The sequence below is a fragment of the Bombus vancouverensis genome, unplaced genomic scaffold, assembly GCF_051014615.1.
Source record: "Bombus vancouverensis nearcticus unplaced genomic scaffold, iyBomVanc1_principal scaffold0033, whole genome shotgun sequence".
Classification (NCBI taxonomy): domain Eukaryota; kingdom Metazoa; phylum Arthropoda; class Insecta; order Hymenoptera; family Apidae; genus Bombus; species Bombus vancouverensis.
The window spans coordinates 143,213-287,391 of record NW_027468924.1 but is presented as its reverse complement, the minus strand read 5'-3'; the positions used below and the strand labels follow the sequence as shown (position 1 = coordinate 287,391).

General features: G+C 39.4%; 8 protein-coding genes and 2 pseudogenes across 15 annotated transcripts; 6 read left to right on the top strand and 4 right to left on the bottom strand.

Annotated features, from left to right (window-relative positions):
* Window positions 1-4,058: 4,058 nt before the first annotated feature.
* Window positions 4,059-4,580, top strand: LOC143304372 (uncharacterized). The gene has a single exon (XM_076626826.1). The coding sequence runs from the start codon at window positions 4,059-4,061 to the stop codon at window positions 4,578-4,580; it is 522 nt and encodes a 173-aa protein (XP_076482941.1).
* Window positions 4,581-22,934: 18,354 nt separating this feature from the next.
* Window positions 22,935-25,582, bottom strand: LOC117162607 (uncharacterized; annotated as a pseudogene).
* A 23,206-nt stretch (window positions 25,583-48,788) lies between these two features.
* LOC143304400 (RRP12-like protein) lies at window positions 48,789-49,675 on the top strand. The gene is made up of 3 exons (XM_076626858.1): window positions 48,789-49,274; window positions 49,344-49,503; window positions 49,575-49,675. Exons 1-3 carry the CDS (start codon window positions 49,187-49,189, stop codon window positions 49,606-49,608), a joined length of 282 nt encoding a protein of 93 aa, XP_076482973.1. The 5' UTR covers window positions 48,789-49,186; the 3' UTR covers window positions 49,609-49,675.
* LOC143304371 (RRP12-like protein) lies at window positions 49,619-62,890 on the top strand (annotated as a pseudogene).
* A 12,946-nt stretch (window positions 62,891-75,836) lies between these two features.
* Window positions 75,837-85,679, bottom strand: LOC143304390 (omega-amidase NIT2-A-like). Of its 4 annotated transcripts, none has more exons than XR_013061078.1 (5): window positions 85,583-85,670; window positions 80,746-80,930; window positions 80,176-80,344; window positions 79,668-79,901; window positions 75,837-76,697 (listed from the first exon to the last, which is right to left on the bottom strand). XR_013061078.1 is itself a non-coding variant. In XM_076626849.1 (4 exons), exons 2-4 carry the CDS (start codon window positions 80,827-80,829, stop codon window positions 76,486-76,488), a joined length of 465 nt encoding a protein of 154 aa, XP_076482964.1. In that variant the 5' UTR covers window positions 80,830-80,930; window positions 85,583-85,679; the 3' UTR covers window positions 75,841-76,485. The 4 variants fall into 4 exon arrangements, 1 of the variants encoding a protein (XP_076482964.1); XR_013061079.1 differs by lacking the exon at window positions 75,837-76,697 and adding an exon at window positions 77,404-77,874; XR_013061080.1 differs by lacking the exon at window positions 75,837-76,697 and adding an exon at window positions 79,161-79,516.
* On the top strand, window positions 83,725-88,132 carry LOC143304391 (venom serine protease Bi-VSP-like). Its single transcript, XM_076626850.1, has 8 exons — window positions 83,725-83,979; window positions 84,182-84,503; window positions 84,832-86,329; window positions 86,542-86,637; window positions 86,714-86,992; window positions 87,068-87,336; window positions 87,397-87,493; window positions 87,656-88,132. The coding sequence occupies exons 1-2, from the start codon at window positions 83,748-83,750 to the stop codon at window positions 84,283-84,285; spliced, it is 336 nt and encodes a 111-aa protein (XP_076482965.1). The 5' UTR covers window positions 83,725-83,747; the 3' UTR covers window positions 84,286-84,503; window positions 84,832-86,329; window positions 86,542-86,637; window positions 86,714-86,992; window positions 87,068-87,336; window positions 87,397-87,493; window positions 87,656-88,132.
* A 15,864-nt stretch (window positions 88,133-103,996) lies between these two features.
* LOC143304386 (omega-amidase NIT2-A-like) lies at window positions 103,997-110,494 on the bottom strand. 2 transcript variants are annotated; one of them, XR_013061074.1, is made up of 5 exons: window positions 110,407-110,494; window positions 105,582-105,766; window positions 105,012-105,180; window positions 104,504-104,737; window positions 103,997-104,352 (listed from the first exon to the last, which is right to left on the bottom strand). XR_013061074.1 is itself a non-coding variant. In XM_076626845.1 (4 exons), the coding sequence occupies exons 2-4, from the start codon at window positions 105,663-105,665 to the stop codon at window positions 104,604-104,606; spliced, it is 387 nt and encodes a 128-aa protein (XP_076482960.1). In that variant the 5' UTR covers window positions 105,666-105,766; window positions 110,407-110,494; the 3' UTR covers window positions 103,997-104,603. The 2 variants fall into 2 exon arrangements, 1 of the variants encoding a protein (XP_076482960.1); XM_076626845.1 differs by having other exon boundaries at window positions 103,997-104,737.
* Window positions 108,567-112,956, top strand: LOC143304387 (venom serine protease Bi-VSP-like). Of its 2 annotated transcripts, XM_076626846.1 has the most exons (7): window positions 108,567-108,821; window positions 109,006-109,327; window positions 109,656-111,153; window positions 111,366-111,461; window positions 111,538-111,816; window positions 111,892-112,317; window positions 112,480-112,956. In XM_076626846.1, exons 1-2 carry the CDS (start codon window positions 108,590-108,592, stop codon window positions 109,107-109,109), a joined length of 336 nt encoding a protein of 111 aa, XP_076482961.1. In that variant the 5' UTR covers window positions 108,567-108,589; the 3' UTR covers window positions 109,110-109,327; window positions 109,656-111,153; window positions 111,366-111,461; window positions 111,538-111,816; window positions 111,892-112,317; window positions 112,480-112,956. The 2 variants fall into 2 exon arrangements, with proteins under 2 accessions (XP_076482961.1, XP_076482962.1); XM_076626847.1 differs by lacking the exons at window positions 108,567-108,821; window positions 109,006-109,327 and having other exon boundaries at window positions 110,826-111,173.
* A 15,912-nt stretch (window positions 112,957-128,868) lies between these two features.
* On the bottom strand, window positions 128,869-135,364 carry LOC143304388 (omega-amidase NIT2-A-like). Of its 2 annotated transcripts, XR_013061075.1 has the most exons (5): window positions 135,277-135,364; window positions 130,454-130,638; window positions 129,884-130,052; window positions 129,376-129,609; window positions 128,869-129,224 (listed from the first exon to the last, which is right to left on the bottom strand). XR_013061075.1 is itself a non-coding variant. In XM_076626848.1 (4 exons), exons 2-4 carry the CDS (start codon window positions 130,535-130,537, stop codon window positions 129,476-129,478), a joined length of 387 nt encoding a protein of 128 aa, XP_076482963.1. In that variant the 5' UTR covers window positions 130,538-130,638; window positions 135,277-135,364; the 3' UTR covers window positions 128,869-129,475. The 2 variants fall into 2 exon arrangements, 1 of the variants encoding a protein (XP_076482963.1); XM_076626848.1 differs by having other exon boundaries at window positions 128,869-129,609.
* Window positions 133,439-134,793, top strand: LOC143304402 (venom serine protease Bi-VSP-like). 2 transcript variants are annotated; one of them, XR_013061091.1, is made up of 3 exons: window positions 133,439-133,693; window positions 133,876-134,197; window positions 134,526-134,793. XR_013061091.1 is itself a non-coding variant. In XM_076626859.1 (2 exons), the coding sequence occupies exons 1-2, from the start codon at window positions 133,462-133,464 to the stop codon at window positions 133,977-133,979; spliced, it is 336 nt and encodes a 111-aa protein (XP_076482974.1). In that variant the 5' UTR covers window positions 133,439-133,461; the 3' UTR covers window positions 133,980-134,318. The 2 variants fall into 2 exon arrangements, 1 of the variants encoding a protein (XP_076482974.1); XM_076626859.1 differs by lacking the exon at window positions 134,526-134,793 and having other exon boundaries at window positions 133,876-134,318.
* Window positions 135,365-144,179: the final 8,815 nt, after the last annotated feature.

Here is a 144,179-nt window from a genome sequence, read left to right as displayed (position 1 = left end):
ACAATGTCGCTATAGAGACTAATATAATGTTACTCTAGAGGCTTTCACTGCTCGAATTGTCACAATTATTTTTTATACTTCCGATCCTTGATCATGCCAAAGCGTTATTTTTAAAAAATAAAATATATAATAGAAGTGTGTATAGAACTGTTGAAAGGGCCCGTGTAACAGACTTTCGTCGATGATCTATACAACTAAAATTCTTAATATTAAATTCAATTCGTAGAATATTCAAATCTATCTATAGTTTGATCGAATCTTCGATTATAAATCGACGTAAAATTTTTGGATACTACAAGCGTAGCCATCGTTCAGTATCTCGTAAACGTCTGATAAAGAAGTACATGTTACAAGGCTTATACGTCAAATCTATAGAACACCTGAATATAACTGACTTCCCAATATTTCAATATTCCAGGTCCCATAGCTATATCGGATGTCGATTAATACGAAACATGAGAAGTCAATCAATCGATATGTTCAATGGCACGTAATCTTGATAAAAGCTGTACAAACTTGCAGTCCTTTCCTTGTTTATAACGGGAAATTGAATACTTTGTAATTAAATTGTAGAAACAGAAGCAATAAAATGTTGCGTGGCCTGTCGCAATAACGTAACGAATCGATATAATGGTTGCCACAGATTAATTAATTAATATCAATCCCGCGATCCTCCATCGCAGCTGTCTTTATTTCCGCGTAGTTTGTATCGAATTCGTCGCGTTTCATCGTGAGAAATCTTCAGCCGTTCCAAAAGTTTCGTAAAGATTAATCCTTCATAATTGAAGAGCGGAAGTAGATAAAGTTGCCAGTATCGAAACTAAAGCTTTCTGGGAAACGACTGTTTATGAGAAATTGTTTGTTTATGGGAATGTTATTTATTAGAAAAATATAACGATACTTATTTATTACGCATATTATAATACTTTATATAATTTTACGATATCTCTATTCTATCGTTTCAAAGATCTGTTAATTAACGATAAAAAAAATATCTTCTTTATATCTTAAGAGAAGATATGTAAGTCCATTATGTAGTTTGCTTAAGAAGGTCAGTAGAGATTTTCTTATCTGATGGGATAATCGAGGCAGATTTATCTACGCACATGTTCAAGCACGATGGAGGGAGTTTGCTGGCACATGGTGCACACAGTCTAATTTAGGGAACTAATCGTATAACATACATCATACACAACCTATATCACGTAAAAACGTGTAAACTGAAACGTTAAAAACTGTACGAATTATTATGATTACACTTCCCTTCATATTTAGTGATATTAACCTTCATACAAACAACCTCTTCAAGGAGAAACAAAATTCTTTTTCGAAAATGGCACTTCCAATTCTTCTTATTCTCACTATTTAATTGCTAGCCGTATCAAGTAACAACGAAAAAAATAATAATATCTAAACGTTAAGCAGGTCCATATTTTTGGGGATACAATTAAAAAAGTAAATCGTCGGTGGAATATTGTTTCACCTATCAAGAATTTTGGAAGATATAATTAGAAAGGTACAACCTGGGTAGAAAATTGTACTCCTTATCGAGCATTTTTGAAAATATAATTGAGAAAGTGGAATCTGGATAGAAAATTGTTTTACCTACGAAGCATTATAAAAAGTAAGTTTAATAAAACTATACCTTGGATATTTCATATATTTTTTCATATTATACGCATTACATTATAGAAGCAAACGCGGACTGCTCAACGTCATAGGCTCAGAATCTAAAACTCTATTCGGAACTCTCCTCGAAAAAGATCTAGAACTCATTAACGAAAATATTGATACATTTGTAGCGGCACTCGACACAGCACAAATACCGCTACTCGACATAAACAACTAACGGACGACGGTAGCGCAGTGGTTAACGCATTAGGTTACGAACTTTCGGGGAAAGTAGTGGGGGGATATATGGGAGGCAGACGTAGAGAGGACGGAGCTGCGAGCGTAATCGAAATCTCCGGAAAACTGGAGAGCTTGGGCAAGGGAGGTAACCAGAGTGGAGGACTAGTGCCCGTGAACGCAAAGCGGATGTGGATACGGGAAGTCTGGCTTGGACAAGGAGTTAAAGCAAAACCAACCAAGTGTGAGGTTAGGACGGTGGAGTAGCCATATTAGGACGCGTGACAACAGCGCCGCTACACGGGCTACCCGAGAAACTACCCAGACGCAGCCATATTGGCGCGTGCGCCGAAGCGCTTCGCGCGGGCCACTTGAAAGTGACAGCGACTGGCAGAGTGGCAAGTGCTGACCGAGCGACATTTCCCGCCCAACGGGGAAACAGACGCAACCATGGCGAAAGGGAAGGAGGTAGAGGAAAACGCTAGGGGACGAAGGGAAACGGAACTGGCTGCGGAGCTGCCACACGTCAGCACCAGGAGCATGACGAAGGCGATGCCGCCAAAGGAGGGACTCTCCCGCTTCACGCTGGACAAGGAGGGAATATGGACTGAGGAAACAACAGAGGAGGAGGAAACCCCCGCCAGAGAAGCACCCCGAGCGAAGAGAAAGAAGGCCAACGAATCCCCCGAACTCCCCGCGGACCCGGCTGAAGAAATGAGAACAGCCACAACGGCGGACATAGGAGCCAAACTGATTCGCCGGGCCGCCGAGGTGGCCAAGGCTGCCGAGGCACCCCGCAACCACAAGGACACGCAGGTGAAAACCCTGAAGGAGGCGGCGAGAACCATCACCGCGGGCGTGACCGAAATAGTGAGGAGAACGGACCCTGTCACCGACGCACTCGCTATAGCGCAAAGACGCATAGCAACACTGGAGGCGGCGGTAGAGGCACTCCGAAAAGAGCCGGCCTCGCGCCCCACCGCGGATGAGAGCAGCTACAGGGCGCGTCTCGCTGCAGTCAAACACCATGCAGAGGAGATGAGATCCTTGCTGCACCGACTGGAGGAACGACTGCAGAGAATAGAAAAAGGAGAAGGAAAGGAGGTCGCTCCTGCCGCGAACACGAGAGGGATGGAGCCTGGAGCCCCAAACGCCCCAGCGCCCAAGGGAGGCCGAACAGCTGTCATCGAATGGCAGACGGTTGAAAGGAAAAGAAGCGGAAAGAAGAAGGAAGCAGGAAAGAAGCAGCCGGCGAAGCTGATCCCCGAGACAGGGGCGGTAAGACAGAGGGAAACTCCGGAGAGTGGATTGGAGAACGCACGAAGAGGGGGAGGCAGGGGGCCCCTCCCGCGCGCACCGCGAACGTCAGCGGTAACAATCACCCTGACGGACAAATCGAGCCAATCCTACGCGGAGGTGCTGGCTGCGGCCAAGGACAGTGTCTCCCTGACCGAGCTCGGAATCAACACGATGAGGATGCGGAAGACCATCGCCGGAGGCGTCATCTTAGAGGTCCCCGAGGACCAGGGAAGGGAGAAGGCCGCAGCGCTCGCAGCACAGCTGACGCGGGCTCTGGACCCGAACGAGGTCCGCGTGGCGACACCCTTCCGAGCCGCGGAGGCAAGGGTGTCCCTGATAGACATAGCGGCCACCAAGGCGGAAATCCAGAACACCCTGGCGAGGAAGAGCGGCTGCAAGCCGGAGGACATCCGGCTGGGAGAAATCCGCCCCGCCCGGAACGGACTTGGCACCGTGTGGATACGAGGCCCTGCCAGTGCAGTGAGGAAACTGGCCCAGGCTGGAAAGGTCGCCATAGGCTGGTCGACGGCGAAGGTCGAAGCCATCGAACGGAGACCGTTGCAGTGCTACAGGTGCCTTGGGATAGGACACACGGGGAAGACCTGCACCGCCAAGGAGGACAAGGGGCACCTGTGCTTCAGATGCGACGAACCAGGCTACCAGGCGAGAGCATGCACTACTGCGAGCCCGAAATGCCTGCTCTGCGAGGCGCTTGGAACACCGTCGGTGCACAGGATGGGGGGACCGGCCTGCGCCCCCTCGAAGAAAGGAACGAAAGGAGCCGCCCGCGGATCCACGGCTGCATGAGGCAGCGAGAAAGGCTCCCCGTCGCAAAGCGACCCTAAGCCCGCGAACAAGGAGGTAGGCACGGAGGAAGCCACAAACAAGGAAAGAACACCAAAGAACTGAGAATGCGCATCCTCCAGACTAACCTGCGAAGGTCAAGGCGAGCACAAGACCTGCTCCACCAAACCATCCGGGAGAGCACGGTCGCCCTAGCGGTGGTGGCGGAACCGTACAGAGTTCTGGATGCCCCGGAGTCGGTCGGAGACACGGACGGAATGGTTGCCGTCACCTGGACATCAACGCCCGGGGCGTTCGCCCACGGAGCCCTGCTGGAACGCGGCAACGGATACGCCGCGGTCGAGTGGGCAGGGATGATGGTGGTGGGGGTGTACGTGTCACCTAACAGCGGACGGGCAGCGTTCGAGGAATTCCTAGACGGAGTTGGCGACTGCGTCAGGCGACGACTCCCCCGACAAGTGCTCGTCCTGGGAGACTTCAACGCGCACTTCACGGAATGGGGGAACGCCAGGACCAACGCGCGCGGCCGCACGCTATCAAACTGGGCCGCGGGACTTGGACTTCTGTTAGTGAACAGGGGCTCGACCAGTACCTGCGTGACGTGCAGAGGGAGCCCATTGTTGACATAACATGGGCCTCCCCCGAGGCATTCAGGCGGATCTCAGGCTGCAGAGTGGCCCAAGGGGTCGAGACGCTGTCGGACCACCTCTACATATTCATGGAGGTGGACGCACCTGGACCTGGAATGCCGACGACAAACGACGGGCACGGCCCGCCGAGGGGGAGGCGCGCGCGCCCACCGCCCAGATGGAAAATAAAAGAAAGGAATGAAGATCTACTCCGAGCGGCTGCTATAGCAACAGCTTGGAGCTGGGAGGCCTCGACAACGACGACCGAAGCAGACGTGGAAGAGGAGGCCGAGAACCTCCGCCAAGCCACGACAACAATCTGCGACGCATCCATGCCACGGGCCACACCGGGCACGGTGCGAAGCAGAGCAGTTTACTGGTGGAACCCCGACATCGTGGAACTGAGGACGAGATGTGTCCGGGCCCGAAGACAGTACCTAAGGGCCCGCCGCTGGCGACGACGCGACGAAGAAGAAGTCTCCTTGCGCTACCGGGCGTACCGCGCGCTACAGCGCTCGCTACAAAAGGAAATTAAAAAAGCGAAGGACCGTGCTTGGTCCGAACTGGTCGAAACAGTCGAGTCGGACCCATGGGGAAGGCCATACAGGAAGGTGACACAGAAACTACGCGCGAAGGGCCCCCTGACAACGACGGAGATGGAACCTGCGCTGCTGACGCGGATCACCGGAACGCTCTTTCTCCCACAAGAAAACAGAGCGGTGGAACGGCCACGGGAAACGACACGACCGCTGGAATGGAGGGACGACTGGGAAGTCACGGAGGAGGAGATATGGGAGGCTACCAGAAGAATGACCCCCCGCAACGTGGCACCGGGCCCGGACGGAATCCCTAGCCGGATCTGGGGGGAAGTGATGGGGGTCATGGCCCCCAGACTCCGGCACCTCTTCACAAGATGCATGAGGGAGGGAGTCTACCCCCGGGCGTGGCGGACGACGAGACTGGTCCTGCTCCATAAAGAGGGCCGACCGACGACCTCGCCGTCAGCGTACCGGCCGATATGCCTACTGGACGAGGTCGGCAAACTACTCGAGAGGGTAGTCGCCGCCCGCTTGGAACGACACATAGCGGGCCAAGTGCCAGGTTTGCACGAAAGCCAGTACGGCTTCCGGAAGGGGCGCTCGATGATTGACGCGGTCAAACGCGTACGAGCGATTGCGGAGGACATGGTCTCCCGGAAAGGCGTGGCGCTGGCGGTTTCCCTGGACATCGTCAACGCGTTCAACACCATGCCATGGGACAGGATAGTGACGGCCCTGGAGCACTTCGAGGTTCCCAGCTACCTCGTCCGATTGATCCGAGCCTACCTCGACGACAGGTGGGTGTGTTACACCAGTAAGGAAGGAGAGGAAAAGCGATCCGTCGAGCGTGGCGTCCCGCAGGGCTCGGTGCTGGGCCCCATACTATGGAACGTTGCGTACGACGAGGTACTGCGATGTCCGCTACCCCCAGGCGCGGCCATGATATGTTATGCGGACGACACCCTAATCCTGGTCGAGGGTCGTGGCTGGCACGAGACGCTGCGCATTGGCGAAATCGCAACGGCCTGTGCGATCCGTGCCGTGAACGAACTGGGCCTGAGAGTCTCCCCTGCGAAGTCGGAGGCCACAGAGCCGCCCCGCCACCACCCCAACGGACTACGGCCAGAAGAAGTGACAGCGCTAGGGGCAACGACCTCCCCCTAACGCCTACTCAATAGCCGGCTCGAACAAGAGAACGCGAGAAGGGGGTGCAACTGAAGTTAATTCATAAGAGGTTCTTGGAGCACCCCTGTCACGCGCATAAGGTGGTCATCGTGGAGTTTTAGTCGGTAGGAGTCCGACACTACTCTGCTGTTACGCGATTATTGCAGCAGCGGAGTGTCCATGAGGATTTCTCCACGTACAAAAAAAAAAAAAGGTTACGAACATTCGGAACGCGGGATCGAATCCCGGCGACCGAAGTCCGATTTTTATTCCACGATTCTAAATAGGAAGAAAATATAGCAGTACCCCCAGCAGCGACATCTACAGCCACCAACCACAATCATCACGGACTCGACTCATCCTCTACACATTATTTGACTCCAACAATAAAATAAAAACGATCCTCAGTAATCAAACCGCACTTATCAAACGCTTGCTAGACTATGCTAAGACGAATCAACTCGAAAACGTTAGCAATGTCATACGCAAGATTGAAAACCATAACGAGAAAAACGAAATATTGATCTCTTTACTAATTCAGACTGAATCTACCATATCGGAGCTCCATATTAACATCGACGAAATTTTTAACACTATAGTATCAGGAAAACAAGGAATCATAAACCCGCAAATTATGGAACCCAAACAATTCTTAACAACACTCGACCAAATAACGAAGCAAAACTTTATGAGTAATCATATCGATCTTTCAGTTCAAAACTTTCTACTAATTCTAGATCTAAGTAAACTAAAATTATGGACAAATGATAACAAACTCATATATATGATAACTGTATCGTTTTCAGAAGACAACGAATGGAAAATAACAAAAATTTATCCGATACCTTTCAAGCAAAACTCTGTATTTATCGCACCTGTAGTAGAAACTGATACTAATCAGCTTAGAACGATACACCTTTGTCGATAGCCACTACTTAAACAAATATAAACGAACGGCAATCATCGACATTTGTAAGGGAACTCAGTCAAGTCACAATAGAATCAGTTCACCTAAATGTAGAATCGAATTAACTAATAATCAACAGACAGTCAAAACCTGCCCAACTGCTGTATTCAAGTTGGAAGAATTGACGTTCGTACCCTTACAGACAGAAAATCATTATATCATTATCATTAGGAAAAATGTGCAGATCGACGTATCGTGTAAAACACATAAAATCTTAGAAATCAGACAACCGAGTTTAATTAGCAGCAAAACTGGAGTTCGACTCGAGACGTCGTTGCTTGCGGACGTGTTTGCCGCGAGCTCCCGCTCGTGAGCATAAGGCTAGTTGTAATAGTAGTTGGTTAGGGGTAGATGTGTCATATCGTGGGTGGAATTAGTTTAAAGGAAACATGAGAAATACCAATTTTTAACGAGCTAGATAGTGATGGATAATTCCCATTTGAGATGAATTAGGGTGTCGTGGGTACGTACAGTGATTTTAGTTTATTGTTGACTTGAATAAGATGAGAGGGTTTAACGGATGCAAGAAGTCACAGGCTAAATTGGAAGGCGTAGCGGGGCTAAAATCGATATAACAATTAATGTTATTGAGTGAGTAAGCGTTTAGTGGATTTTAATTGAAGTTAAAGTGAGCTAAATTAATATTAAGTTAATCTATTGGCTAAATTAAAGGAAATAGAAATTAGAATTTGACTAGGATAGGAATTGAAATAAAGTGTAATTACGGTTCGGGAACTATAACAAATGAATAACTACGAGTCACATGTTAAGGTGAACGTAGGTTATAGACAGAAGTCTGGTTCGCGACGCAATTGAGAGCGGACATGTTGGTGGATCGCTCTCGCTAGCTAGGTGTTTGACAATATACGATGATACATGCGTGTGAAAATGCAAGCAGGATTGCTAAGGATTGTGGTGAATTACAAGGGGTGTGAGTGGAATAATATTGAGACGATATCAGAGTGTATGCATATGGAGGCGACAAGGATTATAATCATATGATCGTTTGAGTACAATTAAAGTGGGAGAAACATGAAGCGTGGCGGTCAATATTGGCATGATAAGTTGTAGGGGAATAGCTGTTAAATTAACTCGAGTACAGCAGCAGCAGCGTAGGATAAAAAAGTGTGTGATGCATTAACGGCTCATTGGTGATGGTGTCTATGATGGATAGCGGTGAATAAGTAAAAGGAGGAGTAATATAATATGTGAGTGTTAGCATACGCTGGTGATCTTCAAACCAAACAAGGGAAAAAGAACGAGTAGCATACATTATATGAATAAATATGTCGGGTTTACATTAGAATTAGGGTTAGGGGCGTGAAACGAATCCTCGCTTGGATTACGCGTTGTCGTTATGCAATAGAGAAGACATTGACTAGTGCAAATACGATTATCATAGAACCGGACAAGTAACCGTGGTGATTAGATACTCGAGAAACTAATGACAATGATCCTAGGTTCAATAACGAATCGGCGGTCGACGGGATGATAGATGAACGTACTCACAAAATCTAAGTCGGACGCGTAATATTCACTGGTCGTAAAGAGTTACTCCTTTCATCAATGAGATCGCGAGCGAGAATGCCTTTCCCGTCCCGATGATGCCACAGAGGAAAACTATAATGGGGTGTGTCTAAGGATACGAGATCATCGGATTCGTCGAGAAAAGCCTTCGTTCAGAAAGTAAGGGAAATTGGCGTTGCTGCTAATGGGTCAATCTCCATATCGGTGGTTAGAAAAAGATGCTAGCCGCCCTCGAGGGAAAGTTGCTAGTGGGAGACGCCGCTCGTTGAAAAATAGGTCTCCCCTATTTTCCTGTAGTTGGGACAAAGACCGTTTGTCTGTTTGAAGGACTTTAGTTGACTAAATCTTAAGATTTATAACAGGCCCTCGGGCTAGCTGAACATGTACTGCGGAGACGCATCGACATCTGGCAATCATCTTACTCGAAGAATAGGGTCTGCGTGTGGCGAGCTACGGGACAGAGCCCGTTGGAATGTTTACTGTCGAGTGTTCCAACTATTTCCTTTTTAAAGAGAACTATAGAATTATTCCATGCCTTTGTTAGACAAAGCGTTCATCCCGTGACCGCGGCTACGTTTGGCGACTGACTGTCGCCTCGAGCCCAAGCTCATTATCACAACTCGCGAACAATTACAATCGGATTGAATAACTACAATTGTTCAATTACAGCTATAGTAGACTCTGGGTTGCAATGTTGCGGGATTATCCAAAATTCCAAAGGCTCCGGTGTTCTTTCATCTCCGATATATATTACACTCCGAAGACCTCGATAACCTTCTTGTACGCACGCTTGTTGTCAACCGACCCCACCAGATTCTTCTAACAGCTTCGAATCGTCTTTCGTCTCAACTGAGACCTGGACGCTCTCCGACGCTTACACACACATTCACATGTACAGTGTAAATGTATCGTCTACCTAACAGTAGTAAAATTTATTGTATGAATCCAAAATAGTGGCGGTTCAGAGTGCTATAATAAAAAAGATGTCGAGCGCTAATTTAGAAAGGTTTTTATGCTGAGATTTTAGTCCTCCTGTAGGGATTATCGCCGGGTGTATATCAGAGGCGGCTATTCCGTTACTATCTGGTTATTGTTTCGATAGCTGTGGCATGCAGTATGTTTTGTTCACCCTATTACTGCTTCTTAACATGTGACGTTACTGAGCGTGTGACACTAGCACATCCGATACCAGGCGGGCCCGTCAGCCTCGCGGTAGACGCATCGGATTACGCCATAGGAGCAGTATTACATCAACGCGTGAACGACAAATGGCTGCCGCTAAGATTCGTTACAACATCCTTGACCTCCGCGCAGCAAAAAAATATAGAGCATATGACCGCGAACTTCTTGCTTTGTACACCGCAGTTAAACGTTGTAGATAAGCCGTAGGAGGGAGAAATTTCGCGATATAAACCGATTACAAACCCCTCATGTGCGCGTTCAATCAATATCTACACAAATGTTCGCCGCGACAATTTCGCCATCTTGACTACTTCGGACAGTTCACGACCGACATCCGATACATTAAAGGCTTGGACAATAATGTAACCGACGCTCTATCTGGCATCGAAGCGATAGGGAAATCTGTGGACCATAAAACTCTCGCCGCAGCGCAAGAAAACGACACCGAGCTACGCGACATCGTCAAGTCCGATACATCCGTATTACAATTAAAGAAGATACGTTTTCCTGATTACGGCGTATCAGGCGATTTTGTATGACCGTTTGTATCGAAATCCTTGCGGCACAGCGTATATAATTCGCTCAGGGACTTTCCCATCTTTGGATACGCGCTACGCAAAACATGGAGACGACGTGTTTCGTCCGATCGTCAATAAACAAAGATTGTAGAAACTGGGCACGACAATGCCTGGCAGCCTATGGTCCACGTACCGTCATTCCGGTCCTCAATAAACCTAAGGACCCACCATAAACCTTAACTTTTTAGTTTAATTGTTAGCACATGTTTTCAAGTTAATGTGCTTATCCGGAAGGATTTTCTAATCCTATAAGTGTTTTCGGTTTATGGCTGGTTCTTAGAAAACTCGTCAGGTTTATTAGACTCTGTTAAACATTACGGAGAGAGCGGGTAGTCACCTAATGGGAAAAACGAATGTTTGTCTAACGACAAAGCTGGTTTTTTCCATGAACAAGTTCACCCATGAGCCACGTTGGTAGGAGGCTTCCTCCTCATACCTTTATGCATTAAGGTGGGTTATAATCAAGCGGCATCGCGGACCGTTACCCTCACTTTTCATAACGAAAAGTGTGAACAACGAATCCGCTTCCTTTGTTCAAAAAATACCTACAAACCGAGCTTCCCTCCATAATTACATGAGAGCGGAAGTTCAGTTAACTCTCCATTCTAACATACTCAACACCTCAAGACTTCCTCTACGACAACATATCTACTAGGACTCGAGCTCTGTCTTCAGATCAGTCATCGTCTCTACACTGATTCTCTCATCTAAGAGCAATCCATTTATTCTTCACTTACCTCTTACGTATCGGCGTTACTATCTTGTGTAAAGTTGTTGGAAATACATATTTTATAACCCTGTTAATCGCAGCGTTATATCACCTCAACCACCCCTAATATCTCAACGGGAATCAGGGGATCGATTTGTTCGCGGCGTCGATTATTACAATCGTAACGGGAATTTACGACTTCCGTGGCGAATTTCCTAGCGGAAGCGTCTCCCCGCGATTGGTCGAAAATACAGTATGCTTATGCGAATTTCAAGAAAATTGCAATGGGTTACAATGGATTACAAAGGGAGAGGGAAGTGCAATGAATTATTACGATAAATTGTAAGGGGTGTGAAGTGGGATGAGATGATAGGAGAATTGGTGTGAGTGGAATAGTATTAAGTGAATATCAGGGTGTATGTTACAAGGGAGTCGACGTGGATTATGATCGAGTGAGTAAGTTACAATATGTTTGGGTATAATTAAATGGTAATATCCTAGCTGAACAAAAATAAATGGAATAATTGGAGGATCTAATGTTAAATGTGAGAGAAACAAGAAGTGTAATGCTCGATAATCATGGCGTGATGAGTCATAGGTGAACAATAACAAAGAACATAAAGCAATAAATTATTGAACTATTGAATTAAAATATGAAGAGGAGTTGGTAAAGTCGAATATCTATAGAAAATGCAATTACGAATTTCAATTTAAATGATAAAACTTTAAAAGGAAATAAAATTAGAATTGAATTAGAAGAAGCCAGAGTTAAATAAAATATAATAAAGAGTGGTAATATAATGGAGGAGTATTCTACGTAATATAATTGAAGAGCTATATAAATATAAAGTTTTAAGAAGAAATTTATTTTCAATCTTAAGTAATTTAAATACAATAGCTTAGGATAAATATATTTGGAACTATAATGACTCATCAGATAAAGTCAGTTCATAATGGAAAACAGTGGAAGAATTAGAAAGTGGTAGTATATATCGTTGATTTTCAAAACTAAAAAGGAAAGGAATTAGTAGGAAACAGTAAATAATTTAAAAAGTAATAAATTAATGTATATAACGTATTCGTAAATGTTTAATATGCGTGAGTACGTTGTTGTAGATAATTCGAAAGGACGTTGGTTGTTCGCATTTATTGACGAGTTATTATAGCTCCATAACTACAAATTAATTAATTAATTACAAACTACTAAATTAATGGTTAGGGCAAGAATTGACACAATTCGAATTTTTTACATTAAGCTACGTTATATGGGATAGAATATAGAATATCAAAAAATGTAACTAAATAAAGTTTAGCTAACTAAAAAGTGAAAGATTAAAAAAGCCTTTAATAACAATAACTCATCACGCTAAGCCTGTTTATCGTGTTTTGTTTTTGTTTTAGTCGTTATTTATTTTACTTTTAACTGAATAACGAGAATGGTTTTGTATTAATTGACAACGCAACAGTATTTAAAATTGGCTTCGAGATGATAATTAATATAATAGATTTAAATGTTGTAAGATTATGAAGTATGATAGAGAATGCAATTGCACACGATGGAACACAATAGTACACTAACACTACCCTTTGGGTGGCTTCGACACGGTTAATACCTGCTGGATTGGCACATGAATATCAGTAGATCGATGAATTGAAGAAAGTACATGTGGGTGGTAGCGAACACGGTGGGGTTTTCTTGTCACTGGGGTCAACTGTGAGTTGATGGGATAGGGGAAATGTAAATGCAAATGCTTATATGCAGTGGAGTGTAGGAAGTAGGGATCACATAATAGTTTGAACGACGTGATGAGACGCGCACGTGTCACACGGTTGCCATATTGGTAAGCGGGCCCCTTCTTTAGGGGCTTTATGATACATAAAGGAGTGGTGCCATCTACATGCATGAAGTAAAGTATTATTCAATATGAAATGGTATGTGTCAATCTGGCTAAGTGGGTCACTTGGTAGCAATGGTTAATTAGGAAAGCTTAGTAACAAGTACCGAGGGACATCTATGCAGTAGGGCTCGATGTGCGCTGTTACGGTGGAAACCCCATGTACCTCCGAATTAAAAAGGGTTTACCCTCCAACGGGCAAGAAAAATCATAATTATTGGCGGAATGAACAGTTGATGAAGTTAAGAAAGGAGGAGGTGATGACGACGAGAAGAAGAACTCAGAGAGCAGTGGCGTGAGGAACTGAAGACGCGGTACAGTGGGTTCAGGAGTTGCAGAAAAAGAAGAGGCAGACGAGGAAACTGATTCGAGCCCTTGTCGATGAGCTTTTCTTAACGAGACCGAGGGGAAATATAAGTAGAATCCACGGGAGTATTAGTGTCAGCGAGGGCTTGATCACGAAGGAAGCGCTACTGGATGCCGGAGCTGAGATGAACCGGAATAAAGCGGTTGGTGTAGATGGCATACCAGGAACGATGGTAAAAGAAATTGAAGATTGCAAAATTACGTGTTGAACAGTGTTATCAACTGAGCACGAAGAAATTCGTTTTTCTTGAAAATGAAGCTTTATACGGAAAGATTTTATTCCACATTTTTCTCTTATTTTTGCACGTAAAATAACTTCCATCTGCTTAATCGGTAACTAACCAAATTTATATGTTTCAAACAGATTTCCAAGATCAATTTTCTCGAAAACAAAGCCTGTTATTCTTTATATCTTTCTTGTTTTTCTTCGTACAAAACTGTTTTTCGTTTGTTCCTAGTACTTGACCGGACCTTATGTTTCACATATTCTAACATACTCTATTCATATAAAAATTCGTATTATAATAATCGTTATTTTCGATATTAAAATTATTATTAAATATTCGTTTAATTAATCTTAAAATTCTGATACAGTTATGAAAAGCTATCAAAAGAATGATGTCTAGATTTTACAAGTATGCCACAAAATATATGTAGAGTTTACATTAGAATTAATGTTAGGGGCGTGAAACGAATCTTCGTTTGGGTTACACGTTGTCGTTATGCATTAGAGAAGACATTGACTAGTGCAAATACGATTATCATAGAACCGGACAAGTAACCGTGGTGATTAGATACTCGAGAAACTAATGACAATGATCCTAGGTTCAATAACGAATCGGCGGTCGACGGGATGATAGATGAACGTACTCACAAAATCTAAGTCGGACGCGTAATATTCACTGGTCGTAAAGGGTTACTCCTTTCATCAGTGAGATTGCGAGCGAGAATGCCTTTCCCGTCCCGATGATGCCACAGAGGAAAACTATAATGGGGTGTGTCTAAGGATACGAGATCATCGGATTCGTCGAGAAAAGCCTTCGTTCAGAAAGTAAGAGAAATTGGCGTTGCTGCTAATTGGTCAATCTCCATATCGGTGGTTAAAAAAGATGCTAGCCGCCCTCGAGGGAAAGTTGCTAGTGGGAGACGCCGCTCGTTGAAAAATAGGTCTCCCCTATTTTCCCGTAGTTGGGACAAAGACCGTTTGTCTGTTTGAAGGACTTTAGTTGACTAAATCTTAAGATTTATAACAGGCTCTCGGGCTAGCTGAACATGTACTGCGGAGACGCATCGACATCTGGCAATCATCTTGCACGAAGAATAGGGTCCGCGTGTGGCGAGCCACGGGACAGAAACCGTTGGAATGTTTACTGTCGAGTGTTACAACTATTTCCTTTTTAAAGAGAGCTATAGAGTTACTCCATACCTTTGTTAGACAAAGCGTTCATTCCTTGTCCGCGGCTACGTTCGGCGACTGACTGTCGCCTCGAGCCCAAGCTCATTATCACAACTCTCGAACAATTACAATCGGATTGAATAACTACAATTGTTCAATTACAGCTATAGTAGACTCTAGGTTACAATGTTGCGGGATTATCCAAAATTCCAAAGGCTCCGGTGTTCTTTCATCTCCGACATATATAGATGAAAGGACACCGGGTCCTTCCTTTGGAATCCATCGGAAAACCCCCAATATTTTAGCCTCTATAACTTAACTCGATTACAATTGTTCGAGATTTGTGATAATGAGCTTGGACTCGAGGCGACAACCAGTCGCCGAACGTAGCCGCGGTCAGGGGATGGACGCTTTGCCTGACAAAGGTATGAGGTAATAGTATAGCTCTCCTTAAAAAGAAATAGTTGTTGCGGCACTCGACAGTAAACATTCCAACGGTTTCTGTCCCGTGGCTCGCCACACGCAGACCCTATTCTCCGGATAAGACGATTACCAGACGTCGATGCATCTCCACAGTACATGTTCAGCTAGCTTGAGGAGCCGTTATAAATCTTAAAATTTAGTTAACTAAAGTCCTTCACACAGACAAACAGTCTTTATCCTAACAGTCCCTAAATCTCCAACACCTACTACGGGAAGATACGGGAAGTCTGCTTTTCTCAAGGACGACTCTTCCCGCTAGCAACTTTCTCTCGAGGGCGGTTAGCATCCTTCTTCAACTACCAACATAGAAATTAACCAATTAACAGTGACTTCCATTTCCCTCACTTTCCTAAGGAAAACTTTCCTTAACGAATCCGATTATCTCGTACCCTTAGCCACACTTCCGTAGCGTCATCGTCACAGAAAGACAGTTCCTCTACGTTCCTTGAGTAGTCATCATTTTAACTTATATCGCGCACTTTGCTCAATCGCCACCTTAACTCGTCGTCTATCAGTTGTAACCGAGAATTGCGAATCGTTAAGTGTAATCGCAAGTTCTACGCAAAGTATAGAAAGAGAGAATTGTTAATAAATATACGGTTTAAATATCTCCGAGTGTTTCTTTGGCACCTATCACGTCCGACACACTTCAAATTCAGACGACATGATCCGTTAATTTCGCGATTTCCTGTGTCTTCTACGTGACACTATATTCCATTATTGTGTGGAAGAGAAATCGAATAATATTAATAACTTAAAAAGGAAGAAACAAAATCAAGAGAACATGGTAGTCGCCAAAAGAATAAAAATTGAAAAGTTACAAGAAGTACCAAAGATGAAAAGCAAAGGGAAACGAAACAGAGAAAAACGAACGTGTGTTTAACGAACAGGAGAAGAAAAGATTAAACTGAAAGATACCAAACCTTCCAAAAAAGATTTGAGATATGCGCTTATCAATGTTAATAATGGTGACGATAACGAGCAGAAGCCAAGGATATTTGCGTATGGATTTTACTGGGATAACAACCCTGATTTAACTCTCCTTCAACGTAAAGAGTAATCTAGCGATTGTGAAGAAAAGCTAAAACTGAGAAATAAGAAATTAAGTGCCGCTGAACGTTGAGAACAGAAAACACAGAAGGAACGTGAAGTTCGTCAAAGAGAAGAAGCGCTCGTCGATAACCAGTTATCAAATTCTGCAGATCAGTTCGACAGATTAGTTTTAGCAAGTCCAGACAGTTCAATAGTATGGTTACAGTATATGGCGTACCATTTACAAGCAACAGAAATAGAGAAAGTAAGTGCAGTGGCGACAAGAGCGGTGTAGACGACTAATTTCAGGGAACAGAAGGAAAAATTAAACGTTTGGAAGGCTTAGTTGAATTTAGAATCGAAATTTGGAATTCCTGACTCATTAAATGATGTTTTTCAAGAGGCAGTGAGGTCTAACGACTCACTGAAAATATACAGTCACATGTTGACTGTTCATGTCTGGCTGGCAGGCAGATGGAATTAGAGAAAAGAATTAATACCATGATTGGGAAGTTTAAACATATTCCCGAGACATGATTTAATAGTGGAGAAGAATGATTAAAAATGGGTTTGAAGGATAAATCGAGGCACATTATGCAGAGAGCATTGCAATCTTTGCCAGCATCTGAACGTAACAAGTACTTTCTCCAGGACATTCCTATAATTTCATTTATGAAGTAAGCACTCTATGAAATATCAACTCTTTTTAGTTATTATTATCGCACAACTTGTCTTCTACATAGTATTTCTTTTCGAAAGCAAATCTTACCATGCAAATAGGCGTAATACTTTATTCTGAGAAACTTAATGAGATATATCGTTTTGAGGTGGTATGGTGATAGGTGCGTAAGGAACTACTCTTGGTGTTTTTAACGAATAACAGTTTATTAGAACTGTTACGACCGATCGCGGAGAGACGCGGTCGCTAGGAAAACGCGTCAGCGAGAGGCGTAAATTCTCGCTACGATTCGGTGAATCGACGCCGCGAAGTAGTCGTTCCCCTGTTTCGGGTAGGATAACAGAGGTGGTTGATTGAATATTACACAGTAGTAAGTTAGGTCACCGTTTATTCCACAACTTATAACGAGGATAGTTACACTGGTGCGTATGTACGAGATGAGTGAGTGACTGATCTGCGGGTGTGTATACCCGCTCGAAGGATGTTGACCGTTCGAAGGATGTGAAATCAGTGTTTTTGGGAGACGATGCTGTCTCGGTGGAAGGCTAAGGATCGGTCCCTCCAGCGCACGGGACCATCGGATTTGTTGGAGCCGATGTTATTTAGGAGAGTGAGGGAATAGGCTTCGTTTTTAATTGGTTAAACGAAGGGTCTTAACTGTCCTCGAGAGAAAGTGATTAATGGGGGGAAAGTTGCCGCGTGCGTGACAAAAAAAAACAACTTTCCCTTGTCCTGCCGTGGTAGACAATAGTGTTTAGCAACTCCTCGGGACCAGATGTTTGTTTTGTTTAAAGGACCTTTTCTAGTAAATCTATGATTTATGGACGGTGCTTAAGGATAATGAGGGTACGCCGTGCGGACGAGCGGACCTCTGGTGTCCTTCTGGCCCGCGGTGTGTGACCTGGGCCAGGCAGAGAGTCGCGCGGCGTAACATCCTCCCCCCGTTGAGAGGGTACCGATCAAAATTTCATTAAAGGTGGAGTTAATTGGAGCAGCCGCCCGACTCCTTGTTGATTGCTGATTGTCCTTATTCTGCGTGATCGGGTTGGCTCGTTGGTAGGACGCGCTGCGTGGCACGTCGTTCCAAGATGCTCGTTGCCGTATGACTTGTGGTAGTCTGGATGAGGCCGTTGTCGCCAGGGTGACTTCGAAGATACGGTCGAAGGCCCGTTGCCTGGATGGCACGTTGTCCCCTTTGTAGTCTGGATCGCCGTCTTCCTCGCCGATGCCGAGCGATTTCCAGGTGAAATTCACGACCCAAGAAGTGTCGTGAATCTTGCTTCTGGAAGTGTCGTTAAACACCTCGGCCCAGGAAGTATCGTCGAAGGGAACGTCGGTGATGCTTGGTGAAGATTCATCAAGCGCGGTGCGGCGGTTTGAGGTTGATTGGGAGGCTGGACTCCCCCCGATGACCCGCTCGAATCGCATTCTCTTAGTGATGATTCTTGATAGAGGAGAAGCGTTGGGCGTCGTGATTTGGACTTGTTTTGCCATTGGAGAGTGTGGTAGCGTCGTTGCAGCCAAGGGTGACTTCAGGGAGAAGTCCGTGACACGCGACTTGTTCGGTGTGGCGCTCTGTGAACTCAGCAGCGAATCGTTGAGATCAGATAGAATGTTCTGTAAATTACCGATACCATTTGAGTGATTAGTCATGGTATTAATAATGAGGCAATGATTCTGAGTAGGGCCAATTGCAGGCGTAGCACATCTCTGAGGTGGCGAAGTAGGAGTCTTCGCGTTACGTCTCGAAGTGTGACTGTCCGATGCAATGTTTCTAATCTCGGGTGGTGCAGATGACGTGATGTAAGAGAGATGATTGGACGTCGATACGTTGTGTTGGACGTCCATCGTAGAAGTATTGCCCGAAGAAACACTGCCCCTGGATGGTTTGAGCACAGTGGATTTCGAAGCCTTTACAGTAGGTTTCGACTCGACGTTGACCTTGTAACTATCCTGGATGGGATTCAACCCGTTACTATCTAGGTTGTGGGCTGCGGTTAAAGAGTCATGAACGTTCGATGCTAATGTGGTTGTCGTCGGGCCGCGTTTAGGTGACACGTTGCGAGTGTGATGCGATGAGCTTCGCGTGTCTTGCGATGGGATCGGTGGTCTCTGGAACCTGGTCTAGGAGCCTTGTTGCTGCATTCCGGAGGTTTTGGATTCGCTACTCTCTTGGAGGCATCCGTTGAGGAAGAATTAAGTTCGATGAGAGCGCTCAATCGTACTACCAGATCCACATAGACATCGAGTAAGTCCACAGGTGCGAAGTCGTCGAGCTCAAGTAATTGGTCGTTGACAATGTTAAACCGTTTCCAAATGTCGTCCACTTGTTTTCGATAAGTTCTTAAGGTGGCCTTGTAGTGCTGACCAGACTGTTCGTATTCGTCGAGTGATTTCGATACGGCCTGGAATTGGTCGCTTAGATTGCTTCGCTCCCGATGCAAGGAGGTGATTTTCTCTGCGTTTCCGGTTGCCATTGTTTGTTAGATAAGTGGAATGGTTATAACTTACTTCTGTTGAAGATTGTCCAGTTGCGGCAGGAGGTTGCGTGGTTGCGTTTTAACCACCGAATTTTACCTCTTCAAGGGTGACGATCCTTGACGTTACTGACCTCGCTGGGGGGTAACGCTTCCGCTGCTGGTTATGTTGGATTCACGTGGCACTGTATGATAGTGGGTGTCACTGGTGTGCGCTTTTCACTTGACGCGTGATGCGGCTTTGAGGATCGAATGATTCGACCGGTTACGTGTCCACACTTTTCACTTGTCACTGAATCCGGCTCGAAAGATCGAATGTTTCGACCGGATGGGTGACAAAACTATCCACTGCCACTGATAATCCGGCTCGAAGGACCAAGTGTTACGACCGATCGCGGAGAGACGCGGTCGCGAGGAAAACGCGTCAGCGAGAGGCGTAAATTCTCGCTACGATTCGGTGAATCGACGCCGCGAAGTAGTCGTTCCCCTGTTTCGGGTAGGATAACAGAGGTGGTTGATTGAATCTGACACAGTAGTAAGTTAGGTCACCGTTTATTCCACAACTTATAACGAGGATAGTTACACTGGTGCGTATGTACGAGATGAGTGAGTGACTGATCTGCGGGTGTGTATACCCGCTCGAAGGATGTTGACCGTTCGAAGGATGTGAAATCAGTGTTTTTGGGAGACGATGCTGTCTCGGTGGAAGGCTAAGGATCGGTCCCTCCAGCGCACGGGACTATCGGATTTGTTGGAGCCGATGTTATTTAGGAGAGTGAGGGAATAGGCTTCGTTTTTAATTGGTTAAACGAAGGGTCTTAACTGTCCTCGAGAGAAAGTGATTAATGGGGGGAAAGTTGCCGCGTGCGTGACAAAAAAAAACAACTTTCCCTTGTCCTGCCGTGGTAGACAATAGTGTTTAGCAACTCCTCGGGACCAGATGTTTGTTTTGTTTAAAGGACCTTTTCTAGTAAATCTATGATTTATGGACGGTGCTTAAGGATAATGAGGGTACGCCGTGCGGACGAGCGGACCTCTGGTGTCCTTCTGGCCCGCGGTGTGTGACCTGGGCCAGGCAGAGAGTCGCGCGGCGTAACAAGAACTAATCAACAATCTGAGTTAACAATTAATAATCAACAATTACACTTAACAGACAACGGGTAACAACTAACAAATAACGATAGACACCGAGATGTCGTTCGTCGCGTTGCTATCGAAAGGGACCGAGGAGTTACACTTCTAATGACGCAAGACAGACTGACCCTGCTTTTTGTTTTTCTTCGCGCAGATCCTTCCCTTCGTAGCCCATCGATATCCCCACTAGCGTGCATTCATAAGATGTGCCGCCTGTGCTGGCGCGTGTATGCTCTTCCGAGAATTCGGCGGAAAGAGTGTGAGGATATCGATGATACATTGGGCACGTCGGTGTTGCGCTTTGGTGGCGTCGCGCTTTGTATCCGGAGCCGTTGAAAAGTTCCGTGGCCCGTGCCGCCACAGTTTTATTTTAGAATGAACAGTATAAGACAGATTTATCTTTAAAATTCTTCAACAGGCTCTGATTTTTTTGCTTTACAAGCTGCAGGCAACTGATCCTAAACCAGATGGAGGAACCGGCTACACCGGGGCAATAAGCAACGAGCCAACCCACGTGCGACTACATCACGAATCAAGAACATTATATCCAGAGATGAATTTACCATAGACCTATGGTACGATCCATATTTTTATGTCCATAGTCTATGACTACATTTAGGAAGAAGTAGACGGTGGCCGCGCGGTTTTTGATTTAGCTTCTCAATTTTGGCTACTAACTATTAAAAATTTGTAGTTCGTCCAAAAATTCAAAATGTGTCTTTCTTCAAATTGATCAATGGTACACTTCATACAGAGCATCACATAAATGAATCGGGTAGATATCTCGAGTCGAAACAATATAAATCTACATTATTTAATGTCTTCAGGATGCATCATGGATTATCTCAAAAAATATGCTTAAGATAGACGCAAAACGTAATAACCACGAACGGGAAGTACAAAAACGAAGACTTCTTGGACAAGGGTATCTACCTGGGTACCTACAAAACCAACTTGTATAATTTCAGGCACAATTCAAATGTCGCCGAGACCTCTGAAGAAGTCAATAGCGCCGACGTGGTTGTAACGATCGGTTAGCTAAAACTACTGCTGCACAATGGAGCAGTTGCGTCCCAAACGTACTAAAACATTTTTGATTAGACATATTCCTGGTTTTGTCATTACAGAATAATCAATAAAAAGGACGCACTTAAGATCAGAGAAATTGTAAATATGTCAAGTTATTATTACCTTTTTCATTTTTATATGTATCAATATTAATAGTATTTTGCATATGTGGTAGAAAACTTTACATAACTGGACTGTTTTAGGTATTGTGTAATTAAGGTTGTATTTTCGACCAATCACGGGGAGACGCAATCACGAGGAAAAACGTCAGCGGGAGTCGTAAATTTCCGTTACGATTATAATAATCGACGCCGCGAATAGATCGATCTCCTGATTTCTGTTGAGATAATAAGGGTGGTTGAGGCGGTATAGCGCTGCGATTAACAGGGTTATAAACTATATATTTTCAACAAGTTGATACCGTTGTACTTACAACTTACGCCGTTGCGTATGATATATGTCGTAGACGACGATTTAGCGTATGAAGATGCGATACACATGCACAATATTCTTTGGTAATCGAGCAAGACCCTTACAGTTGAGTTTCTTGTTGTAGTTGACGTAGCAATAGAGGAGACTGATGTTCCGCTCTCATGCAATTACGGAGGAAAGCTCGGTGTGGGTATGTTTTCTTGAACGAAGAAAGCGGATTCGTTGCTCACACTTTTCGTTAGTAAGGTGAAAGTAACGATATGTGATGCCTATTGGTTGTAGTCATGTTACTGAGTGGTGAGAGGAGAAGGAAACCTCCTACCAACCTTGCTAGGGGGTGTCATTGTTTACGGGAAAAAACCGGATTTTCCGTTAGATAAATATCCACTTTTTCCGTTAGGTCACTACCCGCAGTCTCCGTAATTTTTAAGAGCGCCTAATAAACCTAAGCACCTTTCCAATAACCCTCCATAAACCGAAAACCTTTCTAGGCTTAAAAAGTCCCTCAGGACAAAAGGATTAACTTAAAACATGTGTTAAAATAATGACGTTGGAAAGTTAAAGTTTTATGTGGGGCCTTAGGTTTATTGAGGATCTGTTTAATGGTGCTTGGGTCCTGACGGTCTGACAATGAAGGACGTCGCACAGATCATCTTGCGCGAAGTAACGAAGGTTTTGCTCACATGATGTAATGAAATATGTGTCAAAACGTTTTATTATTTTTAATCATTTTGTACACTGCTTCTCTGGATATTCTACAGCCATTTGTTGAACACGAGTCACGACTTCCTCAGTACCATGCTGCTCTTCAAAATTGATGAACTTTTTAAAGAGGATCTTCACCTTTCTAGGCGGTAATGCCTGAACAACTGCTCTCTCTAGAACTTTCCTGTAAATGCAAATTATTAGAAGGTAAATTCTCTATGAAATTAAAAAGACAAAATATAGTTGAAAAAATATTTTTACCTTCCTATATCAGTATCATTAGATTTAATTAGAGAATCAACATAACAAGACCATATATCCACCCGTTTCGGATAAGAACATAGAATTTGCTCAAACAGAGTTACTGCTCTCTCTTTATTTCTGTAGTGTACATACGTTCAGATGCTGGCAAAGATTGGAATGCTCTCTGCATAATATGCCTCGATTTGTCCCCCAAGCCCATTTTTAGTAACCCTTCTCCACAATTAAACCACATTTCGGGAATATGGTTAAATTTTCCAATCATGGTATTAATTGTTTTCTCTAGTTCCATCTGCCTGCTAGCCTCGACATGTACAGTCAACATGTGACTGTATACTTTCAGTGCCTCTTGAAAAACATCATTCAGTGCTTTAGGAATTCCGAATTTAGACTCTAAATTCAACCAAGCCTCCCAAACGTTTAATTTTTCCTTCTGTTCCCTGAAATTAATCGTTTTCACCGCTTCTCTTGCAACTGCTCTTGCTTTCTCGATTTCTGTTGTTTGTAAATGATATGCCATATACTGTAACCATACTATTGAACTGTCTAGACTAGCTAAAACTAATCTGTGGAACTGATGTACAGAATTTGGTAACTGGTTGTTGGCGAGCGCTTCTTCTCTTTGACGTATTTCATGTTTCTCCTGTCTTTTTTGTTCTCGACGTTAATTTCTTATTTCTCAGATTTGGTTTTTCTTCTACTTCATCTTTACTATCGCAAGATGACTCTTTATCCTGAAGGAGAGTTGAGTCAGCATATTCCAAATCTTTTTCGGAAGGTTTGGTCTTCCAGTTTAGTCTTTTCTTCTCCTGTTTGTTCAACACACATTCTCTTTGAATATTCCTTTTCTAAATCTTTCTCTGGTTTCTCTCTGTTTCGTTTCCCTTTGTTTTTCATGTTTCGTCTTCCCGTATCTTTTCAATTTTTATTTCTTTGGCGAGTGCCACATACTCCTGATTTTGTTTCTTTCTTTTTAAGTTATTATTATCATCCGATTTCTCTCTCACATAACACTTCTTTTCAAATGCAGATTTTATGACGCTGAGAGGCATAATATCGGATTTTTGGGAATTTAATGAAGAGTAACATTTAATTTTAAAATGAATAATATAAGGTGTTAGATCTAGCAGTAAACTATTTATGTGACGACGTACAGTTATCGCAGCTAAAGTTCCGTTGCCAATACCTTGAAGGAATATCAAGATAAATCAATTTGTCACCATTAAGATTCTACCACGTAGCAATTTACCGCCAGGAAATTGTATTTATTTATTTTGTTTGGCACTTATTTTATGCATTATTGACGATAACGTGGTTATAATCGTCCCAGAAATTTTGTCCCCTATTTTTTTATTCTCGGAGTAATGATTCTTAGACACTATACCTAGCAAGTTATTCTGCAATTGAACAACCAACCAATCAGGCGTAATTTTTTCAATCTTTCCAGTAACTCTTCGCCCTAATTTAACAGATGCAATGGGTCTGTTTTTGTAATATGAATTTCTTGAAAGTTCTACTAATTTATTAAAATACAGGATCAATGGATCCAATGCTGCCACTATTCTACTTTTAGGATTAGATGGATCATCGTATATTTTCTTTAGCGACAATGTTAGTCCTAATTGTTGTTCTTCCCTGTTAATAGAAAATATTTTTGTCAATGAAATTTAGTTTGTGTGCAGTAGATTAAAATTACGAACGTTACTATGGGACACATATCCAAATGGCGTACATTCTGCAACTGGTAAAATAAGTCTTATACCATCTGACCCCATATCTTTGATCGTACAAGGTATACAGTCTCCTATTTTCAGTTTTTCAAAATTCCTGTACCTTCCTTGAGTTGCAAAATTCCTAATTAAAATTAAATTAGGTACTGTAGCAAACACAAGAGCTGAAAGTGTATGATCAGGAACATATTTTGATGCTAGTAGAGCTGCAATTTCCACACAAGGTGACATGTGACCAGCTGGTAAAAATCCTGTACTAACAGTTTGTCCTTTATATCTACTGACTCTTAAATATAATCCCTGGGTGGATGATTCTATTATTGTGCCCTCTACTTCTTCATCGAGAAAGCGAGAGAGCGGGAATCAAAGACTAATGTAAAATAATGCCTAGCATAATGCTAATGCCACGTATCATATAGTTGCTGAAACTTTCATGCTTCCTACATAGATATAAAGATAAATTGTTTCATTATAAATATTAATAATAAATATTAATTGAATAAATATAGATAACAATGACCACTATAGGTTTCATATATGAAGTATTAGACCGAACGAAGTATGAAATATACTAGTACTCCTTATAACATTTATAATAAAACAATCGTCTACTCAGATTTAATTTTTTCAATTTATAAAAATATGAATTTACACAAACACCCGCACTTTACTTATCATTACTTCCACAACAACGTTCTGTTTCTAAAGTTCAGATTTTTGTAACTGCAGTTAAACGTGACACCCACATAAGCACGCATCATTTTTTTGTATTCTGCTACAATAGCACTTGTAATAGTTCTGCTCATAAAGAAATTTGACAGGCGTGTAATAGACAAAAAATCATTTATAAAGTCGTTTCCCCATTTACCCTTGTGCTACGTGCATTGTTTTTTACATGAAAATGCGACGCATTTACAGTTCGCCAGGCCTATTATACCGACTGCCAGTCATTCGGCTAATCCGTTTCCCATTCTTATTCACCATTCTTCACTCGTCCTACACTCTCTCCCGTAATCACTGTAGTGGCACATGAGTCAGAGGACAATTCAAATCATGTTGTTGTTTTGCCTTACAAGTAATGTAAGAACAAATAAACTCCATGCAAAACAGTGTCGCCGCTTCGTGCAACCGTAGATCAAACGTAGACGAATTCGAATTTTCCGGTTCTCCCCCGGCCAGTATAAATAAACGGACGCGATCGCGTGCGTTTTAGTGTGGAATAGTATCGAAGAGTATTGAAATGTATCGAACAGTATCGAACAGTACATATAGAGTATCGAATATTATCTACAGAGTATCTCCGATTATTTATCGAGTTACGCGACGAACATTAATGAGTATTTATTCCGCGTCTTGTATTTTGTACCAACGACTCACATATTCGGCTGTAAATAATTTATTTATTTATTTATTCAAGATATATTTGACGGACTGCGACAGCAATATTTCGCTCTCGTTATTTCGCACAACCTATCATCGACCAATTTTCCACATTGGTGAACCCGACGTGATTTGAGTTAGCGAAATTTAGGATTGTGAGTCTGAGTGCGCTAACAATGTTGAGCAAAAACACAACGGTTGCGACTAGTCAAACAATTCGCGTGCCTCCGCTGAAGCCGCTGAAGATCGTGTTCTGGTTCTCTTTATTCGACAGACAACTTGCGGCGGTGGGCGTCACGGGTGACGAAGAAAAATCCACCGCCCTTCTCGGGTGCCTCGAACCAGGATATTTAGAACGGATAAGGGACATTCCATTGGATCCCCCGACCACCGGACAATATGACCAACTAAAAGATGAGTTAATACGAAGTCTGTCCGAGTCCGACAGCGAACGGGGAAAAAGGTTGGTAAAAAACGAAATTATGGTCAACAATTGAGCACTGCAATCAACGTAATCGTGAGTATGTGATACACATGATTATTTGAATTTACGCACGTGAGCTACCATCCATCATGAATCTTATAATACTATACTTATAATTAAATTACAAATTTCAATCCATCATCTTAGCCTTAAAACTTACATACTAAATTAATAATTCAACACTATTAACGCCCATATTTATATAAATAATTTATTTCCATATTTATAATATGACACTTCGTAACCTAAGCAAGTCTCATACAAGTACTAAAAATACTTATAACCTAAAGCACTTAACTATCCAATTAAGTCATAACGTCAACTCTGCATCTAAACTACTATTCCTTTTCATTCTTCATCCTAAAAATCCGTCACAGTTACCACTCAGTCAATTATAATACCATCACTTCTGTGTACACACAATATATAACAGTATAAACCTCCTCTTAACAAATTAACTATAGTAAAGTTTCATTACATTTATACGTCAAACTTATGAAATTCACTGACTAAACCATCCATACTATAATATATTGTTATACAAGTATCAGTTACTAAAAGACTATGGGGAGCCTGAGGCGGCTATGGGTTCTCAGGGCGTAGGACCACGCCCTGGGAATCCCCGACGAATCTGATATTCTCCTATAGCCGGATGGTGACTGGTCGGCGCCTTTGGCACCCGCCAGTTTGCCGATCCGATGCGGAGAACTCTCGGAGAAGTTAGTGGGCCCGTATCTCCCAAGAACACTTACCTCACATTCTTGTGGGGCTCCCCGTCACTCTGCACCAGCTTTGACCGGGGCAGGGTGCGAAAGAGTGAGTGGCACCAGGATGGAAACCCTTGTTGACGACCTCGGCGATTTCTTAGAGTTACAATGGATAGAAAAACGAATCAAAGAATCGTTTACGGTGGGGAGGGATACCATAATACCGGCGCAGCCGCGAGTTGTAAAGCGGCCCCTCTGCGTCGTCATCGAGCAACCGTGGCCATCCGGGGATGGGCCGCCAGTGCCCTGGACACGCTCATGCGTCTGGCGAAGGGGACACGCGAACTGGGCGGACTCGGAGAGGTTCGGAGGAACCCGATGTTATGACCGTCGGCCCGGTATCTTCGTGGGGTGGGATGAGGCGGCGGCGCGGCGGCCGGGGGGGGGGAGTGAAATCCGACGACGAAATGTCGTCGTGCTCTTACTATTCGACCGTTGCGGGCACGCTCGGCAAGCGATCGTACCGCAGGATTACCGGGTCCGCGGAAAGCACCACCCCCGTCGATAACGGTCGCGGCGGCGGCGCGGGACACCGCACACGGCGGGGGACGCGTCCGCGGGGGATCCGGACTCCGCACCACTGCTGGCTCACGATAAAAGGAAGAAGAGGGGCGCGAAGCGCGGGAAGGATAGCGACAACGACACCGACACCGAGGCTGCCACCGTGGCCGCCGCCACCTTTACCATCCGCGACGGTGCCGACGGCGGCAACGACACGCGGAGTGACGAAATGAGGATCGGACCGGTCGACAAGCAAGCTACCGTGAAGGACGTGGAACCGACCCAGGATCAGAAAGAGGAGGAGGTCGCATACCTGCGAAGGAGGGTGCTTTCAGGAGAGAGAGACGGTGTCTCCAAGAGACGGTTGACCAAGGAATGCACGGAGAGCAGCCAAAAATGATAACATCGACGGTGAAGGACGAGAGGTGAGGATCACCTCTACGAGGGGAACGAAAGAAAATGCTCCCGGGGCCCCAACGGGAACGATTATGGGTCCCCCTCCCCACCTCCTCCACACACCTGGTCAGCGTCGCGCCGTTTCCGCTGTCCCGACGGGTCGGAGAGCAATAATAAACAAACGAAGAAAACGGATAGAGGTCCAGGACCTCGAGATCCACTAGAGGATCTCAAGATCCTGTTCCTCCGCAAGTTGGAAGAGTGTCGGCGATAAATAATGCCAGGGGGGGGGGCGATCCTCCCGGCTACAGACGCCGGTGTCATGTAAACTTCAGGGTTGGTTGATGAAATAAAATAGCTGAGTCGTAACACAACTATTAATTTTGTTTTAATTAAACTTTATTATGCATTCAGCAATCACAATGTAATACACACTGAATTAACATAAATCACAATTCACTGCAACCACGTTATGTAAGACTTAGTTACAATGATACGTTAAGTACGCGACTGTTATAAGGGGTGAGACCGATAAAGATATGTTGACTATTCTAAGGATACAGAATAAGGAAGTTTTTCTGGCAATAGTGTGTCTGAGGAAGGTTAGGGTTGGGTGTGTCTAAGGACACGGCGCTATCGGATTTGTTGATGACAATTTTGGTTAAGGAAGTGAGGGCAGTAGACACCGTCTCCGATTGGATAATAAGGCGGTTGGTGGACCAGGAAGGGTTTCAGCCGCCCTCGCGAGAAAGTTGCTAACGGAACATAAAAGATGTGAAGAAAACCAACTTTCTATGCTAACACGTGGTAGACAATAAACGTAAAGGAAATCTAAGACAAGAAATACTCGCTTGGTCCGAAGGACATTAACTATGAAAATTCCAAGACCCCTGGTGGGTACTTAAGACTATTGAGGGTACGCGCCAAGGATGTGCAGATATCTGAGTGCCATCCTGTCCGCAGAGTGTGGCCCGGTCTCTGATGTGAATCGACGTTACAGTAGCGTAGCCGTAAGAACCGTACAAGCACGATTGCGGCCGGCGAGAGACACCTTGCGGTCGACCGTGGAGTCGTCGGCCGACGAGGCAGGGTTTATTACCGTCATAGGCGGAGGAAGAGGGAGAGCGAGGCGAAAGAACAGGAAGCCCACGGCGCAACCTCTTCCAACGGTCCATGCGCCGACCGACGCAAGAACCAAGGGACGGGTATTGTTACGCCACGAGGCTTACCACAGGCTGTATTTTCTAACCGTCGCTCGCGGTCCTACAGTGTCGCAGGCAGATCGGCTTATCTGCCTGCCGGATCATATACAATGTATCGACGAGAGCATAGTTGTCGCCAAGCAGCGAGCTCTAGAAACGTCGATTTTTGTCCGTTACGTTTTTCACACAAGAAGAGACATACATGATCATAGGCGCGAGCGGTGGTGTGACCCGAGCATAGTGGGGGCGTCTTCCAAATGAGACAAAGAAATCATCGAAAGGCGATCAAACTTCTGACGAGTCAAACGTGACACAACGAGAAATCTGACGAGCAAAATCAAATAGTCTAACGAATTCATCTAGAGATATCGTAAAGTCGAGTCAACTTTATGTAATATATTCATCATATTATTGTAAAATATATTATTTTATGTTAACCTGTTAATAGTGTTACATTCATTGAACCACCTCTGTTATCTTAACACAAACAGGGGAACGACTATTTCGCGGCGTCGATTAACATAATCGTAGCGAGAATTTACGCTTCTCGCTGACGCGTTTTCCCAGCGAACGCGTCTCTTCACGAACGGTCGTAACAGGTATCGTCGTCTTTTCCATTGTCGACGTTGCGAACAGGGGCCTCGGCGCCCAGGACGGCGACCAACAGTGGCGGAACAAGGGCAGGGACTTTTCGGCGCCGCTCGGCCTCCGGTACGCCCCCGCACGGGAGGGGAATCCAAGCGAGGAGCGGGCAGGGGCGATGGATCCGGAGCGGTATCGCTCACCGTGAGGGACGGCTGGGGCTTCACGTACAGGGATGCGATATCGGTGCTGAAGAGGGAAGTCAAGTTCTCCGAAATCGACTTCACGGAGTTAAGACCGAGGAGGACAAACACGGGGGCGCTGCTGTTCGAAATCTCAGGCCAGGACGCTGGGTGCAAAGCTTCGCGACTGGCCGAGCGGATGGCGGCCACGCTGAAGGATTTGCCAGCCAGGGTAACCGTGCCGCGAAGGACGGCCGAGCTAGGAGTGATCGGACTGGAGGACTCGATCACCTCGGAGGAGGTGGCAGCCGCTGTTGCTGAGGCCGGGGGCTGCCACGCTGATGTCACAGACGAAATTCGAGCAACTGTATATAACAAACCGAAATTCCGAACGCCTTATCGCGTGTGACCGTCCTGTCAGCACCCGTTCTCAGCCGCCTGAGTGGCATTCGATCACTCCAGCCGTTCTCCGAATTTTACACTAAGTATAAACAAAACCTTCTCCCACTCCAACGAATGGAAGAATATAAATGCTCCCTTCAAAATCATCCAGTCAGTCTAATAAAAAAATTCTTAACTAATCCAAGTATCGAAAGTGTATCATCGCAAACCGAAAAAATTGTATAAATTGAGTAAAAAATAAAAAGAACTTAATCTCCTTTTCGGAAATTAACAAGTTCCTTATTTTTACCTTAATTTTACACGACACTGACGAGGTCAACGTGGCAGTCATACGCTCCGCTCCTCGGGACCTCGGATCGGTATGGCTACGCTGCCCGCAGATAACGGGCAGGAAAATCAGCAGAGGAGGAGACGCCCTACCAGGAGGTAGGATTAACATAGGTTGGTCAGCGGCGAGAGTTTCCCCTCTACCTGCGCGCCGACTCCAATGCTTCAGGTTCATGGAGTCGGGTCACGTGCGCCGGGACTGCACATCGATGGCGGACCGGCCGGAGCGTTGCTACGGGTGCGGGGCGGAAGGACATCGCGCCAGGGACTGTTCGGCGCGAGTACCCATGTGTCCGGTATGCGCGGACCTGGGACTGCCCGCGTCGCACCGTATTGGGTCACCGGCATGCAAACTGCCTGCCCGTAAGAAGAGGGCAGCACAGGAAACAAGGACCGTTCCACGCGACGGTGGGGACGTGGTGACGAGGAAGGAAACGATGCTGCCGTCAACTGACGCCACGAAGGCCAGAAGAGAGGACAGAGAAGTCGGACAAAACGACTGCGAGGGGAACGGCCCGGAGGAGCCTATGAAGACGGAGCCTTCCCCGACGTGAGCGGAAGAAGACGAGGTGGACAACTGCTCCTGCAGTGCAATCTTAACTGCTCCCGCCGGGTTCAGGACTTAATGTTCCAGAGGTTGACGGAGCGGCGGATTGGTCTGGCAGCAGTGGCCCAGCCGTACAGCATTCCCGGCGCGTCACGAGGAGCTAGGGGTCTGATAGGCTCGGTCGCCATATTCTGGACCGGGATCGCGGGAAACCCCTCCTGCTCGGTGATCGAGCGGAACGGGGCTTCATAGCCGAGAAATAGGGCGACCTGGCCGTGGTGGCCGTCTACGTGTCGCCCAACATCAGCCGGACCGAATAAGCCTCCTTCCTGGACGGACTCGCGGCTGCGCGAGGCGTTTGGGCGCCTGCCCGACACTGGTCCTCGGGTACATCAACGCCCACTCAACGGCGTGGGGATCCCGCAGGACCAACGGAAGGGGGCGCGACGTGCAGGACTGGGCGTTCGCACTCGACCTCCGGCTTATGACCCGGGGTCGTCTAACACGTGCTTGGCACGGCGGGGCGAGTCCATAGTGGACCTCACATGGGCAAACCCTGCCGCATCGCGCCGTGTTTGCGGTTGGGAGGTCTCCCCGGCGGAGACCCTCTCGGACCACCTTTATATCTTGATGGATGTGGCGGTTGGCGCAGCGATGGGCGACCGTTCGTTGGGTGCGCGCGGTTCCAGCAGCCCACCGGGAAGGAGAAGAAGATTCCCGCAATGGGCGGTGACTGCTATAGCCGTTACTTGGTAGAACGAATCCCCGACCGACGAGGACGCGAAAGCGGGCGCGACTCGGCTGAGCCGCGACATGCACGCGATCTGCGATTCGTGTATGCCGCGGTCTGGAGCCCCGCGCCGCGTCGGCGCTGTGTACTGGTGATCCGAGGGGATCGCTTGTCTACGCGAGGCGTCCATCCACGCTCGGCGCCGGTACACCAGATCCCGCCGTAGGCGGCGGTTAGTCGAAATCACTGGTCCCGGGAGCAACGAACGAGGGAGATGGCAACTTTACCGAAGAGGAGGAGCAGGAGCCTCAACCGCCGGAAGAAGAACCACGTGTCACCGCGAGAAGTTGGAGTCCGGAATCAAGCGTCACCGAGGAAGAACTTGCCGGGGCCGTCGTAGACGCGGAAAGCTCAGGGTCCCGATGGAGTCCCAGCCCTCCTGTGGAAGGACGTCTCCGGGGTCTTGGCCCCGAGAGTAACGCGTCAGTTGCTGTAGAACATCGCGTATGACGCGGTGCTTCGGACGCCGCTGCTTCCGAACTCGGCACTGGCGTGCTACGCCGACGACATGTTGGTGCTGGTCTAGGGCACGGCATGGGGTAGAACCGTCCGCCTCGCTAGCGGTGGCCTGCGTGATCGCCGAGATCAAGGGATTGGGACAGAGGGTGTCCCCTGAGAAGTTCGAGGCAATGTGGTTTTGCCGCAAGGCCGATCACGGGAGGCCTCTAGCTGGTTATTGTCTGAGGTTGGAGGGGGCTGAGATCGGGGTTGGAACAAGAATAAAGTATCTGGGTCTGACCCTCGACAGCCACTGGACCGTCGGCGCTCACTTCGAGCGCCTGGCACCGTCTGTTGAGGCGACGGCGAACGCCTCAGGATGTTTGCTGCCTTGGCTGGGCGGGCCCGACGTCGGAGTGCGCCGGCTGTACGCCCGCATGGTGCGATCGAGGCTCCTCTATGGAGCTCCGATCTGGGCGGAGGATCTGATGACAAACCGTCGCAGTCTCCTAGCGGTCAGGAGGCTGCACAGGACGGTGGCCATCAGGGTAGTGAGGGGCTTGCGTACCATTTCGGCGGCAGCAGCGGCGGTGCTCGCCGGGTTTCCCCTGTTCGAATTGCAGGCCCTGAGGTGTCGCGAGATTTATCCTCACACTCGGGGTCTGTCGGGCGGGATAGACCCGATGGGCGCCGACGTCAGCGTTCGGGCTCGGCGGGCTTTGCTTGACAGATGGCGCGCCAGCCTCGACACGAGATGGGGTGCGCCGGGGATAAGGGTCCTTGGGACCGTCCTTCCAAACTGGGACGCTTGGTTGGACGACAGCGGGTCTCCCCTGACCTACAGGGTGACGAAGGTGCTCACCGGACACTGTTGCTTCGGCGAGTATCTGCACCAAATCGGGAAAGAGGCGACCGCGCGTTGCCACCACTGCAATGCGACCGTGGATTCGGCGCAGCACACGCTGGAATACTGCCCGGCCTGGGCGCGGCCGCGCCGCGACATCATCGTGGAAAGCGGATGGGACCTCTCGCCGCCGACGATCCTCGAGACGTTGTTGGCAAGCGAGAGAAGGCGGATGGCCGTGACCTCCTTCTGTGAGCAAGTTATGCTTCGAAAAGTGGCCGCGAGGAGGATGAGGGTGCGGTACTCTCACCTTGAGATGATCGACTTGCGAGGGCGCTGCAGAGGCTGTGGGCGCGCTTCGGTGAGGCGCACTAGGTCCGCCGAACCCCCCGGTGGGGTGCAAACTTAGGCGCTGGTAGCTCATCGCCCCGGGGCCGCAAAGAATCCCGGTAAGGGAACCGGACTGTCGGGCACGGCGGCTCCGGTGACGACGCGCGGTGTTACGTGGCCGCACAGCGCTCCATTAGGGGACGTATTAAGCGCGGGGGGGCGGTGTATCGCTCACACCGGTTCCCGGGCCCCTCTCGATCGCAGCCGGGACGATCATCGTGAAGGTTTTAGTCGGTTGGAGTCCGGCATTACCACGCCGCTTTACCCCATCCCCCATCCGCCGCTTTGCCCGTGCGGATTTCCTCCATGTTAATAAAAAAAAGGCTACTACAAGACTATAAAATATTCATTTAAAATACCCCTATAATAATTCAGCCATAGGCTTACATGTATGATTTCATTTAGCTGACACGCCAATTTATACATCGACTGTTCTTGTAGCATCGAAAAGCTCAATTTATCAAGCAATTCACAACTAAACGTTTGTATATATTAAATATTATAACCACCGATTACATCAAATTCAAACTTTTTAATTTCCACTATTTATTAGTGCTTATAGACGACTAATTGTCCTCTCCACATCACACGAATATACCTCTATCTCCTTACTGTTCATTAAACGGTCAATTAATAGTCTATTAAAGTATTTGTCACGAATTGTCTCTCCTCAACTGTCATAACAACATTATATTTATCTTCCTTCGAAATTTTAGTTGGCTGTCCGTTTATGGCATGGATAAGCTCATTTCCCTCATTAGGAAATTCCGACTTACCAGTCCTCCCAGGGCTATAATTCGGAATTTGAGTAGCCGTCTGTTTATGACACGGACAGGCCCATTCCTCTCGTTAGGAAACTCCGAGTTACATGTCCTCCCAAGGCGGTAAATGTAATGACTCGAGGCCAGGAAAAAACCCAGAAAAGGACCAGCCGGAAGAGTACGGTGGAGAGAAGAAATACAACGGCGGCAGGAGAGAATCAGGAACGGGGAAGTTTAGTTCATCTTCAACCATCTGACATTACAGACTTAGGACGACAGTGGTCCTCCCTTAGTTCGGTTAAGTGCTACAACTAGTATAAATAAAGTGCCATCTAAATCTAACACTCGAGTTATTTCATCTCCTCCATCTTGAACGTTGAGTTATTCGAGGTACGCGATATCGACCGATCGGTTTGACCTGACCGGTTGCTCTTTAGTCGATAATACACCACAATCTTATTTGCGTTATTACAACCATCCACTCTTATTTCCATTGTTTTAACAAATTCGAATTATAGTTATTACACGTTATATTTGTCGGGTTTACATTAGAATCAGGGTTAGGGGGGTGAAACGAATCTTCGTTTGCATTACACGTATCGTTATGCAACAGAGAAGACTTCGACTAATGCAAATACGATTATCATAGAACTGGACAAGTAACCGTGGTAATTAGATACTCGAGAAACTAATGACAATGATCCTAGGTTCAATAACGAATCCGCGGTCGACGGGATGATAGATGAACGTGCTCACAAAATCTAAGTCGGACGTGCAATATTCACTGGCTGTAAGGGGTTACTCTTTTCGTCGATGAGATCGCGAGAGAGAATAACTTTCCCGTCCCGATGATGCCACAGAGGAAAACTACGTGGGGTGTGTCTGAGGACACGAGATCATCGGATTCGTCGAGGAAAGCCTTCGTTCAGAAAGTGAGGGAATTTGGCGTTGCTGCTAATTGGTCAATCTCCATATCGGTGGTTAGAAAAAGATGCTAGCCGCCCTCGAGGGAAGGTTGCTAGTGGGAGACGCCGTTCGTTGAAAATAGGTCTCTCCTATTTTCCCGTAGCTGGGACAAAGACTGTTTGTTTGAAGGACTTTAGTCAACTAATTCCTAAGATTTATGACGGGCCCTCAGGCTAGCTGAACATGTACTGCGGAGACGCATCGACATCTGGCAATCATCCTGCACGAAGAATAGGGTCTGCGTGTGGCAAGCCACGGGACAGAAACCGTTGGAATGTTTACTGTCGCGTGCCGCCACGAATATTTCTTTTAAGGAGAGCTATAGAATTACTCCATACCTTTGTTAGACAAAGTGTTCATCCCGTGACCGCGGCTACGTTCGGCGACTGGCTGTCGCCTCCAGTCCAAGCTCATTATCACAACTCGCGAATAATTACAATCGGATTGAATAACTACAATTGTTTGATTGTAGCTATAGTAGACTCTAGATTACAATGTTGCGGGATTATCCAAAATTCTAAAGGTGTTCCACAGAGGTGTCGTTGTACAGAACTCTGGTGGTGCTTGGTGACGATTCAGCAAACACAGCGCGGAGTTTTGAGGGTTTGATCCTTTCCCTGACTGAATCGTGATGTGGCAGGTAGTAGCTGTTGTCTGAGGGATGATCTGCCTTGGAAATGTGGACGATGTCTGTAGTGGGTTGGGAGACTGGCCTCCCCCCAATGACCCGCCTGAATCGCATTCTCTTGGTGATGATCTTTGGTAGAGAAGAAGCGTTGGGCGTCGTGCTTGGGACGCCGTGGCAGCCAAGAGTGGCTTCAGGGAGAAGTCTGTGGTACGCGACTTCTTCGATGTGGCGCTCTGTGAAACCAGTAGAGAATCGTTGAGATCACATGGAATGTTATGTAAATTACCGATGCCATTTGAGTGATTAGTCATGGTGGTAATAATGCGTAAATCATTCTGATTAGGCCCAATTGCAGGTGTGGCGCATCTCTGAGGTGGCGAAGTTGGAGTCGTTACGTTAGGTCTCGGAGAGTAACTGTCCGATGCCATGTTTCTAATCCTGGGTGGTACAGGTGACGTGATGTAAGATAGATCATTGAACGCCGATACGTTGTGTTGGACGCTCATCGTGGAAGTATTGCCCGAGGAAGAACTGCCCCTGGACGGTTTGATCATAATGGATTTCGAAACCTTTACAGTACGTTCCGACTCAATGTTGACTTTGCTGTCCTGGATGGAACTCAACCCGTTGTTTTCTAGGTTGTGAACTACGGTTAAAGAATTATGAACGTTCTGTAACAGATTAGGAGAGATTAGGTTTTGAAACGAGTTGTCGCCTGGTGAGACCTTCTCTTTCTTCAGGTCCAAAGGCTCGTTAAAGTTTGTCAAATTCAAGGTGATTTGTGGCGTTGGGTGAGACGATCGAGATAATGCGGACGCGAACTTGGTTGTCGTCAAGTCACGTGTGGGTAATGAACTGCGGGTGTCATGCAATGAGTTCCGTCCCTTGGCTCGCTCAATTATATCGATGGCGCGTCCTTTACAGTCCAGAAATTCATATTTAATGTCTAGTCGTTCCTGTACTGTCTGACCCTCGTCTATCCCGTCTAAGTCGCATTGATGTTTTTTACATATTGCGTATTCGACTTCCAAGTCTTCTAACATAAATTGAACTGTGTTTAGTGATCCCTTTGCCTCATAATTATCAAGGATCATTCGAAATCTCGCCACTTCGTGTTTGGATACCTCCCGCTCCAGCTTCAATTGTTTTATGCGTGCTTCCTGGTTAGGGGCCATGGTGGCTTGGCGCACGATAGCTCTGATAATTTACGTAGGTTCGGCGTCCGAGGTGCTTCGCGACTACAAGTGTGCGACTTATCTTAGTCGTGATAGGCTTGCCTCGGCTGTTCGTGAACGCCGGTTACGGTGCAACGGGATGTTACATCGTGTACCTTGTGGTGAAGGTGATTCCTTCCCGATGGTGACACTCCGTTGATTGTAGCTCGTGGATTCTGATATCCTCCGGACTGATGCTTCCTCCAACGGCACCGAATCCGGCTGATATTTTGCGTAGGTTCTGCGTCCGAGTTGCTTCGCGACTAACAAGTGTGCGACTTGTCTTAGTCGTAATAGACTTGCCTCGGCTGTCCGTGAACGCAGGTTACGGTGTGACGGGATGTTGCGGAAATATTTCAAAGATATATAACAAATACAGAAAGTTGATAGGAATCGCATTCAAAGATAATGGTTTATATGAAATAAGTAGTTACATTGAAAGGCAATAATCTCACGCTAAAATTGTGGGAAAAATGACAAATAAAGAAAAATATCACAGGATCTTGGGGCATATAAACTTTAATTATTTAGATACAATGTGTAGGAAAAAAAATAGTTGAGGGAATGCCAGAAAATTTTGAACAAGTAAAATTAAAATGTGGTACATGTATCCAAAATAAAATGCACAATTTACCCTTCCAAAACAACAGTAGTAGAGCACGAGAGATTTTAGAATTAGTACATACTGATTTAAATGGACCTCATAAAAATACCGGGTTTGATGGATCCAAATATTTCTTAACATTTATAGATGACTACAGTAAGTGCGCATTGATTTATACTTTGAGATCAAAAGATGAAGTTTACAATTGTTTTCTTGATTACATAAACAAAGTTGAAAATCTTACTGGAAAGAAGATAAAGAGATTAAGATGCGATAATAGAAAAGAATATATGAACAAAAACATGTACAATCTAACTAGGGCAAAGGGAATTGTCGTAGAACCATGCCCACCTTATGTTCACGAATTAAATGGAACAGCTGAGCGCTACAATAGAACAATTATGAATTCCGCTAGATGCTTATTATATGATTCAAAGCTGAATATTAAATATTGGCCGGAAATAATTAGAGCTGTGGCGCAATTAAAAAATAGAACCATTACGAACACGTATGAAAATAAAACACCATTTGAAATATTTTTTAAAAGGAAATCGAATATAAATAATTTAAGATTGTACGGAAGTAGAGTTTTCGTAAGAATGCCTGAAATTAAAAGAAATTCGAAATGGGACAAAAAAGCAGATACTGGGATACTTGTAGGTTATGAAAACAATGGATATAGGATCCTAGTTAATAATAAAATTATAATTGCAAGACACGTAGAATTTATAGGTGAAGATGATAATTTAGTAGGATTTCAAGGAGAAGATGGACCAAACAATGAAACAGAAAAGGATTTAAACGAAAAGGTCGAGCAGGCCACAATAAAAGAGGAGAGAAATTTAAGTAACGAATCAGAAAGTAAACTTGAGAACAGAAAATAATTTGGGACGGTCAGAACGGGAAAGAAAGAAACCTCAAAGATATGGCCAAGCGAGCTCATATTTCATTTATGTGAATGTAGTTAGCGTAGGCAGTCCTCAAACCTATGAAGAAGCTTTAAGTGGAGATGACAGCATTTCATGGAAATGGATGTAGAAACAGCATTCCTAAACGGAACTATAAAAACGGAAGTATCTGTAAAACAACCTATAGGTTACGACGATAAAAGCGGGAGAGTATGTAAATTATCAAAAGCGTTATATGGATTGCGTGAAAGTTCAAGAGCTTGGTATGAATGTTTCGACAAGTATATAAAAAGATTAGGATTTCAAAGAAGTAAGAGTGATTATTGTCTGTATATGAAGTATGAGAGCGATGATTTTATATATTTAATTCTATTCGTAGACGACTTATTAGTATGTGGAAAAAACAAAAGAAAAATCGATGAGATTAAAAACAAATTGTCAAACCAATTTGCGATGAAGGACTTAGGTGAAGTAAAGACTTACTTAGGAATAAACATTGAGTACGATAATAAGAAGTGTGAGATGAAATTGGATCAGAGTAGTTATATAGTCATTAGCAAGGCAATATAATATAGAAAATAGTAAACAATATTTTATACCAATGGAACAAATCTTAAGTTTAGAAACCGCACAATCAGCTTCAGACGATATAAGATATAGAAATCTCGTAGAAGCTTTATTATATATTAGTTCTGGAACAAGATTAGACGTTAGCTATAGTGTAAACTATTTAAGTCGATTTCAAAACAGTTACAACGAGACACACTATAGATATGCATTGAGAATTTTGAAGTGCTTATATTTAACTAGGAAATTAAAATTAACTTATAAAAAAAATTTGAATGCTGGAGTTATTGATTGTTTTGTTGATGCTGATTGGGCTGGAGATAAAGTAGATAGAAAATCCACTACGGGATTTATCATAAGATTTTTCGGAAACGCAATTTACTGGAAATCGAGAAAGCAAAGTAGCGTGACAAAATCATCAATAGCCGCCGAGTATGTAGCTTTATCGGAAGCTGTGAGCGAAATTAAATTTGTAAGAAAATTGTTGAAAGATTTTAAAATAACGATCGAGACACCAATAAAAATTTACGAAGATAATTCTGGAGTGATTGCGATATCAAAATTTGGAAACTTAACAAAAAATTCTAAGTACATTGAAGTTCACTTCCATTTTGGGAACGAAAGATACGACAATAAAAAGATTGACACTATAAAAAATAGATTCAGAAAATAATGTAGCTGATATTTTAACGAAGGCTCTAGGGAGGAACAAATTTGAAAATTTTAGATTATTTTTAAGAATAGTTTGATTGACTTATAAAAGGAAATGAATATGCAGCACAAAAAATTAAGGAGGTGTGTTGAGGTATGTATAATTTTCTGTGCTGGACTAGGTTAAATGCGTAGTAGAGATACTTCTATGTGAATATCAGTGTGTGGAAGTATGTGTGTCCGAAGCGTCTCGAAAACAAATGAATGTAAACTCTTCAGTCGGTTAAGAGTCGTCGAAGAGTCGGTTTACAGTCAGGTATAGAAGAAAATGCTGAGACGCGTGCAAGTGTGTATCGATGAATATATAAGGAATCATCCATGAAATAAATATTTGATTATTTTAATATTAATCCTCAGTATAAATTTAGTGTTCCTATAACATTATTTCGGCCTCAAAGATCCACAATTTTCAACAAGTACGATAAAGATGGAGTTGACAAAACTAAAGCTAAAATAGTTAGATTTAACGCCGGTGATTTTATATTACGCAAAATTTTGATTTTGTAATAGCAGAGAATTTTGAGGGAGACAGATATTCTAAAAACGTTAGACGGCAAACGCTCTTACAAGTACAGTCACGACAGGTTGATGAAAGTGCCAAATAGTCACATTCCTGCGGATTTGGACGTTGGTAGTAGCGGCGAGAACAGTGCCCAAAACGATATGGGTACCCCGACCCCTGAGGGTCATTAACCCAATGCCACGAAGCTGAAGCGGTCGTGTACTCACATGCACTGCCAGCGACAGTGCCACGGAGCTGAAGCGGTCGTGCATTCGCACGTACTGCCAGCTGCAATGTTACGAATCTAAATCGGCCATATATTCGCACGCACTACCAGTGACAATGTAATAAAACTCTGTGCGGTCGTGCAATCTACAAAATCAAGATTCAACTGGGTACAAAATCGCAAATAGTCCATCATGCCATTACGATCCGACTGATAAACCACAGGACGCAACTAACACTTTGAATACAAATTATAACGCTACAAATTCTCGTTCTCTTTCATTTTTCTGTTATCAAACCTCCGAACGAAATTTCATTGTTGGAATGGACCCTTGACTTATTTGGAACATTTAGTTGAACGGTAAATAATATGAGTTACGTCGAGTCTAATGTTGGAAAAACGCAATATTTTAGTTACACACGAGGACGTGTGATTGTCAGGATGGCTTTGTCGGAGATGAAAGGACATCGAAGCCTCCCCTTTGGAACTTCGGGATAATCCCCTAACACCGTAATCTAGATTCTACCATAGGCATAATTAAACAATTGTCGTCTTTCGATCCGATTTGTATTTGTTTGAGATTTGTGATAATGAGCTTGGGCTCGAGGGGACAGCCAGTCGCCGAACGTAGCCGCAGTCACGGGATGAACGCTTTGTCTAACAAAGGTATGGAGTAATTCTATAGCTTTCCTTAAAAGAAATATTTGTGGCGGCACGCGACAGTAAACATTCCAACGGTTTCTGTCCCGTGGCTCGCCACACGCAGACCCTATTCTTCGAGCAAGATGATTGCCAGATGTCGATGCGTCTCCACAGTACGTGATCAGCTAGCCTGAGGGCCCGTCATAAATCTTAGAATTTAGTTGACTAAAGTCCTTCAAACAAACAGTCTTTGTCCCAGCTACGGGAAGATAGGAGAGACCTATTTTTCAACGAACGGTGTCTCCCACTAGCAACTTTCCCGCGAGGGCGGCTAGCATCCTTTTCTAATCACCGATATGGAGATTGACCAATTAGCAGCAACGCCAAATTCCCTCACCTTCTGAACGAAGGATATCCTCGACGAATCCGATGATCTCGTGTCCTCAGACACACACCATCATAGTTTTCCTCTGCAGCATCATCGCGACGGAAAGTCATTCTCTCGTGAGGTCGTATTAGCGAGTTACTTAGAGTCTGTACGCTCGGTGGATATTCCACGGTTTCGCAAAGAGTCCGACTTATATTTTGTGAGCACGTACACCTATCATCCCGTTGACCGCGGATTCGTTATTGAACCTACGACCAACATCACTAGTATCGCGAGTGTCCAACCGCCGCAGTTGATTGTCGAGTCGGTAGCATCCATACTCGTATTAATAGACCGTACCTTCGTTATAACAAGACGATGGCCGATTCCAATGAAGATTCATCGAACGCCCACAACCTTATTCCTGACCCTTCTCCGACATGTTTAATTCGGTAGTATTCAGGAAGTATGTGCCAATCATCAACGAGTGTTGCATCAAAATATCTGAAACTACATGTATCGTTACAACGCACGACTCATCATCTATCAGAATATCTGTCGAAAATTCTTCGAGTGTACAATTTCTTCCGGACCCGATACCGCGAAATTCAACAATTTTGTGACTTAATCTGGACGCCCCAATTTTCACATACTGATCCGCTCTCATTAAAGTTAGTTCGCTACCGGTATCTATTAGCGCGCTCAATTCAAAATTTCCGATCTTAACGTCTTTACCACGCTTCGTCTGCAACGATTGCCACATACTAGAAACAACTTTATGGGACTCGTTCAGGTTGTCGCACTTCGATACGATGTGTCCGTACTCTCTACACTTAAAGCACTTAGATCCTCTCGACCTATTCGGGCACTCTGCACACTCATATTCTTCGCCGCCGCAATTGTAACATCTCGTCTTCCTCAATTCTGTAATGGATGTAGTACCGTATAGTGTAGACTTATTGTTTTCTTCATCTACTATTCCTTCTACAATATACTCCACTTTCGCCTCCTCCTCCATATCAACATGGCTGGCTATTTCAAGCATGCGGTACATATAAGCCAATCATGTTTCGTCGCTTCTCTTTTTCGTATCTCTAAGTCTTTGATGTACTTGCCGACTATTAATCTTTTTAGAGAATTCTTTAATCAGCCCTCCCTTCAGCTCATGCCAAGTCCTAACATGGCACTCGAAACTCGCGAATATTCTACCTGATCCTTTCAGCAATCTCTTCGGATAAATCGCTTTCTGTCTGCGATTTACGACACCCCCCAGGCCCCTCATTCATGATACCACAATAATGTACAAATTGTACCAATTCTTTTTAACCTGTTACATTACAACGTATTACAAGTTCTACAAAGCTATAGAAACATTAACTAATAGACTTTTATAGTGGCTTGTAGACTTATATTATAAATAACAATAATGTAAATTATACAAATATTAATTCATAATAACAATAAACTTTTTAATTTACTTTTTAATTTTAACTTAATTTTACTTTAAAGGAATATAATCATAATTAAGAGAAATATGCGCGTTTCTATAAGAATGTTTTAGTGAAGCTTTTATTCCTGTATGGAAACATTATTATAATATGATCTACAAAAACACATGCTTTGATGTGATAACGAATAATAAAATTGACAAAATAATTTATATATGGAACTTAGTCAGCTTCGTTAATAATATATAGAACTTTCTATAAAATACTCATTAAACATATATTTATACAACTTTATTACCGACTTTAAAACATATTATATAGTTTCTAGTAATCAAATTGTAAATATAGTAAACAAATAATTGTGTTAAGTTATTGTAAAGATCCATAATCCATATAATATGACATATTACGTACATACGATTATTGTAACATTAATCACATATATATACAACAATACAACGTTATTATTACTTATTTAGTTATTACTTATTATTATTATTATATTAGTAAAATTTATAATATCGAGTTTTTCAATCAGGTTTTTTCAAATAGTAGTTTCATAAGGTTTTGTGCCCAATAGAATCACACAGTTTTCATAGTTGTCAAACACGTCCACATTGCGTATAAGTAGCGTTTGCTTAGAATAACGTCGTTTTTGTACCTCACAACTCCATTATATAAATATCCTAATACCTGATCGTTATTTTTACAACCGCGGACGCTAACAGAAAATTATTTTACGTGAAGATACAATGATGGAAATTGATAATTGTTCGACTAATCAAATTACATCGGATGGAATTTAACTTTTAGAGAAAAATGGCGCACCCGGGAGAGTAGATCGCGTTAAACGCAATGATCCAAATTGAACTGAAAAGTCGTTATGTATTTAGAGGACTTGTGTGTAGAGGATGGTTGGTCGTGAAATTTATTAGACGAGATTGCCCGTTGTAGAAGCCGTCAGTATATTTTAAAATGACTAAATACATAAGAACAGATAATGCTCGCAAAGACGCTCGTACTAACAGATTCGCTAAGACAGTGTATAATCGCTCGCGGATAACTCGTTAGTAACTGATCAATACTCGGTAGATAGTCGGTAGAGTCATAGGACGAGGCGGATGGAGAGCGTGCACACGGAATGGAGCAAATATTACGCACAGCTGCCATTATTGAATAACGTGAAGTTTCCACGTAAAACGATAATCAAACCCGTAGCGGAAATTGAGTTACACGGGTTCTGCGATGCCAGCGAAAGGACATATGGAGCATGCGTTTACCTTCGCACCATCACCCCGGATGGTCATGTCTGTACACGTCTCCTCACTGCGAAGTCGAAGGTAGCTCCACTCAAATCACTAACCATTCCAAGGTTGGAACTGAGTGGAGCACTCCTTCTCGCGTCACTGGCCACTACAGTCCTCCAAGCCTTACGAAGCAACATTGCTCGAACCGTTTATTGGACTGACTCCACAATCGTTCTACATTGGATCAACACATCACCCCACCTCCTCCAGTGGATTACATAATGGGCGACCTTCCAGCTGCACGGATAACAGAATCTCGGCCATTTACCAACGTCGGAATCGACTACTGCGGACCGTTTTACATCAAGGAACGAAAGGATCGCAACCGACGCAAACTCAAGGTATACGTAGCAATCTTTGTATGTCTTGCAGTTAAAGCAGTCCACATCGAGTTGGTCAGCGATCTCACTAGCGAGGCCTTCATTGCTGCTCTGAGAAGATTCATCGCTCGCCGAGGATTCTGTGTGACAATTTACTCCGACAACGGTACCAACTTCGTTGGCGCCAACAATGAATTACGAGAGCTCCGAAATCTCCTGCAATCTGACGATCACAAGGCACAGGTCCAGTCCTTTTCAGCCGACCGACGGATCGAATGGCGCTTCATCCCTCCCAACTCACCTCACTTCGACGGGTTGTGGGAGGCTGCAGTGAAGTCTTTCAAACGACATCTCAGACGTGTCGTAGGTAACGAGCTTCGAAAACCTTAATACTCTCATCATTGAAATCGAGTCTATCTTCAACTCCCGCCCGCTGACTCCGATATCTTCAGACCCAAACGATCTCCTAGTTCTCACTCCCAGTCATTTCCTCATCGGAGATTCACTAACAAGTTTCCGAGAACGAGATTTCAGGGACACGCCATCCAATCGTCTCTCCTGCTGGTAGCATATTCAGAAACTCAAACAACATTTCTGGCGCCGGTGGAATCGAGAGTATCTAAACGGGCTACACATCCGAAACAAATGGAGCAAGGGCAGTCACGACATACGAGAAGGCACCATCGTCCTTCTCAGAGAAGACAACGTCCCCCCGATGCAATGGCCATTGGGCAGAATCATCAAGGCCCAATCCGGCGCAAACGGCATCATACGCACGGCTATCGTTCGAACGGCGACGAGTACCCTCGATTGGAGCATCAAGCGGATGGTACCACTACCGAGCAGAACGACTCCAGACGACTCCAAACCAATCAACAGCTCCGAAGTCTGACAAGAGATCCACCTGACAACATCACACCATATCACTTCTTCGGTGCCCTCTCAACGGGGGGAGGATGTTACGTCGCGTAACGCTCTACCTAGCCCAGGCCACACACCGCGGGCAATATGGCAACCAGATGTCTTCGGATACTCACTGCGTACCCTCAATAGTCTCAAGTATCTTCCATAAATCTCAGGAATTTCCTAGTAGGGGTCTTTCAAACCAAACACATGTCTGTTCCCGAAGAATTTCTAAAGACCATTGTCTACTACGGCTAGACAAGGGAAAGTCGGTTTTTCTCTCGTATGATACAACTTTCCTCCCACGAACCACTTTCTCTCGAGAGCGGTTAAGACCCTTCGTTTAACCAATTAACAACGAAGCCTATTTCCCTCATTCTCTTAACTAAAATCATCACCAACAAATCCGATGGTCCCGTGCGCTAGACACACCCATCCTTAGCTTTCCTTTGCCACCGCATCGTTTCCGAACATCACTGATTGTACATCCTTCGAACGGTCAACATCCTTTAACCGGGTATACACACTCCTAAATCAGTCACTCATTCATCTCGTACATACGCACCAGCGTAATTGCCTTCGTTATAAGTTGTTAGAATAAACGCTGAAATATAACTTACTATACTGTGTCATATTCATTCAATCACCTCTGTTACCTTAACCGAAACAGGGGAACGACTAATTCGCGGCGTCGATTAACCGAATCGTAGCGAGAATTTACGCCTCTCGCTGACGCATTTTCCTCGCGACCGCGTCTCTCCGCGAACGGTCGTAACAATATCATACGTAAAGGTGTAACTATTTAGTGTATTAAGTTATTGGAAATATGAATTTTATGACCCTGTCAATCGCTATATTATACCATATCGTCAATTACCCCTATTATCCCACAAGAAATAAGAGGATCGATCTGTTCGTGGTGTCGATTCTTATAATCGTAATGAGAATTTACGACTCTCGTTGACGCGCTTCCTCGCGATCGCGTCTCCTCGCTGGTCCTCGCTGGTCCTTCGAGCTGGATCACGTGCCACTGAAAAGTGCACTTACCAGTGACCATACAGTGTCACGTGAAATCAACATTTTATCGACTTAATCACCTAATCACACGAGTAGCCATCGGAAAGGAACTCCTCCCTCGCTAAGCATATGCGCGACCCCACGCCGCACAATAACGAAAGGCAACCGATTCCCGGACCAACGTCCAGTTCTTCAAGATAAACTCGCTCAATCTATTAAACTAACACATGGCCCACGCTGAACAGATCAGTATATTGCGGCGGAGACGAAGCGCCTTAAGGAAAATTTAAAAAGACATAATGCTGTTCAAGGGATTTGTGGCGGATCGGTACCAACAGGACGCCGACAGGTCGAGGCATCAACACGGTCGTAACACCTCTAGGACGATCCGGGTACCAACCGTCGGCACCAGAGGGCCGCTACGACGACAACGAGTCTGTCTATCTCGCTAGCGGTCGAATATAGGAGGCATGATACAAATACCGCACCTAGCTAGACTCCCTCTACGTCTAAGGCAGAGACTACAGGGCATAGCCTTACTGACGAGTCCACCGGTAGTCCTGGGACGAAACGCTCAGTCCCTCCTCACACGGCAGTGCCATAACACTGCCAAAATGACTGCAAGCCTGGATTCATGAGCATGAAGAGATCGTTGATCTCGTTGATCCTGCGGCTGCTCGAAATATATCAAGTAAGTCTAGTTATTTTTCTCAATTCGATTAGTCGAAGTTGGAATTAGATGTACAAAATAATTTTTAAGCAACGCAACCTATAGTCGCTATTAATTCAAAAATAGCAACTATAAAGCGGAAAGATCGTGAATTTAAGACTACGTCTGATGGCCGTCTTATTGTCACAGTAGAAAAAGATGAACCAGAACGCAAGAGAAAGAAGAAATCTGCACTTTTGTGCAGTGATTCAGAAGACGATTGTGGTAAGAATTGGGGTTAGATTTGGGGTTAGGAATTGTAGAATGTTACGTTTTGCCTGGCTCGTTTTGGTTGAGTTGCCGTTAATTTTTGAATTTAGACTAAATTGTAGTATTGTCTGTTATATAATGCGATTTGAAATTAAACTCCACGTTTCGGCTAACCTGCTATGCGCAGGAGTGCTAGCACGGGAGAGGATTAAAGTTGGTGAAAATAAATGTTCGCTTAATCCTGCTATATTATTAGACAAATATTCTTCACAAAAAATGTTTATTCGTATTCTAATTGGATATTGACAGAATAGTCGTTGAAATTTCGAATGCTCGGAGTTACAATCGTTCGCAATACGTTTCGCTCTTATTAATTACAAGATTTTAATTTCGATAGATTTTCGATAGTTTACAAATTGACAAATACAAACACGTCGATTAACAAGACTAACAAGAATTGGAAACTAATAAAACAAAGAACTAAAAGCTAAAGAACTAAAGGACTAGAGAATCTAAAAGCTGAGAGCAAGATCTAAGAGCTAAAGGAATTAAGAGCTGAAAACTAAGGAACTGAAGAATTAAAAAAAACAAAGGAATTGAGAAATTAAGAGCTATGAACAAGAAATTACTTGCCAGGAAATGAGAACTAATCGCCAAGAACCAAGGAATTAATCATCAAGAACTGAGGAACTAATCACACAAAACTGAGGAATTAACTACTCTAAAACTAAGGAATTATTACCGCTTCTTCTATGCCGCTACGCTTATTTATATTTAGGTCTACCGTGGGGGGGTTGTCATGTGACGGGTTATTCCGTGGGGGTTGTGAGGTTCGAATTTGGTTTATACAAATTGTTAAAATTTATTTAAATTTCAAATTGGAACGCTCACTCGCGCTATTGATAGTTTTAGCCTACGTTACGGCGCGTGCGCAGCGCGGGACGTGACAAGAAAAATGTAAAGTAATTCAAAGAAACAAGTGAACGAAGCCAATGAATTTTTATGTTACATGATCAGAAGATGATGTTCAGTCTGTAGCCATGTCGCAAGCAATGGATAAAAAACGTAAATATAACGATAGTTATAATAACGTCAGCGTAAGGAGTGGATCCACATTAAAGTATCGAGGTATAATAGTAATATATAACCTATAGTAAATTTTGGTCTGTTGTTTAATAACAATTTTGGTATCCGTAGCAGGAGGGTCTGGAATACATCGACCATTGAAAAAATCAAGAACAGAATGTATACCAGGAGCGGAATATAAAGCATCAAAGGCTGGAGGTGATGTTAAAAGGAAAGGAAAACCAAATCCATATGCTTATGTACCTTTGTCAAGAGCAGCATTAAACAAAAGGTAAATAATGATACCATGAATTTTGATTTAAATCGAAGATACGCATTGAATTGATTCATTTTTATCTTTAGAAAAAAGAAGAAAAATGCGAGTAAATGTTTATAACTTTATAACTATGAGAAAACTCGAAGCAGCCCGAGCGCAACTGCATATACGAGGCTGCGAAAAGTATCTGTTATAACTTAATTAAGAGCGAGTATCATCAATGTATTGGGTTTAGATTTGGGTCAGATTTTTCAATGCAACAGTAGCAAGGTGACCCTGGCAACGCTTGCACGAAATAACAACTATAATTTTATTTCATAAAATAACAAATCGGAAGTTATATCTGGTTCTTCGCACACGATAAAAATTTTATTACGGAATTGTGTCGGTAAAATATGTGAAACCGAAGAATCAATGAAAACGTAAGATTAGATTTAATTATTATTTTTCGTATCTATAATTTATATTTCATCATTTATATCATACTTTTAGATATAAGGACACTATCAATCAGATAACTTTTATGATCCATCAAGCATTAGGTTATCAATATTTGGAAGCTTGGTATCATATTCTTCATTTAATAGCCCTACTGTTTCAGGTAATATCGATTTTCTGCTTCTTACCCATTTGTCAATGTTGTACATTTCAACGTTTCCTTTTATTACAGGCAACTGGTAAAGCGAGAAGTCCGCAATTAATAGAGATATTAAAAAGTCTTGCTGAGTAACGTGATTCTTACAATTTTGCGTGGAAAAATGACGCTGAGTACGCTATTGGGGCTGCGATAAGAGTGCTAGGACCGGAGACAGTATTAAATTTGATTCCATTGAAGGCAAGTAATTCTATATGAACCGGATTATGCTTAGAAAAAAAACTTTATTTTATAATTACAGTAATATAAATCTCTATTCTATAGGTATCAGACAATGCGATTAATTTAAAAATAACTTGGCTACTACCATTATTGAAAGATTGTGTGCTAAGTGGGTCACATACTTTCTTCACGGAAGCATTGCTACCTATCGTTGCATTGTGCGAGTAAGTATTGTAATCTATCTTTATTATAAGAGTATAAATTATCTTATATTGATATTTTGAATGATAATTATACTCAATTTTAGAAAAAAAGCAACCGAACACCTGTACGCAGGAAAACTTACGAATTTCTCGTTTACCAAGTCTGGGCTATTTTACCAAGTATATGCAACAACGCTACTGATATGAAAGATAATTTCAAGGTATATAACAGAGATAAATATAAAAGATATAGTATCAAGTATCCATGAGATAACTTTTATCTTGTTTAGAATATATTTAAACTGTTAGGAACAAATTTAAATGAAAGAAAGAATTTAAGGACGTCGATAACGTCTGCCTTACAAAGATTAATAACGAAAGCAGTCGAAGACGACAAAAAAGAAGATATACACGAACTAGCTAGATTTGCAAAGAATTATTTACCATTGTTTTTAAATCTATACACTACTAAGCCACTTGGAACTGACGAAGAAGGACAACGCTTCGCCACGTTTGATACAATAAGAGTAATTTGTGAATAGAAGGAGTAATTTTCTTTAAAGAGATTAACTAATATTTTGTACAATTACAGGTGTATCTTACAATTACGGATAAAGAATTGGTACACGAATTATTCGATCGTGCATTATTTAAGTTGAAAGAACCTGATATTGACGATTTTTTCAAAGAAAGTATTCACGATATAATAAGATTATTTATTAATCATACTGACATTAATAGATTAAGGACGTTTTACGATATGTGTGTACCACTTCTTAAAGAAATTTCTAAAACCAAGGAACAGAAGAAAGCGTATAGGTAACTTTTTAATATATTTGGAATTAAATATTTTAACTATCTTTTCTGCAAAAACAAAAATTATTTTTTATTTGTATGTTCTTGCGGGTTTTTAGAAGAGATATGTGGCAGTGAGAAGGAAACGTGTAAAGAGTTTGTAGTTCAATACAGACGCGAGATACAAAAATTATTAATAATAATAATCCTCTGCTACTGAAGTCGCAAAGCCAAGCAGAGGAGTATGTGCTAATTTTACAAACGTTGTTCTATAATATCAATTTCTTATGAAAATTTTAACAAATAAGCCTTACTCATTTTTTAATTAGGTACGATTAAGATGCTTAATTCATCTCATAAAAATTCATCCACAACTTGAGAAAACTAAGTTCTTCGAAGCCATTGTGCCCGAAGCAATAAAGAGTTTAAAAGAGTTAAATGCGAAATGTTGAACTTCTGCATATCAACTTTTAAACATTATTGCCGAGAAATTTTTAGGAAATCCTACACATCTTAAAGATTATGTTAATATGCTCATGGTTGGTTTGAGTGGTGCGATAGAAAATATACAAAAGTATTGTACCGCATCCTTGCTGGCACTTTCTTCTATCACTTATCATTACAACGGTACAGTTTATTTCAAACTAAAGTCAAAATAAATATTTCGTATAAAAATAAATTGCAAGTCTGACAAGAGAAATTGCAGAAGCTGCATTGTCATATATCAAAATATATATTACTGTGATGCCATCTCATATTGCTGCCTCGAATTTAAAATTGTTGGTTAGTAACAAAGGCGTTTAATTAATAATAATAACAGGTAGTAACAAAATCCCGTATATCTCAATAAAAAAACGAATAAGTGAATTTGCAGATAGGCGCTTTATGTGCAATGAATGATGACTGCCATACGCATTTCAGACAAAAAATACGATATTCTGGTACAGTTAATAAGAGAATACGGAATGGAAACAATTTTTGGCATGATTCCAGCTTCCAATGCGATGTTACGTAAGAGATTAAAAAATATGAATAAGGCAGAAGAAGCGAAGAAAAAGAAAAAAGAATTGAGGAAATTGAAAAAACAAGAAAATGACGAGGATGCTGAATTCAATGCAAAGAGAAAACCTAAAAGGTAACTTTGTATTTTCCTTTAAACGGAATTTTTCTTAAACCGAAACAACTCTACAATCTTTATCAAAATTCAGTATAGAAGAAATATTGGCGGATAGCGATGATGAGTTCGACGAAGATATGGGCAATGAAGAGTCAAAGAAAAGGAAGAAAAGAACATCGCGAAAGGAAGCCTGGATTCATGAGAATGAAGAGATCGTTGATCTCGTTGATCCTGCGGCTGCTCGAAATATATCAAGTAAGTCTAGATATTTTTCAAAATTCGATTAGTCGAAGTTGGAATTAGATTTACAAAATACTTTTTTAGCAACGCAACCTATAATCGCTATTAATTCAAAAATAGCAGCTATAAAACGGAAAGATCGTGAATTTAAGATTACGTCTGATGGCCGTCTTACTATCACAGTAGATAATGAGAAAGATAATGAACCAGAACCCAAGAGAAAGAAGAAATCTGCGCTTTTGTTGCACAGTGATTCAGAAGACGATTATTCAGAAGACGAATTGGGGTTAGATTGGGGTTAGGAATTGTAGAAAAATGTAAAGTAATTCAAAGAAACAAGTGAACGAAGCCAATGAATTTTTATGTTACATGATCAGAAGATGATGTTCAGTCTGTAGCCATGTCGCAAGCAATGGATAAAAAACGTAAATATAGCGATAGTTATGATAACGTTAGCGTAAGGAGTGGATCCACATTGAAGTATCAAGGTATAATAGTAATATATAACCTATAGTAAATTTTTAATAATTATATTAAATTGACATTGAGATGGATTCCTCTAGCCTAGACTGTGTAGCTATGTATATTAATAATAATTTACTTCTCTAGATTAAGTGACTTGTACTTATAAAGATGGCTACGTTAAGTGGTTTGTATTTTTATATCATAAGTAATTGAGTGGAACTCAACTGTTTCTGTGAAGCAGAGTGTATACTGCGAAGGAGGTGGCGATACCTGAAAGAGGTAAAAACGAGTATTATGGGGATAGGTTGCTACCTTACTTTTATTAAGTTAATATGAAATGGTGCCTTATAAGGTTAGCTGGAGGCTATTTAATACGTGATGGGTTTTTTACAACGATTGTGTTACGTCGTGCGACATTCTTTCTAGAACAGGCCACACACCGCGGACAGGATGGCAACCAGATGTCCGCACGCCTTCACTGCGTACCTTCAATAGTCTTAAGAGCCGATCATAAATCTTAGAGGAACTTCTAAGGTCCTTCAGACCGAACCAAACATCTGCACTAAGTCACTGTCTAAAGGTTATTGTTTACTACGGAAAGATAGGAAAAGTTCGTCTTTCTCATATACGATGTTTTACACTAGCAACTTTCTCTCGGGACGGTTAACACCCTTCCTCCACTCTTCCACCACCAATCCAGAAAATTAACCTATTACCAGAGAAGTCCTTCCCTCACTCTCCCAACAAGAACTTGGTCTTAACAAATCATCTTTTCTCGCATCATTAGACGCACCCATCGCAAGTGTCCTCCGCTGCATCATCGTTACAGAAAGTTAGTCTTTATACGTTTTTTTGAACCTTCAACATCTAAGCGTGCGTCGCGTACAACACCTCGTTACTCTAGCTATCAATCGAATTAATTGTACATTTCTAGTCAAAAAGTTGTTGGAATAAACATTAATTGTATTCGTTAATTCAGTGTAAAATCAATTTAACCACCCCTATTATCGCAAACGAAATCAGGGGATCGATCATTTCGTGGCGTCGATTATCCAATCGTAATGGGAATTTACGACTCCCGTTGACGTGCTTCCTCGCGATCGCGTCTCCCCGCGAATGGTCGAAACAGATTGATTACTGCTAAGTGTTTTGTATTCTTATTTACTATAAGTGAATGAGATAGTTTAAGTGCTTTGTATTCTTATTTATTATAAGCATGTATTCCGCAATTAAACGGCGAAGACGATATCGGAAGTACGTGAATTGCGAGCCATGTGTAGCGAACCCACGCTACTACTAAAAATGATCAAAATCGGGAAAATCGCGGGTAAAGCCGCAATGGCTATCCGCAATATACCAATAAACGAATACGGACACCTGTACGATGCCCTACGACGAAACGTAGCCACCCAAGATACTGTTAGAGAACAACAAGACCAGCTACGCGAAACGAGACAGCGTCACGACGAAAGTGTGCAAAGTTATATCATCAGGTTCCGCAGAGCACTCAATAAGCTACAATACAGTATAACGAACGAATACTGTGACGAAATTACTAGACGAGCTATGAACGACAGGATTTTAAGAGACTCCGTAATCGATTTTACTCGAGGCCTGAAAAGCGAAATAGGACAATTACTACTCGCCAATCCACCATACAATATCCTTGAAGTCGTAAAGAAAGCCACCGACATCGAGCGCATCTTCAGGGAAGATCGAAATCGACGACCAAAACCAATGGAACGATTACGACTCCACGAGCAGCGACGACTAACAACCAATAATCCCTATTCAATCATTAGAAAACCAACTCCAACACCCAGTCCAATGCCAAGAAGCTTCCGACAAACTGAACAAATACCACTTGCCCAAAGTACACAATTAAAATGCTTCAAATGCAATCAGATCGGACATGTCTCCAGTTAATGTAGAAATTTTCGAATACCCAGCCAATTTCCGAGACCACCAGCAGTCCACAATCTCGAGACAAGCAAGGAAGAAATAGAGAAACCAATATACCAGACTTACGAATTAACGCCACAACAGGAAGACTACCCACAGTACTTTTACGATCCGACGGACAGCGATATAAATTCCTCATTGACAGCGGAGCAGGAATTAATATACTCAAGCGAAGATGCCTATTACGACCAAGAATACAAAAGAACGAAAATTCTCGATGGGACACTCTAAATTTAAAACTAACGAACACGCTTTGATAAAACTATTTGGCAAACCTCTAGAATTCTTTGTGGTAGAAGACAACTTTCCAATTATAGAAGACAGCATACTCGGTTTACCAGCCCTATCTAAATCCAAATTTGAACTCTCAAATCAACAATTATAACGTGACAATAATATACTTTTATTGCAACAGGAAAACGACGTACCTCCAAAACAAGCAGTGTCAAAAACAGTCTACCTGGAAGGAAAACCGACAACGACATGCTTTATCAATGGTGGTGAGTGTCCAGTCAAAATGACTAATTTTATCGAAAATTCAAACACGTACGATCAAGTCTCCACGTTTAAAGATTTAGTCAGACTTTCGCATACAAAGAAAACTCACCGTGAACCAATCGAAAAGATATTGCTGTTTTACCTCGACGTATTCAATCTAGAGACCGACTTATTACCATACACTAACCTTGCTAAACACACAATAACGTTAAAAGAAAATAAAATCATTAACACAAAATCTTACCGACCGCCTGAATGCCATAAAGAAGAAATCAAACGATAAATGGACGAAATGCTACAAAAGAACATCATAGAACCATCTGATTCTCCTTACAATTCACCAGTCTGGGTAGTACCAAAAAAGGCTGACGCCTCAGGGAAACAGAAATGGCGAATTGTAATAGACTTCTGCAAAATAAACGAACTAACTGACCAGGACGCATATCCATTACCTGACATAGACGACATACTATCCCAACTAGGCAACGCAAAATTTTTCTCAGCCCTCGATTTATCCTCCGGATTCCATCAAATCCCAATGGACACAGACTCTAAGAAATACACAGCATGCTCCACACCACAAGGACACTACCATTACAATAGAATGCCATTCGGTTTAAAGAATGCACCTGCAACATCTCAACGCATGATGGATACCGCGCTAAGAGGACTCATAAATAAACATTGCTTCGTATATTTAGACGACATTATAATATTCGGGCAGTCGATTGAAGAGCACAATAGCAACCTCGCGATAGTATTGCAACGCCTACGCGAACTCAGACTCAAAATACAGCCGGACAAATGCGAATTTCTCAAACCAGAATTAGAATATCTCGGACATATAGTAACCGCCGAATGTGTAAAGCCAAATCCCCCAAAATTAGAAGCCGTTAGCAATTTCAAACAGCCACGTAATCCCACAGACATCAAATCGTTCTTAGGACTAGCAGGTTATTACCGCAAGTTCATCAGAAGCTTTTCTAAAATCGCGAAACCATTGACCGAACTTACAAAAAAGGAGACACCATTTCATTGGACAGATAAAACCCAGAAAGCATTCCAGACATTAAAAGACAAACTCTGTTCATCACCCGTACTAAAATTCCCAGACTTTGCGAAACCATTCACATTAATGACTGACGCCAGTAACGAAGGTATAGGTGCAATCTTATCACAGGACGGACATCCATGTTGTTATATCTCGCGAACTCTAAACCCACCGGAACGAAATTATTCCACCACAGAAAAAGAACTTTTAGCAATAGTATGGGCCATGAAACGCCTCCGACAATATCTGTTAGGGCGGAAATTCCTCATCCGAACCGATCACCAAGCACTAAAATGGCTACAGAATTGCAAAGACCCCTCATCACGCTTGATGAGATGGCGATTGAAACTAGAAGAATACGAATACGACATAGAATATACGAAAGGAAAAAATAACACTGCAGCCGACACACTATCTAGAATACATATTCTGACCAGTCGACGCGAAAACTTGAACATAGAACTCGACAAAAAGTTTCACGATTGGGAAAAATCTACCGACGCGTTACCCAAAATTCTCAAAATGACTCCGAACCGTAAATCTTTCTATCAATTATCCAAAACAGAGCTTGGAAATTACGACAGAGTCGAATGGTTAACTAAATTAAGCGAAATTATTCATACAAACTAGAAGATAGGTATAGGCGACGACAGTTTCACAGAAACCGAGAAGAACGCGATCAAACGAATTTTATTATTCCTGAACGGCACAGTAAAAGAATTAAATTTTGCATGGGAACCAATCCAAACATATAGCGCCGAAGAAATAGACGAATTATTGAAAGAAAATCACGATTTAGTAGGACACCCCGGTATACAAAAGACATACGATCGCATTCGTGAACGGCACAGAGTACCAGATTTGATGAAACGTATACAACAACATATAGAATCATGCGACACCTACCAAACATCTAAAACTACACGTATCAGACCGCGCGAAGAACCTTGTATCACCGACACACTCCTCGAACCAAACGATAAAATTGATATGGACTTATTAGGCCCACTGAAAAAGACGAAGAAAGGCAATCAGTACAATCTATCCATACATGACGAACTGACAAAATACTTAATACTCGTACCACTAAAAACTCAGCAAACGGAAACAATTTGGAACGCACTCCTCAATCGTTACATTTACATCTTTCCGCTCCAAAAAAGATATTAACTGACCGCGGACAGAATTTTATATCTAGTTTAATGCAACAGTACGAAGACGCGTTTAAAATCAAACATATCAAAACGACATCCTTGCACCCACAAAGTAACGGATCTTTAGAACGGACACACGCAGTAGTAACAGACATGTTAAAATCGATACAGCGAAATTCGGATGAAGAATGGGACGATCAACTTAACTTTGTATGCCTTGCATATAATACAATGATACACGACTCCACTGGTTACACGCCATTCGGACTCACATTCGGACACCAAGCCAATCTTCCCTCCACAATATCCAAGAATCCCCAACGCACATACGCAGACGAAGTCACGTTCCGCAAAAAGGAATGGGACTCTAGACTCCGAAACGCTCGCGAAACATTGATTAAAAGTAAACAGCGATATCAGCGCGATAAAAAACGTAAAATTATAAAACCTCAATCAGTTTTCAAAGAAGGAGTCTCCGTTTTAATACATAACGATCATAAAAGGCATAAACTTGATGCGGAATGGTTAGGACCATACACGATTGATAAAGTATGTACTCCATACTGTCTGATTCAAGACAAAAAGATACACGGTAATCGTTTAAAACCTTACTTTCCAGGTCGACGATCCTCTTTGCCGGAATAGTATCCGCGCAAATAAATATTACGCCATTAGAAGGAAACTCTGTATTCGTAGAAAACATAGGAAAAGGATATTTATACAGAGATACTGCCAATAGTAGGATTAGACACTAGCGACATATACGAACAGATAAGCACAATAGAATCATATAAATTAACAATAGACTCACGTGTAATCAGCAAACAATACGTTGAAGAATTAGGCGGATTACAAAATCGTATCAATAACCTAAAACAACTCGCAAAACACTTGAAAGCGTTAACACATACCTGAAGCACACGAGGTTTACTCAACATCATAGGTTCCGTATCGAAAAGTCTGTTCGGAACTCTCGACGATGACGATCTTACGATCATAAACAATATGATAATAATAAATGATAATAATAATGATAATAATAAAATCAAGACCATAATAGCTAATCAAACAGCACTTATTAGAAAAATTATAAACTCAGAAAACCTAAACTACTTAGAGAAATCATATAGTTATATATTAAAACTACAACAACAGGCAAATATCGACAGATTTATGCTTAAGATGATCATGAAAGTCGACACCGCGATGCAAACTTTACACTTCCAATTAGATGAAATACTTAACGTCATGATATTAGGCAAACAAGGAATAATTAGTCCACAAATACTCGACCCCGATGAATTCATAGAAAATTACGCCAAGGCAATAGGTAGCCAGATGTACAACCCCGCGATTTCTGCCAAAACCGAACACTTTCAATTCATACTCGACATCAGTGATCTTAAAATCTTCACAATAGATTACAAAATATTTTTCAAAATCATAGTACCTTTAGTATCTAACACAGAATGGAACATATTACAGATATATCCTATCCCGAGTAAAAGAAATGGAGTATTTTTGGCTCCAGTAGTCGAACATCAGATATATTTAATCTCAGGTCTTTCATTTATAAACGCTGATATCGAGCATTTCAACAAACTTTGTAAGAATCGAGCCGGAACCACTATATGCAAACAAACACTACCAATCCATGACAAAAACTCAAGAACCGATTGTCGCAGCGAAATAATAAACTTCAAACCACACATTGAACATTGTCAAACAACTGTACTTAAGATTGAAGACATTAGCTTTATACCGCTCAAAACTAGCAACTGTTACATTGCGATACCAGCAAATCCGATAGAAATAGACACAATTTGTCAAACGAAACATACCTTACAAAAACTTGACAAGCCTTCCATCATAAGAGCCAACACTTCTTGCGATATATTCTACAAAGACGAACACACGCGTAAGGACGAAACAACAAACGAAGTCAAATACGAAATCGAAACAAAAACCCTAGCGGTCAAAACAAACGATAGTTTCACTCATCTGTTAGATAAACTCGAGCGAGCACCGAAGATAATAGATAATTTACAAGGCTATAAAACAACGATCGATAAAATAGGCGACGAGATAGAAACTCTTAATTTCGAACATAGAATAAAAAATATACAGTATTGGGGACTAACCACGCTCCAGATATTAGGGTACATAGCATTAGGCATACTAGGTATATATGGATTAAACAAAATAGGGATATTCAAATGCATCAGGAAATGTATACCGAACAAATTATGTATCAATCTATTTTGCTGCCGAAATGAAACCGTAGTCAACAGCCACGATGCGACAGTCCCACCAGTATCACTCACCCTGGCCTCAACACCCAACATCTATATTCCAACCAACACATACCACTTAGATGAAGAGGAGGAATCAGCTGTAATTTTCAAGCCACGTCAAGTTCGATTCCACAAAAGTCATCTGAAGAAAACTTCTGAAGAGACCAAGTTCAATCTAAGAAGGGGGAATGTCACAGGTGAAATTCGGGCAAGCCATATGATAAACCAAAATTCCGAGCGCCTTATCACGTGTGACCGTCCGGTCAGCATCCGTTCTCAGCCGCCTGGTTGGCATTCGGTCACTCCAGTCGTTCTCCGAAATACATGATAAGTACAAGCAAAGCCTTCTCCCACTGCAACGAATAAAAGAATATAAATGCTCCCTTCAAAATCATCCAGTCAGTCTAAAAAATTCTTAACTAACCCAAGTATCGAAAGTGTATCATCGCGAACCGAAAATAATATTGTACAAATTGAGTAAAAATAAAAAGAACTCGATCTGCTGTTCGGAAATTGACAAGTGTCTTATTTTTATCTTAATTTTACGCGACACAGGATTGATACCTTTTTTTTTTTTTTTTTTTTTTTCGTGGAGGAAACCTTCATAGGCACCCCGCGCCCCTCCGGGGAGAGGGCGCTGGGTAGTGCCGGATTCTTACCGGCTAAAACCTCCACGGTGGCCTGTCCTGACGCCTGAGTCGAGATGCACCCGGGATCTCTCCCGAATTACTCCGGTTGCCCCCGGGCGTCTATCTCTCCTTCTTTGTCGAAGGGAGGCGTCCTGCTCTTCTTGGACCGCTGGGGGGGAACCACGCCCCCCAGCGCCTCGCTCCTGCTGCGTCATCTTGGGACCCCGTCCCCTGACGCCTCTTCCTGGTTTGACGTGGTCCTGGCAGGCGTGGGGCCCACTAACTTCTCCGAAAATTCTCCGCACCGGATCGGCGCACTGGCAGGTGCCGCGGACACCGCCAGCTGCCATCCGTCTATGAGAGAATATCAGATCCGTCGGGATGCTCACAGGACTCCGTGGGGGCCACCAACTTCTCCGAAATTTCCGCACCGGATCGGCGAACTGGCTAGTGTCGCGGGCACCGGCCAGCCGCCACCCGACTATAAGAAATATCAGATCCATCGGTGTTTTCCCAGGGTAGTCCTGTGTCCCGGGGGCTTCTGCCTGCCTCGTGCTCCTTGGATGGTCCCGGAAAAATTGGCTTCGGTGCGCCTCCTTCCTTTTTTCGTCAACGCCTCACGGAGCGGTCACCCATCCTAGACCGCTCCGTGACCGCTGCTGCTTAACTTTCGTGATCGGCCGGGAACGAGTGTTTCCAGCGCGGCTAACGGCGTTGACACAGGATTGATACCTATGATAATAAAATGAGAATGAATCAAGTGGGTATATCAGTTGGCGAGGAAGCCGGGTACTTACTGCTTACTGCTCATAAGAAATTGTAAGAAATTATTAGGAGTTAACGTGTGGGGGCATAATACCAGTAATTAGAGATGAGATACCGGGGGATGTGAGATGGTGCGCCGTTTGTAGACATTGACGGAGGAGAGGGACATGCCACGCGCGGCCGAGTTGCGAGTGGTTAGGCGGATAGCGTAAGTACTTCTTCGTATGTTTCTTCGTTGCATACAATGAACGATGGAGGATTAAAATGGCATGAGAATAGACGCACTGTCACGCGTCGATATGGCCGATGCAAGTTAGTAAAAGTTGTCAACGATTATCAATTGGTAATCGGGAAATTATCAATTGGTAATTGGTAATTGACGCCGTATACGATCACGCACGACGCGGCACATTTGTTTGTTAGATGTTTGCACTCGTAGGGCCGCGACACTTTACGGTCGCGCGATGCGTAATACTTAATTAATATATGCACGTGGGAGGCATTTGATGCCATCTTGCCCGTTGAAGCGCTAGAAAGCACGCGCACGCGCATGAGATGTGCTTCGCTGCGTCGCCATGTGGCGTAGAGAACGTATGGTCGGCTAGGTGTAAGCCCCTATTACGAAGGAATAAAGTCGGGTTGACCAGAGTTCTATTCAGATATCTTTTCATTATTTTATCGAACTATGCAAAGTGTGGGAGAAGTGTCTCAAGTTGATTATCGAAAGATGTATGGGAGTGGACCCATTTCATAGGGGACAATATGGGTTCAGGAGAAGAAGGAGTACGGTGGACGCGATCACACAGGTGATTAAATTCGCGGACACCTGCAAGAAGAAAAGGATGGTATGCTTGATGATTGCGTTGGACATCAAGAATGCATTCAACACCCTTAGTTGGAACAGCATTGTTGACGAACTGACCAGGAGGTAGCTGCCTTGCAAGATCATTAGACTGGTAAAAAATTACCTGACGGACAGGAGGATAATCGTCAGCAACCAGTTTGGTACGGTGGAGTACCTGGTTGCGGCTGGAGTTCCGCAAGGATTTGTGCTGGGGCCTTTCCTATGGAACATAGTCTACGATCGGTTGTTGGAAAGGCTAGATAACAGGGTAATGTTTAAGGCGGTCGCGTTTGCAGATGACATGGCAATCGCATATGCCGTGAAGAAAAACGGAGGCGTTAGCGGAATAGTAAGGGAGATCATGAGAACAGTGTGCGATGGGTGTGCAAGAGTGGGTTTGACGCTGGCTAAGGAGAAGACGGAAATAATCCTCATTACGGGCATGAGGGCGCCCAAAGTTATCGGCCTGAATGTGGACGGCATGGCTATCAACACGGTAGAGGCCACGAAATATCTTGGCGTCATGATTGACACGAATAGGAAATTTGGCAAGCACATTGTGCCATAAAGCGGGCATCAAATAGGAGCATTACGAGGAATCCTACCGAATATTAAGGGCCCGCCTGGTTTGGCAAGAAGGCTATATTACAGCGTGTGGGAATCCATAATAATGTACGGTGCGCCTGTGTGGGCTGATGCGATGAAGTATGAGAAAGACAAGAAGATCATAAAAAGGGCTCAACGAACTGCCCTGTGCATCACATCCACGGCCTACCGCACTGTATCCCACACCGCGCTTTCTGTATTGACCGGGAACTTACCGATCTACATTAAAGTGCGAATGTTGATGGGGATATATGAGAGAAAGAAGATCTATAAGACCTCAGCTGTTGGAGAGGAGGTGATTGAGAGGCATGCGGAAAAGAAAGAAGATTTGGAAGAAGTAAAGAAGAAGGCCTCAACGGAGTGGCAGGCGGAATGGAGCATGTATAATGAGGATAATGTGACCAGGAGATTAATAAGTAATGCGATCATATTCGCCAGGAATAGATGAGACATCGATCACGCGACACGGCATCTTCAACAGCTACCGTAAGAGGATCGGTAAGGAGGTCGACACGCAGTGTTGGGACTGTGGAGACCCGAATGACGACGCCGAGCATGTCTTATTCGCGTGCCCTAAATGGATCAATAGAAGAATCGAGTTCGAAAACTTCTTGGGTAAGCGTGGACAACTTGGTGGACACTGTAGTTACCAGGGATAAATACTGGAGGAAGTTCAGAGAGTTCTGTAAGGGCATAATGAGATATAGAAGGGATATGGAGAAGGCAATGGAGTCAGCGAATAGGAGGGGCACCACCAGTACGCGACGATAATACGCCGCGACACGGTTGAGGACAACCCTGATGAATGCTGATCGGCTCTGCTGGGGTTGTCTGTGTCTAACAAATCAGAGGAAAGAGGAGGGGTTTTTAGTGGGTATGACGATGTCATCTGGAGTCCCACATAACCTGGTGTCGCGAGTCACTGGGTATGCTTAAATTCATTTTCCTCTCCTCGCGCAAAAAAAGGCCCCACCGACTTGGAGGAGGAGTTCATCCTTGGTACCGGTGGGAGTGAAGAATGCTGTGCCACACAAGCACTTTGGGGGGCTTTTTTTATTAACGTGGAGGAAGTCCGCACGGACACCAAGTCGCTTCTGGGAAAAAGCGGCTTGGTAGTGCCGGACGCCAACCGACTAAAACCTCCACGATGACCGTCCCGGCTGCGATCGAAAAGGGCCCGGGAACCGGTGTGAGCGATACACCCCCCCCCCCCGCCGAATACCACGACTTAATGGAGTGGTGTGTGGCCATTCTCACACCGCGCCTCGTCGCCGGAGTCGCCGGGCTGCTTTGCGGCCCCGGGGCGCTGAGTTGCCAGCGCCTAAGTTTGCACCCCATAGGGGGGTGCGGTGGAACTAGCGCGCCTCACCGAAGCGCGTCCATGGCATCTGCCGCGCCCTCGCCGGTCAATCCTCTCAGGGTGAGAGTCCGCACTCTCACCCTCTCCGCAACCTCTTTTCGAAGCATAACTTGCTCACAGAAGGAGGTCACGGTCCATCTCCTTCTCTCGCTTACCAACCTCGCTAACTAATGCCTGGAGGATCGTCGGCAGCGAGAGATCCCATCCGAATTCAGCGAAGAAGTCGTGGCGCGGCCGCGCCCACGCCAGGCAGTACTCCAGTGTGTGCTGCGCTGAATCCACGCTCGTGTCGCGTAAAATTAAGATAAAAATAAGACACTTGTCAACTTCCGAGCAGGAGATCGAGTTCTTTTTATTTTTACTCAATTTGTACAATATTATTTTCGGTTCGCGATGATACACTTTCGATACTTGGGTTAGTTAAGAATTTTTTAGACTGACTGGATGATTTTGAAGGGAGCATTTATATTCTTTTATTCGTTGCAGTGGGAGAAGGCTTTGCTTGTACTTATCATGTATTTCGGAGAACGACTGGAGTGACCGAATGCCAACCAGGCGGCTGAGAACGGATGCTGACCGGACGGTCACACGTGATAAGGCGCTCGGAATTTTGGTTTATCATATGGCTTGCCCGAATTTCACCTGTGACATTCCCCCTTCTTAGATTGAACTTGGTCTCTTCAGAAGTTTTCTTCAGATGACTTTTGTGGAATCGAACTTGACGTGGCTTGAAAATTACAGCTGATTCCTCCTCTTCATCTAAGTGGTATGTGTTGGTTGGAATATAGATGTTGGGTGTTGAGGCCAGGGTGAGTGATACTGGTGGGACTGTCGCATCGTGGCTGTTGACTACGGTTTCATTTCGGCAGCAAAATAGATTGATACATAATTTGTTCGGTATACATTTCCTGATGCATTTGAATATCCCTATTTTGTTTAATCCATATATACCTAGTATGCCTAATGCTATGTACCCTAATATCTGGAGCGTGGTTAGTCCCCAATACTGTATATTTTTTATTCTATGTTCGAAATTAAGAGTTTCTATCTCGTCGCCTATTTTATCGATCGTTGTTTTATAGCCTTGTAAATTATCTATTATCTTCGGTGCTCGCTCGAGTTTATCTAACAGATGAGTGAAACTATCGTTTGTTTTGACCGCTAGGGTTTTTGTTTCGATTTCGTATTTGACTTCGTTTGTTGTTTCGCCCTTACGCGTGTGTTCGTCTTTGTAGAATATATCGCAAGAAGTGTTGGCTCTTATGATGGAAGGCTTGTCAAGTTTTTGTAAGGTATGTTTCGTTTGACAAATTGTGTCTATTTCTATCGGATTTGCTGGTATCGCAATGTAACAGTTGCTAGTTTTGAGCGGTATAAAGCTAATGTCTTCAATCTTAAGTACAGTTGTTTGACAATGTTCAATGTGTGGTTTGAAGTTTATTATTTCGCTGCGACAATCGGTTCTTGAGTTTTTGTCATGGATTGGTAGTGTTTGTTTGCATATAGTGGTTCCGGCTCGATTCTTACAAAGTTTGTTGAAATGCTCGATATCAGCGTTTATAAATGAAAGACCTGAGATTAAATATATCTGATGTTCGACTACTGGAGCCAAAAATACTCCATTTCTTTTACTCGGGATAGGATATATCTGTAATATGTTCCATTCTGTGTTAGAGACTAAAGGTACTATGATTTTGAAAAATATTTTGTAATCTATTGTGAAGATTTTAAGATCACTGATGTCGAGTATGAATTGAAAGTGTTCGGTTTTGGCAGAAATCGCGGGGTTGTACATCTGGCTACCTATTGCCTTGGCGTAATTTTCTATGAATTCATCGGGGTCGAGTATTTGTGGACTAATTATTCCTTGTTTGCCTAATATCATGACGTTAAGTATTTCATCTAATTGGAAGTGTAAAGTTTGCATCGCGGTGTCGACTTTCATGATCATCTTAAGCATAAATCTGTCGATATTTGCCTGTTGTTGTAGTTTTAATATATAACTATATGATTTCTCTAAGTAGTTTAGGTTTTCTGAGTTTATAATTTTTCTAATAAGTGCTGTTTGATTAGCTATTATGGTCTTGATTTTATTATTATCATCGAATAGTTTGTCCATATCCTTGTTTATGAGCGTAAGATCTCATCATCTGAACAGACTTTTCGATACGGAACCTATGATGTTGAGTAAACCTCGTGTGCTCCAGATATGTGTTAACGCTTTCAAGTGTTTTGCGAGTTGTTTTTGGTTATTGATACGATTTTGTAATCCGCCTAACTCTTCAACGTATTGTTTGCTGATTGCACGTGAGTCTATTGTTAATTTATATGTCGGAGATGAGAGGACACCGGAGACCTTCCCTCTGGAACTTCGGAGAATCCGTAGTATTGTAATTAAGCGGTTTGCTATCATTGTACTTGTTTGCGATGTGTGATAATAAACTTGGGCTCGGGGCGACAGTTAGTCGCCAAACGTAGCCGCGGTCACGGAATGAACGCTTTGTCTAACAAAGGTATGGAGTAACTCTATGGCTCTCTTTAAAAAGGAAATAGTTGTAACACTCGACAGTAAACATTCCAACTCTCTCTGTCCCGTAGCTCGCCACACGCAGACCCTATTCTTCGAGTAAGATGATTGCCAGATGTCGATGCGTCTCCGCAGTACATGTTCAGCTAGCCTGAGGGCCCGTTATAAATCTTAAGATTTAGCTAACTAAAGTCCTTCAAACAGACAAACAGTCTTTGTCCCAACTACGAGAATCTCCTCGTAGGAGGAGACCTATTTTTCAACAAACGACGTCTCCTACTTTCTCTAAAGGGCGGCTAGCATTTCTGACCACCGATATAGAAATTGACCAATTAGCAACAACGCCAATTTCCCTTACTTTCTGAACGAAGGTTGTCCTCGACGAATCCGATAACCTCGCGTCCTTAGACACACCCCATCATAGTTTTCCTCGGTGGCATCATCGGGACGGAGATTCATTCTTTTTGCGATCTCATCGACGAGGAGTAACGCCTTACGGTTCGTGAGTGTTACATGCTTGAGATAGTGTATTGTGCAAGTTGATCTATCCTCCCGTTGGCCGCGGATTCGTTATTGAACCTAAGACCAATATCACTAGTATCGCGAGTGTCCAACCGCCACGGTTGATTGTCAAGCCTGTACTATCCATACTTGTGTTAGCAAACCGCGACGATGTTTGTTATACCGCGACGATGGCCAGTTCCAATGAAGATTTATCAAACGCCCACAACCCTATAGCTGTCACCTCTCCGACATATATATGTATGTAGTAATAAATTTGTGATCTACAAGGCGCAGGGAAATTTTGAGTTGAGTTGTTTAGACAGCGGGCTGATCGACATTATTTTGATGATCCCTCCTAAAAACAAATATCGTCCATTGGTTACGTTGGATAATCAAAGGTAATAGATAATTATAATTATTAATAGGAGCCTAATTCGATGGGTTAGTGCAAGGGAGGAGGTATGGCCTACATGGCCTAAGTATATAGCAATAGAAAGGAACAATGAGTTTATATGGTATGACTGGAAGTATACTAGAATGATTTTATAAGGCATGACTCGAAGTTTTATATTAATTATATAGATGGATGAATAATATAATGAGTAGTATCACGATCTTATAGTATGAGTTTACAGATGGTTCTATTTTAATGAGATATGTGGGCAAATTAATTTATATTATTAATTTAATTATGTTATGAGATAGGGGGAATATAATGGAAGTAGTTTTTAATCAGCATGGGATGAAGATAAGTATGGGAGTGTGGTATTGTCACGTCCCGTGCTGCGCACGCGCCGTAACATAGACTAAAACTACCAATAGCGCGAGTGAGCATTCCAATTTGAAATTTAAATAAATTTTAACAATTTGTATAGCAACCAAATTCGAGCCTCACAACCCCCACGGAATAACCCGTCACATGACGACCCCTCCACGGTAGATAAATATAAATAAGTGTAGCGACATAGAAGAGAGAGAAAATAATTCCTTAGCTCAGAGTAGTTAATTCCTCAGTTTTGTGTGATTAGTTCCTCAGTTCTTGGTGATTAATTCCTTGGTTCTTGGCGATCAGTTCCCCATTTCTTGGCAAGTAATTTCTTGTTCATAGTGATTAATTCTCAATTCCTTTAGCTCTTAATTTCTCAGTTCCTTTGCCTTTCAATTCTTTAGTTCCTTAGCTTTTCAGCTTTTAGTTCTTTTAGCACTTAGTTTTTGCTCCCAGTTCTTAAGTTCTTTAGTCCTTTAGTTCTTTAACTTTTAGTTCTTTGTTTCATTAGTTCCCAGCTCTTGTTAGTCTTGTTAATCGACGTGTTTGTATTTGTCAATTTGTAAACTATCGAAAATCTATCGAAATTAAAATCTTGTAATTAATAAGAGTGAAAACGTATTGCGAACGATTGTAACTCCGAGTATTCGAAATTTCAACGACAATTCTGTCAATATCCAATTAGAATACGAATAAACATTTCTTTTGTGAAGAATATTTGTCTAATAATATAATAGGATTAAGCGGACATTTATTTTCATCAACCTTAATCCTCTCCCGTGCCAGTACTCCTGCGCGTAGCAGGTTAGCCGAAACGTGGAGTTTAATTTCAAATCGCATTAAACAACAGACAATACTACAATTTAACCTGAATTCAAAAATTAACGGCAACACAACCAAAACGATCCAAATAAAACGTAACAATTTCATGTCCGTGGCATTACGGGGTAATCGAAAGTTTTTTACAGCGTCTAATTTCTTGGGGTTTGGTTTAACTCCTTCGGATGAAACTACCTACATGGCCTAAGTATTCTAGTTTGGGTTTTACGAATTCATATTTGTCCGGTTGCCAACATTTTACCAATTATCTCGAAACGATTTAGGAGAATACGACGAGACACTTTGGATCAGAAGACTTTACAAAATTCTTAAAGATACAACAAAAGTCGGCAAAGGAAATAACGATTTCACTGAATTAGAGAAAACACAGATTAAACTCATGCTAATATATTTTAACGACACGTACAAGAAAATTACTTATGCACCTAATCCCATCTTAAAACTAGACGAAAACGAAATAATACAAGCAATAAATGAAAACCACAACGACACCGTAGGACATTTAGGGATACAGAAAACGTATCAACGGATCAAGGATAAATTCAAAATTTCCGGACTTTTAGAAAGAGTAGAAAACTTTGTGAAAACATGCGACACATGTCAAAAGGAGAAACTACCACGTATCAGACCCAAAGAATCCCCACAAGTCTCAGACACGCCACTTAACCCTAACGACAAAATCGCTATGGACATCATAGGACCGATGATGACCAAACCAAACGCGATGAAAACCAAACGCGGAAACCAATACATACTTTCAATTCACGATGAACTTACGAAATATCTGATATTAGTCCCCCTTAAAACGCAGCGAACTGAATCCATAATTAACGCGCTCACTGAACACTATATTTACGTATTTTCGGCATCAAAGACGATCCTAACAGACCAGGGACAAAATTTTGTTAGCGATTTAATGACGAAATTTGAAGAAGCTTTTAAAATCAAACACATCAAAACAACTTCATTTCACCCACAAAGTAACGGATCCCTCGAAAGAACGCATGCCTCAGTTAAAGATTTAATTCGTACTGCATTACACGACAATGACAAAGAATGGGATGAAGTACTTAATTTCATTTGTTTAGGGTACAACACCGCGAAACATGAAGGAACAGGATTCTCTCCCTTTGAATTGACCTTTGGGCGAAAAGCTAACTTACCTTCCGCAATATCCAAATTCCCCACACTTACCTATGGTATGTACTCACTTTGGCAGAAATAGTTGAATAAATATTGGGAAACAACTCGCAAAACGCTCATTCAGAATAAGCAACGATAAAAGCGAGACTAAGAGAGAAAGATTGTTAAAACTCAGGCCGTGTTTAGGAAAGGAGACTTTGTTTTAATTCACAACGGCCATAAAAGAGATAAGTTGGATATTGAATGGTTAGAACCCTACAGAATCAACGATGTGAAAACTTCTTATTACTTTATTTCTATTGACAATGTTAAGAAAAAGATAGATGGTGACCGATTGAAAACGTACTTTTTTCAGGATACTGCTAATAATAATACTAATAATAATACTCTAAAATAATACTAGTAATAATACTCTTAGTTGCCTTAAATTCACGGGATAGGAATTACGCTTTGTAAACAAACCCAGCCAATTCACGATCGAAAACTACAACATGATTGCTCCTCTAAAATCATTAGCTTTTTGAACACTATCAAATATTATAAAATTGCTATATTTAAGATTAACGAAATAACTTTTGTACCATTACATGCAGGAAATCGGTTCATAGCGATCCCAATATTTTGTAGCAAATACAATTCCTCGCAAATTTTTCAAAAACCTTCGTTGGCGCGATCAGACAAACCCCGATGGACTGATGATGGAGATAAAGATGTGGCGGCACTCGGCGACAATTTATATCGCCGAAGTGCTTAATGAGCAAATTGTAAGAGCTTCAATCTTGGAAAGTCACGGCTGGAGTTCAGAACCAAATCGTAATTAGTATAAACCACGTGTTCAAAAATAAATTCTCTTTTTATTTTTTTATATTTTATTTTTCTTTTCATCTGAGATTTCCTTTTCTTATTTTACGTGACACGAGTTTGGTTCCCGGTTGCTGCCACCTTGTCGGCGGCGTACTGGTAAAACTATGAACTAGTGACATATGAGAGTGGCGACTCGAAGTGGAGAAGTAAACTGCCAGTGAATGTATTGAACATAGAGCCGAACTCAGTTGTAAATCTGGTACATTTTGGAAAATGCGAATTAAAAAAAAAATGTTTAGAGAATAAAGTTGCTAAATACTATGAAACGTAATTTATTTGATACGCACGCATAACGATAAAAATAATGAACAATAAAATAAATGTTGTTATTTCTATACTCAGAGGTAGAATCATAATAATTATTATTTTATTGAATGGATAAATCTATCACACCTTCTGAGCCAAAAAGAAAGACCTTTATTGCATGCTCTTACAAAAACGAGGGGTAAAAACAAAAAGGCATCTTAAGCCTATCGATTAAATCTATCGATTGTAACTAGGACTATCTTCTGTTACTATTTCTTATAACTAACGCATTTGCATATGGATGGCGAGCACGAATTCACGTTGTCGTTTACAACACCCCCTCTCAACGGAATTCGAATGCTCGTCAAACCAATGGTCTCTAGGTGAACACTATGACTTGGCTTGCTCAAGCTTTTCGTTAGTAAATCGGCTGGCATCTCATTTGTGGGCATATAGCGAATTCCAATGATTCCTTTTTGGAAAATTTCACGAATATAATGATGGCAGATGTCTATATGTTTCGTGTGACCGTGGAACACTGGATTTTGAATTCACTTGGCTGCATTCTGGTTGTCACAATATATTTCGATTGCTCTTTCTTCAGCGATCATATCAAACTTGCTTAGAAATCGTCGCAAGTATACGGCTTCTGGAGTGGCTTCTGTTAGCGTCATGCATTCTGCTTCGGTGCTGGAAATTGCCACACCTTTTCGCTTTCTAGATTCCCATGATATAGCACCATTCGATAGTTTGAATATGAAGCCAGTTCTGGATTTTTTATCATCAATATCACCCCCCCCCCCCAGTCGGATTCGACATATCCTGTTATATCATCACCAATATCCCTGAAACACGGACCAATGTTAGACGTTCCCTTAAGGTAACGTCAGACCCTTTTGGCGGATAACCAATGACTTTCCTTTGGGTTGTTATTAAAACAACTTAGTACGCTCACAGCATACATTATATCGGGTCAGGTAGCTATGACGACATACATTAATGATTCGATCAATGGTTGATAGATGTTCGAATCAATTTCAGGTGAATCGTCATCTTTGCTTAAATTTATTTTTGCTTCCAATGGGGTAGTTGCGATTTTAGCATCTTCAAGACCGAATTTCCTCACCATATCTGTAATATATTTCCTCTTGACTTATTTTTACCTCTTTGATCTCTTCATTTTGATAAATAGCCCAAACAAAAATTCAATTTTCCAAGATCTCTTATTTCGAACTTTTCCATTAAATTTTCTGTTAAGTAAGTAAACAACATATATCTATTAGTGGCTATTATTAAGTCATCCACATAAACTGCCAGTGTGAGGATTTTATCTCCATCTCTTATTGAATAAACACAAGGATCTTCTTCAACTTGATTAAGGGGAAGTTCTTTCAAGCAGTCATTTAATTTATCAAACCATTGTTTACCGGATTGCTTCAATCCATATAAAGATTTCTTTAGGTGGTATATATAATCTTCCTTGCGCGGTACTTCAAAATATTTGGCTTGATGCATCTAAATATTTTCATTCAGATCACTATAGGTATATGCCATGGTTATATCCAATTGATATAAATCCAATTTTAATATAGCAGCTAAAGCCATTATAACTCTAATGGAAGTTAATCGTGCCACAGTAGCGAAGGTTTCATTGTATTTAATACTTGGTTTTTTAGCAAAACCTCTCGCTACTAACCTAGCTTTTCTGCGTTCAACTTTTCCATTTTCATTGTATTTGGTCATTAAAACCCATTTTGATGCAATTGCAGATCTATTTACTGGACATTTTACTAATTCCGAAACGTTATTTTTGATCAAGGCGTCATGTTACGTCGCGTGAAATGGTCCGTGCGACGTCCTTCACTGTCTGACCGTCAAGGCCCAATCCTCTTTCGACAGACCCTCAATAAACCTAAGGCCCCACCATAAACCGAATCTTACTAGCTTGCAGGAACCTTTAATCCTGCAAGTATTTTCGGTTTATACCTGGTATTTAAAACTGTCTTTAGGTTTATTGCACGTTCTTACAGATTACGGAGAAAGCGAATGGGTGTTTAACGGAAAAGCAGGTTTTTCCTATGCACAAGGTCACCCCCGAGTCACGTCGGTAGGAGGCTTCCTCCTCCAATCTTCACTTATTAATATTGGCTATAACCAATGGGCATCACGGATCGTTACCCTCACTGTTCTAACGAAAGTGTGAACAACGAATCCACGTTCTTAGTTCAAAAGACACATCCACTCCGAGCTTTCCTCCGTAATCACAAAAGAACGAACGTCACTGATCCCCTAGACTACAAAGCAGTCACTACATCTCTATACTTCTTCTACGACATCAGCAGTGTCAACTCTACGTCTCCTCTATTGCTACTTCAACTACAACAAGAAACTCAACTGTAGGGGCCTTGCTCTATTCCCAAAGAATATTGTGCATGTATATCGCATCTTGATACGCCAAATCATCGTCTACGACTTATATCATACGAAACGGTGTAACTCTTGAGTGTATTAAGTGTTGGAAATATAAATTTTATAACCCTGTTAATCGCAGCATTATACCACCTCAACCACCCCTATTATCTCAACGGAAATCAGGGAATCGATCTATTCGCGGCGTCGATTATTATAATAGTAACGGGAATTTACGACTCCCGTTGACGTGTTTCCTCGCGATTGCGTCTCCCTGTGATTGATCGAAAATACACGTCATGTTCCTCTTTCATGGCTTCTTTCCATTTTTCTGCATGAGGTCCAGATAATAATTCATCTATTGACTCAGTCGAATCATCATTGACTAATTGTACCGTTTCTTGATCAATTGGGACAGTCTTATAAATTTTCCTTGGTCTACCGACATTTCCTGTTTGCATTATGTGTGTCCTTCCTCCCCCCCTCCCCTCTTGACCACAGATCTATCTTGAACATAATTTTCATTTTGATTTATGTTTTCACCATCATCATGTTCTTCCTCATGAATCTCTTCTGTGATTTCTTCGTCAAGTTCTTGACTTATCAGTTCATATTTAAATTGTTCAAGTTTATTTTTAATTTTATCATTGTGGTACTCAATATTTCTTAAGAAAGAAACATCTCTACTTATTAAGATTTTTCTTTTACTTGGATCCCATAGTCGAAACGCTTTTGATTCATCGAAATATCTTGCTTCAAATTTACTTTTATCGGGCCATTTATTTAATACATAGGCTTCGGTACCAAAAATTTTAAGGTGATTCACATTTCGTTTCCTTTTGTGCCAAATTTCATATAGTGTTTTACCATGACCTGTTGGGCACCTATTCCTAATGTATGATGCCGTATTAATAGCTTCTGCCCAAAATTGGATAGGTAACTTTGACTGGATCAACATGCATCGTGCCATCTCCACAAGTGTTCTATTCATTCGCTCAGCTACTCCATTTTGCTGAGGTGTGTGGGCAGTTGTAAATTTCCTGCAAATACCACAATTTCCCAATTCATTTGTGAAATGCTATCCCAAATATTCCAAACCATTATCAGTTCTGAGGGTGTTACGCAGCCTAAAACATCTGCACGCCAGCCCGCGCGACCGAACAACAACCGGCCTGCGTAACGTCACTTCGACCCTCAATAAACCTAAAGACCCACCATAACTTTCACTTCCCTGTATTGTTTCGCCGTGTGTCTTCAATCCGTTTGTCTTGAAGAATTTCTAAAGCTTAAAAATATTCTCGAAACACAGTCGGTTTTTAGAGAGGTCCTTGGGTTTATTAGGCGCACTTAAAACACGAAGAAAGCGGGTATGCGCCCATTAAGAAAATCCGAATAGCCCTCTAATAAAACAAGCTGGGTTTTCTTCACGAATACGGTCATCTATCCACCACGACGGTAGGAGACTTCCTACTCATCCCTTCGAGCAGTAGTGCAGGTCATGACCAATCGACACTGCGGTTCGTTACCCTCACTTTTCCTAACGAAAGTGGGAACAACAAATCCGCGTTCTTTAGGCACAGGGGCACACCCACACCGAACTTTTCTTCCGTATTAGAAAAAGAGCGACAGACAGTCTAAAAACTAACGCCTAACGCGGCAGTCTACACATAGCGCGAGAGTCGCATACTTCACGAAAATCTTTTGTCGGTTCTCGGTGTTGTCGAACATACATCTTCTCTCCTAAATATATTATAGTGCTAAGTCCATTAATACATTAATTTCCATTATAAGAGCCCTGCTCTAGCGTACATATCTATCACATCTTCGTGCGACAAGTTGTTAACTATTTATTTCTCTACGTCAGTGTAATCTAAGTGTTGGAAATATATAATTTATAATTCAGTGAATCACAGTGTTATACAAACTCAATCACCCCTATTATCTCAACGGAAATCAGTCGTTGCTTTAATAGTCTCCTTTAACAGTTTTCTTAACTTGATTTCGTTCTGCTTCTGCATAGCGTCTAGTATGGCCCGAATACTTGGATCCACACCAGTAGCCATAGCCAAGCCGGTGAAAATTATCCTTTGTTCCGTGGTATATATAGGGTAAAACGAATGGTAGACCGCAGCATAGTGGTTTCCAACGATCCACACTTGTTCTAATTCCTCACTCAACGTCTTTCATGTCCATTGACGTAGAAAAAGGTAAGTTATTGTAATATCGGAATATATTAAAGGTGTAATTTTGTCCGATTAATTATAATTTATTAATAATGGATTGAAAATACAGATATTAGTTAGACAGAGAAACGATGTTTGATTAACAGGAAAACTAAATGCAACGCTCGTATTTACATCAAATAACTTGACAACTATTTGGTAACTCTCTCTCTCTCACTAGCAACTCTAACACTCGACACCACTCGCAACTCAATTCTAACGACTCTATGCTTCGACGTCTCGATCAACTCTGAACCTCACCAATGCATTCCTGCTCGGTCCTACACACACACACACACACACACACACACACACACACACACACACACACACACACACACACACACACACACGCACGCACGCACGCACGCACGCACGCACGCACGCACGCACGCACACGCACACACGCACGCACGCACGCACGCACACACACACACACACACATACACACACACACTTTTCGGCTCACATACTCTGGCCTCTCGATTGCCACACCTTGAAATATGAAACCGTACTTCTGTTTTGACGCTGCTTATCTTTTCTCGCGTCACTGTTACTAGGCGCTCTTGGATGTAAACAAACCACAAAAAGACGGCGTACACGGTGTTTTCTAATTTCAGCCGATCTCCAATCAAAGCTATTCTACGATATTACATTATCGTATAATAATAAGCTTTTAATCGTTTAATAATAACTCGTCAAGTAGAAATTCCACACGAAGCATTGTGAAGAATAATACTTGAAGAAGATCTATGTTCTTACGAGATTGGCTGTGTACAAGAACTTTGTTGGATAGATTGTATCGTTTGACGAAAATTTTATTGTTGAAAGTTAAGAAAGTTGGAAAGAAAACCCACGCTGTCTCGAAGATGTCTTGTTTTTCAGATGCTGTAAATTGACAAATAACTAGATATTAGTATTGACATTATTTGATGTCATATCTGACCTTAAAGTATAAATAAAATCAATCTAGGAATTAATGAAATTTCAAACATTTTTTCTAAGAAAACAGAAGTTTTGTTCCTCCTAATGAGTATCACATGATGCAATAGAAAAATAATTTGACATTGAAAATCGTGTCAAGATGAATTTCGAAGCTATAAAATCGTCTTAAAAAAACGCTGTGATAAAAAATTTTTTGACACCTTGTACAAAGGTGTATATCAACGTAACTGTACCTGTATGTCTATATTCGAGATTATTTATCTATTCAAGATAGCAAAGTAAAAATACTATATAGAGGATTTAATTAATGTGTGGATCAACGTATGTATCACTATATGTAACAATAATATTGACTGTATATGTACGTGTGTAATAAAAGATTTCCGGTTTACAATGTTTACGATACTGATATAAAAATACCATATAGAGGATTTAATTAACGTGTATATCTACGTATATATCATTATATGTAACAGTAACATTATGTGCATATGCGTATAATATTGGTTAAATGTTAAATGTTAATATTGGTTAAATGCGTTAAAGTGAAATGTTATTTACCTATTCAAGATAGCAAAGTAAATATACCATATAGGGGATTTACTACTGTCAACACTCGGTATTCTCGTATTCAAAGTATTTAACCAAATAATTTGGGAATCCAGCGGACGAGCTTGTATTTAATATGATTATATTTAATATAACAACTTTACTCAATATACGCGTAGGATTTTAAATGTCATGAGGGTTGCAGCGGACTCAATTTTAATGTACCTCGATATCTTAGCTTCTTATAATATCCTAATAAAATGTCATTTATCGATTACAATTGTCCTGTCGTATTTTATAGTGTTTGCTTTATAAATGTGAACTTTATTCAAAAAGAGTTCATCGATGATTATCCATTACAGGTTGTTAATAAACCTGAATTATGCACAAAGGAATTGCCGTTAATAACTTAAGATTCTCTGCCCGTCGTACAGGGTACATATAGTAATTATTCTCGACGATTGTAACGTTTAAGTCCAATTCGAGCTTATAGTCCCATGCGAGTTAAACAACGACAATAGTTTGAATTTCTATTTGTTCGTTTGTCGTCTGTTTATACCCGGAGCACCTGCTGTAAACCAATACAAAATTTATTAGATCTATAAATAACACATATAAAACTTATTAATTTATAATTAATATATAATAGGAGAGCACGAAACTTCCTATTTTATGGATATGTTAAATCTTTGTAAAAAATACCATATCATTAGTATCATTTTAATCGTTCTAAAGGATTTAGCCGCATAAAGCTGTGACCCTTGGAAGAATCGATGTTCACGCGTGACAAATTGAAATTGTGCGAAGGTTCCGGTACGAACATCACAAGCCGAACATCGATACCAGGGGCACAGGCACATGTTCTGGGTTCATTATACATTTATAAAGGGCTGACGATTCAGTGGATGGTCCGGGTAAATTTAAATTGCAAATGAACGCATTGCTGGTTTCAAGTAAAAGCCTGGATAAGAGCGGATATGGTATGAGAGTCTGTCGTGGAAAGGGGAACAGGCCGCTTTTATTTGTAAAGTTTGAATCTCCTCGATATTGAAGATGTTGAAGCTGCAAGTATGTATTTCATTTTAATCCATTCGAGACCGAGATTTAATTGTAAGACGATACCTAGGTGTCGGTACGATCTGAATGTTTAGTTGGAATGATTCTGTGTTTTACTCTCTCCGGGGTATCCTTTTCATACTTTGATTTTAAATCGATGACAATCTTAAATAGTATGCCTCATATTTTTAAAATATAAAATTATATACTATGTTATTCTATAATGTATTATGTACAGTTATATATATATATATATATATATATATATATATATATATATATATATATATAACTATATATATATATAATAATTCTATGTTGAAAAAAATATGAAACTAACATGATATATACATTACTACATAAGTTATATATAAAATATGTATATTATATCCTTGCCTACTGACTGATATGAATTTCTTTCGGTCTCGAATGCGTTAAAAGAGAGCGCAAAGAAGTCGAAATTACTTATTGTAATTAGTAAAACGACCTGAGAGGCAGACAGATACAAGAAAGAAGGAATATTATATTAGCGGCATTATCATGTTTTTGCTCTCTTTAAGTCTTTCATCGAGACAGACAATCTACAGGTATTAATCGACCAATTTCTCCAAGCTGATAACTTCGAATTGATGTTTATATATAAGAAGTGTTATGTGTTAATCTGTCTAAATGTTTAAAAGGTGTTATAAATTAAATGTTGTTAAACGATACGTAATTGCCTTTTGATCGTAAATTTTACTATCAAGGGGTCTTTTATGTATGCGTAATCATTGTGAATTATACCAATTTATGTGATCGATATTAAAGGTGTTTAAAAGCATGTATTTTTTTCTATATTATTATTCTCCTATATTATTATCCTATATTATTATAGCATTCCTATATTATTATAATATCCAATTACATGTTGATACACAAGATATACAGATTATTATTTATAACGTTTTGGTTTTCTTAATTGAGTCATTCGTTTAGTACAAATGATAAGAAATTAGTAATAATTCACAAAAAAGGGATATTGCAGTAGAAATATTATAAAAAAACATTTTCTGTTTTAGTGTAGAGTTACTCCTTCTTACAGACAGTGTCGTACAAATCTGTACGTCTCTGAGAAAATGTAGGCATCTGAGCCCTTACTTCCTCAACAACTTTTAGATCTGATAGAAAAAAGAAACATACGAAGTAATAAGTAATGCTTACTAATAAATTCAACAAATACAGAGGAAGATGGCTAAATCGATAAATTAACGAGACTAAAAATTAATTACATCATGGATCTCTCGCTTTTAATTTTAAGCTGTAAATTACCGATATCGGTGACTGCCATATTCTCTTGAGTTTCCAAATCGTAAAGAATCTTTCCCCAGGGATTGGTCAACTGTGTATGTCCCCATGCGACGTAACTTGCTTAAGGAACACGAGCCGGTGATATGCAGGCAACGTATAATTGATTATCATTCGCTCTGAAACGCTGAAGTAATGACCAGTGCAGTGGTCCAGTGGTCATATTGAATGCCGCTGGATATATCAGCATTTGGCAACCTAACCCAGAGAAGCAGGAAATATGAAGCCACCGAATACCAATTAACTTCGTAGTTGCACGGTTCACATTCCATCATTTCTGAATATGCGAGGACAGTCCTCTTATTGTGCTTTTAATTCTTTTATTTGTTTCATTTTCAGCAAATATACTGGTTTTTTAAATTAAGCTTCTTTTTATACAGAGTTACAGATTATATTAATTTTATATAGAATATATTTAAGAAAGATATTTAATTTTTTGCTAGTTAAGTATTGATCGATTAAGTTACTGTACCTTTGTTCCGATAAATGCGTGCCATTTCCTCGAATCTAATATCATAGCAAATGCCAATACCTATTTTGCAGCCCTTCACATCGAACGTCGTTAGGGAGTTACCAGGACTGAGTGAATCACTCTCTCGAAAAGTAATCTTATTAGGAATGTCGATGTCGAATAGATGTACCTAATAACATAAAAATGTGGTCGCTAATTCTATTGCTGCAACTTTTCTAATTTAATATCAAAGTTACCAACTCCTAAACTTTAATTATTTTTTATTTAATAACTGACAGCGTTTTTATCACTTTCTTTTATTAAAGAATCTTATCATTTAATAATGTTTAAAAAGGAGAAAAAATAAGTATAATAATATTTTAAGTATGTGAAAAATTTATACAACAACAAACACATTACAACAAAAATGGGCGTTTCCCGTATCATAACGTATTTTATAAACCGTAAATTATAGAATTGGTTATAGTATACGTATGTACATATGTATATTCCTAAATTATTCCTAGATAGAGTCACTTTCTTCACCCCAATATTTTCAAATTCAAAGCCATAAAGGAATATATTACTTACCTTTCGGTGCTTTGCTATCAAAGTTCCATCGGGACCCCAAATAGTACAGGTATTGTACAATTTATCGCCCTCTATTTCAGGCATCGTACCACCAACTACATAGATGTTGTTTTCTTTAGCTGCGTTCGATGAAGCAACGCTCGTTTCACCATCAGGAATACTCTCGGCGTATTTTGGAAAGTACTCTGCATTGCAATATTTCAATTAATGAAAAATAACTGTCTTTTGTTCCAACCATAAATTAAATTGAAATGTTTGTCAGTTTTTTATTTTTTAAATTATTAAAATAACTAAGTTTTATATTTCGACTTAATTAAATATGCAATTACTTAGCTAATAGTATATATAATAAATCGTTTCTACAGGTTCAAAATGAAAAATGAATATTTAGAAATATTTAATTACGACAATGCTATTTGTGTTAGCATCAGTGGCTTGTTACTCAACGACTTTGCTAGTACTTTTTGAAACATAAAGTTAGTTTTCAATTAACACTTATACTAGAGGCGGAATTATAAATGCAAAATAATTGACAATACTAATTTATAAGTACCTAATTATTAGTATCTTCACAAATATATTTATACAAAAATCACGATAATCATGAAAATGGGGAAATCCTATATTCTCGAATCAATTCACAATTTATTTTGTATATTAATTAGATTCCGCGCTCATCAGTACGTACTCACTGGCGACATCGAGAAAATGTATCGGCAATTCCTCGTACGACCAGAGGATCGGAAATATCAAAGGATATTATGGCGCAGCGCGAGTGGAGAAACAGAAACATATGAGCTTAACACCGTAATACTCTTATCATAGAAATAGAAGCAGTCCTCAATTCCCGCCCGCTAACTCCTATCTCCACCGATCCAAATGATCTCCTAGCCCTCACTCCCGGACATTTCCTCATTGGCGATTCATTAATGTGCTTACGTGATCGAGATTTCAGAGACATTCCATCGAACCGACTCTCCAAATGGCAGCTGGCATAAGGAGTATTTGAACGAGCTAACCAACCGCAATAAATGGAGCAAGGGTGGACACAGCATCCAAAAGGGCACAATCGTCATCCTCGGAGAGGACAACGTTCCCTCCATGCATTGGCCTCTGGGCCGAGTTATCAAGGTTCATCCAGGCGCCGATGGCGTCATCCGGACAGTTCAGACGGCAAAGAGCATTTTGGATCGGGGCGTCAAAAGGCTTGTCCCACTGCCAATTCAACCCGATCTCGAGAAACCCGAACAACTAGCCACCGAGACGAAATAAGATGGGAACTTCAACCACACCTCGCTAGTTTGATCGGTACCCTCTCAACGGGGGGAGAATGTTACGCCATGCGGCTTACCATAGGTCATATTCTTAACTATCGATCGCGGCACTATAATGTCGCAGACGGATCGTCGCGTCTGCCCGGCAAACAAACATTGTAGTGGCAAGCGCGTGGTTCATTAAGCAGGGCGACTTCCAGAAACGTCGACTCGTGGCCCGTATTTTACCTCGCAGTAAAAGAATGTGGCGTGATCCGAACGTAGTGGGGGTCGCCTTCCAGAAAAAACGAAAAAAATCGAAAGGCGTTCAGAACTTTTCGAGAAGTCGAACCGTCAACACATGTGGTATGTCGCGCATTACTTATCAACCAAAACGCAGTTACATTTTTTTTGTTCCTTTTATATCTTTCTAGTTAATAAGTTGTTGAAATAAACATTAATTTATTTGTGTTAATTCTGTGGAATTTCATTGAACTACCCTTATTATCATAATCGAAATAAGGGGATCGATCAGTTCGTGGCGTCGATTATTTAATCGTAACGGGAACTTACAACTCTCGTTGACGTGCTATCTCGCGATCGCGTCTCTCCGCGAACGGTCGAAACAAAATGATTCACTAAAAACTGTCCTGAATTCCTAAGAATTTATTTACCGCAAAACTGACAAAGTGTTTATTTAAAAAATGAGGTTGAAGGTAGTCCTTTTCTTTCATTTCATTCATTTTCATTTTCTTTCTTAAGTATGGCTAACACAATATCTAATCAATTAAAATTTTATATTTTCACGTGAAAAGTTTCTTTAGATAATTATTATCAACATGATGACTAACTCTTACGGATTAATACGTGTCTGTAGGGCAATCCGGTGGACTTGATCGGCTTTTTACTTCGAAAGTTGAGTAATCGGTGTCGCTTTCTTACGCATCTTTGAACTGTATAAATGTTTTAAAATTGTTTGATCCAGAATGTACCACACCGGACAATCAAGAAGGCAGGTGCCTTGACTACAGAAAATGTAAACCTCTGCAAGAAATATGGCAGATACAGTACCGTACAGCCACCGATTTTTATAGACGATCAGTGTGCAGATACCAGGGCAATGTTACGATCGTTTGCTGTCCGAACGATCCAAACAAAGAGAAGAGAGAAATTTTAATAAAAACTGTGTACAAGTATAAGGCTTTGCGACCACCATACTGTGGTTTTAGCAACGTCTCTCATACCAGGCTGGTCGATGGTAAACCAGCTGAACTTGGTACGTTTTATGTCTTTCTTTCCGATTAATAATAAGCCATTTACTGCAAAGAATGAACTTTAAAGGCATTAAACAGCACATCAATGTACACTTCAATTAGACTAAATAATAATGCTATGATTTCATCGGTAGTAACTTTACTTATTAACTTGAATTATTTCTTTCTTTTACTTCATGTTAGAAAGAGTATCTTTTTGCTTGAAATAAAAAATTGATATAGGAGTAATAATATGGATAGAGATCAAAAACTGTTAGGGCAGAAATTACACGTTTGAACTTTATAGTTCAGTATAGTTCAAATAGAAATTATATAGAATTATTTAATAATTTGTATTTCACTGGAATAAAAATTTAATTTCTGTCTTTATCAAATCTCTATTTCAGAGTATTTGTACGTATGTACTTATCGTCTGCTGTATGATCGAATATCGAATAGGTAATAATCGTTGTTACTCGTTACGTGAGAAAAAATTATGTATATTCACAACTATGACTATTGCATTTTAGGCGCTTGGCCATGGATCGCTGCATTAGGTTTTCGTAATCCCCGACACCCAGACAAACCACTATGGAAGTGCGGAGGTTCCCTGATATCGGCTAGGCATGTTTTGACCGCAGCACATTGTGCACATATGGATGGAATAGAAAACATACGCAATCATAATATTGCCATTCTTAGATTGGCGGAGGAGGTGCCATTTTCGAGTAAGTCCTCAAATATATATATATGTATATATATATATATATATATATATATATATATATATATGCTATTGAGTATTACTGAAGTATCATATCCTGAAATTTCTTACTGTACACATATATTGTGTCATAAAGCGTGTACAATTCTTTCTCATACTTTTGGTCATTCGTTTCCTGCATTTTCATTTATTTTTTTATTTTTCAGGGTACGTATATCCCATTTGTACGAAAGAGCCCCTACGAAAGAGCAACTTCGTCGGCTATAACCCCCTTGTTGCTGGATGGGGAGCGTTAAGATATAGTAAGTGATATCAATTTTATAATAAAATTAAACAGTTCCAGTCTTAAATATCTTTCTTATTTTCTTCGTAGGACGACCACGACGTAATGCATTAATGGTAGTACAAATGCCAGTGATTAAGAACGCCGAATGCAAAATAGCTTGTTCCAAATTTCCTAATGCACCTGATATCACTGATGGTATAATATGCGCCGAACATGCTCAGGGTGGAAAGGATTCTTGTACGGTAATTAAGTTACAGAGTTACTACAAACTATACGGTATCTGAAGACACGTCAATTCGAATTAACATCAAATCGACGTCTTAAACATTAGAAATAATAGATAAACACAATTCAATAGTTTTGCCCACTTCTCACACCTCATTATGGTATTTAATCTAATTTCCTTCTAATCTTAGTTTTGCTCAAAATACATATAACATGTACATTATAAATTGGAGTATTTCAATACACAAATCAATAGAAGATTATTACTGTATATAAGTATAATTTCAATACAATTCGATCGATATATTTCAGTATCTTTGATTAAAAATTTAACGATCCTTTCAGGCTGACCGCGGCGGACCACTGCTGATACAACATTGTATTAACCTCGTATTTAATAGGTATTGTGTCTTATGCTTATAAGTGCGGCACAGCTGGCTATCCCAGCGTTTACACTAGGGTCACATCGTACCTTGACTTCATTCTCCAAGCGATGCAATAATATGATATTACTGTTCCATAAATATCATTGTGTAAAAAACCTAAAGTTGGATTTTCTTATTGTGGAGATCAGAAACAGCACAAATTTGCATTGTTTTGTACGTTACAAATTATAGGCTTAAAATGTACGAAATGTAACTTTGAAACGACACTAATTTTCTACGCACGATAAACCTCCACGACTTAGGTATGTAAAGATGATAAACGTATATTAATTCTATTAATTTGGTAATAATAAACCAACTTTCTGAGAAGTTCTGTAAATTTCGTTTCTGTTGTATCAAGAGAATAATGGAATATTCCACTTAGATCGTATACTTCTTGTATGTACATACAAAATTTTCCGGCTAATCTAAAACACTTCATAAGATAGAGAGATTCTGGAGATTCGGACACAGAGAGTGCATAAAATACAAGATAAGTCTCGTGTCTTTCAAAATTATTTTTTATTCGCTAAAAACGTCCTGTGTACTCATGCAATCACATGCAACCTCGAAACTTCGCTTATTTTTTATCACTTTCCAATTCAATACACTGTTTCTGCATTTTTGACTATATGTAAGAGAAATTTCCATTCAGCCAAAGGTGTACTTACAAATTATAGATTCCTATACGACTCTCGGTAAAAATTTATCCGCACTACAGATAGTTAAAATTTCTGTCGACCGTATTGATCCATCTGCACTCTTCGTATGACGTCAATATCTGTTCAGTGCTGCTGCGTAGGTTTCATTATGTTACGTCAATTCGTTTGTGACCGTTGCGCGAGTAATGGCGCTTTGCAATGGCGATTTGCAGGAAAACAGTGCAGGATGCTGTGATTCGTTTCTTGTGGTCGGAGGTTATGTTTGATGCCTATATTTATCAAAGATTTAATGCACATTATGGAGAAAGTGTTTTGTCACGAAGTGTGTTTGAATGGGCACAAAAGTTCAAAGAAGATCGCACAAGTGTTATGAAAAAACAGCTGGACGCCCGTCCACATCCACGATGACAACATTGAACGTGCTCATGAACTTATGCTCTATGGAATAGACGAGTGACACTGGATAATGTGGCAAATCATTTGCAAATCAGCCACGGCTCTGCTTATGCAATAGTGCACGACAGATTTGGGTTTTAAAAAGTTTGTGCGAGATGGATGCCGAGAAAGCTGATGAAAAGGTGAAGACGACGATGCATTCGTGGTTCGCAGCTCAGCCCAAAACATTTTTTAATGAGAAAATACGAAGGTCCTTCAGCAAATGGACAAAGTGTATACAGAAATTGAGTGATTATGTCAAAAAATGATGTATGTCTTTTTTGACAATTGCTTAAAATAAATTCTACACCGACAGAGCGGGTAACTTTTTACTCACCCTCGTAAGACACTTAAATTTCCAATCTATTATGATGAATAAAAGAGCTTATACTATTAAATCTAATTGTATTTTGTTGCATGAGAGTACACGTGTATGTGATGCACATTACCTTTATATCCCCTTGAACGCTTCAATATTGCGCATATATACTATATTTTGTGCAGCTTCTATAAAATTTTGTATGTTTGTTTAGGCTGCTAATCCAGAGGCTGGAGTACAAAGAAGTGGCACAATGATGTGGGCTGATGACATTTATAATTATCGAGGAATCACCCCTACATTCGCTCAGGTATATATCGTTGACTATAATGTATTTAACATATATGATTGTTAGAATATTAATAATTAATTTTTAATTCTATCAGAATTTTAATGAAACTGTCCCTTGGGAAGGAAGAACTGATACCTTGATATCACGGTTTGTACATCCTATATGTACGACAAATTTTAGAACATTATATAACGAAGAACCAGATCGTCGTGGCCATGTGATGTGAATAAAAGGACTTGAATTTGATGATATTTTTATAATGTTAGATAACATAACTAAGTATCTTCACAGTAAGATAGGATGACATGGTTTACATGATCTTAATGTTGTTCACTTGAGTGATGATATTATAAGGAAAAGTGTAATATCACAGGTAAGATGATTCATAATTTAGAACTACTAACTCATGTATGTATTAAAAATTAAAGAAATATATTAAATTTTATAGGATATTTATGTTTAGTAACCAGTAATTCAGAGATCGGTATTCATGGTTACTATAACGAGGCTGTAGAAACGCACCCTTTCTTCTTTGCAAATGGTCCTGTATTTATGTCTAAGCCGAAACTGGAACCTCTGAATAATTTAGATTTATTCTTGTTATTTTCTAAAATACTTCTCTACAGTATACCATAAGGAATGATACCGTATCGCACCTAATCAAGTGCCTTAAGAAACATCAACAGGATATCACAGTAATCCCTTATCGACTGATATGTAAGTAAAAGTTATGTGTCATTGTTATACACAGTTATTTATCATTTTCTATTAATTCAGTTGTAGCCACTACAATATCTATGACACTGGTAGTAATTATGAGAACAATAATGATGTTCTATAAGAGGAAATGATGATTGGGAACAAAAACTTACAGGTAAGTCAATGTATATGTTATTTGCCATTTGAAAAGAAAGTTACTAACTTAGAATTTTTTGATAAATAATAATTGTGCAAAATATATTGGATTTCAAATTTGTCAAAAATTGAAATTTAAGAAGCATTGTAATAATATAACATTAATATTTTGATTTTTCAGGAGATATCATGCGGTGGATGGATAATATGTAAAAAATATTAAGCAGTATATGAATTTTCATATTGCGTAGAGATAACAAAATGAATTTTAAAAAATGTCGACATGGTAATAAGAAATAGCATCATGACAAAGAATATATAAAGACAGTTTCATTTTTTATAAATAAAAATTTGTTGTTCCAGATTTTGAAATATAGTGAAACGTTTAATTAGTATCTTAATATCTTCAAATAATTATTATTTTAGAATCAATTGTAATTGTATCATACGTACTTTTGAATTCGTGCAAGAACATATGTAATTTTGAAGTAGTTATTATTAGGAAATTGTTAGATGCGAACAGTATGCGAAATGTTAGTATGCAGTGTAATAATTATCAATCAAAACACAAGAATTAAATTCTTGAGGAAAAAATTTCCGGAATTTCTTATTTACACGATTATAAAGAAATCCATAATAAAAAGGAGCTGCTTTCTAATACTTCTCTTCCTTGTAATGCCTATGTTAATGATAACGAGGTTCGACTTTTTGTTTTTAGAGGGATACTGGAAAATTTGAAAGTACAGTACCATTGGGAAGAAAATCACGATATTGAAAACGATATTTGCAAGTAAATTTCCAAAAAATCTGTTTTCAAATTTTCGCTTTCTATTTCACATTAAAAGAAAGGGAGGGCTGCCTTCTTTTTCTGCAAGACAAAACAAACATTCTGAATCTCGTATCAATGAATGATGTCAATGAGTTATTTTTCTTTTCAGATTGAACAATATTCCAGATTTATTCATAATTTCATACTACGCGAAGAATAGACTTTCATAGGTATATAAAGGAAATATTAAGTATAGGAAAACTCTTTTTCGTTGTAGGTGACATATGCTTCACGGTTGAACACATATAAATGAAAAAGTACTCTTATGGAGAAAAAGAATTGATACCTTCGATTGACATTAGATAATGTATATAAACTTATGAACAATCACTATCAGTTTGTATTTTAGGTGCACACGCAGATTTGTTGGAGTTCTTATAAAATGTACTTCCTGTACGAACGTTTTATTCTTCCAAATTTTACGATACTATGTCTCATATAATAACTATATGGATTAAACGTAATATAAATGATCCGAAAATAGACTCGAACGACATTAATTGTCTTTCTATTTATACCAATATCGAAAATACAAGTAAAGCCGGAGCAATAGTATGCAAGAATGGACTATTTATTATTTTAAAGCAAATCATAGCATATTCAGAATGCACAGTATTATCATGAAATGTAAATGAATCAGTTGTAAACGAACGATTTTACTGTAAAATCGTTGCCTCCTTTTTTTCATCTGAAATATAGCAGCAATGAGTACATTCTTTTAATATATAATAAAACGAGATATCTTTATAAAGTTACATATGTCATCACTGGTAACTGTTATCTCGTATGACACCAAATATACCGTTAGTATGGAATGATATTTTTATGAAGATATACTTTAATGATAGATTTTATGAATGAAACGTTATATAAGAAAAATTATCTCTTGTCATTCTATGAAGTGTAGTAGCTAATGAAGATTAATTTTACGAAGTATTAGAGCAAAAGAGAATTAAAAAATTAAAAGGATCTAAATAAGATTGTTCGTGTGGCTTAATTATCTCAATTCTGGTACACCACTTGTTACATTCTAACTAATTAGCGCTAAACAATAACTTGCAAATATTAAAGATATTAACACCTTAATATTAACACCTAAAGGTTTTCAGGAAATTTTATAATATTTGATTATTGTATATCTAGTCATTGATTGATAAAATTTCTTGTATAAGCATAGATCGAGGTTGACGTCATACGCAGATTGCATATCATTGACAGGTATCGTTTTAATTTATTTTATGGCTAGAATCATTTGAATATTATACGAATAATTATTTCCATTCGAACGATTAATAAATCACGTACCTATAAAAGATATATTATGAAAAAGACGTGACGAAACAAAAAAATATTGGAAATTCCGTTGTCATTAGATCAATTATTTTTGCAATGATTTTTATTTCCATGTAATTACATATGAAATGGGTAATTCATTAACATCTCCTCGAATCGAATATAATTCGTTACACTTCACAACGATTCAAATAATGGACGGGAAATATATAATAAGTTTCCTGTCCTTGCGTTAAAATAGTACTGTACAAATCAGATGATACAGGAAATACCCAAAAAACCCAATTACATCCACATTGCATGACAGCACACTTGCAATGGATTTTTGTGATTTCAATGTCACAGACAATGACACAACTAATCAGAACACGTTCGAGGCTATAGACATTGAAATTACCGCGTGTTTAATACGTTTAAAGCATAAATCTAAATTTCACGCGATTATTTCTTTGTACATTGTGAAACTCTTAAATTATCTTAATCGAATAAATAATCCTAATGTAATAAAACATCTTGAAATAGACCTAGATATCTGAAACAGAAACTCGAAGGATAAGAAATCCTAAAAGGTACTAATCCTAAAATAACAAACTCCTAAATAATAAACAAGTGATAAAACCTGTTATAAATAATAAACCTTACCTGGAATAATCAAATCCTAACTAATCGAAAATAAAATAAGGCAAGCAATTCTTAATCTTTCAAGTAATTTTTCCGAAAACACAGAAAGATAGAGAAATTAAAAAGACGCAGCACAAATTGCAGCACAATGAAAGTTTCAGAGCGATGAATACGATCGTATTAAACTAAATAATTTTCAAAAGTGAAATTACACTGAAACGTATATCGATGATATTTGTCATTTCTATGATCTGTTTCGCTTGATCGTGCTTCTTTTCTGATGTAAATTCAATTTATAATACGAACTAAGTTTCCTTTATTATTATTAGTCCTGCGTCTTTTTAATTCGTCACTTCTTTTATTTCAGAACAATGACGGGCTCCAAGATGCTGTTCGGATGTTTGGCGTTAATTGCTTTTCTGCATCCATTAGTTCACGTTTGTACTTCGAGTAGTACAGCTCAAGGTTTGTACTTCGAGTTGTCTTTTTCCATGCACTTCAAATTCCAATACGATCTGGTCACGTGGCCTTCGTACAATTTCGAAATTTTACCTGTTTGGTAATCGTCAATGAAAAAAGAAGTTATGCGTGACCTCAACACATTGAAACAATTTTTATGATTCTTTATTTGCCGGTTGGTCAGCAAGTTAATGGAAAAATTTCACTTAACTATTCGCGTTAATTTCTTCGGTTTAACTTTTGGGAAATGCTTCGTTAGCTTCGGGAATATTCCAACGATTCGTTTTACGTACAAAATAAGCATGATAAATATTACATCACGGTAATGTAATATCGGAATATATTAAAGGTGTAATTTTGTCCGATTAATTATAATTTATTAATAATGGATTGAAAATACAGATATTAGTTAGACAGAGAAACGATGTTTGATTAACAGGAAAACTAAATGCAACGCTCGTATTTGCAACAAATAACTTGACAACTATTTGGTAACTCTCTCTCTCTCTCTCTCTCTCTCTCTCTCACTAGCAACTCTAACACTCGACAACACTCGCAACTCAATTCTAACGACTCTATGCTTCGACGTCTCGATCAACTCTGATTCTCGCAACACGCACACTTTTCGATTCGCCTTGGATAGCGAAACCGTCCTTCTTCTAACGTTGTCTATTGTTTCCCTCATACATACGTAAGAACTACCAACTACGTGCCTTTAGTCACGTAGGCACTCTTAAATGTAAACGAACCACAGAAACACGACGTACACGGTTTTTCTATTTTCAGCCGATCTCCAATCAAAGCTATTCTACGATATTACAATCGGCCTTTCCTGACAATCGCATCTGCCCTCAGATGTGCTCATCATCGCCGCTCGCACTTACATCACTATCGTCAGCATTCCACCATTTCATGTGATCGGCTGCCGTGGAAGTTGTACGTGGCCCTTCGTGCTCCCCCTCTCGCTGCACTATGTATCGGTCATTTCGCAGGACTTTTATCACCCGATACGGTCCAAGAAACTTCGGATGCAGCTTTAGCCCGGGACCCCTCTGCATCCTCTCGATTGCCACTAGATCTGCCGTCCTGTATGCTGTCGCCTTCTTGCGTCTCCTGTTATACGCCCGCTTGTTTCGGATTTGGATCTCCTCAATCCGTCTCTTTGCGTCCGCACGCAGCTGATCTCGTTCCTCTTGGAACACCGCGGCCTGTTCGTCCTCGATGCTACTGCTCCTCTTTCGCTCTTCCTCTATCTTCCTCTCCGTTGTTTGTTTACCCATTTCACTCTTGTCAGGGGCTTTGATCGTCGTGGCAGCATCGTGACATTTTCGTAGGCTCGGTTCGTACATGGAAGACGTTAACAACTTACCATCTACCGAGACTATGATCTCTTCTTTTTCGAAGGTCTTCACGTTCATCGTGTCCTCGACAATCCCATCGTCGTCCTCGTCATCCACATCCTCTGTATATCGAATCTTCGTATCGATATTATTGGAGGGATTCCGCGCGTGCGACTTCCCTTGTCTTTTCGTTCGCCTTGCATTCACTCTCTTCGAGTCTATCCGAAAACTTGAAACAACCCTCACACCCGCAACGCTATCCTTCTCAGTAAATTCGCAAATATCATCAACAACATCCTGTTGCTGTTGTTTAGCCAGATTCTTCCTCCTCGTGATGTTCGCTAAGTCCTCCTGCTGGCCGCAAGAATCCGACGAGGACACCATCTCGTGGTCCACTTTACCAATCACCACGTGTCTTGCCACTATTCTCCGTTCCTCCGACACTTGCTGCACAGCTGCCCGATACTTCTTCAAAACTTCTGCTAACTCTTCTTTATTTTCTTCCAATTGCGACAGTAGCTCAGTTCGTTCGCGACTAGCTACATTAATCACGATCTTCTGCTTCGGAACGTTGCCGCAGTACTTCCTGCAACGAAGCCTGCGTCTCATTCGGTTCTTGCTCCAGTGCCTGTTTCGCTTTAACTGCAACTGCTCTAGCGCATTCTGCATCTTCTAACTGGTTCTTCAGCTGTCGTAAAGCTGCTTTACCCGTCGAGTCACCTTTCGATCTCTCCGGCATCGTTTGAGCGTCTCTTAGCAATGCTTTGGTTCTCTTCAAATCTCTTTTTAGACTATGTTGCATGTCCTTAACGTGTGACAAATCTATCTCACTCGCCTGTGTCTCTACATCTATCTTGAGGACTTCCGGACACTCATCGGGATTTTCGTCCTTTATTCTACTAATAAAAGATTCTCCCCCTTTTATACTTATTTCAACAGTGTCCAAAAAGTCTGCGCCAATAATAAGCGAATGTTGCATCACTGTGTCTGGAACTACGTGTATGGTTATACAGTACGACTCATTGTCTATAATAATGTTCGTCGAAAATTTCCCGAGCGTAAAATTCCTTCCGGAACCGACACCGCCAAATCCAACGATTTCCCGACTTAATCTGGGCGCTCCGATTTTCACATGCTGATCTGCTCGCATTAGAGTCAGCTCACTACCGGTGTCTATCAACGCGCTCAATTCGAAATTTTCCATCTTAACATCCTTACAACGCCTTGTTTGTAACGACCGAAACACGCTGTAAACTTTTTTTGACGGCTCACCCAGTGGCTTGTCGCATTTTGATGCGATGTGTCCGTACTCCCTACATTTGAAGCATTTAGGTCCTCTCGACTTCCTCGCATCTCCAGATCGACCGGGTTCCTTGTTCCTCTCGGTTTCGGACAGCTTCGCCACCGGCTTTACCCTGCTACTCTTCGGCTCCTCAAATTTCGTCCTCATCTCCATATCTCTTTTTATCGCTTCGTAGCGCCTGAAACGCTCTTTTAATTGCTCGATATTCCTGGCTCCGTATAGCACAGTCTTGTTCGCGACCTCGTCGGGAATGCCTTGAATAATGTAGTCTATCAAGGATTGCGTATCAACCCTTCCTTGTTTTGCAATCCCGCACATGTGATACATATATTGTTGCAGACTCTCATCTGCTTTCTTCTTTCTATGGGATAACTCGCCATGTATCTGTTGGTCGCTTACTACATTTTCAAACTCATTCCTCAACGCCTTTTTTAGCTTTGCCCAGAACTTCGCGCATCGCTCTTGTCGTACGAAGGCCTGAGCGGAGCCTGCGAGTAATTTCTTAGCATAGGCCACCATGTGGGCGTCTGACCAACCCCACACTTCTGCCATTTCCTCGAAGTCTTCCACCCACTGATTTACACTCAGCAGATCATCCCCGCTGAATTTCTCTAATGAGTCTTCCACGTCTTTAAGACTCAACATCGAACCGAAGCATATACTTCTGCTGATACTCATCGCGGTCCTGATACACCGCTCGCGTGCCTCTCCTGTATTCTCGCGCGCCTTGTTTATCGTCCTCGCCTTCACTTTCGTCGGAGCTCTCTTCTTCCGACGATACATCGTCTCCTTCTAGGGCCGCCTGTAGCCGCGCGCGTAGTTCGGATTTTCTTCCCGTTACCTTCAACCCCAAGCTAACGAGAAGCGCTCTCAGCTCTTTCGTCCTCAGCTTCTCGAGGTCTTCCTCTCCCTCTTGACTGCGTTCGGCTCTCTGCTTGCTTCTTAGATCTCGCTGGTTTGTTGGTTCTTCGCCACGCTTCGAATCCTTAGGAGTAGATCGACCAGGTTTGCACGCTTTGTTCAACCTGGCAACCAGCACTGATCTCGCACCGGATATAGGCAGATTCATCTGTGCGAGCTTACTCCTCAGCTCCTCCAGCGTCAAATCCTCTTCACCCGACAATCGTTCGTCTTCAACGTTTGCCATTTTATTCTATTCTTTTCTACTCCCGCACAAATAGCTCCGTTAAATCGTATCGTTTCTCTGTCTTATTCAATCCCGGACGAGCCCCCACTTGTAATATCGGAATATATTAATAATGGATTGAAAATACAGATATTAGTTAGACAGAGAAACGATGTTTGATTAACAGGAAAACTAAATGCAACGCTCGTATTTGCAACAAATAACTTGACAACTATTTGGTAACTCTCTCTCTCTCTCTCCCTCTCTCTCTCTCTCTCACTAGCAACTCCAACACTCGACAACACTCGCAACTCAATTCTAACGACTCTATGCTTCGACGTCTCGATCAACTCTGATTCTCGCAACACGCGCACTTTTCGATTCGCCTTGGATAGCGAAACCGTCCTTCTTCTAACGCGTTTTTAAAACGCGAAGGCGCTATCACTTTCTAAAAGCGTCGTCTTTACATTTCCGATGGCCACGGGCACATCCGACTGCCAGATATACAATGTATTATAAGAGTATCATTACCATACTTTTCATGAAAAGAGCAATTTTTCTTGATAACTATACTCTGTAACATAGATTGAAGTCGCTGATTTGATCCCTCTGATATCGTTGTCTTATGAGAGTCTCGCCTGGTCTTGATTGGTTCTGTTGACTCTTATCGTTGTGAAAAATCGATTCGTTGTGTACCTTTTTTGTATAGAGAATTATTTTGTGGTAGAATATAATGTTGTAATATTTGTGGTCTTTACTTTGCTAATTTTGTCACTGAGCCGCTCTTTGGTTCGTTGAGCGATTCATATTCCGCATATATTCCGTACTTGCTTCGCTTGGTACTTTTATAATTTTCGCAGTTACAATAAAAAATTTAATTCTTAACAGATTAAAGATTTAACCTCTTGCTTTATAGTGTACAATAATTTTTTTCTTTTTTTCTTTTTTTTTTTTTTGTATAGGTTATGTGATCCATAGTTTGAGTAAGTAGTACATATATATATATTTACGTGACAAGCTTTCATTTCAATCTATATTTAAGATTAATATTTTATCAGTTTCTGTTCGTAACAACATCGAAGTAGTCAATAAGTTTGAAGAGTATAATTAAGGAAGTTATGAAGCAAGAGGTTAAGAACAAATTCTGAAAGAGGTTATGTACAACTCAGTAGTACTGCTTTACATTACTTTGCGAATTACTTTTCAAGCATAAAAATAGTTTAACAGCCACTTATAGTTACTTCCTTACCATTACATTCATTAAATTCGTTTGATTTTGTAAACAAAATAACCACGCTGACCAGTCTCTCATTTAAAATAGAATTATTTTGTCATATATCCAACAGTTTACTTTCTCTTCGTAAATATTATTAATAATTTTATCGATTTCGTATACTTCCATCCTTCGTATAAGTGACAATGAATCAGAAGAGTTTCATAGCAATATTGAACAACATACAGTCAACTACAACACCATTAGATACATCCACCATACAGTCAACTACAACACCATTAGATAACAGCAATACAATAGATTATAATTTTCTACGTGTCATTGATTCATCATCATCATTTTCCATTTTTTTAGCATATGTAAAAACCATCCAATTTAAAATGTTTAAATAACAATAGCCTATACAATATAATTTTATGTAAAAAAATTGATTATACCGTGTTTTAAAACCGTGCTTTAAAATCGATATTCGCTGAAACAATACATCGCTCTGCGCTTCCAATTTGTTTTCGCACGAAGTATCAGTCCACTCATTGTTACCGTCACCATCTCTACCGTAATCTATATTACTCGAATAAATTCTATATCTTGATTATTTTAACGAACTTCCTTATTTTTTGTTTTTTATGACTTTAATTGGCAATTTCCATAATGTTCTATAACTTGACAATAGACTGATAATATTTCAGGATATATATATACATACATCATGTTTTTGAGGATTCTGTAGTAAAATATATTATAATAAATTATAGGAAAAACAAACTATTTAAGAAAAAATTACCACCTTCGAGTAATAAATTATAGAAGGTTACCAATGTAATTTAAAACTTAAAACTTAAAAATAATCTATTACACGTAACAAAGAAAAAGATTTCTTCGCAAACGGTAACTCGAAAATTACAGCCATTGCTGTAGAAACATAGTTTTACAGGGAGAAGAATTTCGCTAGAAACTCTCGACGATGTCACATCAAGCGAAAATTCAATAAAGCGATTACTAACCATACTACCAGCGGCAATCGTGTTACGGCAATTCGTAAATAAGTTAGTCTTCTATTTGCAGAAACGTCTCTGGCAATATCGTCACACTCTTGATTACGTCGGCGCTATCAAATGGTCTTTGGAAGAAAGTTTTCCATTATCTACTTTTGCCCATGGCGTCGTTCCAACAAATGAATTCGAGTTCTGAATCGCTTTGTCTCGTATTACGACTTTATAACGGTGTTTCTTTAAACTTTAAACGATCGTAATAAATGTATTTACCCTGAATCATTTATAAACTGAACCGGAATATACAATTTTATTCCGCAAAAATCATAAAGTTGAAAGTTAGGAACGAATAACAAATGAATAACCTAGTTTCATTAAAAGGCACGTGGTTAAGGTACGCCAATCCGCGTAATAACTTTGACACTCCAATTATTATAAAATATGTATCCTTAAGGGATTTTTTTGCGCGAATGCAAAATACTTTTCATACGTGCATAAATACTGAATAAATGGGACGTGATTTTCAATATTTCTTTTTGTAGAATTTATAACAAAGTAACTTTTTCACAAATGTTTTCGCTAACATTTTTACAACGTAAATGTCTTCTTTTGTAATTAATAATTTCAACATTTCTCTGAACTTTCTTCGTTGCGATAAAAAAAATATACAAAGCTTATGACGTGCTTGTTTAAAAATATTTATACGGAACAAGACTTTGAATTTGTCAGACCAATCGCCCTAACGAACGAATAAATTAAACGACCCGTAACAAAAAATTATTCCTGTCATTGAGTTGCGTTGAGTGGCGGAAACCATTTATAACACGTCCCATACAGCGTAGATCGCATACACGTCTTAGGATGTATTTTTGGTACTTATATATACTCTATATATATTCTTACTCTATATATACTTATATGTACTCTATATATATTCTCTATCTTAGATATACCATAAAATATTTCGTGAAATCGCGTATTCGTGTCTAATGTCAGGGATTCTCTTTCCACAAGTCCGCGTTTTCTATATTATCTTTCTTCCTTATCAGTAGGCATTCTCACAATTTGTGATTAATACTGCTCGTACAGGAATGTTAGGTTTTTGACGTTGTAAAATTTCACGTGAAATAATAATGCCTATATATTGACTAATTTATCAATTAATTAAATCCGTGTATATCAAGTTTTCTATAATTTACTACTTTCGTGTAACTACAGAAATTTGATGCAATATAAAACTTGATTAAAACAGCGATTCATTAGGAAACGAGAATAATGATGCAAATATTTTTTGTAGCCATTATATAAGATTTCGATCGCATAATTAATCAGTATCAACTTACCGGTCTTTAACGGTAGAATAGAAAGAAGTGCAGGCGGTACAGAGACCGCAATTATGATCACTTTCAGGTAGAATCTCCAACAGTGGTACATCTTCTTAGTCGTAATAAGTCGCGATCAGAAGCGTAAAAGAAGTTTAGCAGTGGCGTAAGTACCGCACTAGCCAGAAGTATCTGCGACAGAAATCAGAATACACTCTTTTTCGCATGGTTGGATCAATTTCGCGTGGGACTAACCTGATTGAACCTAACGCGGGATAATTGTGTTAAGGAAGTGATACATTTACACTGTACATGAGAGTGTGTGTGTAAGGGCCAGAGGGCGTCAAGGTCTTAGTGGAGACAAAAGACTGTTGCCAGATGTTAGAAGAATCTAGGATAGTCGGTTGGCGACAAGCGTGCGTGCAAGACGTTCTTCAGAGTGTAATATAGATGTATAACTGTTGTGTGGGAAATATAGTCAATTATTTGTATTCCCAAATCCTCGAATTTCCTTAACATGGTAGCAGAGCGTGGTTACTAGTTTTGCAAGATATTTAGTGCGTGGTTACGATCTTGCGAGTGAGTTTTCAGTAAAGAAAAAAAAACTTTCAGAGGAACAAAATATACTTCGAGCACGTAGGAACGCTTGAGTAAGAAAAGAAAAAAAAAAGAAGAATCAATTAAAATGGAGGGATCGGAAATCATGATACCTATATTCGATGGCGAGGATTATGGAATGTGGAAGCAAAGAATCACGATGTTTCTCAAATATAAGGAATGCGAGGTTGTTACAACTAGAATGAAGAACGAAAGAGACGATGAAGACTGGGACAAAAAGGATTTGAAGGCGATAAATATAATTTATAGTGCAATATCGAACAGACAATTGGAGTATGTTAGGGAAGGAAAAACGGCGTATGATATAATAAAGAGGTTCGATGAAATGTACTTGAAAGAGTCGACGGCACTGCAGATCGTATGCAGAAGGAGATTGGAAAACATAAGACTGGAGAACTACAGTGATTCAGCATCATTCTTTAACGATTTCGAAAAATTAATAAATGAATTAAAAAGTGCGGGCGCACAAGTAAGTGAGAGGGAAAAGCTGAATTACATGCTGAATACGTTAGCCGAAGAATACAGCTACATAGCGGACATAATAGACGCATTGAAAGAAGAGAATCAAACGGTAGCGTATGTGAAAAATAAAATAGAAATAGCAGAGAAGAAAAATAAATCCAATGGAGGAGAAAGGCAAACCAACGCCTTTTCTGCAAAAAAGGAAGGATGCTTCAGATGTGGAAGATTAGGACACTTTGCGAGAGAGTGTCAAAATGGCGTCCAAGCGGGAAGCAGTAACGGCTATTGGCATGGGCCAACACGTGGTCGAAACAGAGGAAGAGAGAACAAAGGCAATACGAGCAGAGGACGTGGAAACTTTCATCGTCAATCAAGAACCGGCACGGGCGAGCATGGAAACTCAAGAGCAGGCATATGGACAGCAACGGCGCACGCAGCAAACAGCAGTGAGACGAATGAAATAAGTAAGAACGAAATAGTGTGGCTATTAGATAGCGGTTGTACCGATCACATAATTAATAATATAAATTATTTCGATAAATCTATCGACCTAAAAGAACCGGTAAATATATTATATATTTAGGCGATAATAGACCGATAAAAGCGACAAAAGTTGGGAATGTTATAAGTCATTTTGAAGCATTCGGAAAACAAAATAAAATAAATATGAGGAAAGTATTTTACGCGAAAGAAATGTCCGCAAATTTGATTAGTTTAGGTAAACTAACAGACAATAAGAATACGGTTATTTCCAAAGGAAATATTGCGAAAGTAATAGATGAGGATAATATACTTACAGCTGTAGCGTTCAAAGAGAATGGGACATATAGAATAAAAAGTATATTGAAAGGGAAGAAGCACTTAGTAAACAGCGCCGAACGTAGTGGTATGAGTAAAAAGGAAAGATGGCATAGGATGCTAGGACACGTAAATTTTAAATATTTAGAGATTTTGGGTAAAGAGCAGCTAGTGACTGGCATACCGAATGAATTTGAAAAGGAACTTTTGAAATGTAGGGTGTGTATAGAAAGCAAAATGCATAACTTACCTTTCAAAAATAATCGAACTAAGGCTAAGGAAATAATGGAAATTATTCATACGGACGTATGTGGTCCCTTTAAGACTACCGGATTCAATGGAGAAAAATATTTCATTTCATTTATCGATGATTATAGTAAAATAGCTAGGATCTATTGTATAAAATCAAAAGATGAGGTCTTTGATTCTTTCGTACAGTTCGTAAATGAAGCCGAAAATTTAACGGGCAAGAGGTTAAAAATATTAAGATGCGATAATGGTAAAGAATATTTAAATAATCGAATTTATAAATTTGCTAGGGATAAAGGTATAAGAATAAATAATTGCCCAACATACGTACATGAATTAAACGGGACAGCGGAAAGGTATAATAGAACAGTGATGGACATGGCGCGTTGCTTGTTAGCGGAAGCGAAAGTACATAAAAGGTACTGGCCGGAAATAGTTTGTACAGCGGAATAACACCAGCTCAGATAAATGACCCTCTAACTTACCTTTGTCCTCATCGACGTCAGTGATTTTAAAGCTAGTTATAAAGTGCACTTCTCAGCCAGCGTCCACGGCAGTCAATATTATTTAACGGGTCTTAACGCGATGTAAAAAGGGAAAAAGGAGGAAAGAAGGAACAGGGAAGCAAAGAGGAAAAACGAATTTTTCATTTTCTCGAAACTGGATCAAGTTTCAGGCTGCTCGCCAAACTTCTGTAGCTAACTCAGTCTGTAGCTAACGAGACAAGATTAGACAAACCACGCTTTAAAATTCCCACAGAACTATAATAATCCTCGAAATCAATACGATTCGTCGATCCATCGCCTGATTAAAAAATGAGATAGGATAAAGCTCACTAGTCGGCCTTTGAACTTTCAATAGTGATTCTCTGTAAATGCTTGAAATTGACGCTTGGATTCTTTCCGGATTAACTAGCTTTGCCCCTCCCTCCCTTTATCTATTTTCTTAGATCGACTTAGACTGCCACAACATATTATCTTTCTTCTTTTTTCTTTCTTTCCTTTTCTTTTCTTTTCTTTTCTTTTCTTTTCTTTTCTTTTCTTTTTCTTTTCTTTTCTTTTCTTTTCTTTTCTTTTCTTTTTCTTTTGATCTTTTAAAGCCCTAAATCGCTGGCTATTTTGTATACTATATATTTTGTACACTCAATTACTCTGTAAGTCATAAGTACATATGTTTTACAACGTTATTTGTCATATTTCAGTTAAACCCCAGAAAAGCCAGAAATATATTTGCAGCGTGTTTTAACGCGTCCCTGGCAAAGATCTCAAAAACGAGTTGCGACACAATTTAAAGCGACAAATAGCACCGCGTATCTCGTTGTGGTAACACACGGTTCGCCAGCTTTTTAAAAGCGCTCTCCGTTTGCTTTTTCCTCTCTTCTCTTCCCCTGTCTCTTCGTTTTTTCTTAACGAGCAAAACCATTTTCGCGAGGACGAGAGTACGGAAATGACGTACTGGCAATTTTGTTTTGTGATAATACAAGCAGCTCGGTTTCAGTGAATTAAACTTGGCCCCAAGCTTCTACTTATCCCCACCTTCCTTTCCTTTATTTTCCCTTCTATATCCCGTGTTACTCGTGAAGACGAACAATGGTTCAGATAGATGATAGGCAGATTTTCGAGAACTAAATAAATATACGGTCGCGGATCGGTATCCTTTACCCCTCATTGCGGATCGAGTCGCGAGATTGCAAAAGCGAGATATTTTATTATTCTGGACATGGCCGGTGGGTTTCTCCAAATCCCTATTCATCCTAATTCTAGGAAGTATACAGCATTGATTACCCTCGATGAACAATTTGGATAATAAGTTGTTGTTTTCTTCGAATTCTTTTGTGCCTTTGTTCGATCCATTCTAAGTCGATCTAAGAAAATAGATAAAGGGAGGGAGGGGCAAAGCTAGTTAATCTGGAAAGAATCCAAGCGTCAATTTCAAGCATTTACAGAGAATCAAGCGGGCTGGTTAAGGTCGTGAGTTGAGCAATTATCCCGCGTTAGGTTCAATCAGGTTAGTCCCACGCGAAATTGATCCAACCATGCGAAAAAGAGTGTATTCTGATTTCTGTCGCAGATACTTCTGGCTAGTGCGGTACTTACGCCACTGCTAAACTTCTTTTACGCTTCTGATCGCGACTTATTACGACTAAGAAGATGTACCACTGTTGGAGATTCTATCTGAAAGTGATCATAATTGCGGTCTCCGTACCGCCTGCACTTCTTTCTATTCTACCGTTAAAGACCGGTAAGTTGATACTGATTAATTATGCGATCGAAATCCTATATAATGGCTACAAAAAATATTTGCATCATTATTCTCGTTTCCTAATGAATCGCTGTTTTAATCAAGTTTTATATTGCATCAAATTTCTGTAGTTACACGAAAGTAGTAAATTATAGAAAACTTGATATACACGGATTTAATTAATTGATAAATTAGTCAATATATAGGCATTATTATTTCACGTGAAATTTTACAACGTCAAAAACCTAACATTCCTGTACGAGCAGTATTAATCACAAATTGTGAGAATGCCTACTGATAAGGAAGAAAGATAATATAGAAAACGCAGACTTATGGAAAGAGAATCCCTGACATTAGACACGAATACGCGATTACACGAAATATTTTATGGTATATCTAAGATAGAGAATATATGTAGAGTACATATAAGTATATATAGAGTAAGAATATATATAGAGTATATATAAGTACCAAAAATACATCCTAAGACGTGTATGCGATCTACGCTGTATGGGACGTGTTATAAATGGTTTCCGCCACTCAACCGCATTTGAATTTGTGAACACGATCGAACAATTGACACGAATTATTAATTCCCGTCTCTACTCTAGTAACGATTTGCTTTGGAACGAGGTCGAATCGTTCTGATTCCGCGCATGATTAACAAATAATTACAGAGGACATCAATTACTTGGATGGTCTTCCTGAAACTTGATCCAGTTTCGAGAAAATGAAAAATTCGTTTCTTCTCTTTGCTTCCCTGTTCCTTCTTTCCTCCTTTTTCCCTTTTTACATCGCTTTGTTTTACATCGCAATTTACATTTATTTGTAAAGTTTGAATCTCCTCGATATTGAAGATGTTGAAGCTGCAAGTATGTATTTCATTTTAATCCATTCGAGACCGAGATTTAATTGTAAGACGATACCTAGGTGTCGGTACGATCTGAATGTTTAGTTGGAATGATTCTGTGTTTTACTCTCTCCAGGGTATCCTTTTCATACTTTGATTTTAAATCGATGACAATCTTAAATAGTATGCTTCATATTTTTAAAATATAAAATTATATACTATGTTATTCTATAATGTATTATGTACAGTTATATATATATATATATATATATATATATATATATATATATATATATTCTATGTTGAAAAAAATATGAAACTAACATGATATATACATTACTACATAAGTTATATATAAAATATGTATATTATATCCTTGCCTACTGACTGATATGAATTTCTTTCGGTCTCGAATGCGTTAAAAGAGAGCGCAAAGAAGTCGAAATTACTTATTGTAATTAGTAAAACGACCTGAGAGGCAGACAGATACAAGAAAGAAGGAATATTATATTAGCGGCATCATCATGTTTTTGCTCTCTTTAAGTCTTTCATCGAGACAGACAATCTACAGGTATTAATCGACCAATTTCTTCAAGCTGATAACTTCGAATTGATGTTTATATATAAGAAGTGTTATGTGTTAATCTGTCTAAATGTTTAAAAGGTGTTATAAATTAAATGTTGTTAAACGATACGTAATTGCCTTTTGATCGTAAATTTTACTATCAAGGGGTCTTTTATGTATGCGTAATCATTGTGAATTATACCAATTTATGTGATCGATATTAAAGGTGTTTAAAAGCATGTATTTTTTTCTATATTATTATTCTCCTATATTATTATCCTATATTATTATAGCATTCCTATATTATTATAATATCCAATTACATGTTGATACACAAGATATACAGATTATTATTTATAACGTTTTGGTTTTCTTAATTGAGTCATTCGTTTAGTACAAATGATAAGAAATTAGTAATAATTCACAAAAAAGGGATATTGCAGTAGAAATATTATAAAAAAACATTTTCTGTTTTAGTGTAGAGTTACTCCTTCTTACAGACAGTGTCGTACAAATCTGTACGTCTCTGAGAAAATGTAGGCATCTGAGCCCTTACTTCCTCAACAACTTTTAGATCTGATAGAAAAAAGAAACATACGAAGTAATAAGTAATGCTTACTAATAAATTCAACAAATACAGAGGAAGATGGCTAAATCGATAAATTAACGAGACTAAAAATTAATTACATCATGGATCTCTCGCTTTTAATTTTAAGCTGTAAATTACCGATATCGGTGACTGCCATATTCTCTTGAGTTTCCAAATCGTAAAGAATCTTTCCCCAGGGATTGGTCAACTGTGTATGTCCCCATGCGACGTAACTTGCTTAAGGAACACGAGCCGGTGATATGCAGGCAACGTATAATTGATTATCATTCGCTCTGAAACGCTGAAGTAATGACCAGTGCAGTGGTCCAGTGGTCATATTGAATGCCGCTGGATATATCAGCATTTGGCAACCTAACCCAGAGAAGCAGGAAATATGAAGCCACCGAATACCAATTAACTTCGTAGTTGCACGGTTCACATTCCATCATTTCTGAATATGCGAGGACAGTCCTCTTATTGTGCTTTTAATTCTTTTATTTGTTTCATTTTCAGCAAATATACTGGTTTTTTAAATTAAGCTTCTTTTTATACAGAGTTACAGATTATATTAATTTTATATAGAATATATTTAAGAAAGATATTTAATTTTTTGCTAGTTAAGTATTGATCGATTAAGTTACTGTACCTTTGTTCCGATAAATGCGTGCCATTTCCTCGAATCTAATATCATAGCAAATGCCAATACCTATTTTGCAGCCCTTCACATCGAACGTCGTTAGGGAGTTACCAGGACTGAGTGAATCACTCTCTCGAAAAGTAATCTTATTAGGAATGTCGATGTCGAATAGATGTACCTAATAACATAAAAATGTGGTCGCTAATTCTATTGCTGCAACTTTTCTAATTTAATATCAAAGTTACCAACTCCTAAACTTTAATTATTTTTTATTTAATAACTGACAGCGTTTTTATCACTTTCTTTTATTAAAGAATCTTATCATTTAATAATGTTTAAAAAGGAGAAAAAATAAGTATAATAATATTTTAAGTATGTGAAAAATTTATACAACAACAAACACATTACAACAAAAATGGGCGTTTCCCGTATCATAACGTATTTTATAAACCGTAAATTATAGAATTGGTTATAGTATACGTATGTACATATGTATATTCCTAAATTATTCCTAGATAGAGTCACTTTCTTCACCCCAATATTTTCAAATTCAAAGCCATAAAGGAATATATTACTTACCTTTCGGTGCTTTGCTATCAAAGTTCCATCGGGACCCCAAATAGTACAGGTATTGTACAATTTATCGCCCTCTATTTCAGGCATCGTACCACCAACTACATAGATGTTGTTTTCTTTAGCTGCGTTCGATGAAGCAACGCTCGTTTCACCATCAGGAATACTCTCGGCGTATTTTGGAAAGTACTCTGCATTGCAATATTTCAATTAATGAAAAATAACTGTCTTTTGTTCCAACCATAAATTAAATTGAAATGTTTGTCAGTTTTTTATTTTTTAAATTATTAAAATAACTAAGTTTTATATTTCGACTTAATTAAATATGCAATTACTTAGCTAATAGTATATATAATAAATCGTTTCTACAGGTTCAAAATGAAAAATGAATATTTAGAAATATTTAATTACGACAATGCTATTTGTGTTAGCATCAGTGGCTTGTTACTCAACGACTTTGCTAGTACTTTTTGAAACATAAAGTTAGTTTTCAATTAACACTTATACTAGAGGCGGAATTATAAATGCAAAATAATTGACAATACTAATTTATAAGTACCTAATTATTAGTATCTTCACAAATATATTTATACAAAAATCACGATAATCATGAAAATGGGGAAATCCTATATTCTCGAATCAATTCACAATTTATTTTGTATATTAATTAGATTCCGCGCTCATCAGTACGTACTCACTGGCGACATCGAGAAAATGTATCGGCAATTCCTCGTACGACCAGAGGATCGGAAATATCAAAGGATATTATGGCGCAGCGCGAGTGGAGAAACAGAAACATATGAGCTTAACACCGTAATACTCTTATCATAGAAATAGAAGCAGTCCTCAATTCCCGCCCGCTAACTCCTATCTCCACCGATCCAAATGATCTCCTAGCCCTCACTCCCGGACATTTCCTCATTGGCGATTCATTAATGTGCTTACGTGATCGAGATTTCAGAGACATTCCATCGAACCGACTCTCCAAATGGCAGCTGGCATAAGGAGTATTTGAACGAGCTAACCAACCGCAATAAATGGAGCAAGGGTGGACACAGCATCCAAAAGGGCACAATCGTCATCCTCGGAGAGGACAACGTTCCCTCCATGCATTGGCCTCTGGGCCGAGTTATCAAGGTTCATCCAGGCGCCGATGGTGTCATCCGGACAGCTACAGTTCAGACGGCAAAGAGCATTTTGGATCGGGGCGTCAAAAGGCTTGTCCCACTGCCAATTCAACCCGATCTCGAGAAACCCGAACAACTAGCCACCGAGACGAAATAAGATGGGAACTTCAACCACACCTCGCTAGTTTGATCGGTACCCTCTCAACGGGGGGAGAATGTTACGCCATGCGGCTTACCATAGGTCATATTCTTAACTATCGATCGCGGCACTATAATGTCGCAGACGGATCGTCGCGTCTGCCCGGCAAACAAACATTGTAGTGGCAAGCGCGTGGTTCATTAAGCAGGGCGACTTCCAGAAACGTCGACTCGTGGCCCGTATTTTACCTCGCAGTAAAAGAATGTGGCGTGATCCGAACGTAGTGGGGGTCGCCTTCCAGAAAAAACGAAAAAAATCGAAAGGCGTTCAGAACTTTTCGAGAAGTCGAACCGTCAACACATGTGGTATGTCGCGCATTACTTATCAACCAAAACGCAGTTACATTTTTTTTGTTCCTTTTATATCTTTCTAGTTAATAAGTTGTTGAAATAAACATTAATTTATTTGTGTTAATTCTGTGGAATTTCATTGAACTACCCTTATTATCATAATCGAAATAAGGGGATCGATCAGTTCGTGGCGTCGATTATTTAATCGTAACGGGAACTTACAACTCTCGTTGACGTGCTATCTCGCGATCGCGTCTCTCCGCGAACGGTCGAAACAAAATGATTCACTAAAAACTGTCCTGAATTCCTAAGAATTTATTTACCGCAAAACTGACAAAGTGTTTATTTAAAAAATGAGGTTGAAGGTAGTCCTTTTCTTTCATTTCATTCATTTTCATTTTCTTTCTTAAGTATGGCTAACACAATATCTAATCAATTAAAATTTTATATTTTCACGTGAAAAGTTTCTTTAGATAATTATTATCAACATGATGACTAACTCTTACGGATTAATACGTGTCTGTAGGGCAATCCGGTGGACTTGATCGGCTTTTTACTTCGAAAGTTGAGTAATCGGTGTCGCTTTCTTACGCATCTTTGAACTGTATAAATGTTTTAAAATTGTTTGATCCAGAATGTACCACACCGGACAATCAAGAAGGCAGGTGCCTTGACTACAGAAAATGTAAACCTCTGCAAGAAATATGGCAGATACAGTACCGTACAGCCACCGATTTTTATAGACGATCAGTGTGCAGATACCAGGGCAATGTTACGATCGTTTGCTGTCCGAACGATCCAAACAAAGAGAAGAGAGAAATTTTAATAAAAACTGTGTACAAGTATAAGGCTTTGCGACCACCATACTGTGGTTTTAGCAACGTCTCTCATACCAGGCTGGTCGATGGTAAACCAGCTGAACTTGGTACGTTTTATGTCTTTCTTTCCGATTAATAATAAGCCATTTACTGCAAAGAATGAACTTTAAAGGCATTAAACAGCACATCAATGTACATTTCAATTAGACTAAATAATAATGCTATGATTTCATCGGTAGTAACTTTACTTGTTAACTTGAATTATTTCTTTCTTTTACTTCATGTTAGAAAGAGTATCTTTTTGCTTGAAATAAAAAATTGATATAGGAGTAATAATATGGATAGAGATCAAAAACTGTTAGGGCAGAAATTACACGTTTGAACTTTATAGTTCAGTATAGTTCAAATAGAAATTATATAGAATTATTTAATAATTTGTATTTCACTGGAATAAAAATTTAATTTCTGTCTTTATCAAATCTCTATTTCAGAGTATTTGTACGTATGTACTTATCGTCTGCTGTATGATCGAATATCGAATAGGTAATAATCGTTGTTACTCGTTACGTGAGAAAAAATTATGTATATTCACAACTATGACTATTGCATTTTAGGCGCTTGGCCATGGATCGCTGCATTAGGTTTTCGTAATCCCCGACACCCAGACAAACCACTATGGAAGTGCGGAGGTTCCCTGATATCGGCTAGGCATGTTTTGACCGCAGCACATTGTGCACATATGGATGGAATAGAAAACATACGCAATCATAATATTGCCATTCTTAGATTGGCGGAGGAGGTGCCATTTTCGAGTAAGTCCTCAAATATATATATATGTATATATATATATATATATATGCTATTGAGTATTACTGAAGTATCATATCCTGAAATTTCTTACTGTACACATATATTGTGTCATAAAGCGTGTACAATTCTTTCTCATACTTTTGGTCATTCGTTTCCTGCATTTTCATTTATTTTTTTATTTTTCAGGGTACGTATATCCCATTTGTACGAAAGAGCCCCTACGAAAGAGCAACTTCGTCGGCTATAACCCCCTTGTTGCTGGATGGGGAGCGTTAAGATATAGTAAGTGATATCAATTTTATAATAAAATTAAACAGTTCCAGTCTTAAATATCTTTCTTATTTTCTTCGTAGGACGACCACGACGTAATGCATTAATGGTAGTACAAATGCCAGTGATTAAGAACGCCGAATGCAAAATAGCTTGTTCCAAATTTCCTAATGCACCTGATATCACTGATGGTATAATATGCGCCGAACATGCTCAGGGTGGAAAGGATTCTTGTACGGTAATTAAGTTACAGAGTTACTACAAACTATACGGTATCTGAAGACACGTCAATTCGAATTAACATCAAATCGACGTCTTAAACATTAGAAATAATAGATAAACACAATTCAATAGTTTTGCCCACTTCTCACACCTCATTATGGTATTTAATCTAATTTCCTTCTAATCTTAGTTTTGCTCAAAATACATATAACATGTACATTATAAATTGGAGTATTTCAATACACAAATCAATAGAAGATTATTACTGTATATAAGTATAATTTCAATACAATTCGATCGATATATTTCAGTATCTTTGATTAAAAATTTAACGATCCTTTCAGGCTGACCGCGGCGGACCACTGCTGATACAACATTGTATTAACCTCGTATTTAATAGGTATTGTGTCTTATGCTTATAAGTGCTGCACAGCTGGCTATCCCAGCGTTTACACTAGGGTCACATCGTACCTTGACTTCATTCTCCAAGCGATGCAATAATATGATATTACTGTTCCATAAATATCATTGTGTAAAAAACCTAAAGTTGGATTTTCTTATTGTGGAGATCAGAAACAGCACAAATTTGCATTGTTTTGTACGTTACAAATTATAGGCTTAAAATGTACGAAATGTAACTTTGAAACGACACTAATTTTCTACGCACGATAAACCTCCACGACTTAGGTATGTAAAGATGATAAACGTATATTAATTCTATTAATTTGGTAATAATAAACCAACTTTCTGAGAAGTTCTGTAAATTTCGTTTCTGTTGTATCAAGAGAATAATGGAATATTCCACTTAGATCGTATACTTCTTGTATGTACATACAAAATTTTCCGGCTAATCTAAAACACTTCATAAGATAGAGAGATTCTGGAGATTCGGACACAGAGAGTGCATAAAATACAAGATAAGTCTCGTGTCTTTCAAAATTATTTTTTATTCGCTAAAAACGTCCTGTGTACTCATGCAATCACATGCAACCTCGAAACTTCGCTTATTTTTTATCACTTTCCAATTCAATACACTGTTTCTGCATTTTTGACTATATGTAAGAGAAATTTCCATTCAGCCAAAGGTGTACTTACAAATTATAGATTCCTATACGACTCTCGGTAAAAATTTATCCGCACTACAGATAGTTAAAATTTCTGTCGACCGTATTGATCCATCTGCACTCTTCGTATGACGTCAATATCTGTTCAGTGCTGCTGCGTAGGTTTCATTATGTTACGTCAATTCGTTTGTGACCGTTGCGCGAGTAATGGCGCTTTGCAATGGCGATTTGCAGGAAAACAGTGCAGGATGCTGTGATTCGTTTCTTGTGGTCGGAGGTTATGTTTGATGCCTATATTTATCAAAGATTTAATGCACATTATGGAGAAAGTGTTTTGTCACGAAGTGTGTTTGAATGGGCACAAAAGTTCAAAGAAGATCGCACAAGTGTTATGAAAAAACAGCTGGACGCCCGTCCACATCCACGATGACAACATTGAACGTGCTCATGAACTTATGCTCTATGGAATAGACGAGTGACACTGGATAATGTGGCAAATCATTTGCAAATCAGCCACGGCTCTGCTTATGCAATAGTGCACGACAGATTTGGGTTTTAAAAAGTTTGTGCGAGATGGATGCCGAGAAAGCTGATGAAAAGGTGAAGACGACGATGCATTCGTGGTTCGCAGCTCAGCCCAAAACATTTTTTAATGAGAAAATACGAAGGTCCTTCAGCAAATGGACAAAGTGTATACAGAAATTGAGTGATTATGTCAAAAAATGATGTATGTCTTTTTTGACAATTGCTTAAAATAAATTCTACACCGACAGAGCGGGTAACTTTTTACTCACCCTCGTAAGACACTTAAATTTCCAATCTATTATGATGAATAAAAGAGCTTATACTATTAAATCTAATTGTATTTTGTTGCATGAGAGTACACGTGTATGTGATGCACATTACCTTTATATCCCCTTGAACGCTTCAATATTGCGCATATATACTATATTTTGTGCAGCTTCTATAAAATTTTGTATGTTTGTTTAGGCTGCTAATCCAGAGGCTGGAGTACAAAGAAGTGGCACAATGATGTGGGCTGATGACATTTATAATTATCGAGGAATCACCCCTACATTCGCTCAGGTATATATCGTTGACTATAATGTATTTAACATATATGATTGTTAGAATATTAATAATTAATTTTTAATTCTATCAGAATTTTAATGAAACTGTCCCTTGGGAAGGAAGAACTGATACCTTGATATCACGGTTTGTACATCCTATATGTACGACAAATTTTAGAACATTATATAACGAAGAACCAGATCGTCGTGGCCATGTGATGTGAATAAAAGGACTTGAATTTGATGATATTTTTATAATGTTAGATAACATAACTAAGTATCTTCACAGTAAGATAGGATGACATGGTTTACATGATCTTAATGTTGTTCACTTGAGTGATGATATTATAAGGAAAAGTGTAATATCACAGGTAAGATGATTCATAATTTAGAACTACTAACTCATGTATGTATTAAAAATTAAAGAAATATATTAAATTTTATAGGATATTTATGTTTAGTAACCAGTAATTCAGAGATCGGTATTCATGGTTACTATAACGAGGCTGTAGAAACGCACCCTTTCTTCTTTGCAAATGGTCCTGTATTTATGTCTAAGCCGAAACTGGAACCTCTGAATAATTTAGATTTATTCTTGTTATTTTCTAAAATACTTCTCTACAGTATACCATAAGGAATGATACCGTATCGCACCTAATCAAGTGCCTTAAGAAACATCAACAGGATATCACAGTAATCCCTTATCGACTGATATGTAAGTAAAAGTTATGTGTCATTGTTATACACAGTTATTTATCATTTTCTATTAATTCAGTTGTAGCCACTACAATATCTATGACACTGGTAGTAATTATGAGAACAATAATGATGTTCTATAAGAGGAAATGATGATTGGGAACAAAAACTTACAGGTAAGTCAATGTATATGTTATTTGCCATTTGAAAAGAAAGTTACTAACTTAGAATTTTTTGATAAATAATAATTGTGCAAAATATATTGGATTTCAAATTTGTCAAAAATTGAAATTTAAGAAGCATTGTAATAATATAACATTAATATTTTGATTTTTCAGGAGATATCATGCGGTGGATGGATAATATGTAAAAAATATTAAGCAGTATATGAATTTTCATATTGCGTAGAGATAACAAAATGAATTTTAAAAAATGTCGACATGGTAATAAGAAATAGCATCATGACAAAGAATATATAAAGACAGTTTCATTTTTTATAAATAAAAATTTGTTGTTCCAGATTTTGAAATATAGTGAAACGTTTAATTAGTATCTTAATATCTTCAAATAATTATTATTTTAGAATCAATTGTAATTGTATCATACGTACTTTTGAATTCGTGCAAGAACATATGTAATTTTGAAGTAGTTATTATTAGGAAATTGTTAGATGCGAACAGTATGCGAAATGTTAGTATGCAGTGTAATAATTATCAATCAAAACACAAGAATTAAATTCTTGAGGAAAAAATTTCCGGAATTTCTTATTTACACGATTATAAAGAAATCCATAATAAAAAGGAGCTGCTTTCTAATACTTCTCTTCCTTGTAATGCCTATGTTAATGATAACGAGGTTCGACTTTTTGTTTTTAGAGGGATACTGGAAAATTTGAAAGTACAGTACCATTGGGAAGAAAATCACGATATTGAAAACGATATTTGCAAGTAAATTTCCAAAAAATCTGTTTTCAAATTTTCGCTTTCTATTTCACATTAAAAGAAAGGGAGGGCTGCCTTCTTTTTCTGCAAGACAAAACAAACATTCTGAATCTCGTATCAATGAATGATGTCAATGAGTTATTTTTCTTTCCAGATTGAACAATATTCCAGATTTATTCATAATTTCATACTACGCGAAGAATAGACTTTCATAGGTATATAAAGGAAATATTAAGTATAGGAAAACTCTTTTTCGTTGTAGGTGACATATGCTTCACGGTTGAACACATATAAATGAAAAAGTACTCTTATGGAGAAAAAGAATTGATACCTTCGATTGACATTAGATAATGTATATAAACTTATGAACAATCACTATCAGTTTGTATTTTAGGTGCACACGCAGATTTGTTGGAGTTCTTATAAAATGTACTTCCTGTACGAACGTTTTATTCTTCCAAATTTTACGATACTATGTCTCATATAATAACTATATGGATTAAACGTAATATAAATGATCCGAAAATAGACTCGAACGACATTAATTGTCTTTCTATTTATACCAATATCGAAAATACAAGTAAAGCCGGAGCAATAGTATGCAAGAATGGACTATTTATTATTTTAAAGCAAATCATAGCATATTCAGAATGCACAGTATTATCATGAAATGTAAATGAATCAGTTGTAAACGAACGATTTTACTGTAAAATCGTTGCCTCCTTTTTTTCATCTGAAATATAGCAGCAATGAGTACATTCTTTTAATATATAATAAAACGAGATATCTTTATAAAGTTACATATGTCATCACTGGTAACTGTTATCTCGTATGACACCAAATATACCGTTAGTATGGAATGATATTTTTATGAAGATATACTTTAATGATAGATTTTATGAATGAAACGTTATATAAGAAAAATTATCTCTTGTCATTCTATGAAGTGTAGTAGCTAATGAAGATTAATTTTACGAAGTATTAGAGCAAAAGAGAATTAAAAAATTAAAAAGATCTAAATAAGATTGTTCGTGTAGCTTAATTATCTCAATTCTGGTACACCACTTGTTACATTCTAACTAATTAGCGCTAAACAATAACTTGCAAATATTAAAGATATTAACACCTTAATATTAACACCTAAAGGTTTTCAGGAAATTTTATAATATTTGATTATTGTATATCTAGTCATTGATTGATAAAATTTCTTGTATAAGCATAGATCGAGGTTGACGTCATACGCAGATTGCATATCATTGACAGGTATCGTTTTAATTTATTTTATGGCTAGAATCATTTGAATATTATACGAATAATTATTTCCATTCGAACGATTAATAAATCACGTACCTATAAAAGATATATTATGAAAAAGACGTGACGAAACAAAAAAATATTGGAAATTCCGTTGTCATTAGATCAATTATTTTTGCAATGATTTTTATTTCCATGTAATTACATATGAAATGGGTAATTCATTAACATCTCCTCGAATCGAATATAATTCGTTACACTTCACAACGATTCAAATAATGGACGGGAAATATATAATAAGTTTCCTGTCCTTGCGTTAAAATAGTACTGTACAAATCAGATGATACAGGAAATACCCAAAAAACCCAATTACATCCACATTGCATGACAGCACACTTGCAATGGATTTTTGTGATTTCAATGTCACAGACAATGACACAACTAATCAGAACACGTTCGAGGCTATAGACATTGAAATTACCGCGTGTTTAATACGTTTAAAGCATAAATCTAAATTTCACGCGATTATTTCTTTGTACATTGTGAAACTCTTAAATTATCTTAATCGAATAAATAATCCTAATGTAATAAAACATCTTGAAATAGACCTAGATATCTGAAACAGAAACTCGAAGGATAAGAAATCCTAAAAGGTACTAATCCTAAAATAACAAACTCCTAAATAATAAACAAGTGATAAAACCTGTTATAAATAATAAACCTTACCTGGAATAATCAAATCCTAACTAATCGAAAATAAAATAAGGCAAGCAATTCTTAATCTTTCAAGTAATTTTTCCGAAAACACAGAAAGATAGAGAAATTAAAAAGACGCAGCACAAATTGCAGCACAATGAAAGTTTCAGAGCGATGAATACGATCGTATTAAACTAAATAATTTTCAAAAGTGAAATTACACTGAAACGTATATCGATGATATTTGTCATTTCTACGATCTGTTTCGCTTGATCGTGCTTCTTTTCTGATGTAAATTCAATTTATAATACGAACTAAGTTTCCTTTATTATTATTAGTCCTGCGTCTTTTTAATTCGTCACTTCTTTTATTTCAGAACAATGACGAGCTCCAAGATGCTGTTCGGATGTTTGGCGTTAATTGCTTTTCTGCATCCATTAGTTCACGTTTGTACTTCGAGTAGTACAGCTCAAGGTTTGTACTTCGAGTTGTCTTTTTCCATGCACTTCAAATTCCAATACGATCTGGTCACGTGGCCTTCGTACAATTTCGAAATTTTACCTGTTTGGTAATCGTCAATGAAAAAAGAAGTTATGCGTGACCTCAACACATTGAAACAATTTTTATGATTCTTTATTTGCCGGTTGGTCAGCAAGTTAATGGAAAAATTTCACTTAACTATTCGCGTTAATTTCTTCGGTTTAACTTTTGGGAAATGCTTCGTTAGCTTCGGGAATATTCCAACGATTCGTTTTACGTACAAAATAAGCATGATAAATATTACATCACGGTAATGTAATATCGGAATATATTAAAGGTGTAATTTTGTCCGATTAATTATAATTTATTAATAATGGATTGAAAATACAGATATTAGTTAGACAGAGAAACGATGTTTGATTAACAGGAAAACTAAATGCAACGCTCGTATTTGCAACAAATAACTTGACAACTATTTGGTAACTCTCTCTCTCTCTCTCTCTCTCTCACTAGCAACTCTAACACTCGACAACACTCGCAACTCAATTCTAACGACTCTATGCTTCGACGTCTCGATCAACTCTGATTCTCGCAACACGCACACTTTTCGATTCGCCTTGGATAGCGAAACCGTCCTTCTTCTACCGTGGTCTATTGTTTCCCTCATACATACGTAAGAACTACCAACTACGTGCCTTTAGTCACGTAGGCACTCTTAAATGTAAACGAACCACAGAAACACGACGTACACGGTTTTTCTATTTTCAGCCGATCTCCAATCAAAGCTATTCTACGATATTACAATCGGCCTTTCCTGACAATCACATCTGCCCTCAGATGTGCTCATCATCGCCGCTCGCACTTACATCACTATCGTCAGCATTCCACCATTTCATGTGATCGGCTGCCGTGGAAGTTGTACGTGGCCCTTCGTGCTCCCCCTCTCGCTGCACTATGTATCGGTCATTTCGCAGGACTTTTATCACCCGATACGGTCCAAGAAACTTCGGATGCAGCTTTAGCCCGGGACCCCTCTGCATCCTCTCGATTGCCACTAGATCTGCCGTCCTGTATGCTGTCGCCTTCTTGCGTCTCCTGTTATACGCCCGCTTGTTTCGGATTTGGATCTCCTCAATCCGTCTCTTTGCGTCCGCACGCAGCTGATCTCGTTCCTCTTGGAACACCGCGGCCTGTTCGTCCTCGATGCTACTGCTCCTCTTTCGCTCTTCCTCTATCTTCCTCTCCGTTGTTTGTTTACCCATTTCACTCTTGTCAGGGGCTTTGATCGTCGTGGCAGCATCGTGACATTTTCGTAGGCTCGGTTCGTACATGGAAGACGTTAACAACTTACCATCTACCGAGACTATGATCTCTTCTTTTTCGAAGGTCTTCACGTTCATCGTGTCCTCGACAATCCCATCGTCGTCCTCGTCATCCACATCCTCTGTATATCGAATCTTCGTATCGATATTATTGGAGGGATTCCGCGCGTGCGACTTCCCTTGTCTTTTCGTTCGCCTTGCATTCACTCTCTTCGAGTCTATCCGAAAACTTGAAACAACCCTCACACCCGCAACGCTATCCTTCTCAGTAAATTCGCAAATATCATCAACAACATCCTGTTGCTGTTGTTTAGCCAGATTCTTCCTCCTCGTGATGTTCGCTAAGTCCTCCTGCTGGCCGCAAGAATCCGACGAGGACACCATCTCGTGGTCCACTTTACCAATCACCACGTGTCTTGCCACTATTCTCCGTTCCTCCGACACTTGCTGCACAGCTGCCCGATACTTCTTCAAAACTTCTGCTAACTCTTCTTTATTTTCTTCCAATTGCGACAGTAGCTCAGTTCGTTCGCGACTAGCTACATTAATCACGATCTTCTGCTTCGGAACGTTGCCGCAGTACTTCCTGCAACGAAGCCTGCGTCTCATTCGGTTCTTGCTCCAGTGCCTGTTTCGCTTTAACTGCAACTGCTCTAGCGCATTCTGCATCTTCTAACTGGTTCTTCAGCTGTCGTAAAGCTGCTTTACCCGTCGAGTCACCTTTCGATCTCTCCGGCATCGTTTGAGCGTCTCTTAGCAATGCTTTGGTTCTCTTCAAATCTCTTTTTAGACTATGTTGCATGTCCTTAACGTGTGACAAATCTATCTCACTCGCCTGTGTCTCTACATCTATCTTGAGGACTTCCGGACACTCATCGGGATTTTCGTCCTTTATTCTACTAATAAAAGATTCTCCCCCTTTTATACTTATTTCAACAGTGTCCAAAAAGTCTGCGCCAATAATAAGCGAATGTTGCATCACTGTGTCTGGAACTACGTGTATGGTTATACAGTACGACTCATTGTCTATAATAATGTTCGTCGAAAATTTCCCGAGCGTAAAATTCCTTCCGGAACCGACACCGCCAAATCCAACGATTTCCCGACTTAATCTGGGCGCTCCGATTTTCACATGCTGATCTGCTCGCATTAGAGTCAGCTCACTACCGGTGTCTATCAACGCGCTCAATTCGAAATTTTCCATCTTAACATCCTTACAACGCCTTGTTTGTAACGACCGAAACACGCTGTAAACTTTTTTTGACGGCTCACCCAGTGCCTTGTCGCATTTTGATGCGATGTGTCCGTACTCCCTACATTTGAAGCATTTAGGTCCTCTCGACTTCCTCGCATCTCCAGATCGACCGGGTTCCTTGTTCCTCTCGGTTTCGGACAGCTTCGCCACCGGCTTTACCCTGCTACTCTTCGGCTCCTCAAATTTCGTCCTCATCTCCATATCTCTTTTTATCGCTTCGTAGCGCCTGAAACGCTCTTTTAATTGCTCGATATTCCTGGCTCCGTATAGCACAGTCTTGTTCGCGACCTCGTCGGGAATGCCTTGAATAATGTAGTCTATCAAGGATTGCGTATCAACCCTTCCTTGTTTTGCAATCCCGCACATGTGATACATATATTGTTGCAGACTCTCATCTGCTTTCTTCTTTCTATGGGATAACTCGCCATGTATCTGTTGGTCGCTTACTACATTTTCAAACTCATTCCTCAACGCCTTTTTTAGCTTTGCCCAGAACTTCGCGCATCGCTCTTGTCGTACGAAGGCCTGAGCGGAGCCTGCGAGTAATTTCTTAGCATAGGCCACCATGTGGGCGTCTGACCAACCCCACACTTCTGCCATTTCCTCGAAGTCTTCCACCCACTGATTTACACTCAGCAGATCATCCCCGCTGAATTTCTCTAATGAGTCTTCCACGTCTTTAAGACTCAACATCGAACCGAAGCATATACTTCTGCTGATACTCATCGCGGTCCTGATACACCGCTCGCGTGCCTCTCCTGTATTCTCGCGCGCCTTGTTTATCGTCCTCGCCTTCACTTTCGTCGGAGCTCTCTTCTTCCGACGATACATCGTCTCCTTCTAGGGCCGCCTGTAGCCGCGCGCGTAGTTCGGATTTTCTTCCCGTTACCTTCAACCCCAAGCTAACGAGAAGCGCTCTCAGCTCTTTCGTCCTCAGCTTCTCGAGGTCTTCCTCTCCCTCTTGACTGCGTTCGGCTCTCTGCTTGCTTCTTAGATCTCGCTGGTTTGTTGGTTCTTCGCCACGCTTCGAATCCTTAGGAGTAGATCGACCAGGTTTGCACGCTTTGTTCAACCTGGCAACCAGCACTGATCTCGCACCGGATATAGGCAGATTCATCTGTGCGAGCTTACTCCTCAGCTCCTCCAGCGTCAAATCCTCTTCACCCGACAATCGTTCGTCTTCAACGTTTGCCATTTTATTCTATTCTTTTCTACTCCCGCACAAATAGCTCCGTTAAATCGTATCGTTTCTCTGTCTTATTCAATCCCGGACGAGCCCCCACTTGTAATATCGGAATATATTAATAATGGATTGAAAATACAGATATTAGTTAGACAGAGAAACGATGTTTGATTAACAGGAAAACTAAATGCAACGCTCGTATTTGCAACAAATAACTTGACAACTATTTGGTAACTCTCTCTCTCTCTCTCCCTCTCTCTCTCTCTCTCACTAGCAACTCCAACACTCGACAACACTCGCAACTCAATTCTAACGACTCTATGCTTCGACGTCTCGATCAACTCTGATTCTCGCAACACGCGCACTTTTCGATTCGCCTTGGATAGCGAAACCGTCCTTCTTCTAACGCGTTTTTAAAACGCGAAGGCGCTATCACTTTCTAAAAGCGTCGTCTTTACATTTCCGATGGCCACGGGCACATCCGACTGCCAGATATACAATGTATTATAAGAGTATCATTACCATACTTTTCATGAAAAGAGCAATTTTTCTTGATAACTATACTCTGTAACATAGATTGAAGTCGCTGATTTGATCCCTCTGATATCGTTGTCTTATGAGAGTCTCGCCTGGTCTTGATTGGTTCTGTTGACTCTTATCGTTGTGAAAAATCGATTCGTTGTGTACCTTTTTTGTATAGAGAATTATTTTGTGGTAGAATATAATGTTGTAATATTTGTGGTCTTTACTTTGCTAATTTTGTCACTGAGCCGCTCTTTGGTTCGTTGAGCGATTCATATTCCGCATATATTCCGTACTTGCTTCGCTTGGTACTTTTATAATTTTCGCAGTTACAATAAAAAATTTAATTCTTAACAGATTAAAGATTTAACCTCTTGCTTTATAGTGTACAATAATTTTTTTCTTTTTTTCTTTTTTTTTTTTTTTTTGTATAGGTTATGTGATCCATAGTTTGAGTAAGTAGTACATATATATATATTTACGTGACAAGCTTTCATTTCAATCTATATTTAAGATTAATATTTTATCAGTTTCTGTTCGTAACAACATCGAAGTAGTCAATAAGTTTGAAGAGTATAATTAAGGAAGTTATGAAGCAAGAGGTTAAGAACAAATTCTGAAAGAGGTTATGTACAACTCAGTAGTACTGCTTTACATTACTTTGCGAATTACTTTTCAAGCATAAAAATAGTTTAACAGCCACTTATAGTTACTTCCTTACCATTACATTCATTAAATTCGTTTGATTTTGTAAACAAAATAACCACGCTGACCAGTCTCTCATTTAAAATAGAATTATTTTGTCATATATCCAACAGTTTACTTTCTCTTCGTAAATATTATTAATAATTTTATCGATTTCGTATACTTCCATCCTTCGTATAAGTGACAATGAATCAGAAGAGTTTCATAGCAATATTGAACAACATACAGTCAACTACAACACCATTAGATACATCCACCATACAGTCAACTACAACACCATTAGATAACAGCAATACAATAGATTATAATTTTCTACGTGTCATTGATTCATCATCATCATTTTCCATTTTTTTAGCATATGTAAAAACCATCCAATTTAAAATGTTTAAATAACAATAGCCTATACAATATAATTTTATGTAAAAAAATTGATTATACCGTGTTTTAAAACCGTGCTTTAAAATCGATATTCGCTGAAACAATACATCGCTCTGCGCTTCCAATTTGTTTTCGCACGAAGTATCAGTCCACTCATTGTTACCGTCACCATCTCTACCGTAATCTATATTACTCGAATAAATTCTATATCTTGATTATTTTAACGAACTTCCTTATTTTTTGTTTTTTATGACTTTAATTGGCAATTTCCATAATGTTCTATAACTTGACAATAGACTGATAATATTTCAGGATATATATATACATACATCATGTTTTTGAGGATTCTGTAGTAAAATATATTATAATAAATTATAGGAAAAACAAACTATTTAAGAAAAAATTACCACCTTCGAGTAATAAATTATAGAAGGTTACCAATGTAATTTAAAACTTAAAACTTAAAAATAATCTATTACACGTAACAAAGAAAAAGATTTCTTCGCAAACGGTAACTCGAAAATTACAGCCATTGCTGTAGAAACATAGTTTTACAGGGAGAAGAATTTCGCTAGAAACTCTCGACGATGTCACATCAAGCGAAAATTCAATAAAGCGATTACTAACCATACTACCAGCGGCAATCGTGTTACGGCAATTCGTAAATAAGTTAGTCTTCTATTTGCAGAAACGTCTCTGGCAATATCGTCACACTCTTGATTACGTCGGCGCTATCAAATGGTCTTTGGAAGAAAGTTTTCCATTATCTACTTTTGCCCATGGCGTCGTTCCAACAAATGAATTCGAGTTCTGAATCGCTTTGTCTCGTATTACGACTTTATAACGGTGTTTCTTTAAACTTTAAACGATCGTAATAAATGTATTTACCCTGAATCATTTATAAACTGAACCGGAATATACAATTTTATTCCGCAAAAATCATAAAGTTGAAAGTTAGGAACGAATAACAAATGAATAACCTAGTTTCATTAAAAGGCACGTGGTTAAGGTACGCCAATCCGCGTAATAACTTTGACACTCCAATTATTATAAAATATGTATCCTTAAGGGATTTTTTTGCGCGAATGCAAAATACTTTTCATACGTGCATAAATACTGAATAAATGGGACGTGATTTTCAATATTTCTTTTTGTAGAATTTATAACAAAGTAACTTTTTCACAAATGTTTTCGCTAACATTTTTACAACGTAAATGTCTTCTTTTGTAATTAATAATTTCAACATTTCTCTGAACTTTCTTCGTTGCGATAAAAAAAATATACAAAGCTTATGACGTGCTTGTTTAAAAATATTTATACGGAACAAGACTTTGAATTTGTCAGACCAATCGTCCTAACGAACGAATAAATTAAACGACCCGTAACAAAAAATTATTCCTGTCATTGAGTTGCGTTGAGTGGCGGAAACCATTTATAACACGTCCCATACAGCGTAGATCGCATACACGTCTTAGGATGTATTTTTGGTACTTATATATACTCTATATATATTCTTACTCTATATATACTTATATGTACTCTATATATATTCTCTATCTTAGATATACCATAAAATATTTCGTGAAATCGCGTATTCGTGTCTAATGTCAGGGATTCTCTTTCCACAAGTCCGCGTTTTCTATATTATCTTTCTTCCTTATCAGTAGGCATTCTCACAATTTGTGATTAATACTGCTCGTACAGGAATGTTAGGTTTTTGACGTTGTAAAATTTCACGTGAAATAATAATGCCTATATATTGACTAATTTATCAATTAATTAAATCCGTGTATATCAAGTTTTCTATAATTTACTACTTTCGTGTAACTACAGAAATTTGATGCAATATAAAACTTGATTAAAACAGCGATTCATTAGGAAACGAGAATAATGATGCAAATATTTTTTGTAGCCATTATATAAGATTTCGATCGCATAATTAATCAGTATCAACTTACCGGTCTTTAACGGTAGAATAGAAAGAAGTGCAGGCGGTACAGAGACCGCAATTATGATCACTTTCAGGTAGAATCTCCAACAGTGGTACATCTTCTTAGTCGTAATAAGTCGCGATCAGAAGCGTAAAAGAAGTTTAGCAGTGGCGTAAGTACCGCACTAGCCAGAAGTATCTGCGACAGAAATCAGAATACACTCTTTTTCGCATGGTTGGATCAATTTCGCGTGGGACTAACCTGATTGAACCTAACGCGGGATAATTGTGTTAAGGAAGTGATACATTTACACTGTACATGAGAGTGTGTGTGTAAGGGCCAGAGGGCGTCAAGGTCTTAGTGGAGACAAAAGACTGTTGCCAGATGTTAGAAGAATCTAGGATAGTCGGTTGGCGACAAGCGTGCGTGCAAGACGTTCTTCAGAGTGTAATATAGATGTATAACTGTTGTGTGGGAAATATAGTCAATTATTTGTATTCCCAAATCCTCGAATTTCCTTAACATGGTAGCAGAGCGTGGTTACTAGTTTTGCAAGATATTTAGTGCGTGGTTACGATCTTGCGAGTGAGTTTTCAGTAAAGAAAAAAAAACTTTCAGAGGAACAAAATATACTTCGAGCACGTAGGAACGCTTGAGTAAGAAAAGAAAAAAAAAAGAAGAATCAATTAAAATGGAGGGATCGGAAATCATGATACCTATATTCGATGGCGAGGATTATGGAATGTGGAAGCAAAGAATCACGATGTTTCTCAAATATAAGGAATGCGAGGTTGTTACAACTAGAATGAAGAACGAAAGAGACGATGAAGACTGGGACAAAAAGGATTTGAAGGCGATAAATATAATTTATAGTGCAATATCGAACAGACAATTGGAGTATGTTAGGGAAGGAAAAACGGCGTATGATATAATAAAGAGGTTCGATGAAATGTACTTGAAAGAGTCGACGGCACTGCAGATCGTATGCAGAAGGAGATTGGAAAACATAAGACTGGAGAACTACAGTGATTCAGCATCATTCTTTAACGATTTCGAAAAATTAATAAATGAATTAAAAAGTGCGGGCGCACAAGTAAGTGAGAGGGAAAAGCTGAATTACATGCTGAATACGTTAGCCGAAGAATACAGCTACATAGCGGACATAATAGACGCATTGAAAGAAGAGAATCAAACGGTAGCGTATGTGAAAAATAAAATAGAAATAGCAGAGAAGAAAAATAAATCCAATGGAGGAGAAAGGCAAACCAACGCCTTTTCTGCAAAAAAGGAAGGATGCTTCAGATGTGGAAGATTAGGACACTTTGCGAGAGAGTGTCAAAATGGCGTCCAAGCGGGAAGCAGTAACGGCTATTGGCATGGGCCAACACGTGGTCGAAACAGAGGAAGAGAGAACAAAGGCAATACGAGCAGAGGACGTGGAAACTTTCATCGTCAATCAAGAACCGGCACGGGCGAGCATGGAAACTCAAGAGCAGGCATATGGACAGCAACGGCGCACGCAGCAAACAGCAGTGAGACGAATGAAATAAGTAAGAACGAAATAGTGTGGCTATTAGATAGCGGTTGTACCGATCACATAATTAATAATATAAATTATTTCGATAAATCTATCGACCTAAAAGAACCGGTAAATATATTATATATTCAGGCGATAATAGACCGATAAAAGCGACAAAAGTTGGGAATGTTATAAGTCATTTTGAAGCATTCGGAAAACAAAATAAAATAAATATGAGGAAAGTATTTTACGCGAAAGAAATGTCCGCAAATTTGATTAGTTTAGGTAAACTAACAGACAATAAGAATACGGTTATTTCCAAAGGAAATATTGCGAAAGTAATAGATGAGGATAATATACTTACAGCTGTAGCGTTCAAAGAGAATGGGACATATAGAATAAAAAGTATATTGAAAGGGAAGAAGCACTTAGTAAACAGCGCCGAACGTAGTGGTATGAGTAAAAAGGAAAGATGGCATAGGATGCTAGGACACGTAAATTTTAAATATTTAGAGATTTTGGGTAAAGAGCAGCTAGTGACTGGCATACCGAATGAATTTGAAAAGGAACTTTTGAAATGTAGGGTGTGTATAGAAAGCAAAATGCATAACTTACCTTTCAAAAATAATCGAACTAAGGCTAAGGAAATAATGGAAATTATTCATACGGACGTATGTGGTCCCTTTAAGACTACCGGATTCAATGGAGAAAAATATTTCATTTCATTTATCGATGATTATAGTAAAACAGCTAGGATCTATTGTATAAAATCAAAAGATGAGGTCTTTGATTCTTTCGTACAGTTCGTAAATGAAGCCGAAAATTTAACGGGCAAGAGGTTAAAAATATTAAGATGCGATAATGGTAAAGAATATTTAAATAATCGAATTTATAAATTTGCTAGGGATAAAGGTATAAGAATAAATAATTGCCCAACATACGTACATGAATTAAACGGGACAGCGGAAAGGTATAATAGAACAGTGATGGACATGGCGCGTTGCTTGTTAGCGGAAGCGAAAGTACATAAAAGGTACTGGCCGGAAATAGTTTGTACAGCGGAATAACACCAGCTCAGATAAATGACCCTCTAACTTACCTTTGTCCTCATCGACGTCAGTGATTTTAAAGCTAGTTATAAAGTGCACTTCTCAGCCAGCGTCCACGGCAGTCAATATTATTTAACGGGTCTTAACGCGATGTAAAAAGGGAAAAAGGAGGAAAGAAGGAACAGGGAAGCAAAGAGGAAAAACGAATTTTTCATTTTCTCGAAACTGGATCAAGTTTCAGGCTGCTCGCCAAACTTCTGTAGCTAACTCAGTCTGTAGCTAACGAGACAAGATTAGACAAACCACGCTTTAAAATTCCCACAGAACTATAATAATCCTCGAAATCAATACGATTCGTCGATCCATCGCCTGATTAAAAAATGAGATAGGATGAAGCTCACTAGTCGGCCTTTGAACTTTCAATAGTGATTCTCTGTAAATGCTTGAAATTGACGCTTGGATTCTTTCCGGATTAACTAGCTTTGCCCCTCCCTCCCTTTATCTATTTTCTTAGATCGACTTAGACTGCCACAACATATTATCTTTCTTTCTTTTCTTTTCTTTTCTTTTCTTTTCTTTTCTTTTCTTTTCTTTTCTTTTCTTTTCTTTTCTTTTCTTTTCTTTTCTTTTCTTTTCTTTTCTTTTCTTTTCTTTTCTTTTCTTTTCTTTTCTTTTCTTTTCTTTTCTTTTCTTTTCTTTTCTTTTGATCTTTTAAAGCCCTAAATCGCTGGCTATTTTGTATACTATATATTTTGTACACTCAATTACTCTGTAAGTCATAAGTACATATGTTTTACAACGTTATTTGTCATATTTCAGTTAAACCCCAGAAAAGCCAGAAATATATTTGCAGCGTGTTTTAACGCGTCCCTGGCAAAGATCTCAAAAACGAGTTGCGACACAATTTAAAGCGACAAATAGCACCGCGTATCTCGTTGTGGTAACACACGGTTCGCCAGCTTTTTAAAAGCGCTCTCCGTTTGCTTTTTCCTCTCTTCTCTTCCCCTGTCTCTTCGTTTTTTCTTAACGAGCAAAACCATTTTCGCGAGGACGAGAGTACGGAAATGACGTACTGGCAATTTTGTTTTGTGATAATACAAGCAGCTCGGTTTCAGTGAATTAAACTTGGCCCCAAGCTTCTACTTATCCCCACCTTCCTTTCCTTTATTTTCCCTTCTATATCCCGTGTTACTCGTGAAGACGAACAATGGTTCAGATAGATGATAGGCAGATTTTCGAGAACTAAATAAATATACGGTCGCGGATCGGTATCCTTTACCCCTCATTGCGGATCGAGTCGCGAGATTGCAAAAGCGAGATATTTTATTATTCTGGACATGGCCGGTGGGTTTCTCCAAATCCCTATTCATCCTAATTCTAGGAAGTATACAGCATTGATTACCCTCGATGAACAATTTGGATAATAAGTTGTTGTTTTCTTCGAATTCTTTTGTGCCTTTGTTCGATCCATTCTAAGTCGATCTAAGAAAATAGATAAAGGGAGGGAGGGGCAAAGCTAGTTAATCTGGAAAGAATCCAAGCGTCAATTTCAAGCATTTACAGAGAATCAAGCGGGCTGGTTAAGGTCGTGAGTTGAGCAATTATCCCGCGTTAGGTTCAATCAGGTTAGTCCCACGCGAAATTGATCCAACCATGCGAAAAAGAGTGTATTCTGATTTCTGTCGCAGATACTTCTGGCTAGTGCGGTACTTACGCCACTGCTAAACTTCTTTTACGCTTCTGATCGCGACTTATTACGACTAAGAAGATGTACCACTGTTGGAGATTCTATCTGAAAGTGATCATAATTGCGGTCTCCGTACCGCCTGCACTTCTTTCTATTCTACCGTTAAAGACCGGTAAGTTGATACTGATTAATTATGCGATCGAAATCCTATATAATGGCTACAAAAAATATTTGCATCATTATTCTCGTTTCCTAATGAATCGCTGTTTTAATCAAGTTTTATATTGCATCAAATTTCTGTAGTTACACGAAAGTAGTAAATTATAGAAAACTTGATATACACGGATTTAATTAATTGATAAATTAGTCAATATATAGGCATTATTATTTCACGTGAAATTTTACAACGTCAAAAACCTAACATTCCTGTACGAGCAGTATTAATCACAAATTGTGAGAATGCCTACTGATAAGGAAGAAAGATAATATAGAAAACGCAGACTTATGGAAAGAGAATCCCTGACATTAGACACGAATACGCGATTACACGAAATATTTTATGGTATATCTAAGATAGAGAATATATGTAGAGTACATATAAGTATATATAGAGTAAGAATATATATAGAGTATATATAAGTACCAAAAATACATCCTAAGACGTGTATGCGATCTACGCTGTATGGGACGTGTTATAAATGGTTTCCGCCACTCAACCGCATTTGAATTTGTGAACACGATCGAACAATTGACACGAATTATTAATTCCCGTCTCTACTCTAGTAACGATTTGCTTTGGAACGAGGTCGAATCGTTCTGATTCCGCGCATGATTAACAAATAATTACAGAGGACATCAATTACTTGGATGGTCTTCCTGAAACTTGATCCAGTTTCGAGAAAATGAAAAATTCGTTTCTTCTCTTTGCTTCCCTGTTCCTTCTTTCCTCCTTTTTCCCTTTTTACATCGCTTTGTTTTACATCGCAATTTACATTTATTTGTAAAGTTTGAATCTCCTCGATATTGAAGATGTTGAAGCTGCAAGTATGTATTTCATTTTAATCCATTCGAGACCGAGATTTAATTGTAAGACGATACCTAGGTGTCGGTACGATCTGAATGTTTAGTTGGAATGATTCTGTGTTTTACTCTCTCCAGGGTATCCTTTTCATACTTTGATTTTAAATCGATGACAATCTTAAATAGTATGCTTCATATTTTTAAAATATAAAATTATATACTATGTTATTCTATAATGTATTATGTACAGTTATATATATATATATATATATATATATATATATATATATAATAATTCTATGTTGAAAAAAATATGAAACTAACATGATATATACATTACTACATAAGTTATATATAAAATATGTATATTATATCCTTGCCTACTGACTGATATGAATTTCTTTCGGTCTCGAATGCGTTAAAAGAGAGCGCAAAGAAGTCGAAATTACTTATTGTAATTAGTAAAACGACCTGAGAGGCAGACAGATACAAGAAAGAAGGAATATTATATTAGCGGCATCATCATGTTTTTGCTCTCTTTAAGTCTTTCATCGAGACAGACAATCTACAGGTATTAATCGACCAATTTCTTCAAGCTGATAACTTCGAATTGATGTTTATATATAAGAAGTGTTATGTGTTAATCTGTCTAAATGTTTAAAAGGTGTTATAAATTAAATGTTGTTAAACGATACGTAATTGCCTTTTGATCGTAAATTTTACTATCAAGGGGTCTTTTATGTATGCGTAATCATTGTGAATTATACCAATTTATGTGATCGATATTAAAGGTGTTTAAAAGCATGTATTTTTTTCTATATTATTATTCTCCTATATTATTATCCTATATTATTATAGCATTCCTATATTATTATAATATCCAATTACATGTTGATACACAAGATATACAGATTATTATTTATAACGTTTTGGTTTTCTTAATTGAGTCATTCGTTTAGTACAAATGATAAGAAATTAGTAATAATTCACAAAAAAGGGATATTGCAGTAGAAATATTATAAAAAAACATTTTCTGTTTTAGTGTAGAGTTACTCCTTCTTACAGACAGTGTCGTACAAATCTGTACGTCTCTGAGAAAATGTAGGCATCTGAGCCCTTACTTCCTCAACAACTTTTAGATCTGATAGAAAAAAGAAACATACGAAGTAATAAGTAATGCTTACTAATAAATTCAACAAATACAGAGGAAGATGGCTAAATCGATAAATTAACGAGACTAAAAATTAATTACATCATGGATCTCTCGCTTTTAATTTTAAGCTGTAAATTACCGATATCGGTGACTGCCATATTCTCTTGAGTTTCCAAATCGTAAAGAATCTTTCCCCAGGGATTGGTCAACTGTGTATGTCCCCATGCGACGTAACTTGCTTAAGGAACACGAGCCGGTGATATGCAGGCAACGTATAATTGATTATCATTCGCTCTGAAACGCTGAAGTAATGACCAGTGCAGTGGTCCAGTGGTCATATTGAATGCCGCTGGATATATCAGCATTTGGCAACCTAACCCAGAGAAGCAGGAAATATGAAGCCACCGAATACCAATTAACTTCGTAGTTGCACGGTTCACATTCCATCATTTCTGAATATGCGAGGACAGTCCTCTTATTGTGCTTTTAATTCTTTTATTTGTTTCATTTTCAGCAAATATACTGGTTTTTTAAATTAAGCTTCTTTTTATACAGAGTTACAGATTATATTAATTTTATATAGAATATATTTAAGAAAGATATTTAATTTTTTGCTAGTTAAGTATTGATCGATTAAGTTACTGTACCTTTGTTCCGATAAATGCGTGCCATTTCCTCGAATCTAATATCATAGCAAATGCCAATACCTATTTTGCAGCCCTTCACATCGAACGTCGTTAGGGAGTTACCAGGACTGAGTGAATCACTCTCTCGAAAAGTAATCTTATTAGGAATGTCGATGTCGAATAGATGTACCTAATAACATAAAAATGTGGTCGCTAATTCTATTGCTGCAACTTTTCTAATTTAATATCAAAGTTACCAACTCCTAAACTTTAATTATTTTTTATTTAATAACTGACAGCGTTTTTATCACTTTCTTTTATTAAAGAATCTTATCATTTAATAATGTTTAAAAAGGAGAAAAAATAAGTATAATAATATTTTAAGTATGTGAAAAATTTATACAACAACAAACACATTACAACAAAAATGGGCGTTTCCCGTATCATAACGTATTTTATAAACCGTAAATTATAGAATTGGTTATAGTATACGTATGTACATATGTATATTCCTAAATTATTCCTAGATAGAGTCACTTTCTTCACCCCAATATTTTCAAATTCAAAGCCATAAAGGAATATATTACTTACCTTTCGGTGCTTTGCTATCAAAGTTCCATCGGGACCCCAAATAGTACAGGTATTGTACAATTTATCGCCCTCTATTTCAGGCATCGTACCACCAACTACATAGATGTTGTTTTCTTTAGCTGCGTTCGATGAAGCAACGCTCGTTTCACCATCAGGAATACTCTCGGCGTATTTTGGAAAGTACTCTGCATTGCAATATTTCAATTAATGAAAAATAACTGTCTTTTGTTCCAACCATAAATTAAATTGAAATGTTTGTCAGTTTTTTATTTTTTAAATTATTAAAATAACTAAGTTTTATATTTCGACTTAATTAAATATGCAATTACTTAGCTAATAGTATATATAATAAATCGTTTCTACAGGTTCAAAATGAAAAATGAATATTTAGAAATATTTAATTACGACAATGCTATTTGTGTTAGCATCAGTGGCTTGTTACTCAACGACTTTGCTAGTACTTTTTGAAACATAAAGTTAGTTTTCAATTAACACTTATACTAGAGGCGGAATTATAAATGCAAAATAATTGACAATACTAATTTATAAGTACCTAATTATTAGTATCTTCACAAATATATTTATACAAAAATCACGATAATCATGAAAATGGGGAAATCCTATATTCTCGAATCAATTCACAATTTATTTTGTATATTAATTAGATTCCGCGCTCATCAGTACGTACTCACTGGCGACATCGAGAAAATGTATCGGCAATTCCTCGTACGACCAGAGGATCGGAAATATCAAAGGATATTATGGCGCAGCGCGAGTGGAGAAACAGAAACATATGAGCTTAACACCGTAATACTCTTATCATAGAAATAGAAGCAGTCCTCAATTCCCGCCCGCTAACTCCTATCTCCACCGATCCAAATGATCTCCTAGCCCTCACTCCCGGACATTTCCTCATTGGCGATTCATTAATGTGCTTACGTGATCGAGATTTCAGAGACATTCCATCGAACCGACTCTCCAAATGGCAGCTGGCATAAGGAGTATTTGAACGAGCTAACCAACCGCAATAAATGGAGCAAGGGTGGACACAGCATCCAAAAGGGCACAATCGTCATCCTCGGAGAGGACAACGTTCCCTCCATGCATTGGCCTCTGGGCCGAGTTATCAAGGTTCATCCAGGCGCCGATGGTGTCATCCGGACAGCTACAGTTCAGACGGCAAAGAGCATTTTGGATCGGGGCGTCAAAAGGCTTGTCCCACTGCCAATTCAACCCGATCTCGAGAAACCCGAACAACTAGCCACCGAGACGAAATAAGATGGGAACTTCAACCACACCTCGCTAGTTTGATCGGTACCCTCTCAACGGGGGGAGAATGTTACGCCATGCGGCTTACCATAGGTCATATTCTTAACTATCGATCGCGGCACTATAATGTCGCAGACGGATCGTCGCGTCTGCCCGGCAAACAAACATTGTAGTGGCAAGCGCGTGGTTCATTAAGCAGGGCGACTTCCAGAAACGTCGACTCGTGGCCCGTATTTTACCTCGCAGTAAAAGAATGTGGCGTGATCCGAACGTAGTGGGGGTCGCCTTCCAGAAAAAACGAAAAAAATCGAAAGGCGTTCAGAACTTTTCGAGAAGTCGAACCGTCAACACATGTGGTATGTCGCGCATTACTTATCAACCAAAACGCAGTTACATTTTTTTTGTTCCTTTTATATCTTTCTAGTTAATAAGTTGTTGAAATAAACATTAATTTATTTGTGTTAATTCTGTGGAATTTCATTGAACTACCCTTATTATCATAATCGAAATAAGGGGATCGATCAGTTCGTGGCGTCGATTATTTAACCGTAACGGGAACTTACAACTCTCGTTGACGTGCTATCTCGCGATCGCGTCTCTCCGCGAACGGTCGAAACAAAATGATTCACTAAAAACTGTCCTGAATTCCTAAGAATTTATTTACCGCAAAACTGACAAAGTGTTTATTTAAAAAATGAGGTTGAAGGTAGTCCTTTTCTTTCATTTCATTCATTTTCATTTTCTTTCTTAAGTATGGCTAACACAATATCTAATCAATTAAAATTTTATATTTTCACGTGAAAAGTTTCTTTAGATAATTATTATCAACATGATGACTAACTCTTACGGATTAATACGTGTCTGTAGGGCAATCCGGTGGACTTGATCGGCTTTTTACTTCGAAAGTTGAGTAATCGGTGTCGCTTTCTTACGCATCTTTGAACTGTATAAATGTTTTAAAATTGTTTGATCCAGAATGTACCACACCGGACAATCAAGAAGGCAGGTGCCTTGACTACAGAAAATGTAAACCTCTGCAAGAAATATGGCAGATACAGTACCGTACAGCCACCGATTTTTATAGACGATCAGTGTGCAGATACCAGGGCAATGTTACGATCGTTTGCTGTCCGAACGATCCAAACAAAGAGAAGAGAGAAATTTTAATAAAAACTGTGTACAAGTATAAGGCTTTGCGACCACCATACTGTGGTTTTAGCAACGTCTCTCATACCAGGCTGGTCGATGGTAAACCAGCTGAACTTGGTACGTTTTATGTCTTTCTTTCCGATTAATAATAAGCCATTTACTGCAAAGAATGAACTTTAAAGGCATTAAACAGCACATCAATGTACATTTCAATTAGACTAAATAATAATGCTATGATTTCATCGGTAGTAACTTTACTTATTAACTTGAATTATTTCTTTCTTTTACTTCATGTTAGAAAGAGTATCTTTTTGCTTGAAATAAAAAATTGATATAGGAGTAATAATATGGATAGAGATCAAAAACTGTTAGGGCAGAAATTACACGTTTGAACTTTATAGTTCAGTATAGTTCAAATAGAAATTATATAGAATTATTTAATAATTTGTATTTCACTGGAATAAAAATTTAATTTCTGTCTTTATCAAATCTCTATTTCAGAGTATTTGTACGTATGTACTTATCGTCTGCTGTATGATCGAATATCGAATAGGTAATAATCGTTGTTACTCGTTACGTGAGAAAAAATTATGTATATTCACAACTATGACTATTGCATTTTAGGCGCTTGGCCATGGATCGCTGCATTAGGTTTTCGTAATCCCCGACACCCAGACAAACCACTATGGAAGTGCGGAGGTTCCCTGATATCGGCTAGGCATGTTTTGACCGCAGCACATTGTGCACATATGGATGGAATAGAAAACATACGCAATCATAATATTGCCATTCTTAGATTGGCGGAGGAGGTGCCATTTTCGAGTAAGTCCTCAAATATATATATATGTATATATATATATATATATGCTATTGAGTATTACTGAAGTATCATATCCTGAAATTTCTTACTGTACACATATATTGTGTCATAAAGCGTGTACAATTCTTTCTCATACTTTTGGTCATTCGTTTCCTGCATTTTCATTTATTTTTTTATTTTTCAGGGTACGTATATCCCATTTGTACGAAAGAGCCCCTACGAAAGAGCAACTTCGTCGGCTATAACCCCCTTGTTGCTGGATGGGGAGCGTTAAGATATAGTAAGTGATATCAATTTTATAATAAAATTAAACAGTTCCAGTCTTAAATATCTTTCTTATTTTCTTCGTAGGACGACCACGACGTAATGCATTAATGGTAGTACAAATGCCAGTGATTAAGAACGCCGAATGCAAAATAGCTTGTTCCAAATTTCCTAATGCACCTGATATCACTGATGGTATAATATGCGCCGAACATGCTCAGGGTGGAAAGGATTCTTGTACGGTAATTAAGTTACAGAGTTACTACAAACTATACGGTATCTGAAGACACGTCAATTCGAATTAACATCAAATCGACGTCTTAAACATTAGAAATAATAGATAAACACAATTCAATAGTTTTGCCCACTTCTCACACCTCATTATGGTATTTAATCTAATTTCCTTCTAATCTTAGTTTTGCTCAAAATACATATAACATGTACATTATAAATTGGAGTATTTCAATACACAAATCAATAGAAGATTATTACTGTATATAAGTATAATTTCAATACAATTCGATCGATATATTTCAGTATCTTTGATTAAAAATTTAACGATCCTTTCAGGCTGACCGCGGCGGACCACTGCTGATACAACATTGTATTAACCTCGTATTTAATAGGTATTGTGTCTTATGCTTATAAGTGCGGCACAGCTGGCTATCCCAGCGTTTACACTAGGGTCACATCGTACCTTGACTTCATTCTCCAAGCGATGCAATAATATGATATTACTGTTCCATAAATATCATTGTGTAAAAAACCTAAAGTTGGATTTTCTTATTGTGGAGATCAGAAACAGCACAAATTTGCATTGCTTTGTACGTTACAAATTATAGGCTTAAAATGTACGGAATGTAACTTTGAAACGACACTAATTTTCTACGCACGATAAACCTCCACGACTTAGGTATGTAAAGATGATAAACGTATATTAATTCTATTAATTTGGTAATAATAAACCAACTTTCTGAGAAGTTCTGTAAATTTCGTTTCTGTTGTATCAAGAGAATAATGGAATATTCCACTTAGATCGTATACTTCTTGTATGTACATACAAAATTTTCCGGCTAATCTAAAACACTTCATAAGATAGAGAGATTCTGGAGATTCGGACACAGAGAGTGCATAAAATACAAGATAAGTCTCGTGTCTTTCAAAATTATTTTTTATTCGCTAAAAACGTCCTGTGTACTCATGCAATCACATGCAACCTCGAAACTTCGCTTATTTTTTATCACTTTCCAATTCAATACACTGTTTCTGCATTTTTGACTATATGTAAGAGAAATTTCCATTCAGCCAAAGGTGTACTTACAAATTATAGATTCCTATACGACTCTCGGTAAAAATTTATCCGCACTACAGATAGTTAAAATTTCTGTCGACCGTATTGATCCATCTGCACTCTTCGTATGACGTCAATATCTGTTCAGTGCTGCTGCGTAGGTTTCATTATGTTACGTCAATTCGTTTGTGACCGTTGCGCGAGTAATGGCGCTTTGCAATGGCGATTTGCAGGAAAACAGTGCAGGATGCTGTGATTCGTTTCTTGTGGTCGGAGGTTATGTTTGATGCCTATATTTATCAAAGATTTAATGCACATTATGGAGAAAGTGTTTTGTCACGAAGTGTGTTTGAATGGGCACAAAAGTTCAAAGAAGATCGCACAAGTGTTATGAAAAAACAGCTGGACGCCCGTCCACATCCACGATGACAACATTGAACGTGCTCATGAACTTATGCTCTATGGAATAGACGAGTGACACTGGATAATGTGGCAAATCATTTGCAAATCAGCCACGGCTCTGCTTATGCAATAGTGCACGACAGATTTGGGTTTTAAAAAGTTTGTGCGAGATGGATGCCGAGAAAGCTGATGAAAAGGTGAAGACGACGATGCATTCGTGGTTCGCAGCTCAGCCCAAAACATTTTTTAATGAGAAAATACGAAGGTCCTTCAGCAAATGGACAAAGTGTATACAGAAATTGAGTGATTATGTCAAAAAATGATGTATGTCTTTTTTGACAATTGCTTAAAATAAATTCTACACCGACAGAGCGGGTAACTTTTTACTCACCCTCGTAAGACACTTAAATTTCCAATCTATTATGATGAATAAAAGAGCTTATACTATTAAATCTAATTGTATTTTGTTGCATGAGAGTACACGTGTATGTGATGCACATTACCTTTATATCCCCTTGAACGCTTCAATATTGCGCATATATACTATATTTTGTGCAGCTTCTATAAAATTTTGTATGTTTGTTTAGGCTGCTAATCCAGAGGCTGGAGTACAAAGAAGTGGCACAATGATGTGGGCTGATGACATTTATAATTATCGAGGAATCACCCCTACATTCGCTCAGGTATATATCGTTGACTATAATGTATTTAACATATATGATTGTTAGAATATTAATAATTAATTTTTAATTCTATCAGAATTTTAATGAAACTGTCCCTTGGGAAGGAAGAACTGATACCTTGATATCACGGTTTGTACATCCTATATGTACGACAAATTTTAGAACATTATATAACGAAGAACCAGATCGTCGTGGCCATGTGATGTGAATAAAAGGACTTGAATTTGATGATATTTTTATAATGTTAGATAACATAACTAAGTATCTTCACAGTAAGATAGGATGACATGGTTTACATGATCTTAATGTTGTTCACTTGAGTGATGATATTATAAGGAAAAGTGTAATATCACAGGTAAGATGATTCATAATTTAGAACTACTAACTCATGTATGTATTAAAAATTAAAGAAATATATTAAATTTTATAGGATATTTATGTTTAGTAACCAGTAATTCAGAGATCGGTATTCATGGTTACTATAACGAGGCTGTAGAAACGCACCCTTTCTTCTTTGCAAATGGTCCTGTATTTATGTCTAAGCCGAAACTGGAACCTCTGAATAATTTAGATTTATTCTTGTTATTTTCTAAAATACTTCTCTACAGTATACCATAAGGAATGATACCGTATCGCACCTAATCAAGTGCCTTAAGAAACATCAACAGGATATCACAGTAATCCCTTATCGACTGATATGTAAGTAAAAGTTATGTGTCATTGTTATACACAGTTATTTATCATTTTCTATTAATTCAGTTGTAGCCACTACAATATCTATGACACTGGTAGTAATTATGAGAACAATAATGATGTTCTATAAGAGGAAATGATGATTGGGAACAAAAACTTACAGGTAAGTCAATGTATATGTTATTTGCCATTTGAAAAGAAAGTTACTAACTTAGAATTTTTTGATAAATAATAATTGTGCAAAATATATTGGATTTCAAATTTGTCAAAAATTGAAATTTAAGAAGCATTGTAATAATATAACATTAATATTTTGATTTTTCAGGAGATATCATGCGGTGGATGGATAATATGTAAAAAATATTAAGCAGTATATGAATTTTCATATTGCGTAGAGATAACAAAATGAATTTTAAAAAATGTCGACATGGTAATAAGAAATAGCATCATGACAAAGAATATATAAAGACAGTTTCATTTTTTATAAATAAAAATTTGTTGTTCCAGATTTTGAAATATAGTGAAACGTTTAATTAGTATCTTAATATCTTCAAATAATTATTATTTTAGAATCAATTGTAATTGTATCATACGTACTTTTGAATTCGTGCAAGAACATATGTAATTTTGAAGTAGTTATTATTAGGAAATTGTTAGATGCGAACAGTATGCGAAATGTTAGTATGCAGTGTAATAATTATCAATCAAAACACAAGAATTAAATTCTTGAGGAAAAAATTTCCGGAATTTCTTATTTACACGATTATAAAGAAATCCATAATAAAAAGGAGCTGCTTTCTAATACTTCTCTTCCTTGTAATGCCTATGTTAATGATAACGAGGTTCGACTTTTTGTTTTTAGAGGGATACTGGAAAATTTGAAAGTACAGTACCATTGGGAAGAAAATCACGATATTGAAAACGATATTTGCAAGTAAATTTCCAAAAAATCTGTTTTCAAATTTTCGCTTTCTATTTCACATTAAAAGAAAGGGAGGGCTGCCTTCTTTTTCTGCAAGACAAAACAAACATTCTGAATCTCGTATCAATGAATGATGTCAATGAGTTATTTTTCTTTCCAGATTGAACAATATTCCAGATTTATTCATAATTTCATACTACGCGAAGAATAGACTTTCATAGGTATATAAAGGAAATATTAAGTATAGGAAAACTCTTTTTCGTTGTAGGTGACATATGCTTCACGGTTGAACACATATAAATGAAAAAGTACTCTTATGGAGAAAAAGAATTGATACCTTCGATTGACATTAGATAATGTATATAAACTTATGAACAATCACTATCAGTTTGTATTTTAGGTGCACACGCAGATTTGTTGGAGTTCTTATAAAATGTACTTCCTGTACGAACGTTTTATTCTTCCAAATTTTACGATACTATGTCTCATATAATAACTATATGGATTAAACGTAATATAAATGATCCGAAAATAGACTCGAACGACATTAATTGTCTTTCTATTTATACCAATATCGAAAATACAAGTAAAGCCGGAGCAATAGTATGCAAGAATGGACTATTTATTATTTTAAAGCAAATCATAGCATATTCAGAATGCACAGTATTATCATGAAATGTAAATGAATCAGTTGTAAACGAACGATTTTACTGTAAAATCGTTGCCTCCTTTTTTTCATCTGAAATATAGCAGCAATGAGTACATTCTTTTAATATATAATAAAACGAGATATCTTTATAAAGTTACATATGTCATCACTGGTAACTGTTATCTCGTATGACACCAAATATACCGTTAGTATGGAATGATATTTTTATGAAGATATACTTTAATGATAGATTTTATGAATGAAACGTTATATAAGAAAAATTATCTCTTGTCATTCTATGAAGTGTAGTAGCTAATGAAGATTAATTTTACGAAGTATTAGAGCAAAAGAGAATTAAAAAATTAAAAAGATCTAAATAAGATTGTTCGTGTAGCTTAATTATCTCAATTCTGGTACACCACTTGTTACATTCTAACTAATTAGCGCTAAACAATAACTTGCAAATATTAAAGATATTAACACCTTAATATTAACACCTAAAGGTTTTCAGGAAATTTTATAATATTTGATTATTGTATATCTAGTCATTGATTGATAAAATTTCTTGTATAAGCATAGATCGAGGTTGACGTCATACGCAGATTGCATATCATTGACAGGTATCGTTTTAATTTATTTTATGGCTAGAATCATTTGAATATTATACGAATAATTATTTCCATTCGAACGATTAATAAATCACGTACCTATAAAAGATATATTATGAAAAAGACGTGACGAAACAAAAAAATATTGGAAATTCCGTTGTCATTAGATCAATTATTTTTGCAATGATTTTTATTTCCATGTAATTACATATGAAATGGGTAATTCATTAACATCTCCTCGAATCGAATATAATTCGTTACACTTCACAACGATTCAAATAATGGACGGGAAATATATAATAAGTTTCCTGTCCTTGCGTTAAAATAGTACTGTACAAATCAGATGATACAGGAAATACCCAAAAAACCCAATTACATCCACATTGCATGACAGCACACTTGCAATGGATTTTTGTGATTTCAATGTCACAGACAATGACACAACTAATCAGAACACGTTCGAGGCTATAGACATTGAAATTACCGCGTGTTTAATACGTTTAAAGCATAAATCTAAATTTCACGCGATTATTTCTTTGTACATTGTGAAACTCTTAAATTATCTTAATCGAATAAATAATCCTAATGTAATAAAACATCTTGAAATAGACCTAGATATCTGAAACAGAAACTCGAAGGATAAGAAATCCTAAAAGGTACTAATCCTAAAATAACAAACTCCTAAATAATAAACAAGTGATAAAACCTGTTATAAATAATAAACCTTACCTGGAATAATCAAATCCTAACTAATCGAAAATAAAATAAGGCAAGCAATTCTTAATCTTTCAAGTAATTTTTCCGAAAACACAGAAAGATAGAGAAATTAAAAAGACGCAGCACAAATTGCAGCACAATGAAAGTTTCAGAGCGATGAATACGATCGTATTAAACTAAATAATTTTCAAAAGTGAAATTACACTGAAACGTATATCGATGATATTTGTCATTTCTACGATCTGTTTCGCTTGATCGTGCTTCTTTTCTGATGTAAATTCAATTTATAATACGAACTAAGTTTCCTTTATTATTATTAGTCCTGCGTCTTTTTAATTCGTCACTTCTTTTATTTCAGAACAATGACGAGCTCCAAGATGCTGTTCGGATGTTTGGCGTTAATTGCTTTTCTGCATCCATTAGTTCACGTTTGTACTTCGAGTAGTACAGCTCAAGGTTTGTACTTCGAGTTGTCTTTTTCCATGCACTTCAAATTCCAATACGATCTGGTCACGTGGCCTTCGTACAATTTCGAAATTTTACCTGTTTGGTAATCGTCAATGAAAAAAGAAGTTATGCGTGACCTCAACACATTGAAACAATTTTTATGATTCTTTATTTGCCGGTTGGTCAGCAAGTTAATGGAAAAATTTCACTTAACTATTCGCGTTAATTTCTTCGGTTTAACTTTTGGGAAATGCTTCGTTAGCTTCGGGAATATTCCAACGATTCGTTTTACGTACAAAATAAGCATGATAAATATTACATCACGGTAATGTAATATCGGAATATATTAAAGGTGTAATTTTGTCCGATTAATTATAATTTATTAATAATGGATTGAAAATACAGATATTAGTTAGACAGAGAAACGATGTTTGATTAACAGGAAAACTAAATGCAACGCTCGTATTTGCAACAAATAACTTGACAACTATTTGGTAACTCTCTCTCTCTCTCTCTCTCTCACTAGCAACTCTAACACTCGACAACACTCGCAACTCAATTCTAACGACTCTATGCTTCGACGTCTCGATCAACTCTGATTCTCGCAACACGCACACTTTTCGATTCGCCTTGGATAGCGAAACCGTCCTTCTTCTACCGTGGTCTATTGTTTCCCTCATACATACGTAAGAACTACCAACTACGTGCCTTTAGTCACGTAGGCACTCTTAAATGTAAACGAACCACAGAAACACGACGTACACGGTTTTTCTATTTTCAGCCGATCTCCAATCAAAGCTATTCTACGATATTACAATCGGCCTTTCCTGACAATCACATCTGCCCTCAGATGTGCTCATCATCGCCGCTCGCACTTACATCACTATCGTCAGCATTCCACCATTTCATGTGATCGGCTGCCGTGGAAGTTGTACGTGGCCCTTCGTGCTCCCCCTCTCGCTGCACTATGTATCGGTCATTTCGCAGGACTTTTATCACCCGATACGGTCCAAGAAACTTCGGATGCAGCTTTAGCCCGGGACCCCTCTGCATCCTCTCGATTGCCACTAGATCTGCTGTCCTGTATGCTGTCGCCTTCTTGCGTCTCCTGTTATACGCCCGCTTGTTTCGGATTTGGATCTCCTCAATCCGTCTCTTTGCGTCCGCACGCAGCTGATCTCGTTCCTCTTGGAACACCGCGGCCTGTTCGTCCTCGATGCTACTGCTCCTCTTTCGCTCTTCCTCTATCTTCCTCTCCGTTGTTTGTTTACCCATTTCACTCTTGTCAGGGGCTTTGATCGTCGTGGCAGCATCGTGACATTTTCGTAGGCTCGGTTCGTACATGGAAGACGTTAACAACTTACCATCTACCGAGACTATGATCTCTTCTTTTTCGAAGGTCTTCACGTTCATCGTGTCCTCGACAATCCCATCGTCGTCCTCGTCATCCACATCCTCTGTATATCGAATCTTCGTATCGATATTATTGGAGGGATTCCGCGCGTGCGACTTCCCTTGTCTTTTCGTTCGCCTTGCATTCACTCTCTTCGAGTCTATCCGAAAACTTGAAACAACCCTCACACCCGCAACGCTATCCTTCTCAGTAAATTCGCAAATATCATCAACAACATCCTGTTGCTGTTGTTTAGCCAGATTCTTCCTCCTCGTGATGTTCGCTAAGTCCTCCTGCTGGCCGCAAGAATCCGACGAGGACACCATCTCGTGGTCCACTTTACCAATCACCACGTGTCTTGCCACTATTCTCCGTTCCTCCGACACTTGCTGCACAGCTGCCCGATACTTCTTCAAAACTTCTGCTAACTCTTCTTTATTTTCTTCCAATTGCGACAGTAGCTCAGTTCGTTCGCGACTAGCTACATTAATCACGATCTTCTGCTTCGGAACGTTGCCGCAGTACTTCCTGCAACGAAGCCTGCGTCTCATTCGGTTCTTGCTCCAGTGCCTGTTTCGCTTTAACTGCAACTGCTCTAGCGCATTCTGCATCTTCTAACTGGTTCTTCAGCTGTCGTAAAGCTGCTTTACCCGTCGAGTCACCTTTCGATCTCTCCGGCATCGTTTGAGCGTCTCTTAGCAATGCTTTGGTTCTCTTCAAATCTCTTTTTAGACTATGTTGCATGTCCTTAACGTGTGACAAATCTATCTCACTCGCCTGTGTCTCTACATCTATCTTGAGGACTTCCGGACACTCATCGGGATTTTCGTCCTTTATTCTACTAATAAAAGATTCTCCCCCTTTTATACTTATTTCAACAGTGTCCAAAAAGTCTGCGCCAATAATAAGCGAATGTTGCATCACTGTGTCTGGAACTACGTGTATGGTTATACAGTACGACTCATTGTCTATAATAATGTTCGTCGAAAATTTCCCGAGCGTAAAATTCCTTCCGGAACCGACACCGCCAAATCCAACGATTTCCCGACTTAATCTGGGCGCTCCGATTTTCACATGCTGATCTGCTCGCATTAGAGTCAGCTCACTACCGGTGTCTATCAACGCGCTCAATTCGAAATTTTCCATCTTAACATCCTTACAACGCCTTGTTTGTAACGACCGAAACACGCTGTAAACTTTTTTTGACGGCTCACCCAGTGCCTTGTCGCATTTTGATGCGATGTGTCCGTACTCCCTACATTTGAAGCATTTAGGTCCTCTCGACTTCCTCGCATCTCCAGATCGACCGGGTTCCTTGTTCCTCTCGGTTTCGGACAGCTTCGCCACCGGCTTTACCCTGCTACTCTTCGGCTCCTCAAATTTCGTCCTCATCTCCATATCTCTTTTTATCGCTTCGTAGCGCCTGAAACGCTCTTTTAATTGCTCGATATTCCTGGCTCCGTATAGCACAGTCTTGTTCGCGACCTCGTCGGGAATGCCTTGAATAATGTAGTCTATCAAGGATTGCGTATCAACCCTTCCTTGTTTTGCAATCCCGCACATGTGATACATATATTGTTGCAGACTCTCATCTGCTTTCTTCTTTCTATGGGATAACTCGCCATGTATCTGTTGGTCGCTTACTACATTTTCAAACTCATTCCTCAACGCCTTTTTTAGCTTTGCCCAGAACTTCGCGCATCGCTCTTGTCGTACGAAGGCCTGAGCGGAGCCTGCGAGTAATTTCTTAGCATAGGCCACCATGTGGGCGTCTGACCAACCCCACACTTCTGCCATTTCCTCGAAGTCTTCCACCCACTGATTTACACTCAGCAGATCATCCCCGCTGAATTTCTCTAATGAGTCTTCCACGTCTTTAAGACTCAACATCGAACCGAAGCATATACTTCTGCTGATACTCATCGCGGTCCTGATACACCGCTCGCGTGCCTCTCCTGTATTCTCGCGCGCCTTGTTTATCGTCCTCGCCTTCACTTTCGTCGGAGCTCTCTTCTTCCGACGATACATCGTCTCCTTCTAGGGCCGCCTGTAGCCGCGCGCGTAGTTCGGATTTTCTTCCCGTTACCTTCAACCCCAAGCTAACGAGAAGCGCTCTCAGCTCTTTCGTCCTCAGCTTCTCGAGGTCTTCCTCTCCCTCTTGACTGCGTTCGGCTCTCTGCTTGCTTCTTAGATCTCGCTGGTTTGTTGGTTCTTCGCCACGCTTCGAATCCTTAGGAGTAGATCGACCAGGTTTGCACGCTTTGTTCAACCTGGCAACCAGCACTGATCTCGCACCGGATATAGGCAGATTCATCTGTGCGAGCTTACTCCTCAGCTCCTCCAGCGTCAAATCCTCTTCACCCGACAATCGTTCGTCTTCAACGTTTGCCATTTTATTCTATTCTTTTCTACTCCCGCA

Excerpts from the sequence above, each read along its gene's own strand:
- LOC143304372 (XM_076626826.1), top strand. The coding sequence starts at position 4,059 with ATGCGCATCCTCCAGACTAACCTGCGAAGGTCAAGGCGAGCACAAGAC.
- LOC143304400 (XM_076626858.1), top strand. The coding sequence starts at position 49,187 with ATGTCGCAAGCAATGGATAAAAAACGTAAATATAACGATAGTTATAAT. Across the intron at positions 49,275-49,343 it reads ATCCACATTAAAGTATCGAG|CAGGAGGGTCTGGAATACAT; the intron begins GTATAATAGTAA and ends TGGTATCCGTAG. Across the intron at positions 49,504-49,574 it reads AGAGCAGCATTAAACAAAAG|AAAAAAGAAGAAAAATGCGA; the intron begins GTAAATAATGAT and ends TTTTATCTTTAG.
- LOC143304390 (XM_076626849.1), bottom strand. The coding sequence starts at position 80,829 with ATGCCTGAAATAGAGGGCGATAAATTGTACAATACCTGTACTATTTGG. Across the intron at positions 80,345-80,745 it reads TGATAGCAAAGCACCGAAAG|GTACATCTATTCGACATCGA; the intron begins GTAAGTAATATA and ends TTATGTTATTAG. Across the intron at positions 76,698-80,175 it reads ACGCATTTATCGGAACAAAG|CATCTGAAAAACAAGACATC; the intron begins GTACAGTAACTT and ends GTCAATTTACAG.
- LOC143304391 (XM_076626850.1), top strand. The coding sequence starts at position 83,748 with ATGTATATTCACAACTATGACTATTGCATTTTAGGCGCTTGGCCATGG. Across the intron at positions 83,980-84,181 it reads GGAGGAGGTGCCATTTTCGA|GGTACGTATATCCCATTTGT; the intron begins GTAAGTCCTCAA and ends TTTATTTTTCAG.
- LOC143304386 (XM_076626845.1), bottom strand. The coding sequence starts at position 105,665 with ATGCCTGAAATAGAGGGCGATAAATTGTACAATACCTGTACTATTTGG. Across the intron at positions 105,181-105,581 it reads TGATAGCAAAGCACCGAAAG|GTACATCTATTCGACATCGA; the intron begins GTAAGTAATATA and ends TTATGTTATTAG. Across the intron at positions 104,738-105,011 it reads ACGCATTTATCGGAACAAAG|GTTGCCAAATGCTGATATAT; the intron begins GTACAGTAACTT and ends TCTCTGGGTTAG.
- LOC143304387 (XM_076626846.1), top strand. The coding sequence starts at position 108,590 with ATGTATATTCACAACTATGACTATTGCATTTTAGGCGCTTGGCCATGG. Across the intron at positions 108,822-109,005 it reads GGAGGAGGTGCCATTTTCGA|GGTACGTATATCCCATTTGT; the intron begins GTAAGTCCTCAA and ends TTTATTTTTCAG.
- LOC143304388 (XM_076626848.1), bottom strand. The coding sequence starts at position 130,537 with ATGCCTGAAATAGAGGGCGATAAATTGTACAATACCTGTACTATTTGG. Across the intron at positions 130,053-130,453 it reads TGATAGCAAAGCACCGAAAG|GTACATCTATTCGACATCGA; the intron begins GTAAGTAATATA and ends TTATGTTATTAG. Across the intron at positions 129,610-129,883 it reads ACGCATTTATCGGAACAAAG|GTTGCCAAATGCTGATATAT; the intron begins GTACAGTAACTT and ends TCTCTGGGTTAG.
- LOC143304402 (XM_076626859.1), top strand. The coding sequence starts at position 133,462 with ATGTATATTCACAACTATGACTATTGCATTTTAGGCGCTTGGCCATGG. Across the intron at positions 133,694-133,875 it reads GGAGGAGGTGCCATTTTCGA|GGTACGTATATCCCATTTGT; the intron begins GTAAGTCCTCAA and ends TTTATTTTTCAG.